Source organism: Antennarius striatus, chromosome 15 (assembly GCF_040054535.1).
Source record: "Antennarius striatus isolate MH-2024 chromosome 15, ASM4005453v1, whole genome shotgun sequence".
Classification (NCBI taxonomy): domain Eukaryota; kingdom Metazoa; phylum Chordata; class Actinopteri; order Lophiiformes; family Antennariidae; genus Antennarius; species Antennarius striatus.
The window spans coordinates 19,527,203-19,671,381 of NC_090790.1; the positions used below are offsets into that span (position 1 = coordinate 19,527,203).

The 144,179-nt window shown below is 43.9% G+C and overlaps 3 protein-coding genes across 3 annotated transcripts; all 3 read left to right on the forward strand.

Annotated features, from left to right (window-relative positions):
- The first annotated feature begins 30,137 nt into the window (after window positions 1–30,137).
- LOC137608060 (uncharacterized) lies at window positions 30,138–30,815 on the forward strand. The gene has a single exon (XM_068334077.1). The coding sequence runs from the start codon at window positions 30,138–30,140 to the stop codon at window positions 30,813–30,815; it is 678 nt and encodes a 225-aa protein (XP_068190178.1).
- A 1,489-nt stretch (window positions 30,816–32,304) lies between these two features.
- On the forward strand, window positions 32,305–33,237 carry LOC137608061 (uncharacterized). The gene has a single exon (XM_068334078.1). The coding sequence runs from the start codon at window positions 32,305–32,307 to the stop codon at window positions 33,235–33,237; it is 933 nt and encodes a 310-aa protein (XP_068190179.1).
- An 8,062-nt stretch (window positions 33,238–41,299) lies between these two features.
- Window positions 41,300–110,725, forward strand: brinp1 (bone morphogenetic protein/retinoic acid inducible neural-specific 1). Its single transcript, XM_068334815.1, has 9 exons — window positions 41,300–41,360; window positions 41,457–41,674; window positions 63,970–64,237; window positions 79,341–79,531; window positions 83,206–83,375; window positions 94,760–94,865; window positions 103,055–103,291; window positions 104,122–104,344; window positions 107,970–110,725. The coding sequence occupies exons 3-9, from the start codon at window positions 64,020–64,022 to the stop codon at window positions 109,108–109,110; spliced, it is 2,286 nt and encodes a 761-aa protein (XP_068190916.1). The 5' UTR covers window positions 41,300–41,360; window positions 41,457–41,674; window positions 63,970–64,019; the 3' UTR covers window positions 109,111–110,725.
- The last annotated feature ends 33,454 nt before the right edge of the window (window positions 110,726–144,179 follow it).

Genomic DNA, 144,179 nt, shown 5'->3' on the forward strand with positions numbered 1-144,179 from the left:
GAGGTTGGCACCAATGTTTCCAGGATTCAGCTCCCCGGCTTTGCGGGCTGTGTTTAATCCTCTTCCCCTACAAGTCAATTGCGTCTTCATGCAAATAAGAGCTCTGTCCTGCAGAGGAGAAAAGGTGGGAAACCAGATTGGATCGAATGTAATTCAGTTCACCACGCAGGGAATGAATCGATAATGCTGAGAAATGGCTTTCCAAGGACCGAGGGCCCACCTTGGGAGGGAGCGCTCTTCTGTTTACAGCAACCCGGGCCGGCCTGCTTGTGTATTTTACGACAGGTTAATCAAGAATCCCCCGGACCCTGAGCTTCAATCCCTGCCATCTTTTCTTGTGATGCTCGCTGTGCAGCACTTCAGAAAAAAGCCCCCCCCCCACCGCCCACCCCCACTAATTTGCATTCTCAGGTGTGATAGGTCAACTTGAATGGTTTTTCCACTGGCTGCAGATTTGCATTCTCATCTTTCTGTAATGCGTTCAGAAATATAGCTGAGCTTAAAAGAGGAAATTTATGCTACTACCACCAAAATTTGCTGCTCTTTTATTCATTACCTCACCGTCCCAAATAGGAAAAAAAAAAAATCTTTGATTTACTTTTTCATACCCTCCCAAATTTAGATTTTGAGCGAGAAATAAAATGAGCTTCTTCTGCTGCGTTTGAGACCGACGGGAAATATTGATCCAAGAATACAAGAACAAAAAGAGCCGGTGGTCGACCTTTAATGTAATTCATTACTCGACTGTATGTCGCACAAGAGCAAACAGTCGTTTTATGAAAATACATATGAAAGCAACACTTTGTGAGTGTTATCTGCCGCCGGCGCGGCGGACCATTCAAATAAAGCTTGAAGTTCAAGCAGAGAGACTTTCCTTATCTGGTTCATTCTCATTCCGCTCCCTCCTCACTTTTCTCCTGCTTCCTCTTATCGGCTTCGTAGTATTTCTTCTTTAACTTAAACCGAGCAGATTTTGTTCCAATCTCTGTCGGCGGATTCGTTGCTATCCAACTCAGAATCAGTTCTCTTCCGCGGCGTCATTTCAGTTTGAATCATCTCCAGCTTCCTGGTCTGAGCTCCTCCTCACATCATCAGCATCTCAGTGTCCTCTTCATCCCATCGCCGCCCCCATCAGGGGCAGTCCTCATCCTCATCCTCCTCCAGCCCCGTTTAAAGCAGGAGGGGGTCAGAGTATTCATAGTTCTCATTCTGTGTATGACGATAAATAGTGGTTCTTTCAAAGAAGTACTATAATACAGGTAGTTATTTAAATGTCATTACTACTGTAAATACTAAAGTAATGCCATTACTACTGTAAATACTAAAGTAATGTCATTACTACTGTAAATACTAAAGTAATGTCATTACTACTGTAAATACTAAAGTAATGTCATTACTACTGTAAATACTAAAGTAATGTCATTACTACTGTAAATACTAAAGTAATGTCATTACTACTCTAGAACAGACCAAAAGACCACATGAAATGACATCAGAGATCTGCTGAGTCATGTTAACATGACACGTGAAATCTGAACCTACGGGGTGTCGATGTTACGCTGCTCGGCGGGTTTTGTGGCAGAAAAGGGAACTACAGTAGTCGGATGTGGCAGAACACGGCTGTTCGTAAGTTGGATGTTTGTATCTTGAGGACTAGCTGAACGAGCAACCACAAAAGAAGCATAACTCATGTAAAACAGCACATGTGAACTGAAAACACAAGCATAAAAAAACCACATTTACGTTATCTAGAAGCTATTTTCGTACACATGATTGATTATGGGTGTGGTGTTGTGCTCTACAAGCATAGATAATGATTCCTGCGGTTGCATCGACTTTATCAGCCCACTGTTCAGCTGGATGTCTTCAGGCTGGACCTTTTGTTTCATTACCGGGTTCAGAATGGATTTGCCAGCCACCAGGCTAAGTTAGGGAAAGCAGACATCCATTAGCAGACCATTAGCATTTTGCTTCATCTCTGCTTAATGTAGAATGGAAGTGAGAGAGGGGCAGAGATGAGGTTAAATAGGCAAAGGTGGACACACCTCAAAGAGGAAGAAGAGGAAAGAAGATAGAAGACAGGTCCGTTAAGAAATTCAAATTTGATGCGATTAAACTGAAGCAGCGTTTCCAGTCACGTCGAAGCAACAACCACATGTTAGAGCTGAGGGATCAGAAACACAACCAGACTGGAGACTGAAGCCCAGGCTTCTGCTGAATGTGGAATAAGTCTGTTATTGTGAGCCGTGTGACCTTGAAAAGCCCAAAGTGAACCAGCGCTCAGTTCCTCTGAGTTGTTTTTGAAGTGTTTCTCTCCTCCAGACAACAAGGATGGAAATAATAAAAGGGGAACTGAGGGAAAAAACTAATACAAACACAGATAAAAAGAGCAGTAAATGGATCTGCCATTTTTTGGTCTGGGGGTGGTTAGGTCTGGCTGGTCATACAAGTCTTACGATGCTTGGGCAGTGTCCTACAGCCAGCTAGCCAATAATACCAACCCAGTTTTTATGTTTTTAAGCTCCAACCTGCAGAAAAGACTGACAAAATTCAGAGAAAGCAAAGAAAACACCCCAAAAACAGAACGAAGCGGAGGTCGATTTGTGAAACAACGGATTGGGAAACAAATGCGTTGGTCGTACACGCTTGATCTCGGCAGCGGCCACCAGAGAGTCTGGGCACAATTAAACCTGGTTTTGGGGCTCTAATCTTCTGATAGATGGCTAGTTAGAGGCTTTACACCTCCTGAATAAGAAACCCAGGCCAGCGTCTGGGGATGCTGCATCAATGCTCCTCACGTAACACGCAGAAAATAGAAGGGATGACTGGCGGTAGGGGAGCGCCGTCCTATCCGGAGTAAATCCACTCATGTATGTACAATGGCCTGAGTTCACATCAATGAAAAATGAAGGCATGCGCAGAATGCAGACATGGTATTAACGCTCACTTTCTCTGCTTAATGATATTGTAGATTTCTAAGTGACAATAAATATGGAACTCTTGAACACGACATAAGGACCACAGCCTCTTAAGGTCTCGCAGTAATTTATCCGTTTAGCTTCAGAGTTTCCTCCTCGTTTCCACGTATAGCATCTCTTATTCATATATATTCATAGATCACTTTTATTCAGTGCACCTTAGAGAAATAATCACACACATTCTGTAATATTCAAGTCTGGGGAGTGGGAATGCTAATGCGAGACGGTAATGTCTGGTTCCTGCAAGTAGGTCACGGCTGATTTTGATGTGGTTCATTATTTGGAACATTCGCTCTTTTTTTTATTTCATATTTGACATTGTTTCCTGAATTTGTTCACATTGAGATGAAATAAAGCGTGTCTGCAGACAGGCGACGGGTTCAGGTAAGAGTCGATCAGGAACGCTTCCCAATGCTTTGACATGGAAACTAGTTACCCCCATGTTGTAGCATGGGCCCCCCCTCAGGGACCCTCTGCTCGTCAGGTTGTGTTCCATGTTCATGGAAAGTGAAGTGGGTAAATCTGACGTGTGAGGGTTGAATTTTAGAGAGCGTTACTCTGCTTGGGGAATCCCAAGAAGAAAACAGTAAAAGCTCGAGGTACAAGTTGAGTCAAGTCAGGTCAAACGACATTTAACCATTTAAAATAACTAAAATCATTCTAATCTGTTCCAGCCTTGTAAAATGAAGCCCAAAACCCCCTAAATTATGAAAAAAAACATTACCTGAACTTTACCTGTGTGTAATTAATTATATATAAGATGCTTAAAAAATAATAAAGAATGAAAAGAAAAGCAAAAGTCAGGAGAACACACGAGCTACGTCTTTACTCCACCAACAAGAACGAGATGCGGTCTCAATGATGTCGTGTCCATCCGCCAACACGTAAAGAACGAGATGCGGTATCACCGATGTCGCATCCACCCGCCAACACACGGTAAAGAACGGGATGCGGTCTCACTGATGTCGTATCCATCCACCAACACGTGGTAAAGAACGAGATGCGGTCTCACTGATGTCGTGCCCATCAGCCAACACGCGGTAAAGAACGAGATGCGGTCTCACCGATGTCGCATCCACCAACACGCGGTAGAGAACGAGATGCGGTCTCACTGATGTCATATCCATCCGCCAACACGCGGTAAAGAACGAGATGCGGCCTCACCGATGTCGCATCCATCTGCCAACACGCGGTAAAGAACGAGATGCGGTCTCACCGATGTCGTATCCATCCACCAACACATGGTAAAGAACGAGATGCGGTCTCACTGATGTCGTATCCATCCACCAAACACATGGTAAAGAACGAGATGCGGTCTCACTGATGTCATATCCATCCGCCACCGGTTTTGATCACACCTCACAGGTCCTGGTCATCAAATCGTTGCATCTTCTTGACACTGAAACTGGCGGCCACATGTATATATTAGAATCCAGAGATATTAAATTAAAATTCAATGCGCCACATCCCGTTATCTTTTATAAATGAGAAACAGCTGAACCCGGTTAAGGTCGGGTGGGGGGGGGGGTGATGGCAGCTCGATGGGACGATGTCGGTCTTCCCATCCGACGTGTAGCACATCCATGTTTTTACATTTAAATAAAAAACATCAGGCGTGATAATTACCTAGAGGAAATCAAAGTCTGTGGGCAGAGAGGTTGTGAAGTACTTTTAATCCTGCAGAGCAAAAAGCTTCCACACGTTTATAATTAGATCCATCACGTCGGAGTGTTGCCTCCTCACAGGATTTGAGCTGCTCTGTTTATAGCATGTTGGCGTCGATCTGACACCGGTTAACTTTCATCCATTCTCTCTGCATTACCAAAATAACTACTTCAAATCTGTGCATGGAACATTAGTAGCTGAGGAGGGTTTATTTAACTTTGAAGATGCATAAATAAGGAAGTAAATCCAGACTCCCTGCGAGGACGACCTCTTCACGCAAGTTGGCGTCATTTTCCTCCACTTTACGTCTGTCTGTCACAAAATCAGAATCAAACACATAATATGATATTAGCAACCCCCGTGACCCCACAATGAGGAAGAAGCAGCTGAAGACGGGACGGAAACATTTTTTCTGTACTATTTTAAAAAATAAAATGTAATTGTTTGTCAGCTTAAAATAGATTCATATTATAGTATTTTCCGCACTAGATTATAAAACGCATCTGAGAATTCATCTTCAATGGTCTATTTTAAAACTTTTTTATATACGAGGCACATTGGATTATAGGAAATTGAGAAAATCAAAGGCTTTTAGGTGCGGAAAATACTGTACTTAATTAATAAATTATCAAAATTAATGTATTAATGAAGTGGGAATGGTTATCTACACTTCTGACTCCTGACATCTCAATGTGTGCTACATGGGGATGCTAATCTTAGCAGGTGTAACTGGGATCGCTCTAAAAATCATTCCATTCTTTACGGTTTGGTTGAATTTATTCCTCTTTCTTTCACTTATTTCCACACTTTGTCGTTTGGGAGCAAAAAGAAAATAAATGTCGGGTTTAAATCCGTTTTCTGCAGGAACTAATGTGGTTGTGTTGACTGGCAGACGACTGGAGCGTTACTGGGAATGCCTCCAGTCAAACAGTCTCTGCAGTACTTTCTTCCCGTCACACACACTCAACCTCCTTTACAATCTGTGGCTTTGTTCTCTCTTCAGAGAGGCTTTTATTGAGATCATCCACACACACACATCTGTGCCATAATCAAGCTGCTCCATCAGCATCCTGATGCGCTACACCTGTCAGGTGGATGGATTATCTCCATCAAGGGGAAAATGCTCAGCAACACCGATTCAAACAACTTTATCAACAAGACTCTGCAGACGGTCGCACATCTTTTAGCGTTGCATTTCTGTTTTTGCAGGAGATCGTGTGGTTTTCTGCTGAAGATCGGAATGGATCTGTTATCCAGGTGGAGCTGGAGAACCTTCCTTCCTTCCTTTCTTCCTTCCTTCCTTCCTTCCTCCCATCCATCCATCCATCCTTCCTTCTGCCTTTCCTTCTTTCCATCCTTCCGTCCTTCCTTCCTTCCTTCCTTCCTTCCTTCCTTCCTTCCTTCCTTCCTTCCTTCTGTCCTTCCTTCCTCCCTTCCTTCCTTTGACATCATATATACCTCCTTAAGTCTGCATTTCCTGTGTCGTACACTTTTTAAATCATCTCTTCTGTCTTCATATGATTCATCTTGATAATCTCCTTCCAAAGAAAAAGTAAGACATCAGATTCCAACCTTCTCTCCTCTCCACTTCCGCCTTAAACACAGCGTGTCATTGATTTATCGGTTCCTCGGGGGGACAGCTGGTATCTGCTGTCGTCCAAGGCGTGTTGGCAAACTGGAAAGCTCAACATTGGGAGCATATTGGCTCTTCAGCGCTTCCATCGGCTTCAAAATGAGAGCTGAGTATGAATGAGGGGCCCGCTGAGCGGTCCGGCCGGCGGCGGGTCTGTGATGTCACCTCTGTGATGCTGGATGGACGGAGAAGTGTTCTCATGAATGAACCAATGGCATCACGACTCCCGACTGGAGCGGGTTGACAGAACGTTCCTCCTGACACGGGAACAGCTGAGGTCTTTGGTGCAGATGAAAAATAGGATGGCGGAACAGACCGTTTATTTCAGGCGCCATTAGCTGCTAGTAGAACAAATTTGCGTAACGGCTAATTGCATGCTAACAATTAAATCGGCTCATAAGTTCATCTCTAAACCCAGAAAAGACAAATGTTTCGGAACCTGCGTCGAATAACTTGGAACCGTTCGTGTCCTGGAGGGGCTTCCGTACCAAATGAACCAATCGAGCGATTCATTCATCCAGATGGATGGGGGCGTGGTCAGCCTCGAACCGACGCTGTCTGCTTCCTGTTAGAATCACACACAGTGCGCTCTCGCACACTGTATGCATTCATGCATTTTGTCACGTGATTATTAAAAAATTAAATTAAAAAATGTTTTTTATGTGCAATAAAATACAAATTTTCCATTTTCATTTTTTTTAATTTATTGAAAAAATAAATTGTATTTAATTTAATTAAAAATGAAATGAAATTTAAAAAAATGTGTTTTTATGTGCAATAAAAATACAATTTGTTCCATTTTCGAATTTGACTGTGAGTCTACTTTGGCCCAAAAAACTCCTTTGATGAGTGGCACAAGTGACACAAACTGTATATAATTATGTTAGAAGCCTATGGAAACCTTTTTGGAGGTCAAAATCAATTTGATGAGCATGTTTTTGGTTTTTATGTGAAATAAAATACAATTTTTCCACTTTCGAATTTGACTGTGTGTGTCTATTTTGCCCCAATATGTCAATATAGTAAATTATAGGGAAATAATAACTATCTCTTCATATAGCTGAAGTTGTGCTGAAGATAAACATACCAAGAATGGGTATGTTAAATAATTTTTAACGTGGTATATAGAGACATATATAAAAAAACTGCCAAAATAGGTCATGGCTGTAAGGGTTAATACCAGTATAGGGAGGGCTCATAAACGTTTAAATTACCGTAAATAATAAGATAAATAGTTCGAAGAACGAGGGATCACATCTTTAAATAAATAATCAAAAACACGCCAAACTTTGAAGCTAAATTGGAACGGCAGCACAGCGGGACGGGATAAAGGATGACAACGGCGAGGCTGACCACTGCTGTTCACCGTTAATTGAGGCTCACAATCACAAAAAAAAGGTCATTCCATTGTGTCCTGGCTGAACGGAGGGGGGGGGGGCTCTTTGAAAGGAGAAATTACAGCATTCACACCACCAGGACCCTGACTTATATCTCTTCAGAGAGTGTGTGCGCTGTACACACAGGCCATTTTGCTTTTGCCCTATTTACTTTATCATTCCTTTTTTTGTCCCCATGCTGCTCTGAGCGCTCGTTACGACCGCTGTGGCTTCCAGTACAAAGACCTAATTACAGCGATGGCGAGGGGATAAACAGATAAACAGATAAACAAGCCACTAGATGAACTGCAGGCCATGATGGCGGTTTGATAATATATGAACCTCCTACGTTTGCCTGCATGAAATTCATCCCAACTACCCAAGTTATCAAGTTAGGAAAGATCAGCCAAAGGGCTCCTTTAAAGCACATTACAAATAATTAATATGATTCAGTTCTGAGCAATTAGAGGTGATGCTGATGATCTCTGTTGGTCCCATAAAACATGTCATTAAAATCAAATCAAATTCCTTTTCAAATCTATTTTTGATTGATTGTGTGTGTGTGTGTGTGTGTGTGATAGTAGAGCAGGGAGTCGGTGGCTAATGAGAAGTCGGTTTTATTCTCCGTCGTATCGTGACCGTGCATGGCGTCTGTCGTTTAACCACAACAGCCTGATTTTACGGCGGCGGCTGGAGGCAGGTGTTGGAGAAGGATGGAGGACATCTAGGAATCTGTTGTTGTCCTTGATGCAGCACAGTTCAGGATTATTGATCCGAGGAAACACACTCAATCATGACTGTGTGCTTTCTGTAGAGCCAGCAAAAAAAAAAAAAAAACCCTCGCCTGAAAATGGGTCCCGGGAGAAGCCTGCTTCATATTCCGAAACACAAACACACACATAGTGTGTGTGTGTGTGTGTGTGTGTGATGGCGTTTTCATTTTGTCTTAATTAGCAAGAAGTGCAGACGGTTCAGTTCATGTGTGTGTGTGTGTGTGAAAGAATGAGAAATATATTTTTTTAAAAACTATAAAAAAGATTCCGCAAGATCCTTTACATATTTATTGAGATTTATTATAATTCAGATTTATTATAATGAAGTCTATGTAAAAAATTAAAAACAAAGTCAGTAAGATGAAGAATATGAATTAATGGTTCAAATAATTCATCTGCAGAAGTTTGCATGAAAGGTTTTAAACACATTAAAAATGATTAGAATTAAACTCGGGAAAAAAAATTGAGAAGGAATTTCTGGAATTGATCAGATTTTCTCTCTTATCAAACTTCAGCGTGTGAATCATCCTAGCCCAACAGCTTAACCCCAGTGTCAAACTCGAGGCCCGGGGGCCAAATGTGGCCCGCCACATAATTTTACGTGGCCCCAGGATAGCATGAAAGGTCAGAGTGTCTAAAAATAAATAGGTCAAAAGTGTGCTTTGACAAAAAACTGCATTACCCATAATGCAGTACTTTATCTCATTTTAATATTTACAAAAACGTTTTGAACAAAGTGAATGTCCTAACTGTAATGTTTGTAACTTGAATGAGTAATACATTTATTTAACATTAAGGAGTAGTTACATTTATTTTACATTATATTGAGTTACATTTAGTTACATTTATTAGTTACATCTGGCCCTTTGAGGACAGCCCTTGGTGAAAATCAGTTTGACTCCCCTGATCTAGTCTGTCCTGGTCAGGAAGCAGCTGAACTGCTTATTTAACCACAGTTCATTTTACTAATTAAAAAAAAAAAAATTGCATGAATAATAGTATTTTTACTGGAAATAAATTAAAAACTTTACCGCTGCTTCAGTTGAATTGACAGTTACCTCTCTGCACAACAATAAGAGAGATTTTCTGGGCTTTGCAATAAAAATCTGAGTCAAAGTCCCGAGAGTCAAAGAAAAAGATGAGAAGAGAGGAAGAGGAGCGAGGAGGTGGTGTAACGTACGAAACCAAGAAGATCGTTATGAATTCTAAACGAAAATCACGCTAGCATTGTGGGAGGGGCCAGGATTTCAATTGGACTGGAGGTTGTAGTGTGATGAAAGTGGAGGGGGCGTGGCCTGTGTGGGTGGATGGGTGATGTCACAGGTTCCGGTACCCTTTGTCCAGTGTCCCACCGCATCATGAAAGCCACAGGCTGTTCCACAATCGGCGTACAGATGTCCAACATCTGCTGTTACCGACCCGGAGCCAAATGTCAGCCTCTGATTGGCTGCTTTCAACAGCAGGAGAGACTCTGAACTCGATCGGGTTGCGTTTGTTTATAAGGGTGAACATATGGAGCCGGTCTCTTCATCGGGACAGGATTAATTGGCCTGATGGGACAGACATGAGCAGAATCTGGATCAGAACACAGGACAGGTATTCAGAGGCGTCTCCACGGCGACGAGCGAAAGGTTTTAGGATTGTGGTGAGAAAAGAGCTGGGATGTGCAACAGGAGTCCAGACAGGTGCACCTTTACTGCTACCGTCTATAGTGCAGTAGAACCACGAGACACGAGTCATCGCTCTGTTTATATATTTGTTTGACATACGAGAAAAAAATCTGAGATACGAGTCGTACTTCAAGACACCACCGCTAGTTGGCGGATGGATACAACATCAGTGAGACCGTATCTCGTTCTTTACCACTTGTTGGCGGATGGATACAACATCAGTGAGACCGTATCTCGTTCTCTACCGCGTGTTGGTGGATGGATACAACATCAGTGAGACCGTATCTCGTTCTTTGCTGCGTGTTGGTGGATAGATACAACATCGGTGAGGCCGTATCTAGTTCTTTACCACTTGTTGGTGGGTGCACCTGTTTTGACGTAAACGTGTTGATCAGGTGAGTCTCGACGCTTCCTGGACGTTAAAGTTTCCCGGTCAGGTGAACACTTCAAGTTTGCCCCCAGACCTCCTCTTCTCGCTCTCTGTTTCTAGGACAAAGCAGTGGGGGTCGGTCCGGAGCCTGAGTGAGGGCTGCCAGAGGTTATTTTAATGATGCAACGCCTGAGGCGCGCTGACAGGTCCGCAGTGGGGGGGGGGGGGCGGCCAGAACTCCTGGCTGCTGGTGCTTACTGCTGACAGGTATCGACTTCTTCTGAGGCATGGCCTTGTGCGGATGTGCTGGAGATTACCATGTGCTGCTTGTTGACATGTGGAGGGTGTCAGGCATATTTAGACATTTGAGGCCCCCACAGCACCCCACCCCCCACCCCCCACCACCACCCCAAAGCCATCTTCAGTCCAATTATGTCTGAGGAGGCTGGTTTTGCATTAAGTCTGAACCATTATGTCCTGGTTAGCGGCGGTGCCAACGGTGAGCGCTCTCTCCATCACCGCCTCGCCTTTCATTCTCAATCCGCTCGTAGTTTCACGCCCACCTGTTCCATCCCATAATATCAAATCAGTCAAAATCCTTTTTGTTTTTTAATGATTCAATTAGCTTCCATTGTCTTTACGTTCCAGGAATAAGTTGATTAAACACGTCGACACCCACCGTCCTCCCACCCCCACTTTAGGAACGAGACAATGAAGGGAGGATAAGTAACATAAAGAGCATTTAACCTGAAATAGAGATAACCCAAACTTTATCTTCATTATTTTTTCAGGTGATAGGACAAGGGGGGGGTCAAACTCATTGTCACTGAGGGCCAGATGTAACTAAATGTAACTACTCCTTAATGTAACTAATAAATGTAACTAAATGTAACTCAGTGTAATGTAACTAAATGTAACTACTCCTTAATGTAACTAATAAATGTAACTAAATGTAACTCAGTGTAATGTAACTAAATGTAACTACTCCTTAATGTAACTAATAAATGTAACTAAATGTAACTCAGTGTAATGTAACTAAATGTAACTACTCCTTAATGTAACTAATAAATGTAACTAAATGTAACTCAGTGTAATGTAACTAAATGTAACTACTCCTTAATGTTAAATAACTGAATTTCTGACTGATTCTAGTTCCAAACATTACAGTTAGACAGAAAAAACATGTTTGTTTGTTTCTCTGTTCTAACATAAATCCTTTTCATTTGTCAGGTTATTAAACCCACAGAACTCCATCAATCAAGGATCAAACTATCAATCAATAAAGAAAAATAACATCAGACACAAGTTAGGACGTTAACTTTGTTCACAACGTTTAGTCAGAGTTAAAATGGGTTTACTTACTGCATTGTGGGAAAGTTTTGGTCAAAGCACATTTTTGACTTATTTATTTTTAGACACTTTGACCTTTTATGCTCTCGCGGGCCACATTAAATGATGTGGAGGGCCACATTTGGCCCCCGGGGCCTTGAGTTTGACACATGTGCGTCCATAGGCTCGTATCACTCGTCCCATTTTGAGTGGACTAACACAACATGGCCAACACACCTACATTATAGACAGATAACACAAACATGCTTAGTGTGGAACAAACCGGCCTCTGATCTCGTGCCTCCAGGAACTATCCGGTGACGACGGGCTGCAGAAATTAATGGGATTTTTATGCGAACCTGGGGTGAGAGAAATACACAAGGTGTGTTAAATAGGTTGAGATAAGAGCCCAGATACCGAAGCCAAATATCAAATCCAGCACCGCCGTCTTGGACTCGGTCTGTGATCTGAGCTCCAGTCCCAGCTGTGGCCAAAAACCCCCACCACCCTGAGGAGGGGGTTGGATGAAAGCGGCTCCATGTAACAGCCACAGGCTTCTAGATAGGGAGGTGCAAATTGATAAAATGCATTTTCTGGTAAAGTAATAAAAATATCCCTCCACAATAATCACAGTGGAAACATAATTGTGGGATGCATTCACAGGGCGGCGGTATGAAGAGACCCGATACGGTCGGTATTGATAGGGAAGGTCATCTGGGCCAAAGATTCAATTACGCTGGAGGAAAACCTACCAAGTGGAACCAATGTACAGCACCGTATGTGACTGCTCACACACACACACACACACACACACACACACACACACACACACACCTGATAGGTTGTGTTTTCCAGCTCTCACCTCTCAGACAAATTCATCTCCAGCATCTCGACTCTACCTCGGGGATTACAATACGCGCAATCAAAGAGGATGGATCGACGCACGGACAGACAGATATATGGATGTCAGGATGTAGCGGCGGATTCGTGACGCCGGCGATGCCGTCATAAAACTGATTCATGCTGGAGTTTGCGACAAAGTCAGCCACTAAGACAGATGATAAAATCCTTTATAAAGCCGCGTTGGAAACCGAAAAAAAAAAAAAAGTTTTCAATTTTATATCTGGAAACTCACCACAAAATAAAGAAATCTTAAAGGGTAAACACAGACGCGTATGTAGGACACCGCCAATAGATAAGCAGGAAGTGACAGATAATCTCCCTGTAAAGAGTTGATGCTTTTATCTTCACTTCATAAATAAATAAAAGTAGAGGCTGAAATAACATAAGCACGGCTCGGAAATGTTCCGTACGGCAGAAGCAGCAAAAAAATAAAATAAAAATGCATTTCAGTCCTGATTAGTTTTTAATGTGACGAACGAAGGTGACACCAGAAGCGGTTTAGAACACATCCAGGCCCTTTTTCCTGTCTGGAGGGTCCTGATCCGTAGCGTCCGTCACATCTCATCAGGAAGGCCGGCGTGATGTTATCATCTTCCACGGCGGGCGGAACGGAACACAACGGCGCAGATTAGCCGAGTTTTAAAAAAAAAAAAAAAAAATTCCAATTAATCATGAGTTTAGAGGAAGAGACTTTCAGTTTAATCTCCCTGAGGAGGAGGCTTCATGTACCTCATCGAAGCATGTCAGAGTTCAGGGGTTTAAGGGATTGTGGCGTGGGCTTACTGCGTCTGGACAGGGACAGTTATTGAGTGCACTCGTCCTTGGGGTCGGACAAGGGCTTACGTGCGAGTGATGAGAGTGACAATGGCATTTGTCCCTGATTGCGTCCCGTAGTGTTTGGTTTTCAAAGGAAATAAGGGGAGAGACGGACTATGGAGGACGGCACCGAAAATGATCAGCGTTTATTGGATTCAATTAGTGCTCAGAAAAGGATTATTTTATGAATCAGATAGACCAGACAACGGGGTTGATAAATTCATTCATGGCTGAGGTTATTTTTCAGGCTAAACTCCTCATGTTGGAGGATTTGCTTTTATTCCCCGCCTCACATTTCAATGAATGTCTTTTTTTTTTTTAAAGCGTCGCTTTGGTTGGTGGAGATTTTGAAGGCTATATTTCTCTGTATTTACACTAAGATGAATTAATTAAAGGATCCATTCTGTTCAAACCCAATTACTTATTTAATATAATATATAGTAAAGAGCTCTGTTCTACTACTATAGAAATACCTCGAAATACAAGTTTAATTCGTTCTGTGACTGAACTTGAAAGCCAAACATTTACCCATTAAAAATAACTAAAATCATTTTAATTCATTCCTGCCTTGAAGAAAAGCCCCAAACCACCTGAATTATGAAAATCTGTCTATAATTAATTATATAAGTTACGTAAACAATAATAAAGAATGAAAAGAAACGCAAAAGTCAGGAGAACACACGAGCTACGTCTTCACTCCACCAACGAGAACGAGATCCGGTCTCACTGTTGTATCCATCCGCCAACACGCGGTAAAGAACGAGATGCGATCTCGCTGATGTTGTATCCATCCGCCAACACGTGGTAAAGAACGAGATGCGGTCTCACGGATGTTGTATCCATCCGCCAACACGTGGTAAAGAACGAGATCCGTTCTCACTGAGTTTGTATCCATCCGCCAACGGTAAAGAACAAGATGCGGTCTCACAGATGTTGTATCCATCTGCCAACACATGGTAAAGAACGAGATCCGTTCTCACTGATGTTGTACCCATCCGCCAACGGTAAAGAACGAGATGCAGTCTCACTGATGTTGTATCCATCTGCCAACACGTGGTAAAGAACGAGATCCGTTCTCACTGATGTTGTATCCATCCGCCAACGGTAAAGAACGAGATGCGGTCTCACTAATGTTGTATCCATCCGCCAACGGTAAAGAACAAGATGCGGTCTCACTGATGATGTATCCATCTGCCAACACGTGGTAAAGAACGAGATGCGATCTCGCTGATGTTGTATCCATCCGCCAACACGTGGTAAAGAACGAGATCCGTTCTCACTGATGTTGTATCCATCAGCCAACGGTAAAGAACGAGATGCGGTCTCACCAATGTTGTATCCATCCGCCAACACGTGGTAAAGAACGAGATGCGATCTCGCTGATGTTGTATCCATCTGCCAACACATGGTAAAGAACGAGATCCGTTCTCACTGATGTTGTATCCATCCGCCAACGGTAAAGAACGAGATGCAGTCTCACTGATGTTGTATTCATCTGCCAACACGTGGTAAAGAACGAGATCCGTTCTCACTGATGTTGTATCCATCAGCCAACGGTAAAGAACGAGATGCGGTCTCACTAATGTTGTATCCATCCGCCAACGGTAAAGAACGAGATGCGGTCTCACTGATGTTGTATCCATCCGCCAACACGTGGTAAAGATCTGTTCGTCTGCTCGTATCTATGGAGAACACATCCAGAACGTCACAATGACAGAAGGAGAATTTACGCTGATTTTTTATTCCAGATACATTCTCAGGCTGAAGCCGAGGCAGCAAACGCTCCATCTGGGGAGTCCGACTCCGCTCCCCGTCTTTAACAAGAGAGTGGATGTATGGCCATTGTCAGATTCGATGCTTGTTAGAGCGCATTTCTGAAAGACGTCCAACGGCTGAGCGCGTCTGCTCCAAACACCACCGCCGATACGGAATTAAAAGAATGCTTTTATTCCACTTCTTTGCCACGCAGAACAGCTGACGGTGACATCGCCCAAACGGCGTGTGCTTGATGCTCCGAAACAGGTGTCAGGTGTTATATACCGCAACACGGCATCGACAACAGACCCAAAGGGAAAGGCCCATCAAGAGAATGGATGAAGGTCTATTCACACAGGCAAACACACACACACACACACACACACACACACACACACACACACACACACACACACACACACACACACACACACACACACACACACACACACACACCTGGGTGGAGCTAACGGCGGTTTCTGAGCCCTCCATCTCCATCAGAATGTCCATCCATCTTTTAACTTGTGTTGTAGAACCTTTTATTTATTTATTTCTGCCGTTTTGGACGAAATGGACTCGACGTTTCTGGACCGACGTGAGCAGCGCATCTCGGAGCGAATCCTTTTAAGAGCAGAGAGTGAACCCCTGGCGTTTCACGGGGGATGCTAAAACCCCATCCACTGCAAAAACACGAGGGTGAAAAGACGTGAACGCCGCCGCCGTGACCCCTTAAGTGCTCAGAGAAGTCGGGTGGATGTTCGCACTGAATCACTCCTTTCAGGAGAACATTTCTGTTAAAACTGCATCATATTCAGATTTAAAGAAGTTCAGCATCGGGTTCCTTTCAGGAGGGGTGTGTGTGTGTGTGTTTTTGATCGATTTCCTTCCGCCGTCGCCGGTGGTTTTGATGCAGCAGCGCGTTAATGACCTCACCACATTAATCTGGATGAAGTATGACTTCACATTTTTCAACCCCGTGTCATTTTTTTGTCGGCTTAATAAACAACAAACACACAGATTTACGGCGCATGCATCTCCAGGCTTTTGGCAACTTGGACCCAGAATGGATTCAGAATTTTTTTAAAAATATTTTTTTATCCTCGTGTACCTTGAAAAACGTACGTACGTACGTACGTCAATTCCAATCTCTTTAACAGATCCATAAACGCCTAGCCTTTTATTTGTGGTGTGTTTTTTTAGTGCGTCGTGAGCTGTAGTGGATAACTGGAGTAGTGCTTTGTTGTCCTTAAAGGAAAGTGTCCATAAAGCAGATTTTACACTCCCTGACTGCTCGCCATTAGTTTTAGGAGGCTTTTTTTTTAATGGGCTTTGTGTTCTAATCCAAACCCTTCAGTCGCAGCAAAGGATAAACCTTCAGATTATTGCAGATGGCGCCATCATCCACCCGCCACTTTAGTTTTGATTCATCGGTCGGATACACTTAAACATTTTATTTTTAAATTTTTTTTTTCTTTTGCAGGATGACATTTTCACTATAGCAGGCAAATGACTTTGCTGCTGTGTGTCATGGAGTGTTTTAACTTGGAGGCAGACTGACTCATTATCTGAGCAATTACGCAACTAATTACAGCTGCTGGAGGCCAGGCCTGCATCTCCACCGTCAGTCTGTCAGGCATCCTTGAACTTGATCCATTTTTTTTTTTTGTGTGTCTTGCTTTTGGTTTAAAAAACACAAGGATGGAGACAAACTGGAATGTGAAGACAGCCGAAGGCGTCATCCATCTGTTGTTCCTTTATCCTGATATTGCAGTGACATTGGCTGTCTAGTTTTTCATCCTCAGTGCGAATGATGCTCACTTTGAGTCAGAGTTGTTCTCAAAGCGCATTCTTCTTCTCTTTGCTTACAACATATGGAAAGTTGGCCTCTCTCAAATGCTTTCCATTGTTCTACTGTCGCCGTGGTGACAGTCACCGATGTTTGAGAGGAGAAACGGGGAGTTTCTCCTCTCACGACGGCTGACATTTGGATTGCCATATCTTAAACTAGTGCAATGCTATTCTGGGCTGCTGAAGTGAAGTGGCGTTACGTTCGTGCCATGTTCCATTTCTTCTGTGTTGTGTTGCCAATGTAAAAAAAGACATGTCTTCACTCAGAAGCTGTAAAAATAAATAGATCCAAACGGAAGATTCAGTATATTTACATCTGTGTAGAGTTTCTGTTTATTTTATACTGAGCTTTTATTCTATTGGACCTCAGTTACACAAAACAAGCAGAAAAACAGTTTTATTTCAATTCCAAGCAGTATGTAATACACCTGTATACACCTGTATATCCCTGCATGCACCTGAATACTCCTTCATGCGCCTACGTAGTCCTGCATACACCTGCATACATTTGTGTACTCCTGCATACTCCTTCATACACCAGCATAGTCCTGGATACACCTTCATACACCTTTATACACCTGCATACATCTACATACTCCTGCATACACCTTCATACACCTGCATACACCTTCACACACCTGCATACACCTTCACACACCTGCATACACCTTCATACACCTGCATATACCTTCACACACCTGCATACACCTGCATACACCTTCACACACCTGCGTACACCTTCACACACCTGCATTCTCCTTCATACACCTCTGTACTCCCTCATACACCTGCATAGTCCTGCATACACCTGTGTACTCCTTCATACACCTGTATACACCTTCATACACCTGCATGCACCTTCATACACCTGCTTACTCCTTCATACATCTGCATACACCTCTCTACTCCTTCATACACCTCTGTACTCCTTCATACACCTCTGGACTCCTTCATACACCTGTGTACACCTCATACTGTCTACATGTAACTTCATCCATAATCTCATTAACATTAGATACAACATTACACTGGACTCAAACACAAGGCTCAGAACCACAGGCCTGTCTGGGTCTGGTCCAGAACATGGATCTTCTTGGGTCAGCCTCTGCCTTGGACCCATTTTGGTCCAACTGAGAACCTCTGTCCCGTTGGTGTCTGGTTTATTTCCGCGTCTTTTGTTCTCTCCGGGTCCCTTTGTGGGTTGTGTTCATTGAAACCCATTTACACCCAACTCTTATTTGCACACTTTTCAATTTGTCAATTTCATGTCGTTTTTATTTTGACAAATTTTAGACGGCGGTGAGGAGAAGAAGCGTATTTCATTTTAATCATTCCTGAAGAGACATTTTTGCGTTGCCAGTTTTGCTGAATTACTGTCGACACTGATTCAACCCCTTCCCTTAATATTTCACTCAAAGTGCACATTTTAATATTTCCACTATCCCCCCCCCCCCCACCTTTACACGAGTGGGAGAAGATTAACATATCCAGCCAACACACTATTCAGACATGGACCCGGTTTCCACGTCGGGGTGACGCACACGCTAACACAACATACAAGGAATGTGACGGAGTCGGTCAATTCCATTTAATTCACTTTGATGAAGTTTGACTGGGGGGGGGGGGTCCTGGAGGCCCTGCAGTTGGATGCCGGGGGGTCATCAGATGGATGTGTGCATGCTGACATTACTGCTGAGAAATGAAACCGTGATGAATGATTGGATTGCTTATTTATGCAAGCACACACACACACCCTCGTGCATAAATACACAAGCGCACACACACACACACCAACACACACACACACACACACACACACACACACACACACACACACACACACACACACACACACACACACACACACACACACACACACGCATCACTCATACGGGCCGCTTTGAACCCGGTTCAATTAGTCTGGAGTCAGAGTGGCTCTCCAGCTAAATCAGCATCAGCACCGACTCTAGATCCATCAGGGATGAGTCATGTCTCTTCTCATTTGCTCTCATTCTGCTGTGGATTTTTTTTATTTTTTGCACATAAATGCACAACAGACAACATATCAGCTACATGGAGGGATTAGAAAGCACAAACAGGACTATTAGTGCACCTCTATCCTGATTCACCACCACTTCTTCAAATGCTATGTGGCCTACAGGGGCTGGGATTGGAACCGAAGACCTTCTGACTGCTCTACCAGATAAAAGAGAAGGGAGTAAATCAAAGGGAGGATAGTCAGGCGTGTGTGTGTGTGTGTGTGTGTGTGTGTCTGACACTGGGTAGAACCAGTGTTCGAGCTACAACCCTGGTGCTGTTTTCTACTCCAGACATGCTCCTCCACCTACGCAGTTCTGCTGGTGAGATCTGGAAAAAAAACCCCATCCATGCCTCCCACCCAGCAGCCTTCTAACAAGATGTGTGTGTGTTGGTGTGTGTGTGTGTGTGTGTGTGTGTGTGAAATCTATTAGTTAGCTCGACCAAAATGTTAACCCGTAACAAGAGGCATTAAAATCAATCTCACAGTGCAGCTGTTGCTCCAAAGTTCCCACGTCTCAGTTTTCTCTCTGGTTTCACAAATATTGAGTTAAAATTCATAAATATTCCACACATAAAAACTTTTTAAAAAAAATATTTAAACCTGTGTCTGGTTACTGTATAATAAATCAAAATAAAACATAACATCATGTTATTAGTCCGTATTAACCCCTGTGACCCGCTGAAGACGAGACGGAGAGGTTTTTTCCGTACAATATTAAAAAAATATGTAATTTAATTGTCGGCTTCAAATAAATTCATATTAACCAAATATTATTAAAATGCATTCGTTAATAAAGTTCAGTACAGAACTGGGAATGGTTATTTAGAATTTAACTTGGAAACAAGTAAATTCATCTCACGCCACGTCTCCTAGAACTGATTAACGACGTAATTTGTTATTTGAAATCACACATTAAATAACCAAAGGGGCCCCCAGTCGGGGCCCCTCCCTCCTCTATAGGCACGCACCCACATATTGAGAGTCCCGCCGTAGAATTCAGGGGTGAGTGACAACATTTAAGGAGCATCTGTTAGCTGCACATGCATAGATTAATGTCGTCTCCTTGGCAACCAAATCAATAAAACTCATTTCCTTTTTGGTCAATTGTTAATTAAATACCAGTTTTCTCTCTTTTTCTTACAATCTGACTGAAGTGCGATACACGGAAAATAATCACGTTCTTTTTTTAAATTTTTTTTTTTTATCCAGTTGCATCCTGCAGGGCAATTCCACATATCTAAGAATGATTGCTAATGCAAAAAATAATTCTCTGATTTGTATCGGCACAATGCTGCAGCCCATGTGGCATCATCAAAGCGGGGCGAGCTTTATCAGCCCCCCACCTGGTAAATGGTTTTAATGTTGATGGAGTAGATTACCCAGACTGTAAGGCTTTGCCAGGATGGTAAAAGGGCATTCAGCTTTATCTAAAGGTTACTCCTGACAATTATGCAGAGTAGGCCTTGTGTGTGTGTGTGTGTGTGTGTGTGTGTGTGTGTGTGTGTGTGTGTGTGTGACGTCTGAGCACGCGGCTGCTCTGGAAGCGTCTTCATTACCGCCGTGTAACTGGATGTGTTTCCGTCTTAAAAATATCTGCCATCCCTCCATCCATGAACAACCAGCGTGAGCATGGGAGCAATGCATCATGGAACCAATCCCTGACCACCTCCCCCCACCGCCTCTCCCCCCCCCTGTGAGTGATGCGTTCGCTGCTGGCCTTGGTTTACCATCAAGCAAGGGATCGTCCGTGATTGGAGGGGAGTGGAGGGAGGAGCAGAGATGTTGCTCCATGGGCGTCGGTGAGTTATGACATCACATCGTTGCAGCCATCCGTTTTGGGTTGTGCTCAGAACACACTCGCACGTGTGTGTGTGTGTGTGTGTGTGTGTGTGTGTGTAACACAATACGACCTCTGGTGTAAGTGTTGGAACTGTCACCATCCCTCCTGAGCTGTCAAATCCATCTCTTCCAAACATCAACCGGCAGACGGCTTCGCCTGGGGTTCCCTAAAAACCCCGACTATCTGCTTCTCCTCCATCTTTTTTAGTTATCCTTCTTCCACCCAGACGTCTACAAATACAGTAGTACCTCTACTTACAAAATTAGTTGGTTCTGGAATAAATTACGTAAGTAGAAAATTTCGTAAGTTGAGACGTGTTTTCCATGCAAATGCCCTAATCCGTTCCAATCTGTTTACTTTTCGTAACTCGAAATTTCTATCGTAACTAGAGGCAAAACTTCCTGTTGAGGCGTTTGTAAGTAGAGACATTTCGTAAGTAGAGACATTCGTAAGTAGAGGAACCGCTGTATAACAAAAGAAGTGGGAATGGATTTCAGCTGAGTGGTAAAAAGGTAAATTCTCTAATCGGTCGTTTCAGTTTTTCAGCCAAAGGTCGGTGAAAATCAGATGTGAGGTAAACAAACGGTTTATCCTCCGATGGGCTTACGCAACACCATCAAAATAGCCTCTCGCTAACAGAGTAATAACAGAGTTTCCCAAGGTTCCAACATGCTGTGAGAGGCTTCGTCTTCGTCATTCATTCGTTCTAGAAGATGAATGTGAGTGTAAAGAAGTAATAGCAGGCAGGTCAGAGCTTTGCTGTGCTCCAAGAAAACTGAGGAGAGGCAAACGGGTACATGACGCTCGCCTGCCCCGACGCTTGATGGAAACACCTCACTGATGGGGGGTGTGGGGAGTGTGAAATACAACAGGCTCCAACACGAACAACGATGCGGTGAAGTTAAGTCGTAGGAATAGTAACGTGACGTTAGCTGCCAGGCGGATGTGCGCGGTGTTGCTCGGTGAAGGTGCGACGCCTGCCAGTCAGGATCCATCACTCAGGCGCCGCGTCGGGTGATGGAGAGCGATACGCCGCCTTTTGCAGAGGGAGAAGAAGATGGATGAGGAGAGAGTCAAGGCAGCCGCGGCGGCGGCGGCGGCGGCGGCACGCAACACCAAAAACCTGCCAGACTGTACTTCACGTCAGGATTCTGATTTCAGAGACCGTTTCACATGTGTCAGACTCGAGGCAAGGGGACCAAATGTGGCCCCCCCCACATCATTTTATGTGGCTCGCAAGAGCACAAGTTATAATATCTAAAAATAGTTAACTTAGAAGTGTGCTTTGACCAAAAACTACATTTCCCACAATGCAGTAATTCAGCCCATTTTTGAACAAATTTGATGTCCTAACGTGTGTTTGATGTTGTTTTTCTTTATTCTCTTCATCCATCAATCAAGTTTGATCCTTGATTGATGGATCAAACTATCCAAACAAACATTTTTTCTGTGCAACTGTACTGTATGTAACTTGAATAAGTAATAAATTCAGTTATTTAACATTAAGGAGTAGTTACATTTATGTTACATTACATTTATGTTACATTACATTTATGTTACATTTAGTTACATTTATTAGTTACATCTGACTCTTTGAGTTTGACACCCCCGCCGTAGATCAAAGCACAAGGAGAGTAAACTGAACCGATTATAGAGTACAATCAAGGGAGAGTAGATCAAAGATCAAGATCAAAGTCTCAATCAAATAAAGTCTTAGTACTTTGTACTTCACGCTCAAAGTACTTTGATCTAGTAGTAAACTCTACTTTGATCTACTAGACTTTGATCTACTGCTAGTGTTCTGCTAGTTTTATCAGTCGTGATAGTGTTACTAATGTTTTATTAGTATTATTACTATTCATTGCATTTTATTTTACATTGTTAATGTTAATCCTTTTCACACTCGGACATTTCCAACAGATTCTTGCTTGGTGAGGATTTTTAATGTATTTGTTGGTGTATTTTGAGTTATTTCATCCTCCAGCTACTAGTTGAGGTAAAATAATCGAAAATTTACTGTGAGTCCTTCAGAGACTTTTGATTTCCTGTTGTTTCATCTAATCCCCACATTATTTATTGCATGTTTAATAATTGATCCTGACCTTTGGATAGGATATCTTTCATTGACTTGTAGAGCTGGTTGTGTCTGTATGACGATTTATTTATCACAAAGCGTTCTGACTGTTGTTTCCTCTCGTGAAGGGTTCATCTTTCGAGCTCCAGTCGTCCACGCCGTCCAACAGGACAGCCTCTGTGCGGTTTTGTCGGCATCCACTAAGAACATGGCAAGTATGGAGATCTCAGCCGATGCCAGGGGATCCATGCTGGTCATCCATAATGCGAGGCCGTCTGTCCTCCGTTGTGGAGATGGCAGGAGCCTGGAACGCACCGGCCCTCTGTTTTCATGCCAGATGCAAATGCTGGTGCTCCTTTGTGAATACTGTTCTTGGGGTTTCTAGGAGGAAATGATCTTCCAGCAGGTTATTATAGCGTATAATCGTAATGTATGAATATATATGTGAGGCAGGATGGATAGGAAAGACATGCAGAAGATGTTTCTGCTCCTAATAAAGTACACATCACGGGTACTAGAACATATTCAATCTGTGTGAGATGTTTAATAGTCCCTAATAGGTTTGGGTACCATAAAGCTTCTCAGCACGTGACCAAAATAGCTGAATAAACAGCTCAGGGTGACAGATGATGCATGGCTGTCCCAGTGCCCGTTGAGGAATAGAGAATACATACGTCATTACGCCCAAGCTGCTGCAGCAGAAATGAGAAGAACAAGGATGATGGTACACTTATGGGACGATTCCGTATGCGTAGAGGACGCCTGTCGGCGACGCAACGCTCCGTTTAAGAAATGCAGAAACAACTGTGTTGTCTCATCAATCACGTCAATCCCTCGGTTCAGACGTGGGGCTGGTTATGGTGCAATACTGCAGCAATTTCAGCAGCCGTCCCGCTTTTTTCATCCGTCATACACAAACACGGAACATGCACTTCTGGATGATTAAGACTGGTTGTGCAGCGAGGCACCGTGAGCATGATGGATCATGGGAATCGATCGGCGCCGCCACTGAAGTCAAGAGCGAGGGCAAAGCGGTTCGTGTGCACTCGCAGGGGCAGATTTGTTTGAGGGGCGCCATGTTGGACAAAGAGGGTCACGTCAGAGAGACTCTCTGGTTAGTGTCAGCGTAGGACTACAACAGGCTAGTTAGTACTATCTAACCTTAACCTGTAGTTAGTGTTAACTACAGGGGTTGGTTAGTTAGACAGATACAAACTTTATTAATCCCGGAGGAAATTACACAATTGCAATTGTGTAATTGCAATAGTAAATTTAACAGTAATAATAAAAATGAATTGCACAAATTTAATAAGATAATAATAAATTATAATAATTTGATAATAATAAAGTTATACTTTATAATAGTTAATTGCACAAAAGTTAATAGCATCTACAGCACATGTGTCAAACTCTAGGCCCGGGGGCCAAATGCGGCCCGCCATATCAAGTGTGCTTTGACTAAAAACTACATTTCCCACAATGCAGTGATTCAGCCCATTTTAACTCTGACTAAACGTAGTGAACAAAGTTAATGTCCTAACTTGTGTCTGATGTTATTTTTCTTTATTGATTGATAGTTTGATCCTTGATTGATGGAGTTCTGTGGGTTTAATAACCTGATGAATGAAAAGGATTTATGTTAGAACAGAGAAACAAACAAACATGTTTTTTCTGTCTAACTGTAATGTTTGGAACTAGAATAAGTAAAAAATTCAGTTATTTAACATTAAGGAGTAGTTACATTTAGTTACATTAAGGAGTAGTTACATTTATGTTACATTACATTTATGTTACATTACATTTAGTTACATTTAGTTACATTTATTAGTTACATCTGGCCCTTTGATTACAGCTGATGTGACCCTCGATGAAAATGACCCCCCGGTCTACAGGGATAGGTTAGTGATTGTGGGCGTGGCCTATGGGGGCGTGGCCTGGGTGTGCCTTTGTAAAGAATAGTAATAACCTTGATATGATTAAATCCTGTCTAGATTAAAATAATTGATGAAGTTAATGCATCGTATGTAAATGTGCAGTGACTGTCTTTAAATGGGGGTGGGGGTGGGGGGGTTACACTGGTCATGTCTGCAGTAAATGTGATTAATATTCCCCACAAGATGAAGATAAAGCTTATTATTCCTCCAGCCTTCATCCCGTCTTCTATTCATCAGAAGCATCGCTTCATCATCCAGACCGTTAACGTCAGATGCTTTAGGTTCTTCAGACAGACGTGGATCAAGTTTTTCCAGACATAAGACGAAGAAAGAGAAGTTTGGGGAGGGCTGGACGTTCGTTCTTCCTACCTGTAGAAGATAGGAAGTCTTTTAGGAGGGAAACACCCACCATGATCTGAGCGCTGGATTAACAAAGGATTGACATCCAAACACGGATCTTGTTGCGGACGTGTTTTCACAGATAAATCATGAAGCTTCTCAGACGTTTGTCGCAACATCAGCATAAATCATTTTGTTCTGAAACGTCTCTTCCTCTGTAAGCATCAGGAATTATTCTAAATGAGTTCCTCTCTAGCCATCCTACAGCTCTTTATTTTTTTACTCCTCATCAGCTGATTGGTAAAATAATTGGTCAGGCTGACACCGACCCATGAAACACTTCTAGAAGACGTGGAATCATTTCTCACCATTTTTTTTTTCCTTAAATGTGTCTCATATGCAAATATTCAGCGTTGAGCAGTGTCCATTTCTGTCGCTGAAGAACGCACTGGCACCTTTTTGAGTGGTACATTTACAAAATTCTAAATGACGAAAGAAACAAATGCCTCTAAACGCTCCTGACATTTTCTTTTTTCAAAAAACTGCAAAAAGCAGGAATTCACAGAAAGCCAAACAGTTTTTTTTATTCCCCCCGCTGCAATTGATGCTTGTTAGCGGTATGAGTTGTTTGCACCAGCTAGTGAATTGTCACTTAAAAGGTGTTTACTTCAAGTAAGGATCCAAATTTTAAGAAAAAGCTCCAGACTAAATAACTTAAGGTTAAAAAAAAAAAGATGGTCTGTTTATACTTGAATGTGTTCTAGGAGACATGCTATCTTCATTATATTATAGACGAGGCTACACGTCAGACATGCGATGTGTGTGTTTCTATTGAGTCTTTAACATCCATTATTATAATTATCATTTAGAATAAAGAAGAAGAGAGAATGCAGACTAATCGTGAAGCTTTGCTTCTTACTTTTCCTGGACAGACTCCAGCAGCAGCTGTCGATGGCATCCAGGAGTTCTTTCTTCCTACCTCACTCCGAGTTCATCCTTCACACACTGTTTACTTCCCAACATTACTGCTGGCTATCTGCTGCAAACGCACAGTTAGGTTTATCCACCAGTCAAATTAATCCTCCACAGCTTTTGAACGGACCGGATCATGGCAGAATTTGGCAGACTCACATAGGAAAGATGTCATTCAGGGCGGAATAACAGACTCCTGCTGGCAGTAATTTAGAGACAAAAGATACATTAGCCGCCCATATGGTTCTCCGTTCATTTTCCAAAGTGCCCGTCCCATCCATATGGCTTTACATAGTGTAAATTGCTGAGAATGGAATTGGTCCCACTAGACACGCCTGCTTCTGAATATTGCATGTAGCCCGACTCGTATTTACATACCTAATGGTGCTCTAGACATAAATAACCTCGTATACACGTTGGAGACAATTCCTCGCCTTCGTTCGGCCATAAATTCACAACTCAAAGCAAATTTAGTGTATAATTTTATTTGAACATCAGTCATGGAAAGAGCTCAGCTGATATTCCCTTCTTCCTCATCATGGCTTCAGAAGGATGAAGATGAGATGGTGTTTGGGGGACGGTTGGACCGACCTGGATGTGACCGGCTTTCAAGCCTCCGTTGGGTATCTCCTTTGCTTTTAGACCGGTGCATTCCTTCCAAACAGCCAGGCCTTTGGAAAAACCATACTGGGAGAACAATATTTCCAGCCGCCGTGTGTCTGAAGACCTTCCAGGTTTTTTTCTTGTTTCATTAACTTTGATGACAGAGGAAGATAAAAGTACATAAAAGTCATTCTGGATGTAAACGAGCTGGATGGGAGTTAGATTTTATCAAAAGGTCTATTTATATAGATAAAAAAGAAACATCAAGTATAGGAATACCTTGAGATACGAGTCATGTGACGTGAATTTAATCCACTCCGTGATTGAACTCATAAGTAAAACAACATTTCCCCATTTGAAGTAACAAAAATCATTTTAATCCGTTCCAGTTTTGTAAAAAAAAGGCCCCAACTCCCTAAATTGTGAATAAAAACATGTTTATATCAACCAACAGACACGCAGGCTTTACCTGTATATACTGTCTTATATGTAAGTGACGTAAATAATGATAAAGAATGAAAAGAAACGCAGAAGTCAAGAGAACGCACGAGCTACGTCTTTACTCCACCAACGAGAACGAGATCCGGTCTCACTGATGTTGTATCCATCCGCCAACACGTGGTAAAGAACGGGATGCGATCTCAGCTAATGTTGTATCCATCCGCCAACAAAAATATGGACAGAGCAACGGCTTGTATCTCAAATAACTCAGAATACTTTGACGGCTGAATGATGGCAGTGATTCTGTAGGCCTGCGGGAGGGTCAGCCTGTGGGTTCAGGCATACGTCGACCCAGACGTGTCTTGGCGTCTCCTGCTCACATCCACGCGTTCTGACCTCGCTTCAAGGAGAAGTACGAGCAGCACATTCCCAGCCACTCTGAAATATTTGACAAGAAAGTGATTGTCATTAGCGGACCATCCAGGCCTCGACTTACTGGGGCTGTTTTCATCTAATTACATCCAACAACAAAAAGCCGGAGCAGCGGAGGAGATGCACAGTAATTACATTGGGGGAGGATTGGCACATGTGATGAAGTGACTCGGCCACTCTGCCCCTCTGACTGCTCAATAACTTCAAGCCCATCCCAGTTGTTTATGAGATTGAGCTGTCATGCACACATCACTCACATTTAAGATGCTGCTGTAGTCCCGTTACGGGGGTGGGGTGGGGGTGTGTGGGGGTGGGGGGTGGATGATGTCACTGAAGAAGCTGATCATATTTGATAAGATTACTTAAACCAGTAAAGGAACATGTGTGTGTGTGTGTGTGTGTGTGTGTGTGTGTGTGTGTGTGTGTGGTGTGAGAGAGAGAATATCAGTCCAGAGTGCACCCCCCCCACCACCACCACCCTAAGGGTTTGTACAGGATGAGTGGATAATAATAGTATTTGTGGGTGTGGAGCAGGACTACAGCAGGTCCATGTGTCCGGGGGGGGAGGGGGTGATGCATCATGGGAAGTCTCCTACCAGTCCAGGCTTACAGCAGCACACCTACAGGCTATCCTGGTCCACCTCTGCATAGTTGCGGAAGAAGGTTCCACAGGAGAGGAAGCAGATCATTGCCGCCTCTGGGTTCTACTTTTAGAACCTCCGGGGACCAGATGTGACCCCGTGACCTCAGAGCGTGGCGTCCCAGAGCGGTGATAAGGTATTTCAGGCTTTTTGAGATATGATGGGAGTCTGGCAATGAAGAGTTGAGTAAACGAGGAGGAGGATTTTAAATTCATTGATGGTTTAACAAGGAGACAGCAGAGAGGCTCATGTGGAGATGTGGAATCTGTTCTAATGGTGGGTTTAGAACAGAACCCATCCTGCTTCTGACTGTTCATTTTACACAGGTGAGAGGAGGCGGTGCTTAATTCAAGAGGTCATGCGTATATCCTGTCGACCTGGACTCAGTCAGCCACTGGAGCCAGATCACCGGGGGCACAAAGCAGGAGCTGGACCTCCAGGGGCACAAAGTAGGAGTCGGACCACCTGGGGCACGAAGCCAGACCACCAGAGGCACAAAGCAGGAGTAGGACCACCAGAGGCACGAAGTAGGAGTAGGACCACCAGAGGCACGAAGTAGGAATCACAAAGGGAACAGAAGTTCAAACCAGATAGACTGGGGTAGGTTCCAGCTTGAAAGTTAAAGAATGAAGCTTCTGAATGACTTATCATTTAATTTAGTTTTAGGGCTGATTAATGGGTTTCAGTCAAAAATGGATCATCCCGATGTCCCGGGCCAGCACTGTGGAAAATGTTGGCTTCATTATGACTGGGGGAGTGGCTTCATTAGAACATACTCCTTACAGCACGGAGAATAAATCCTCAACTCGTAGGATAAATCATGGTGGTTTGGTGTTAAGCCATGAACTCCAGCTTTAGATGACAGCAATCCAACAAGCACTGCATAAAAACACCAAACTCACCTGGAGAGTCCTTCAGGTGTCAGTTCTTTCTCGTCTTGATTTTCCTCTCATTTAACAGTTGTGCTGTTTGTTTCTGCCCGTAATGAGGCACAGGTGCACATGGCGTCTGCTGAATGTGGCAGGAAATGCAGGTGGCGTAGAGACGGGGAGTTTGTGTGCATCGTTTTCCATATCAGCTAAAGCTTGAAAATGTGTTAACCCCCCCAGGGCTCAGGTCGGCAGGAGTGAGCCCTGAATGCTCTACTTCAGATCAGGGTGATTAAAATATCATCGCCGCTCAAATGAGGAGTTCATTAGTAAAAGCAGACGCTTGACGCTCCGCTAACAGAAATAGACGGGCCTCGAACAAATGGAGGAGCAGGGCATGAAATGAAACGTCACAATGATTAACTGAATGTGAAAATGAACCGCCGTCAGTCTGATGCGCTTCAGAGCTGGGGGCGCTTAGGGGATGGGGTGGGAGGAGGACTCAAGAATGATCTAAGAAGCAATGAAGAACTGAAGAGGAGGAAAGAGGGATGAGCACAGTTTAGGGAAAGAGGCAGAGGTCTGTCGTCCGTCCGCCTCCAGGCACTGACTCCACCTACATCCAGGCACTGACTCCACCTACATCCAGGCACTGACTCCACCTACATCCAGGCACTGACTCCACCCACATCCCCCAATGGACTCCACCCACATCCCCCAATGGACTCCACCCACATCCACATCATGCATTCCACACACAACCCACCATTGACTCCACCCACATCCCTTCAATGGTTTCGACCCACATTCCCATCATGCACTCCAACATCCCCCCATGGACTCCGCCCACATCCTCACCAAAGGTTCCACCCGCGACCCCATCATGCACTACACCAGCTTCACCACAATGGTCTACACCAACTCCCCCACCCAAACCCCACCATTGTCTCCAACCAAACCCCACCAAAAACTCCACCCACATCCCACCAACGACTCCACCCACATCCCCCAATGGACTCCACCCATATCCCCCATGGACTCCACCCACATCCCACCATGGACTCCACCCACATCCCCCAATGGACTCCACCCACATCCCACCAACGGACTCCACCCACATCCCCCAATGGACTCCACCCACATCCCACCAAAGATTCTACCCACATCCCCGAATGACTCCACCCACATCCCCATCATGAACTCCAACATCCCCCCATGGACTCCACCCACATCCTCACCAAAGGTTCCACCCGCGTCCCCATCATGCACTACACCAGCTTCACCACAATGGTCTACACCAACTCCCCCACCCAAACCCCACCATTGTCTCCAACCAAACCCCACCAAAAAACTCCACCCACTTCCCACCAACGGACTCCATCCACATCCCCCATGGACTCCACCCACATCCCACCATGGACTCCACCCACATCCCACCAACGGACTCCACCCAAATCCCCCAATGGACTCCACCCACATCCCACCAACGGACTCCACCCACATCCCCCAATGACCCCACCCACATTCCACCAACGGACTCCACCCACATCCCCCAATGGACTCCACCCACATCCCCGAATGACTCCACCCACATCCCCGAATGACTCCACCCACATCCCCGAATGACTCCACCCACATCCCCGAATGACTCCACCCACATCCCACCAACGACTCCACCCACATCCCACCAACGACTCCACCCACATCCCACCAACGACTCCACCCAAATCCCCCATGGACTCCAACCACATCCCACCATGGACTCCACCCACATCCCCCAATGGACTCCACCCACATCCCCCAATGGACTCCACCCATATCACCCAATGGACTCCACCCACATCCCACCAAAGATTCTACCCACATCCCCGAATGACTCCACCCACATCCCCATCATGAACTCCAACATCCCCCCATGGACTCCACCCACATCCTCACCAAAGGTTCCACCCGCGTCCCCATCATGCACTACACCAGCTTCACCACAATGGTCTACACCAACTCCCCCACCCAAACCCCACCATTGTCTCCAACCAAACCCCACCAAAAAACTCCACCCACTTCCCACCAACGGACTCCACCCACATTCCCCAATGGACTCCACCCATATCACCCAATGGACTCCACCCACATCTCCACCATGGACTCCACCCACATCCCACCAACGGACTCCACCCAAATCCCCCAATGGACTCCACCCACATCCCACCAACGGACTCCACCCACGTCCCCATCATGCACTACACCAGCTTCACCACAATGGTCTACACCAACTCCCCCACCCAAACCCCACCATTGTCTCCAACCAAACCCCACCAAAAAACTCCACCCACTTCCCACCAACGGACTCCATCCACATCCCCCAATGGACTCCACCCATATCCCCCATGGACTCCACCCACATCCCACCATGGACTCCACCCACATCCCACCAACGGACTCCACCCAAATCCCCCAATGGACTCCACCCACATCCCACCAACGGACTCCACCCACATTCCCCAATGGACTCCACCCATATCACCCAATGGACTCCACCCACATCTCCACCATGGACTCCACCCACATCCCACCAACGGACTCCACCCAAATCCCCCAATGGACTCCACCCACATCCCACCAACGGACTCCACCCACGTCCCCATCATGCACTACACCAGCTTCACCACAATGGTCTACACCAACTCCCCCACCCAAACCCCACCATTGTCTCCAACCAAACCCCACCAAAAAACTCCACCCACTTCCCACCAACGGACTCCATCCACATCCCCCAATGGACTCCACCCATATCCCCCATGGACTCCACCCACATCCCACCATGGACTCCACCCAAATCCCCCAATGGACTCCACCCACATCCCCCAATGACCCCACCCACATTCCACCAACGGACTCCACCCACATCCCCCAATGGACTCCACCCACATCCCCGAATGACTCCACCCACATCCCCGAATGACTCCACCCACATCCCCGAATGACTCCACCCACATCCCCGAATGACTCCACCCACATCCCACCAACGACTCCACCCACATCCCACCAACGACTCCACCCACATCCCACCAACGACTCCACCCAAATCCCCCATGGACTCCAACCACATCCCACCATGGACTCCACCCACATCCCCCAATGGATTCCACCCAAATCCCTTCAATGATTTCGACCCACATCCCCATCATGAACTCCAACATCCCCCCATGAACTCCGCCCACATCCCCACCAAAGATTCCACCCGCGTCCCCATCATGCACTACACCAGCTTCACCACAATGGTCTACACCAACTCCCCCACCCAAACCCCACCATTGTCTCCAACCAAACCCCACCAAAAAACTCCACCCACTTCCCACCAACGGACTCCACCCACATCCCCCAATGGACTCCACCCATATCCCCCAATGGACTCCACCCACATCCCCACCATGGACTCCACCCACATCCCACCAACGGACTCCACCCAAATCCCCCACTCGACTCCACCCACATCCAACCAACGGACTCCACCCACGTCCCCATCATGCACTACACCAGCTTCACCACAATGGTCTACACCAACTCCCCCACCCAAACCCCACCATTGTCTCCAACCAAACCCTACCAAAAAACTCCACCCACTTCCCACCAACGGACTCCACCCACATCCCCCAATGGACTCCACCCATATCCCCCATGGACTCCACCCACATCCCACCATGGACTCCACCCACATCCCACCAACGGACTCCACCCAAATCCCCCAATGGACTCCACCCACATCCCACCAACGGACTCCACCCACATCCCCCAATGACCCCACCCACATTCCACCAACGGACTCCACCCACATCCCCCAATGGACTCCACCCACATCCCACCAAAGATTCTACCCACATCCCCGAATGACTCCACCCACATCCCCGAATGACTCCACCCACATCCCCGAATGACTCCACCCACATCCCACCAACGACTCCACCCAAATCCCCCATGGACTCCAACCACATCCCACCATGGACTCCACCCACATCCCCCAATGGACTCCACCCAAATCCCACCAACTCCTCCAACCAAACCCCACCAAAGATTCTACCCACATTCCCCCAATGACTCCACCCACATCCCTTCAATGATTTCGACCCACATTCCCATCATGAACTCCAACATCCCGCCATGAACTCCGCCCACATCCCCACCAAAGATTCCACCCGCGACCCCATCATGCACTACACCAGCTTCACCACAATGGTCTACACCAACTCCCCCACCCAAACCCCACCATTGTCTCCAACCAAACCCCACCAAAAACTCCACCCACATCCCACCAACGACTCCACCCACATTCCACCAATGGACTCCACCCAAATCCCCCAATGACTCCACCCACATCCCACAAAAAATGGACTCCACCCCCATCCCCCAATGGACTCCATCCACATCCCACCGAAGGACTCCACCCACATCCCCCAATGACTCCACCCACATCCTCCCAATGACTCCACCCAAATCCCCCAATGGACTCCACCCACATCCCACCATTGACTCCACCCAAATCCCACCAACTCCTCCAACCAAACCCCACCAAAGATTCTACCCACATTCCCCCAACGACTCCACCCACACACCCCCACAGACTCCACCCACATACAGGCACTGACACCACCCACATCCCCATCATGCACTCCAACATCCCCCCATGGACTCCACCCGCATCCCCACCAACGGACTCCACCCGCATCCCGATCATGCACTACACCAGCTTCACCACAATGGTCTACACCAACTCCCCCACCCAAAGCCCACCAACGACTCCACCCACTTCCCAACAACGACTCCACCCACTTCCCACCAACGACTCCACCCACCATGGACTCCACCCACCATGGACTCCACCCCCCACGGACTCCACCCACATCCCACCATGGACTCCACCCACTTCCCCCCACGGACTCCACCCACATCCCACCACGGACTCCACCCACATCCCCCCCACGGACTCCACCCACATCCCACCAACGACTCCACCCACATCCCACCAACGACTCCACCCACATCCCACCAACGACTCCACCCACATCCCACCAACGACTCCACCCACATCCCACCAACGACTCCACCCACATCCCACCAACGACTCCACCCACATCCCACCATGGACTCCACCCACATCCCACCAACTCCTCCAACCAAACCCCACCAAAGATTCTACCCACACCCCCCCGCGGACTCCACACACATCTCCCACAGACTCCACCCACATCCCCCCACGGACTCCACCCACATCCCCCCACGGACTCCCCCCACATCTTCCTGCTGGGAATACACAAGTGTGAAAGTTTGTGTGTAAAAAATCCTGTTTCACGTCTGAAACATACATGAAGCTCGTCCCGTCTGGTTGTCTGTGACAGCAGAAGGTCAGGCTTAACGCTTACGGCCGCTTGTAGACCACAACTAAATAGGTGAGATGTACGGCGGTGGGCTCCAAAAGTTAAAGGTTAACCAAACATAAGCTCATCAATAGAAAAAGCAGCGTGGCATTCTGAGTCTGAGAGGGGAAGTGAGGCGCCTCAGTGAACTGGCAGGCGGGGTTAAATAACCTGGGATCACCGGCCAGGTGCTCCCAGTTACCTGATCATGATGATGCTCAGCTGTGGACCAAAGTCCAGCCAACGTTCTCATTATCATTCTGATCCATGAAGCAAATAACAAAATGATTGATTGTATTTGTTCATCTTAGATTAGCCCAACATTGATCTGAACAGACACGGGTTAAACTTTTACCTTCAGCGGCGCCACAGCCGTACAAACCTGTACTTATGATTTATTATTTCCCTCTCAGGTGACTTCTCTCACAAATTAAATCTCAAGCGGGGGCTAGTGAGGAAAAGGTCACGGCGTGACACCGAACAATGTTTAGGTGGTGAAGCCTGAGAGGCGGCGCCCCCCCCCCCGCTCCCCCCACCTCCACAGCCAAGTTGTTCAGAAGCCTTGGCAGATTGTTGAAGCCCCCCCCTTTAAAACGCTCAAGAATCCGCTCAAGGACGACCGGGAGCTTTGTTGCCATTTATGCTACAGTTTATTCAGTCCGTTCCTTTTGTCCCAGATGGGTGGTTATGAATATGTGTCTTCCAGTACGCCCACCCCCACAATGGCTCAGTTTCTGCACTCTGTGTGGGGGTGGCAGGTGTGTCGTCAATGGAAAAAAAAAAAAAAACCTTCAGAAAATAAAGAGGCAGTTAGCTGAATTGTAGCATACGCTAACCGTTCACAAAAAACATTTATTCTAGTTTGTTCTTCCCGTTTTTCTACGTTGGATTTATTTTCCTCTTTTGGCTCTGATGACAGAAATGACAAGGCAGTCAGCGACTGCAACATCCTGCGACACCCCTGAATTCAACATTTTACCCTGACCTACACATTTTTGTGCCTCTGGCTTCCTGAAAATGTTGCTTTTTGTTTACTGATTATATCTCATCGGGTTTCAGAGATGTGGACCTAAGACGGTCTACAGTGCGCCGTTGTTTCTCGAGGTTAATGCGCTCCAGGAACCACACGCGAAAAATCCGCAATGAGTAGAAAAGTTTAAATTTGACCTTGACCTAGTTTTCTCAAGGTCAAGGTCATCATCTCATCTTCATCCCCTTTTCTGCCTGAGTCATGTGCTTTTTGTTTCATCTTTCTATCTGCAGCGGTTGTGAAGACATCTGCTGGACGGATGGACGGACACACAAACACTGACAATCACAACACGAGAACACGCTTTCAGTCATGACGACCACGAGGGTCAGTCCCGTGGAAGAACGTGACTCCAGAAGGCCGAAGGTTCACAAAGGTCACAGCGGAAATCATTCTGTGGAACGGATGGACCATGAGGGGGGGTGGGGGGTTGCTGTGGAACGGATGGATCCGGAGGCGGCGGCCTCAGCAGCAAAGTGAAACTTTTAAAAGTTGATGTCCTATTACGGGAAAACTTGCCGAAAATGAATTTGTTTTCCGTGGGGTTTTGCAGACAGACCTCCACGATGTCATCTTTATTCCTCTGTCTCTCCCACATGACCCCCCCCACCCCCACCCCCACCCCCTCGGCCCGGAATGGAAAAAAAGATCTTGGTGACTGATGTACCTGCTGGCTATTTCGACATCTGTCTTCCTCTTTGGAGCCCGGGCAGGGAGAGGTCTAGGTAAAGTGTGACAGGTTTCCACAACAGCGTGAGCTAACACCGGCTAGCCTCAGAGATCAGCCATTAGCAGCTTGTCAATCGAGCAGCGCTAACAGCATTCTGGGCAGCTCCAGGAAGGTTCTCAAACAAGGAGGTACATGTGAGATCATTACAGTATAGATAAATATAGCTCCTGCAAGAGCATTGTGTCAAGGCTGCTGTTAGATACCACACAATTATTATAATTGTGTGGATAATGGAGTCGAATGTGCAGCGGATAAAAGTGTTTCTATTTGACGGACGGCTCCTCAGGAAGGTGTTACAGACTTTAGTTTGTTTGACATAAACGGTTTAAGTTGACTTTATTTACTTTATTTTTTTCCAGACATGTTATTATAACAGACTTTCACACCATCATCACATTTGCAACATCAACGACAACATCCGGAAAAAAAATAAAAATAAAAAAAAGGGCTGAAAAGGGCGTCGCTCTCGATTATACGTTGAAAATATACGGAAAACTAAAAATGAAGTTGATGTTATTTTCCTACCTCGAATGCTGGAATCATAAAATCACTAGTAAACGGGTAAAAGCACATAATATCATGTTACTGTACAGTAAATCAGAATAAAACACATAGTAGAATATTATTAGCCCGTAGCAACCCCCGTGACCCACAATGAGGAAGAAGCAGCTGAAGACGAGACGGACATGTTTTTTCTGTACGATATTAAAAATATATACTGTATATATTTTCTTATGCATTTATTTATTTATTTATTAATGTAATTGTCAGCTTCAAACATTGAAGCATTTCCTGTTAAACTTGCAGCAGTTTGAATCCCATCAAAGTGCTTGCGTTCAGAAACGTGATCTCACCCGTCTCTACTCTGCTTTCTGGTGTCGTATATAAACCAAGATGAATAAAATTATTTCAATTGTACATCCTGAAGGCATCCGATGACACATTTTGATATTTTAACCTTCAGGATTCTGGAGGAAGCTGCCGACCAAGACAAAAAAAAAATCAGAAGCGAGGTGTGGAGTTTGCGTCAGCAGTCGAGGGATGAAGAACACGGGATCGCGTGTTCAAGGACCTCAGCCGACATTTACAGTCTAGACATGAAGTTTCTGTTGGAACCTCTCCATCAGCGTGTCAACAGGACGAGAAGTAATTTTCTGCAACCAGAAGGATGTATACTGCACATGCCACATGTATGTTTTGTGTGACACAACCTGGCCTGAAGGGTTCATTCTTCATCACTTGCTCCTCATCAATTTCCGCACGGACTTATTTCTACTTTATTCTAGACTGTCTTCTTGCCTCATTTATTCCTTTTCCTCTTCTTTTAATTTGGCCATTTGCTCCTCATCCTCCCCCCAGATGAAGGAACATGTGTGAAACAGCGCTAGTTGTTGGGTATTTCTAGTCTGACTGAAGTCCAGTAGGTCTCGTGTAGGCTGATGCAGTAGGACTGCCTCTGTATAATCAATCACTGATTGGAATACTTCATTACTGGGGGGTGGGGGTGGGTGGTCAGATGGACTTGGAGATAGCCTTCGCTCAGTGACGGTTCATCCAATGAGGTCAATTGGAAGTTTTAAATGAAAAGCCACCACCACAGAATGATGAAACGTAACGGCGTGAACGATCCCCGGAGCGTTTTATGTCTACCGACTCGTCACGTGTCACCTCCGATTCCGGGGTAACGACTCTGTAATGGCCCCCATTTATCCATTTAGCCTCATTGAGTTCTCTGGAATGCTGCTCCCGCCACGTTCTCCGGCCAGCGCTGGATGTTTCCGACGCTCGACGGCGAGTAGACCATTGGCGATCCAGTCAGATGCAAAGCCGTCTGCAACCGTAATGGATGCGGTCGTTTTCCAGTTAGGAAAGTTATTTTTTTCTGCACGCTTGGGCTTGGAGCCATGATAAAGATTGGAAATACATGGGCGCTGTCAGATGTACTCATCAGATGATGATGGTGATGATGGTGGTATTAAATGGGAAATGGGAACCGTTTATGGCTTCAGTTCCTCTGATATGTTGGGATGTGGAATCATTTTTAGGAGTGGGATCGACAACATCAAGTGGAACAACATTTAAATGACATATTTAAAGCGCTTAGGATGATCTTTACAGGGACACGCCCACCGACAGGATGTTGCATCTCGTCCATTTTAGACCGGCCTTCATCCAAACTATTAAACAGAACACGGAGCTGCATGTATTTAGAAGCAAACGGCATCACCGTCGGTGCTGGGATACATTTTACATTCATCTTTAATTATTGATTTGTTCCACAAATTGCCAGCAAATGATTGAAAGCGACGGTGATTGTTCTTGTTTCTATTCTACAAACCAAAAGTTAACAGAAACAGATTTGATCTGCTTTCTTCAGAAGTTGTAATAATAATAATAATAGCTGATGGAAAATATCGTGTAAAACATCGTATTAAAAAGTTTGAACGTCGTTCCGAACGTGAATCGACTTCATCCTGGAGGCAGGATTTGTCTCTGCGTGGTTCTGCTTTTACAAAAGCTAACGTAATAACGGTCATTAGCGGCGTCGAACACAATTTGTGGGCTTGAGGTAGATTTTATTTTGAAGCTGTGACAGAATACCTTCCTTTAATTATTTTGACTCCCCCCCCGACAACTGCCACTCTATTGTGATGGGGGAGTTTGATTGTCCGATGATCCTAGGTGCTGGGGTCTCCCTTGGCAATCAGGTGCTGGGTGGACTTACAACCTGCTGGGGAAACCTTAAGCGATTGGGTGCAGTTTGGATTGGGTGGTAGTCGTCAACATGGGGCTTGACGACCCATTCCCCAGACAAAGACTCTAGCTCTAAGGACATGGAATGTCACCTCGCTGGGGGGAAAGGAGTCGGAGCTTGTGAGGGAGGTTGAGAGGTACAGACTAGATATAGTCGGGCTCACTTCCACCCACAGCTTGGGCACTGGAACCCAAACCTGCTTTCTGGTGTTGCCTAAGGTGAGAAGAGGAAGACTGGTGTTGCCTTACTTATAGCCCTACAGCTCAGCCGCCATATATTGGAGTTTACCCCTGTGAACAAAAGGGTCGCGTCCCTGTGCCTTCGGGTTGGCAACAGGTGTCTCACTGTTTTCAGTTTTGGCGGTTTTTGTCCCGGTCGCGGAACACTGACCAGCTCTACACTCTCCATCGAGTGCTCGAGGGTTCATGGGAGTTTTCCCAACCAGTCCACATGTGTTTTGTGGATCTGGAGAAGGCATTCGATCGTGTCTCTCGTGGTATCTTGTGGGGAGTGCTTCGGGAGTATGGGGTTTGGGGCGCTTTGCTCAGGGCCATTCGGTCCCTGAATGACCGAAGCTGGAGCTTAGTTCACATGGTTGGCAGTAAGTCAGACCTGTTGCAGGTGCATGTTGGACGGGGATGCCCTCCATCACCGGTTCTGTTCATAAACTTTATGGACAGAATTTCTAGGTGAAGCCAGAATCCAGAGGGAGTTCGGCTTCATTTCTGCCAAGCTGGCCTGGGAACGCATCAGGATCCCCCCGGAGGAGCTGGTAGAGATGTCTGGGGAGAGGGAAGTATGGGCATCCCTCTTGAGACTGTTGCCCCTGCGACCCAGCCCCTGATAAGTGGTTTGAAAATGGATGGATGGATGGATGGATGGATGGATGGACATTTATTTGAGTCCCACAACATCTGAAGTAACGCTGGCTTCACTGAGGTTTCTAGATCATATGGATTTAATTCACTTTAAACTACAAATGAGGCGAGGAGATATTGTTGAATGTCACCTCCTAGAAGGCGTTCAGTGTGTGTTTCTACACTCTCTATTTTCTGTTCACATTTTCTATCACCTGAACGCCTACAAAATATTTTTATAAAGCTTTCCAACAATATGAAAGTAATAATTCTGGTGCAGATAAGCAGAATACATTCCTTTAATTAAGCCTAACTGTAGTGGGAGAATAATTACAATACCATTTATGTGCAACTGTAGACTGTAAGCTTCTTATAATCTCATTAAAACCCACCTGCTATTAGAAAGAGGACACGTGATCAAGCCAGGTAATCACTAGTTAGCGAGGTGAGTGTGTGTGTGTGTGTGTGTGTGTGTGTGTGTGTGTGTGTGTGTGTGTGTGTGTGTGTGTGTGTGTGTGTGTGTGTGTGTGTGTGTGTGTGTGTGTGTGTGTGTGTGTGTGAACTATACATCCGGTTTCACACTGGTTTACATACAGTTCGGGTGAAGGCAAGGGCTTCAGCACCCCGGACAGGGACAACCGCAGCAGCCGCTGGACGGAGCTCGATGTCAGGGCTCCGAACCGACCCGAGCCGGCGGGTATTAGAGACATTTACCTGTTTAAAGGTTCCTGTTATTTTACATTTTAAGGTTGATATAGTTAAATATAGTTAAACATAGTTAACACTGTTGTCTTAGACATCCCCAAACGCACTGGTGACTCCTAGAAGCGACAGTTTTGACTCATTCCAAGTTTAATTCAATGAAGCTCAGTCTCTGGCGCAGACGTGGCACCTTCCGTACTTCTCATTTAATCGAGGCTTCAGTTTTCTCAGAATCTCATGACTATCAAATGATCTGGTCTAAATCGAGCCCATCTGCCCCGTCATTAGTGACAGTCCAGCTATCTGCGGCTCGTAGCCCGCGTCTTAGTCCCTAATATCCACCCCAGCAGAGAAAAGTCACGACGCAGCTTCCTCTCCTCCATCCACCCCATCGGTTCGTTCGCCTTCTGCCTCCCCCAGCCCAGACCCACCCCTTACTGTCTGCCATGACCGTCCTCTACAATATGAGACTGTATTCTTTGTACCTCCCCTTTCTCGCCCTCAGTCTGCGCGCCTCAGCCTCCCTTCCTAGAGATCCATCCCACAGCTCTCCACCCGCAAACGGCTCCTACGGTGAGGGAAAAAAGAGCAGAACACTTTCACACACGTCGGCACAAATCTCCCACACTGAGCTCCTTTTTCTCCTCTCCCTCCTGATGGGGCTACAAGACTAGATTTCTCTCCGCGCCAATGCCCGACACCACGCCGAAACGAAGGATTTTTTCCCCTTGAGCATGAAAAGGATTGCCAAACCATCCGCAATCCAACATCACCGACTGAGCCACCAGCATGAGCACTGGATACATACGCTCCATCAGAAGTTGCTGGCCAGACAACTAACGAATCTTGGACCGCAGATACGGAGGAGAGGGGAGAGTCAGTTTTAGGTAAGCGCATCCATCCCGCTCGGATCTCTGACATGATATCAAGGATCTGGCGCTTTTTCCCCCTCCGTTCATCACTGACCACGAGGTAACGGCGGGTAGGCAGGGCTATGTTGTGGCACAATTATGGCGATGTTTGCGTGGTCAGCATGTTACAGAAAGGGTGGCTTTTAATGAAAGGAGACCAATTTGATCTTTGTTTCTTCTATTCTTAAATATGCACCTTTTAAATGATCATGCGTACAAGGTCTGCGCCGAAAGGTTAGGATGTGATAAATCACGGGTCTGACACCCAAACAGTATGTAAATGAGTTATCCTCTAGATGTGCGTGTGGTGGACCCCGCATTCCCTTCATGACATGACTGGAGAAGCCGAAAAAACATATGGAGAAACAACGCTGTCGGTGTTTTACGCATTTTACGCAGACCTGCCCCGGCGTCACTGAATGGCATTGAATGTGTTCTGGCAGGCCCAACGGATCAGCGCGTTCCAGATCAATATTTGCATTCAAACATTATTCCGATTGCAGCCCAGTCGTGGCTTTTTACATCCTCGTTGATCAATTCATCCCAGGAACTGCGCTATCCATTAACCCCGGCAGCGAGCGCCATCCCATAGCCTGGATACTGGAATATGAGTGAGTTGCAGTCATGTTTCCTGTCATTACCTTTATAGTTGATTCCGTGTTATGGATGATTTACTGCCTGCAAATGATTTCTGTGGGGGCAGATCGTCCCCTGGATCTGTGTTTACGTGTGCGGCCCCCCGTCTGTGCTCCAGTTGCGCGTGCACGGAGACAAAAGCGCGTACGTGATGGTTTTTAGATTGTGTGAGTGACTGTACATGTGTGTTGTCTTTATGTGTGTGCGTGTGTGTGTGTGTGTCACTGGTGAGGTAAACTTGGTGTTCCGCGCTCCCTGAAGTTCCTTTGGCTGCTGTTCCACTGACGACCAGCAGGGGGAGCTCCGGCTCTTTCTCCATCGGTGTCATTACGTCGCTAACGGAAATATAAGCGTGAGCGCGACTGATTCCAGCCTCTGCGAAATTAGAGACGCGTTTTCTGTTTGAAATTGGGTTCCGGAAGCATTTCTCTGCATCTCCATGATGACACTCAAGGTCCGGGCTGTCGTTTCGTCCTTCCTGGGAAGTGGGCCTGATGTGGTCTGAAGACATCAAATGAGGGGAATGGTCTCATAACAAGAAATAAGAATGTAACATGAATAATTAAACATTTCAATCTGACCCAAAATTAGCTTAAAGTAAAGAAGTTCTGAGTTCCCCGCCTCCTGAATCGGGAAACGACACTTGAGGTGTGATCTTTAAAATATGGCAGCGGCTGGAAGCATCCAGCAATTTTCCGCCCTTTTCTGCAAATGCAATACAGAAAAAATTGCGGCGGCAGTGTAAACTGCAGACTTTGCTTTATTCGGTACGCTTCATTCAATCAAAGAAGCGTTCCTGGTTTGCCAGCAGAGCGTCGGACGACCTGCTGATGATCACACTTCCAGGAGATCCTCCTTCCTCCAGTTGCAACTCCTACCGACGAACGCTCTGCAGAGGCAGTAGAGATAAACATCCTTAATGTCACTATGGAGTTTATGCATTCATGTTTTGCACACAGTTGGTCTGGATGAGATCTCCTGGAGACTTTAAAACAGAAAACAGCGTCTCTGCCCTGGAATGAACTCCGTTTCGAGTCGTCGGTGTATGTTTTACACGACGTTCAAAGAAACCCTCACCCACCAGCTCGTGATGTAAGAGTTGGTAGCATCTAGAGGCCACTTATTTGAACATGTATAATGAAGGCAGAACCGTTATTATGGATTTATTCTGCTTTATTATTTTACCATTCCTGCTTTTCAGGCTGCACATTTGGGTTCCACAAAAACCCTCCGCCCCGCCTGACTTCTGTTGGAGATGCTCCACAGAAAAGCCAAAGGAACCTGACTCTGGAGTCTTCAACCGTTGCCAGGGTGTTGCTGCTCCTTAACAGGCTATACTCAGTCATCATTAGGGTGATCGCTTTGCTGTCCGTGGCAAAAAGATCACCCAACTGTTGGTGTTTGGTAATGTTTGATGTGCTAGTCTTCACATCGCTGAAAACAGACGTCTGCGCTGGCCGGCGATTAAACATGGAACCTTAACTTAATTTGCTTCGCTCCTGCCTCCCATGTTCCCTCCAGTAATATAATTTGATCCGCTCCAGACTAGAACTGGTGTCAGAGGTGCTTTAAACACAACACAGTCTGCATGTGGTGAAAATGTCTTGCTGAAATATATGTATGAGCAGGATTTGGCATTGAGTTGAGGAGTTTTTCTCGTCCATGTGTCTGTGTGGTCATTCTGCAGCTGGCAGTGGTAAAATTAATTTCTTTAAGACAAACCTTTGAGTTATGATTCATTTATCTTCTCTTCTCTGAAATTTTAAACACTTTCCACAAGAGTTAAAGGTAGAATTATCAGGGATTGGTTTGACTTCTCCATCCAGTTGTCCTGGTGTTGTAAAGGTGAGGCGAGTCCCACGTGTCCCAGGACCGGTCCAGGCTGAACACCATCTATATCCTGTCTAGAACCACATTCCAGGTTCTGGCTTATGTTCTATCTTCTTGTTCTGTAGAGAACAAGGAAGAACCAGAACTCCTGCAGAGCTGTTACCCCCTGAGACAGTGTCTTATTACTGCTTTAAATACTAGAAACATAATAAAATGATCTTCCTGGAGAAGCACAACCCTCTGGTAGTAAAGGGTTTGTCTGGTGGTGACACGCCCCCTGACACGCCCCCCCCACCTGACTGTTTTACAGGCCCTCCTGTTATTCCTGAGGAACAGTTTTATAGAACCTTCCAACAGTTTGGGGTTTAGAAACGACGCCTGGATAGAGTGAAAAGAAGTTTGTCTTCTGCCAGACGGAGAAGCATCACAGCCTGACCTCTGACCCCTGACCCCCTGCCAGTAGCCCCAGCATCAGCAGCAGCAGCTGGGTGGGGTCAGAGTGGTGGAGACCAGAGGTTGGCTTGGTTAACAGACGTTTAGCAGAAATATGGTTTTACTTAATGGGTTTGTTAGTTTCAAGTTAGGTTTAGTTAATTTAGAGTTAGGATAACCTAGTTTAGAGATAGAGTTAGTTTCGAGTAAGGGTCAGTGTTAGTTTTGAGTTAGTTTGTTTAGGTTTAAGTGTTTTTATTTAAGTTTTGTTAGTTTATGGTTATTATAGGGTTTGCGTTAGTTAATTTAGAGTTAGTTTAAGGCTAGTTAGTGTCACAACGAGCAGGATTAGGACCCCCCCCCCCCAAATGCAGGACACCGGTAGAGAGGTCTTCATTCATATTTTAATCAAGCAAAACAAAAATCAACGAAACACAAGAAATCCAGTAAACCTGACTCATGAGCAGAACAAAAACAACCTGGCAGAAAAACCAAAGGCCAAGCTGGCTTATAAAGCCTCAGGCTAATCAGCCCGGTCAGGTGCAGGTGTGGAAACGAGACTCCGCCCACAAGTTTGACCTCTCCTCCTGCCACCCCCCAGCATAGCAGAGCGGCAGAGCACCAACATTGAACTGTGACCGTTAGTTTAGGATTGTTTTTTATTTTATTTTAGGGTTTGGATTAGTTAATTCAGGATTAGGGTGAGGCTTCATTAGTTTAGGGTTTAGGTTTGTTAGTTTTTGTTGTTGTCATTTAGTGTGAACTCTGACCCACAAAAATGTGTAAATTATTAGAGGATGGATTGTGTGACTGAGGCTCTGTATGAAGATCCTGTCATGCACCTCTTGGTGTAAATGTAATGATGGGTTAGGTTTAGGCTTAGAGTTAGGGTTAGGCTTAGAGTTAGGGGTTATGGTTAGGATTAGAGTTAGGGGTTAGGGTTAGGCTTAGAGTTAGGGGTTATGGTTAGGATTAGAGTTAGGGTTTGGGTTAGGCTTAGAGTTAGGGGTTTGGGTTAGAGTTAGGGTTAGAGTTAGGGGTTAGGGTTAAGCTTAGAGTTAGGGGTAGAGTTAGGGGTTAGAGTTAGGGTTAGGTTTAGAGTTAGGGGTTTGGGTTAGAGTTAGGGGTTAGGGTTAGGCTTAGAGTTAAGCTTAGAGTTAGGGGTTATGGTTAGAGTTAGCGGTTAGGATTAGGCTTAGAGTTAGGGTTAGAGTTAGGGGTTATGGTTAGAGTTAGCGGTTAGGATTAGGCTTAGAGTTAGGGTTAGAGTTAGGGGTTAGGGTTAGGGTTAGGGTTAGGGTTAGGGTTAGGGTTAGGGTTAGAGTTAGGGGTTAGGGTTAGGGTTAGAGTTAGGGTTGGAGTTAGGGTTAGAGTTTGGTTTAGGCTTAGAGTTAGGATGTGTCTGTTGAACTTTACAATTTTTACATGTAGTAATGAGTGTATTTATTTATTAATAAGCAGTCCATCCTCCAGAACAACAAACAAATTGACGCGGTATCAATAGGTCCATCATTGCAACCCAAGAGCAGTTATGACCTTTAACCTTTGTCCTGCCTCATCAGAAGGACCTCCTCTTCTTCAGGATGGTAGACTCTGCCGTGACACGCCCCCATCACAGTATCCAATCAGGAAGAGCCTTTCATACAGCCTACAGATAGAAGGATGTAACCCCCTCCTGTTTGACCCCCAACTACCAACACGTCCTTTACATCAGGTGGTACGGGCAGCAATCCGATCCCCCTAAAACGTGAGTAAGGAGCAAACGGCGGTAATTAGGGACAGGCAGGGACACATTTGATTAGCGCAGCATTCTCTTCCTGCTACAGCGTCGGTGCTGTAAAAACACATTGTGCTGCTGTCTCCAGAAGTAGCTCATGAATGACCTGACACAGCACTTTAGAAGTAGCAGCCTATAGATTTTATGTACCTGACCTTGCCTGTGTGTCAGGTGTGTGTGTGTGTGTGTGTGTGTGCTTCGAGCATTTTCCAGCAGCTGAAGGGATGAAAAACTGCCGTGACAGCAGTCATGTATGTTAATTGGTCTAAACATAGATCCCTCATGTTCTCTAATGTCAGTCCTGCTGTCAGATCGTTCAGAAGGAGTTCTACTTCCTGTGTTCTACAAACGGCGTTTGGTTGGAGTTTAACTGGTTCTATTTCCAGAAGGATGTATTTGAATGATGTTTTGATGGTTTTATGGTCAGAGGAACTCCAAAAACCTGGTCTCGGACCGGATTCCTGCTCCTCAGGAGGTTCTTCTCAGCGGATGGTGCTGATTGTTGCTACAGAGAGTCGACACCATCGGGTGTGTTTGCTTTGTTGGGGAACGTGAATTTCTTGGGTTTCCTTTTTCCTTTCATACCATTTTATTCCTTTTTTTGAGTGATTCCAATTTTGACTACTTTAGATTTGATCTTTATCATCAGTAGGGGAGGTGGGGGTTTGGGTGGAGTTCCACTTGCTAGAGGGACCATCTTTATCTTGGTGACGCCGTCGCTACCAATTGTTAAAGTCAATAAAATGTTGAAACCGCCACTGGAGCTTGGAGGAAACCTCTCAAAGACATGAACTTAAAGTAAACTCAGTCAAATCCCACAAGCTGCATCCACTGAAGATGAAACCGGCAGCAGATGTTGGCAGAAAAGACCCGGAGCCAGATGAAACCATCTCGAACAAATTCTAATCAAGGACTCTACAAGAAAGCCACATACTGTAATATTGATGACCGTACTCTAAAATACATAAATGCAGCCATGACTTTAGTTCCCGGCTAAAGAAAGATCAATGCTCCGTCTTCAGAGAACCAGCTCCTTTGAAAGACGGAGGGCGAGGTCAGCGAAGACGACCAAACATTCCATATTAATAATCAAACCGCGTCTGAACCGGTGGCGACACGGGAAACGTCGAATGAAATCAAGACGAGAGTTTTACTGGACATAGTTCGGGTTTAGTTTCCTGTATTTTCGTTTCTTCTGACCTTGAAAGGTCTCAAAACTGAACACGTGATTAATCACACATTCATCACACAAATTAATGTGTGATTGTTATCAGAAAGGCGTCATTTGTGTTCCCTCCCCCTCCCTCGTTCATGAGTTTATCCATTCGGTATGAGAGATAAAAGCTGCCACCTCCCACGTATTTGATTATTTATTTATCACGTCGTTGCTGAACGCTCATCCCGTTGTCACCTTGTGGGCTTTGAATGCCGCACATCTCAGGGGTGGTGCTCTTCATCCCCCTCATCCTCCTCATCGCTCCGCCACTTCAGACGCGTCCTGATTGCTGCGTTTAGTTGAGTGAAACTACAGATTCCCCCTTTTACTCCAGGATGGAACACGGCGGTCTCGCTGCAGAGGATCCTCGCGCTGCTTCACCTGTATTTGGTTTAATGAAGGGTTTTGGGACTCCTAATAATCAATGGCAGCCGGTCGCCGCCTGGAAGCCCGATGTGGTTACCTGTGGAGAGTGGAGACCCCACCACCTGTCTCCAGCCCCAAGCTTCCTGTCCTGTCTTACATCCAGCATCCAGGATCAGCGAGTACCGTAGAACCTCGAGATACAAGCTGCTCCATGTTCGAGTTATTGAGATACGAGTCGTCGCTCTGTCCATAGTTCAGTTCGACGTACGAGTAAAACGACATCAGTGAGACCGCATCTCGTTCTTTACCGCGTATTGGCGGACGGGTGCGACATCAGTGAGACCGCATCTCGTTCTTTACCGCGTGTTGGTGGACGGATGCAGCATCGGTGAGACCGCATCTCGTTCTTTACCGCGCGTTGGCGGACGGATGCAACATCAGTAAGACCGCATCTTGTTCCTTACCGCGTGTTGGTGGATGGATGCGACATCAGTGAGACCGCATCTCGTTCTTTACCACGTGTTGGCGGACAGATGCGACATCAGTGAGACCAAATCTCGTTGTCGTTGGTGGAGTAAAGACGTAGCTTGTCTGTTTTCTGACTTTTGCGTTTCTTTTCATTCTTTATCATTGTTTATGTAACTTATATATAATTAATTATACACAGGTAAAGTCTGCGTGTCTATTGGTTGATTTTTTTTTTTCATGATTTTGGTTTGGAGCTTTTTTTACAAGAGTGGAACAGATAAAAAGGATTTTAGTTATTTTAGGTGGTTAAATGTTTTGACTTTGAGTTCAGTCATAGACCGGGTTCAACTCGTATCTCCAGGTTCTCCTGTACGTTGGTCGTGGGGGTTCACCATGGTTTAAGAACAGAGACTCGTGGTTCCTCACGTCATACGCCGCCGCTGAGCTCGGGACCGCCGCTGTGACTTATGGGAGGCGAGGATTCGCACTTCAAAGAGGAGACAAACGGAGGGCGAATAAAAGCCAAGTCAGTCAGTCGGCCCTGAATTGCTGGAACTTAACTGCAATATCAGCAGTGTGAAAAAGTGGCTGGCGTGGTCAACCTTTTTTTTCTTCCCGGCTTAACTTGCTGAGCCCCTCACATCGACATCAGGGGAGGGGGGAGAGGAGGCAGTGTGCTCGATTTATCAGTAATTACGGAGTGCTATTTTCTCTGTCTCCTATCTACGTCTGCCCTGGGAAGCGCGAGTCGTTCTTTAATCTTGACACTTGGTGATCATGTAGCGCCAGGAAGTGCCCCATTAGAGGTGGAGAGGAAATGGAAGGGGGGGGCCCTCTCTCGACAGTCTTTTAGGGGAGTTTGGGTGACAGGTGGTGAAGACGAGGGTACGGTGAAGGATCGTAGATGCAGAAAGAGGGTGACAGGAAATGGAGGTTGAAGTGGTGTCAACAATTATGGAGGTTTTTTTTTTTTGCCTTTTCTTCTTGAAAAAAAAAAGACTTGTCAAAGGAACACGTTTGATTTTGGAGATGTAAAAACGATGAGTTTTTTTTCAAGTAATCCTTCTTTTAGGGGATAATCTAAGATGATAGGAACCAAAAAAAAAAGAGTGCTTCAGCAATTCTTCTGATTTGAGCTCCAAACTATCCGCTAACCAAATCAGTCTGAACACCTCAGAAGACTTACTCTTCATTATTTTTGTCAGTTTATTCACTTTTTAATTGGATGAATCTGGATGCCCTCTCTAATTCCATCCATATGCAGAGAGTAATATTCCCAATTCCCAATTTTCAGAATGAATGAAATGAATTCTGGAACACTTCAATGGTTGACATACTTACTGCTTTTCCACTCAGACGACAGAAGCGTTGAAACGCGGCATTGATTCATCCTCTCCACATGAATAATTTCTTTCCTCAGACATGTGCGGTACAGTCAGCGCCGTGCCAACCTGGCACCTTTCCTCCATTAAGAGTCCTCCTCTAATTCTGGGAGCAGCGTGGAATCGGTTGCCAAGATTATTTCGATCTGTCGTCTTCTATGTTTTTCTTTACACAAAAAGAAGACACACACACACACACACACACAGATGCATCCGGAGTGTTTGAACTCTGAATAAAGTCTCACAAATCAGCCCACAGTTGGCCTATTTGTTACGCAGAAATGCCGTTTTAGCGCGTAAACCCATAAAATCCGACAAGCATGCCTGAGCCAGACAGGGAGAGATTTGTGTTGCAAGTCGGATCCCCGTTTGAATCAAACTGCTGACGGAACGCTGACTGGGAGAAGATGCACGGCGACGCACAGTCGATCCGGAAGCATCTCGTATATGATTTAATCAGCCGCCGTGTGCTGTCATTTACTCTGCTGCCGCATTCCCAACAAAGGAATTATGGATGTTACACTACAGACACGTGGGCATTCTGTACGCTCCGAAGATAAATGATGCTGCCGTGTAATATGATGCTTCCTGCACGGGTCGCCTGCTAGTTAGCGGCATCACATTACCCAGAATGCAATTCTTTCCTGAGTCACTTTCTCGTCAGCGCTCTACATGTTGGTGTTGACCTGATAGGAATCAGGTAACACAAAAACAACTACAGTATTTTCTGGACTATAAGGCGCACCTTCAACGAATGACCTATCTCAAAATTGTTTCCATATACAAGCAAACCTTGGTTTTCGAACGCTTTAGACATCGAACAAATCGGAATTCGACCAAAAAATTCGGAATTTTTTTTTCTTAGAAGTCAAACAAAATTCGGAAGTCGAACGCGAAACAAACGCCTTTTTCTCGCCGCCAAGCGCGAGAAAAGACGAGAAAAGTCGAGAGAAAACGTGACGGTAATGTTCTTTTTATTTTAGTTTACCGTATTCAATAACTTTTCACTTGATTTGCGTTCCATTGCCTATGGTACGAGTTACAGTACCGTAAACTTCTGTCCAAAAGACGACGGTAACTCGTACCTTAGGCTAACCTGATTACGTCGATTTTGTTTTCTTTTTCTCGTGTTTGCTTCTTTCTTTTACATTTCTTTGATATGTTTCATTACTATACAATCTGATAAATAAATGACATTATGAAATAACATATTATGTTGAAAAAAAGGAACGGATTAAGACCATTTACTTTATTTGTAACGGGAGAAATGTATTTGGAATTCAAACAAATCGCAATTCGAACAGCCTTCAGGAACGAATTGTGGTCGGAAACTGAGGGTTTTCCACATATAAGGCGCACTGGATTATAAGGCGCACTTTTGGTTTTTGAGGAAATTAAAGGCTTTAAGGTGTGCCTTATTGTGCGGAAAATACTGTACACACACACACACACACACATGCTATACGCGGAGTCGCTAATGGAGATAGCATTAGTAGTTCTAATGATGGAGAGGCTGGTCCAGGTGAGGCTAGCCTGCACCGGCGTTTTTTACCGACTCAGCAAACCAACATGACACCAATGTAGGGCAGAGAAGACGCAACGATGCAAATTTAAGTCACACTGCTGAGCAGGAAGATGAGACCGTATTAGTCGAATACGACTCACCTTTAACAGGTGTGATGACATCAGCGTCTCCCGGAGCCCAGAGGTTCCTCACATATACTCTGATGCTCTCATCCGGCGTTCTTTTGTTCCACGGTCGAGTCCTTTATCATTTGTAATTGGGCTTATTGAAAGTTTAATAAGGAAGACTGCTTTATTTTTAATTCTTTTCACCCCTGGGCTACACGTTCGTTCATTCCTCCTTCCAAATACCGAACCTCTTGGCTGCTTTCCTTTCATTCTCAGCTCCCTCCATCATTATATCAGTTTAATATTCAAGAGGCAGCCTCCACTTAGTTCATCAACTAATCAAGCCGGTCTAAAATTCACTGCTTCTCTCCGAGCCACATGGGAGGTAATCACTAATCGCTGCTCTGTACGAGTCTATTCGCTGCTTCCTTTAACAAAACCTTTACCAGAGATGCTGCACACAAACACACACACACACACACACACACACACACACACACACACACACACACACACACACACACACACACACACACACACAGAAGAGGAAACGGATGAACAGAGTTTAATTCCACACTAGAAAACAGGAGCGTCGCTTCGGAATAATTTCTCCCCACAGTAAAACGTTACAGCAAAATTTTTTTCCTCCACATTTGGTTTTCTTTAGAAATCAGTTTTTGATTCTGTTCGAGAGAAAGTCTCGACAACTCGCGCTGCATGTGATTAGAAAATCACAAATTCATTTTAATCCATTTGGTTCAACATTTGAATAAAATTAATTATGTCGTAACATGTCGGAAACACAAAGAAAAGGAGTTTCCGGTCCAAAGGGGCCGTCCTTCTGGAGGCGTGGTCACTTCTCCTTCCGGAGGCGTGGTCTGGAGGCGTGGTCACTTCTCCTTCTGGAGGCGTGGTCACTTCTCCTTCTGGAGGTGAGGTCAGTTCTCCTTCCGGAGGCGTGGTCACTTCTCCCTCTGGAGGCGTGACTTCTCCTTCTGGAGGCGTGACTTCTCCTTCTGGAGGCGTGACTTCTCCTTCTGGAGGCGTGACTTCTCCTTCTGGAGGCGTGACTTCTCCTTCTGGAGGCGTGGTCACTTCTCCATTTCCATCCCTAATAGATGAACCTTCTAATGTTCTGCTGAAGATGTTCTGATGACACATAATCAGAAATAGTTGTCTCCGTCCAGAGTGAACTGTTCTAAATGTTGACCTTTGACCTTTAATTTACATGCATATATAGCACAGTTCTGCTCTCACCAAACTAGAAAATACTGCGAAGGTTTTTGCAGCGACAGTCCCGACCTGGACTCAAAGCAGCGGAGATTGTCGAGGGGGTTTATCTACAGCTGCAGTATTTTAAATATCTGACTGTGTTGTCTCAACCCCGGGACCATTTCTCCATACGTTCTGTCTTTGAAACAAACATCAAACGTTTTCAGACGCCTGCAGAGCCTTGATTTAATTCATGTTTGATGCATAGTAAGTGCTTTATACCCCAGAGAAAAGAGGGCCTGTCGACATCTACGCCAAGTAATTGAAATATAAATTGTTAGCTCATTGCAAACAATTAGATGTCTGTAATGCTGTCATTACTGAAACATGGAACCAGACAACTTGACAAAATCCCCAGCTCTTGTTTGAATGGTGAGGTAGCGGCAGCGCACGCTGCCGTCTGTCATTTTGTCAGCGTTTAGAACTCGAATCTGTGCGTTAATAATTCGGATGATTGTTTCCTATCATCCGAAACAGGAAAGAAAGGACCACATTTTAACAGATGTGAAAATGTGGCCCTCATCAGCATCATGGTTGTCATCAGAGGGCCAGATGTAACTAATAAACGTAACTCCAAGTAACTCAATTTCATGTAACACAAATGTAACTACTCCTTAATGTTAAGTAACTCTGAATTTATTACTTATTCAAGTTACAAACATTACAGTTAGAGAGAAAAATGTCTTTTTCTTAGCAAAACCTTTTTAACATAGTATAAATTAAATGAATAACATAAATAACAGTTTTTTAAAAATATTTTTAAAATTAAATAAAAAAAACTACTTTTTAATTTCTTGAAAAGTTTTTTTTTAATTTTGTTCTGTGGGTTATTAAACCCATACAACTCCATCAATCGAGGATCAAATCATCCAAGAGAATAAAAAATAATAACTTCAAACACAAGGTAGGACATTAACTTTGTCCTAAACTCATTTTGAACATTAACTTTGCTCGAAACGAGTTTGTCAAAGTTAAAATTGGCTGAATTAATGCATTGTGGGAAATGTAGTTTTGGTCAAAGCACACTTTTGACCTATTTATTTTTCGACACTCTGACCTGTTATGCTCTCGCAGGCCGCATAAATTGATATGGGGGGGCCACATTTGGCCCCCAGGCCTTGAGTTTGACACATGTTTTAAAGGAACGGGACAAAGAAATGCTTGGACACCCAAATGAGAACCTTTGTGGCTGAAGGCTTCAAGCTATGGCTTTACAAGAGGACAGCTTAGGACAGGACTGTAGCGACAGTGGACAGATTTCAAAAGGCAAGAGGTCAAGAGCACTCTATTTTCAATCATAGCATGGGGAGTGTGCACAAGCTGACTGCTATAACCCCTATCAAGGGCATGTTTTTGCAAATAACCTCCCAAGAAGAGGAGACTAAATCTGGCGCAGAAAGGAAAACGCTTTTCTCAGCAGAAATTCCCAATCCTTTTAGTCATATCAGGCCTGAAAACGTCTGCTCAGGATGCCTTTGTGCACCCGGATCTACAGGATGTACTTTATGACACCGCGTGCACCAAGGTGTGCAATGCTAGGACATCTTCCCAGAGCGGCCGCACTTATTCCGAGAGCTTACTGAAAGTGGGGGACATGACAACATCAATGCAGTCTTTCAAATAAATTGCAGTGAAAGACGCTGTGATCTCCATGTTCCCAGATTGTGTCCGCTGGATTTATCACCAACACCCTGTTTGGATCCACAAACAGCAGCAAACTCATGTCCTTTTCTAGCTTTTCTTTGTGGCCATTGGGTTGCAGAGCAATCACTAAAAAGAGGCTAAATGGATGAGATCCCAGCCGGTAAAGGTTCATTCCCCAACGTAGAGGAATGTGGAACGTTGTCTCTATATACCACATTAAAAATGAGTTAACATACCCATGCTTGGTATGTTTATCTTCAGCACAACTTCAGCTATATGAAGAGAGTTTTTATTTCCCTATAACTTATTACATCGACATATTGGGGCAAAATAGACTCACATAGTCAAATTCAGAAATGTAAAAATTGTATTTTATTGCACATAAAAACCAAAAACATGTTCATCAAATTAAGTTTGAGCTCCAAAAAGGTTTGCCATAGGCTTCTAACATAATTATATACAGTTTGTGTCACTTGTGCCACTCTTTAAACGAGTTTTTCAAAATAAGACGGATACATTTGTGATTGATGAATTTTAATCAAAAATGCACCAATCACGGTACATTTTTGCACCATGTGATCTGATCAGGGCGTGATCATAGGGCTGTAAGGGTGTCTCACGGAAGTCCGAGTCCGAGTAGTGCACTTCCGCATGCCGTCAGCCAATAGAATGCGCGTACGGTATCACGTGACTGCCTACCAAAAAGTGGTGAGTGCTGATGCACAAATGCACGAGGGCGCACTGTATTCACACGCAGAACTGACACGTGTCACGTCTAGCACGCAGCGGTCTGCCTTTGCGATGCTTAATCTGCAGCGAGTTGACTTCTTTTTGTGTTTTCGCCATCTGCTCCCCGTCCCAACAGATTTAGTTGATTTATGGAAACCACTGAGTTGGTGCGTTTGCTCTTCTGCTTCTCCTCTATTTTGCAAATTTATGGCTTTGAATTAGGAACAATAGGAGTAGCCGCCGTGGCCCCCAACACCCTAATCCCCTCGGTCGCTGGAGAGCAAGGCGGTTGGTCAAATGAGTAGTCTAGCCAAAGTCTTGTTGGTGAGAAATTCATCAAAAAGCCGATTTGGAATGTAAATATCAACTTGGGAGGGGGAATGGGGGTCAGTGGATTGTAGGGACGGCGTTGGAGAGAAACAGGAGTAGCAGAGGAAAACTAAAATAAGCCGCTGCAGCTGGACAAAATCTCTACGCAAAGCCAGTGGTCTAGTCTCTGGAGAGGGCGGCAGCTGTTCACTGTGTCTGCTAGAGAACACCCCCCCTACCCCTATAACAACCCCCCCCCACCATGTCGACAAATGAGAAGGAACAGCAGAAAAAGGTGAAGCAGCGGTGATGTGAAGCCTTTTTTTTCCCCTGGATGTTTCATTTTTTGATGTGTTGATAAAATCCAGGCTGGGATGAAACGGGACAGAGTCTCCCCCCTTCCTCTCCCCTTCCCCCTCTACCTTACCTTACCCCACCCCACCTTGATGAAGCCAGACTTTTCCTCATACGTGTCTCTGAAATAAAAAAGCATTTCTACAGTTGCCTCGCAACAACACTTCATCACATCCAACCCCAGAGCGGCGACGGCGAGATTCAAAGAAAATGTTACCGACACAAGCAATTATGACAGATCAGTCACAGCATGGGGGGGTAGAATGGGGATGAAGCACTTAAATTTCACTGATAATTAAGGTAAGAAAACATTAATGTTGCCTGAGGTGAATGTTGGCTTCATTAAACGTGTTTTTTTTAAAAAACGGACTGCTGTTAGCGAATGCAGAGCGACGCGCCGGACGCTCCGCCGGGTTTCTCTGATTATTCCTCAGTCGACACCTTTTCCGTCTGTTCTGGGGGGAGTCACACCGTAGGTAACGTCACTTGACATTTTACACGCGTGAACAAGGATGAGCTGTGACACAAAACGGACTCCATCCTCTCAGCGACTCGCCGGCGCTTCCCTTGGCGTCCGGCGCTCCTCAGGAACCGAATAACGGAATGGAGACTTAAGCCTTTAATTCCATCCCTCTTCAACGCGGTGACGTATTGTAACTGTCAGTGTTCGTGTGTTCGTCTGTTAGCTTTGATCTATGGTCAAAGCTAGTGCATAGCTTTGACCTACCCTGAAAGGTCAAAGCTATGCACTGGTCAGGTACTACTTTCAGGGTACCCTAACCTACCCTGGAAGTAGGTCAGGGTAAGTTGTGGGGTGTTGTAGTCTCTGACTACCTTGGTTCTGGTACGACTCAGATGGTTTCTGCTAAAATTGGAACTTTTTTTTTTGTTTCCCACGAGTAAAAAAAAAAAAGTGTCCGACGAGGTAAATCGGAAAGGAACCAGTCAGAGGTTTCTCATCAATGAAACCACAAAGTAATTAGAGAAAACACTTGAAAGCCAATTTGTTAGTTGACAAATGATCAATCTTCATCTGTGAGCCGCCACCCGGCAGAAAACCGCCGCAGCGGTGTATGCTAGCTATTCAGCTAGCTCCGTTCTTCCCTTTTTGGCGGGATTTATTCGGTGGATTCGGAAGCACGAGCTTCTTTTCAATTAATGTGGTAACCGGATCGGCGATACTGATAAACTGTTAAGCTCTAACATTCTCAGGAAAATGAAAAGGTGAACGGCGTGTTAAAAATCAAAGCTGGAAGGGAATTTACCCTTAAAGATAAATCAAAGTCTGAATGTTTTTATTTCCCTTGCTGCGGAATCCTCCACGAAGCAAATGAATACATTTTTTATTTCATGCTCGGTCTAATTGCCCTTTGGTCGGTCAGCGTGCGTTATTTATTTGAATTGTACGTCAACAAACCGTACAACGTTACCACCAGTGTTTGCGCTCCTGCTCCCTCTGAAACCTTATTAATTAGTTTGCTTTATCGCAGATGCAGTCCTTATTAAGAACATCTCATAAACCGCCCCCGCATCGCTGCTGATAGCTAAGCAGCTATCAAATAAGCCTTCAAGCAATCTTCTTTGCGCTCGCTTCGGGTTGAAAATCCACCAGCTTCCCCCCTCGGGCTTGCATCGATCCATCCCCGCCCCCCAAAGAAATAGATTTGGACGCAATAATTCAGCAGCCAGGTAAATTAAAATAACTCTGACCATTAGTGAATTGGTTGGGTCTTTAAAATCAACCATCGATTCCGAAGCTCCGCTGATTGGTTGCTGACCATCAGAGAATTAAATTATCAGAGAGAGGTGCTTGGTCAGCCGTGTTTTCTGAAGGTCAGAGGTCTGCTACGGGTCTTTTTCAGAAAAAACCCACCGTTTGACAGAAGGAGAATCGTTACGACCAGGAACCCCAGGGCTCGACGGGTTACCACGCTTTTCCAACACGGATTCTAGGAAGGGGTCATCGTCGGCTGCACCGGTTGACGTGGCGTTGTCGCTGCAGACTGAGGTCTATTTTATCTGGGTTTCCTCCTTCTGATTGGCTTCATCCATATCACTGAGAATTACTTTTCTTCCAGGCATCCATGCTGATAACAGTTCAGAGACAAAACTCCCATCTGCTTTTCAGGTCCATTGACAAATAAAGCAGAATATGAATATTACATCGCGGTGGCCATATGGGTGGCCAGATGTCCTTTAGCTGTGGATACAGGGAGGGTGTAGAAATACAGTGACTCTGCTCTCCTTTCCCTTGAGTCTACCTGTCTCCCCCCACAAAAGCCTTCATTCTGTTCTGATCTCTCGCCTCCCAGGGATTTAGAATACAAATAAGGAGAACAAGCCTCCCCATTCTTATGAACTTTGTAGAATAAAGAGGGACACTTAGGGCCCCACACAAGGGAGAGAGGAATTGATTGGCAAAGCGAGTGACGGGACCAGAATGGAGATTGAATCCCCTTGAATGAACCAGAATGGAGGAGGAGTTGCCCCATGAATAAGGCTGTTTAAAAAGAGGACGGGGGGGGAAACAAGACTCCCTTGTCCGGTCCCGTGGTTTCCTGAAGCAGACATCCTCCCATCCTTTTTACGCTGCTTATTCAAGGATGGCGTGATCCACTCGCTCATCCTCCGTGTTTAATTCACTCTGAAACTATCAGAGATGAGCGCGACAACAGAACTGTAGTACCAGTAAACAGATTTGCAGAATGTGTTGAAGATTTGGGAGCCGTGGGAGTTCTAATCTCACGCAGCAACGAGACACAAATACCTCAGGACGGGAAGAGATTTGAAAATTACATTTAGCCGTGGGGTTGATGGAGCGGAGCGCGCCATATTTTTTCACTGAATTATCAAACAAGCACTCTTGAAATATGAAGTGGTGTTAGCGCTAATTCAAGTGGACTGATTGGACAAGCCTGTGAATCTAAGCCCTCGCTCCCAGGGTGGAAGTTGTGCGTTTCAATCGTGCATGACGTTTGTGTTTAGGTTCTGTTTGGCGGTGAAAGAGACGTTTATTTATTTATTTATTATTGTAACAATTACAGGAAAAAGGCTGACTTGGCATAAAATACCAGGGTAGATCCGGGTGTGTGTGTGTGTGTGTGTGTGTGTGGTTAAAACCCCCATCTTGCTGAGATCGACCAACAGAAATCCCATCCAGTCATCAGTTATTACATAAAAAATTAGCTGCTTCTTAAAAGTCTTGTAAATATTTGTTATTGAGGAAGAAGAGCCTCTTTGGGGAAATACAGCAGCACCCCAAGATACGAGCTGCTCGACATACGAGTTGTTTGAGACACGAGCATCACTCCGTCCATATTTTTGTTTGAGTAAAATCCCAGATACGAGTCGTTCGTGGATGGATACATCAGTTGAAACTTGATCTCGTTCTTTCCCATGTGTTGGCGGATGGATACAACATCAGTGAGACCGGATCTCGTTCTTAACCACGTGTTGGTGGATGGGCACAACTTCAGTGGGACCGTATCTAGTTCTTTACCAAGTGTTGGCAGATGGATACAACATCAGTTAGACCGGATCTCGTTCTTTACCACATGTTGGCGGATGGATACAACATCAGTGAGACCGGATCTCGTTCTTTACCACATGTTGGCGGATGGATACAACATCAGTGAGACCGGATCTAGTTCTTTACCACATGTTGGCAGATGGATACAACATCAGTGAGACCGCATCTCGTTCTTTACCACATGTTGGCGGATGGATACAGCATCAGTGAGACCGGATCTAGTTCTTTACCACATGTTGGCAGATGGATACAACATCAGTGAGACCGGATCTCGTTCTTTACCACATGTTGGCGGATGGATACAACATCAGTGAGACCGGATCTAGTTCTTTACCACATGTTGGCAGATGGATACAACATCAGTGAGACCGCATCTCGTTCTTTACCACATGTTGGCGGATGGATACAGCATCAGTGAGAGCAGATCTCGTTCTCGTTGGTGGAGTAAAGACGTAGCTCGTGTGTTCTCGTGACTTACGCATTTCTTTTCATTCTTTATCATTGTTTACGTAACTTATATATAATTAATTACACACAGGTAAAGTCTGCGTGTCTATTGGTTGATAAAAATATCTTGTTTTTTTTATAATTATGGGGTGTTTTTCACAAGGCTGGACCGGATCAAAATGATTTTAGTTTTTTTTTAAATGGTTAAGTGTTTGACGTATGATTACACTCGGATCTTGAGATACTCCTGAAGAACAAATCCTGTTTGTTTCTTGCCTGACACAAACTGTTACTGGTTTTGTTAACAGGACCCCCCCCCCTATCCTCATTTCCTCATCTAAACAGAGGTCAATCTGAGACTGAGTGAAGTTCGCCCTCCATTCATTGAACCCACTGAGCGGCGTTAGCCGGGCTCCTCGGTGCCGGTTCCAGCTGTTAAACTGTCCCCGCGCTTTGCTGCCAAACGGTTTGGCTCTCCTTGTGACGGCATTGAAGCGCAGCCGCTCCACGGGCAATAGTCCTCACAGGACCGGGGCAACAATTATGAGCTGATTTATCTCCTCCCATGCTAAAGCAACATCACCTGCCCTAAGCGACCAGGAACGCTGCTGCATCGTCGCTGCTGGCGAGTCAGCATTTCTTCCACATCCACATCAGTTTACTCTGGAGACAAACTGTTTGGAGGGAATGCATCAGATTGTCATGGCAAAGAGTCTGCCTCCTCTGAAGGTCAGAAAAAATAGTTCCTGATGCCTCATCACAGCCCGTTTACAGCCGGTGCACTCATCTGCTTTGGTTCTTTTTACAAAATTCTGGAACAAAAAGCAAAGCGTCATCAGTAAAAGGTCAAACAAAGTCAATTTAAGAACCTGGGGGGCTAGGGTTCTGGTTCTGACATTCTGGTATTACTGGGCTTCATTGACCCAATCCCTAAAGACTGTCTGTGGAGGGTCAAGAGGGAGATGAGAGACTCCAGACCCACCATACAGATGAGCTAATGGGGGCTATCAAAGCTTCCAGAACTCCCCAGCAGAACCATCCCATGAATTCATGCACAAGGAGGCCCGACCCGGTACCGAGGGAATAAACGAACACACTCTTCAAAAGTTTGACTCTCTTCTAATTCTTCGTCTGATCTGATGAAATATTTTAATATTCTGAGACGAGTTTGATTTTCATGAGCTGTCAGCCACGATTATCCCAAATATTTATCTGTAATAAATTTTTTTTAAAAATACACAGAAGTTCCCGTTTGATTCACCGGGTTTAAGATTTTGATCAACCTACTGCAGAAACTGAACTCCAAACAGTAGAAATCTGGTATTTCATGGCGATGCTGAGGTCTTAATATAGAAATGTGGACGGGATTTTCTCTGAGCACATGAATGGAAATGTGCTCTCTGCAGGAGGTTCGAGGGATTTGGCTCGCAATGACGCCCGCGGCGGTGGAAATAACCAAGCCCCCGGGTGAACTGAGGAACTGATTTTCATGCCTGAGAGTGCACACAAAGGATTTGTAAAAGTGAGGATCAGAATTGGGGGGTGGTTTCTGTCTTAAATGGGTGGCTTTTTAGGGGTGAACGAAGGTAAACGATGTCGGAGGGAGTTGTATTTTTATTTGTTTGCTGCTGTGTCATCAACAGAACTCCTCTATGGATCGTATTCTTGTGTCTTCATCGGTTTCTCAGAACCTCTCCATCTGGGTTACGATACTGGGTCTACTGGGTCTACTGGGTCCACAGCCTGCAGCCATTCTGCTCCCCACCACTCCCCAAATCTCCCATGAGACATCAGTAATATTGACTCTCTGTCCGCCTCGGAGTCGTGGCTCAAAACACGCTTTTAATGAGCGGAGCTCGTCTCATTAGACCAGAGCCTTCACTCAACCACATATTTATTCAACTGGTTTCTGTAATTCTATCTGGTTTTGGATGTGTCTGTTTATTGGCTGCTGGTTGTTCTTGTTTACAGAAAAAACATTCAGTGTAGACGTTTGATTGGATATCAGGTTGTCGTTATGTTTTTATTGATTATTTATTTATATTTATTTATTTCTCGTTCTTTACCGCGTGTTGGCGGACAGATGCGACATCAGTGGGACCGCACCTCATTCTTTACCGCGTGTTGGCGGGCGGATACGACATCAGTGGGACCGCATCTCGTTCTTTACCGCGTGTTGGCGGGCGGAAACGACAACAGTGGGACCACATCTCGTTCTTTACCACGCGTTGGCGAATGGATGCGACATCAGTGGGACCGAATCTCGTTCTTTACCGCGTGTTGGCGAATGGATACGACATCAGTGGGACCGCGTCTCGTTCTCATTGGTGGAGTAAAGACGTAACTCGTGTGTTCTCCTGACTTTTGTGTTTCTTTTCATTCTTTATCATTGTTTATGTAACTTCTATATAATTAATTACACACAGGTAAAGTCTGCGTGTCTATTGGTTGATAACGGATTCAGATTATTTCAATCACTCTAAATGGTGAAAATGTTTGACTTACGAGTTCGACTTGTATCTCGAGGTTCTACTTTATTTATTTAGTTAAGGAGAGTTTTGGATCTAGTGTGTGTTAGATGAATAAATACCCAATCAGATTCATTAATATTGGTGATGAAGCCTGCATCATTTCTCATAAATGAAGGAAAAAAATCTTATCTTTTCAGGGTGATACTATGATTTCTTTAACTTTTACGATCAAAAACTTAATCGTCTATTTAACAGACAAAGATTAGCCCATTAAATTCTCTTTGGCCTTTTATGATGTTATTGTCTAACAGAGCGTGAAAAGGGGACGACTTTGCGCGTTCAGTCGCTCTTGATAACAGTGTTTGTGCTTCATGGCCAGGGGCCAAAGTTCTTAATGCAATTACTGATGAAATCTTTTTGCTATCAGTAACTAGGAGACTTAATTTCACTCCCAAGTGGAGACGTTCCGTTCAGAGCTGAGTCGTGTGATTCAACGACTTCCCTGAGGTTGTCGTTTTGTTTTTTTTTGTAAAGAAATGGGATGTAAATATATCCTCCTGGCATTGGTGTCATTTAATACAGGGTGAGCAGTGATCTGTTCTGGGGGTATTGATCTGTGAGGTCATCAGTAATCATGGGGCGCTCTGCTGCTGATGCTGGACGTCATCCATCACCTGGAGGATGGACTACTATAGACAACGTGTCTGATCACATAAACACAACTGATGTGGAATCACTACACAGCAACTCAGGTCCAATTTAACATACCTGAAGACCCCCTCCATGAGGTGAAGGACGGTTTTAAACTGGGATGGAACACTAGTGGGATGGAAATGAAGTGAGCTACTCATCTGTTGGCCCCCCCACGTAGACTGTCTCGTCCATTTATTTACACCTTTTGTGTTTCTATGTCAAATACAGAAATAATTAAAATAATGGTCACAGATTTTCTGAATTGGGGGCCGTATCACACCTCCATAGGTATCCCTCCTCCATCCGTATCCTTCCATCTGTATCTCACACTTCTATGTTTTACCTGTTGCACTGCACACACACCTACGTCTGCCTGTCATGTATGTACACAAGCTGCCGCTGCCGCGGTAACGGAGGAACGAAAGCATCTCTCCATCTTTCCTCATCTCCATAGAAACGCCACAGATCCTATCAAACAGAAGCGCTGACAACAACCTCCTGGAGGTGACGATACCGCCGCCAGTTCAGCTTCTATCTGCTTCGATAAAGAAGGCAAGAATTTGGACCTCAAATATTTTTTTTTTCTTAATAATTCATGAAGATGAAAATCAATTGCTGAAAAGTTTCCTGCGGCAGTAACTGACGCGGCTTGGATAAAGGAAGAGGGTATCTTTTCACATCAGTGTCGGGGTGGGGGGTTGGGGGGGGTGTCATAACAGATCATAAAGACGTCTCCTAACCTTGTCAGAAGTTATCATGACTCCAATTAGCTTCTAAAAACGACAGCCACGCGCAATCTGAGAAGGGTTTCTTCATGCTCTCACGCGTCGGAGGCTACTCGTCCAAGTCCAATCTGTGTGGCTTTTCTGAGCGCATTAGACGTGAACGAACTGAGAAAGGGCAGAAAAAAAAGAGAAAAGAAATGCACAACATGTCAAAGTAAAGCGACCACGACAAAGGGCGCCGGCTTATTTGTTCAGCGCCACGCTATTAAGCTAACTCTGACATCTCTGACTGCTGAAATAGACTGTGTCACGTAACGGCTCTCTCTTCTCTCCTCTTCTTTTTTTCTTGTCTCCATCAGGTCTCCACATAATGGAGCGAGAATGAACAGAGAGCGGCTTAAAAAAAAGCATGAACTGGAGGTTTATTGAGGTCATCTGCTTCCTGTTTATATGGGACCATATAACAGTTCAGTCTTCCCGCCAGGACCCGTTGGCCACTGAACAACATGTCACCAAGCAATATGACTGGCTCATCTCGGACCGAGGACCTTTCCACCACTCTCGGAGTTATCTGTCCTTTGTGGAAAGATTCCGCCAGGGATTTACGACCAGATATAAAATTTATAGGTGAGTCGCTTTCCAGAGGGTCGTCTTTGACTCCACGGGCGTTTGCTTGTTTCTTCTTTGGCAGATGTTAAAGCTTCTATCTACATTTTAACACATCAAACTGTGAATTTTTCATTTCACTCTCAGCCTTTTCTGATACAGCGGTACCTCTACATACTAAATTAATTGGTTCTGTAGAACATTTCGTTAAGTAGAGACGCGTTTTCCATGCGAATGCCCTAATCTGTTCCAAGCCCCCCCAAAATTCACACATAAATGTTTTATAAAGCATAAAAATGCATCAAAACATGTAACAAATACATGTTACGATTAGATTATTACACAATAAATGAGAGTTGTGTATAATGTAAAAAACAAACCTAAATGATGGTCATTTACCTTTTAACTGCTGTCCTCATTGTTTTTTGCCCTCTTTTGTTCATGCCCTCTTGCCCCACCATGAACAACAGAGTGAATTCCAGTCCTCCTTCTGAACTTCTCCAACCACCCACACGACGCCTTAAACTCCTTAAACTTCCTTTTGTTTTAATAACGTGGTGATTGTAGATGCATTACAGCCATATTCTTTGGAGAGATCAACCAAACGCATCCCTTTTTCAGGCTTTTCTATCATCTCTTGATTTGTTAGTACGGACAAAAAAACTCTTTTCTTCGTCTTTTCTTTTCCTCTTTTCTCCGTCACTTTCTTGGGGTCCATAGTGAATACTCTAAAAGTTAATATATTTACGTTAAACTATCAGAACACCTCATGGGTCGAGGGCCGTATGACGAGGACGCTGCATAGACACCTATCTAGAGACACATACGATAGAGGTCCCTCTTCGCCAATGGGATGCCAGGAAGATGCTAGGCAATAGCCAATGGCAGAGCAGCTATGAGAATGTTGCGTTCAGGAACCTGTGGGAGCTGAGAGTATCAGCCCAAACAGTATTTTTACCTTTCGTAAGTCGAAATTTCTTTCCTAACTGGAGGCAATATTTTCCTGTTGAGGCGTTTGTAAGTCGAGACATTCGTAGGTAGAGGTACCACTGTACGTTCTAACACGTCAAACTGTGAACTTTTCATTTCACTCAGCCTTTTTCTGATATTAATGAACTTTCATGTTTTATTTTTATACCGGACATGGATCAGAACTTAAATACTGGACCCTACTACTTTGCATAAAAATACTTTTGCATCATCTGCATACATGAGATAAGCCAGATGACATAACTCGGTTGACTTTGTTTGCGATGCCGTTGGAAAGTCGCCATGACAACAGCTTTTTCCCCCATGGATAAATGTGATACCGCGGAAGCCGGTTGAAAACACAATTTTTAAGTCAAACGACAAACTTCGCATCGTAAAATCCGGTCGTTTTTTAACAACCGGATAACCGATACGTTTGGCTTTTAAAAAAAAATCGCATTAAAATTCCTCTGAATGATTTATTCCTAAAACTAAAAAAAAAAAAAAAAAAAAAAAAAAAAAGCTTCAGTTCCCCAAAAATGTTTTCATCCACATGAAATAAATCACGAATGAATAATTAACTCACCTGGCGCCAGTTTTTCCATTCTGCGCAATAAATCTCGAACAATTAGTTCTAAAGCTCGATCTATTACCAGCGTTACAAACACCTTTGTCTTTGAGCCAGGCTTTACAGATCCTGCCAGCGCTGATCTTTAATCTGAGCTCGAGACCAAATAATAGTTTGAAAACCAATAGTTGCTGCACACTTTGCATTTCTCCTATTTACATCCCACTTTGCCGCTGCATTGTTCTCGCCGTGCGTCACGCGTGGAGATCGATGGCGAGGAATTAGATGTCTGGAAAGCCTCTTTCTCAAAATGATGGGCTTTGATTTCACTGCATCCCTCCGTCGTCTCTGAACTCCCCAGTATAGACGGAGTGAGGGACTAATTTTCCTCATTGCTCTGCCAGTCGTTTCTCGGGGTTTGTTCTCTATCTACACTCCCCCCCCACCCCCTACCACCTCCACATCCGTCTCTCTTGGGTTCTCGCCACAGTCCCCCCTTTTTCCCCCAACGGCTTTCATGCCTTGATATCATCGCACATGAACAGTAAACAATGCATTTGCATAATGTGTAAGTTGACAGAGTTGGGATGTTGCACGGAGACGCGAATCTCAGAGGCAGTAGTTTTGAAGCTGCTTCCCGCAGCCGGCGCTCATCCGTCGAGCGTGTGTGTGTGTGTGTGTGTGTGTGTATGTGTGTGTGTGTGATGCTGCACTGATTTATTAAAACGGAGTGTGTGTGTGTTTGCATGTCGGATGCTGCTGGGAGCGTTGATGGGCCCAGGTGGCTTCTGTTGTTTCTGCCTCTTAACAGACCATTAGTGGCATCAGATTCAACCCATTGCCGCTGCTGGATGCTAGATACCCCCGCCCCCCGCCCCCCCAAGTATCCTTTTCCATATGATAAGACAATTAAATCTTGAGTTTAGAAAGTGAAATGTATTAAAAATTGAATTAAAACACTCAACAAAACAGATTTGTGTCCATTAGGTGAGTCCAAAGCCAGGGTTTGTTACAAAAACAAGGCAGGGAATTTGGCCCCGGGGGCGGGGGTCCGACCTCCAGATTGTGGGTGGTTCCTGTTCTTGGAGACATTAACTTCGTCCTTTTGGAGAATTTTATGTAACAGTACGTCAGAACTGAACTCACACTTAGCCCAGAAGTAATCACCTCTTCTGAGCCGTTGAGTTCAGTACATAAATTACTGTCCACACGCATCTAGATTTGGAACTTCATTTAATTTGATGGATCCAGGCTGGAGATAAAATAAAAGACGCCGCCTTCACCCAAAATCATTGGCTGGTAATAAATATAGTATTTTTTATTAATTATTACTGCACAATATTTATCGCTTCAGTCGTTTTTGTCTAATTTAAATCAAAAAATCTGATCCGAGCGCTATTCAGGAGTGATAGCTTCCTCGTTTGAGACGTATATACAGTGCGTCCTTGTTCTTCGCGGTTAATTCGTTCCACGAACCCCACGCGATTAATGAATTCCGCGATATAGTGACAAACTATTTAGCTTGTTATTTACGGTAATTTAAACGTTTCTGAACCCCCCCCCCCATATTAAACCACCTTCTATCTGTATTACCTTTAAACACTCTGATAGACTGTTTAAAGGACTTTGTGTCTCAAGGAAGTCCGAGACTCACGGAACGCAGCGCACTTCCGTTGGCCATCAGCCAATAGGATGAGAGTACGGTATCACGTGACTGCCTACCAAAAATCTGCGATGAGGTGAAGTCGCGACTGTTGATATGCAAACTGTACAACTAAAAAAAACAACGGCCAAGTCGCCGTCGCATGAGGACTCTTCTGAGAAGGAGCAGGAAGTGCACCACCAGAGCCAGACTCCACAGGGGTAGGGGGTTGGAGATTGGGGGGGGGGTATGAGGGCCCTGACGTCCTCTAGTGGTGTGGTGGAACCACTTCAACTAGCTGTCTGGATCTGCTCCCTCTTGAACAATCTTGTGAGAAGAGCCCACGTTTCCTCTCGTCTGCCAATCCAGACTCTTCTCATCCCTTTTTCCCCAACCCCCTCCCTCCCCAGGAAGGGCTATAGAGACAGGGGCGTCCCTCTCTACCTTCAAAAAGCCCTTGAAGACCCATCTCTTCTGAGATCCCCACATCTAGTACTACTTATCCTCTCCTCCTCCTGTTTCCATCCTTGTCTCTCTTCCTCCTTTCGCTGACGACTCTCCGCTAGCGTTTTTTATTTACACGGTCCTCCGTTTGATTGCCGTCGCCAGCTCTGGATAAACACGTTTGCGGAGTGAAACCTAGCGTGCATCGACGGCTGTTACCTCGTGATTTATTCCTTCATGAAGGTCTGACGTGTCATTTAAGCGTCCCCTTTATTTCTTTGGAGATAGAGTAATAGTCCATTAAAACAGACATCCAGTCGGTCAATCAAAAGGTAGAACAGGCCATTCTCAACCGCCGTTGGGGGTACGGTTAGAAGACGCCCAACCCAGAGAGGTAAAAAAAAGAAGCGATGTAGACTGTTTGGTTTGGTCCAATCAGCTCGCGCCTGTTGCTGCATGGTGTGAGCAGAACCGGTTATATAGCGTCTTTAAGTGCACAACCGTCTGAAGAACCAAGTGTCTTCCATCGATTTTCACTAATTAGAACATCTTCAACAAAGAGGTGGTGAAAACGAGTTGTCAGCTGGTTTAGTGTTTGGTTGGAATGAAATCGTGCATACCCCCGGTCCTCGTCAGCTGGTGATTGCCCAGCCGTGCTCCACTCTAACCAGCAATGAGAACTGAATCGCTTTTGTAAATTTCCCCGGAGACCGTCTGTGCCTCAACGATTTAGTGGTGGAAAAAGTGGTGGAATCAGATTTGCGGAGAGACAAAGCAATCCAATCCTTTTGGGTTTCTCTTATCGGTGGAGAGATTACCTCTCGGAGTCACGTTGCGGTTGCAACGATGTGCCAGCCTGATCAACACCGAACAGATCTGCCCCCGTCGTTAATAACACGGGCACTCGGCCTAATTTGAAGGATAAACATAGATTTAGGACGTGCCAGCCTCTCGTCTAGCGTTCTGAAAAGGTCACAGTTGCTTGAAGGGAAAAAAGATGCACCGCAAGCCAGCAATTATTCCTGCCCTCCAGACTTTTCAGAAATGATTCAGGCTTGTTTTTCTGCAGGTAGATGGATAGGTAGATTTACTTTATGCAGCCCAGGTTTGGGGAAAATAAGAATAAGAATAAGAGACACCTATAGAGACAGAGGAAGCATTTCAAAAAGGTAAACATCACCACTGGGTCCTTTCAAACTCAATTCCTTTCTTCATGGTAATCATGTGCATTAATGTACATCTCCTGCAACGGCGTACATCAGTCAGAAGAAAGGCTCCGGCTGTTAGATGCATTCTGCTCCGGATCCGACCTGCGGTGAATAATGTGTGCTTCAGTTAGCGCCGAAATTCGCTCGGCCTGTTTTTGCCCGCGCTAGCGTACCCTTGCTTCTGTTGCTTGTACTCTATTATGAGGTCGAATGTGTTTCAGATGATGTGTGTTCACGCTGCTCTTTGTTCACCACAGCTCTATCTCAGGTTCTAGTGTGCCTGAGTGGGAAAAAAAAAAAAAACCAATATAAATGCAAATCCGGCTTCGCCATTAATGCATTTTAAAGGCATCAAATCAGGCATTGCAGTGTAATCAAAGAGGTGAGATGGGGGGTTGTTACTTAAAATAAAAATAAAAAAATTTATGAAAATGAATAGCTCTGATTGATCACACTTTGAAAAGCCGTGCTGAAGTGAGGGAATAGAGAGGGCCTGATAGAGATGCTCTTGTTCATCAGCCAGCTTTGAACGGAACTGCAGTTGATCAGTAGAACAATGAAACCGGAACGGAAAGAAAAAAAAAAAACACTTTATCTCCTGAAATAGTGATTTTATATCAACCTGTGTGTCGAGTCAGAGACGATATATAAATCCTGTGGTTTGATAATAAAATGTGTGGCTGACAGACTGGCTTTAACTGTTACTATCACAAAAAAAAGATGTTTATTAATCATTAAAAGTCCATAAACTTGTGGATATGACTCCAATAAAATCATAGAATAAATATCGACACTGTGATTTTTGATATTGATAGAAAAATTCTCCAACTCAGAACCGATATTTCCGATATTAGCCTCATCGGTTTTTCAGTTCATCCACCGCCGTCTCCTCGGACGCTACCTTTTATTTATTTTATTTTATTTTTTTTTACGACTGATTTCCCAGCACAAAAGTAAACATGAAATGCTTTCTGAACTAATCGCTCCCCCAGTCAAGAAGTCCAACAACCTCATGGCGACAGAGGAGCGAGCTGCTGCTGCTGACTCGGGTTATTTCCTGTGTGTTTCCGGCGTCCTAAAAGCATCAGCGGTGATGGAAAAGGTTTTTAAATGAAGGAAAAGGTTAAAGCGGTACAAGATTTCAGCCATGCTTCTTTAATATTATGGAATACACATTTCTAATAGATGTATATTTGTCCTAATTTAATATAACATGGACCTTAACCATTGTCCTGCAGAGACACGCTGTTATTTGACAGATTTGACGTGGATATATTTAGCGTACGTGCATTATGCATGTCTCCAACGGTTGGTCCTTCATGATTATAATTATTCCTAACTATATTCAGACAAGCCCCACATAAGAACTAAACCTTGAATAAATAATCTGAAGTCCTTCATTTGCATGTGAAAAAAGATTTTATGTTAATTTAAACTCTTCATTTGATTTGAATCTAGACAAAGATTTCACCTTTTATTCCTTCCTTATAATTCTCTTTTTTTTTTTTATTGAAATATTAAATGAACAAAACATGGTGTGTTGTGGTTCTTTAATAAACTAGCAACCAAAAAAACCCAAACCCCCCCCCCAACAACCTCCCACACAGGTGTGTGTCGATGCTGCTCCGGTTTCAAACACAATCAAGGGGACGACGTTTGTTCAACCTGAATTGGTTCGGACGAGCCGTCTGTAATTGGATAGAGCCCAGGAAAAAAGGTGAATTTGATGCAGTCTGCAGATTCTCTAAGAGAGGCTGCAGCAATGTTTAATTTAGCAGGCTGCATCCAGAGGATGGGGCGGGGGGCGGGCAGGAAGTCAGGAGGGATGAGAGAGGACAGACGTGGAGGACTATAAGAGGACGTTAAGCACCGAGACAGGAAGGTGCTAAAAGTGTGTCGTAAAGAAATGCATGTAAGTGGTGGAAACATGGGTGTCTCCTGTCTTTTCCTCAGCGACACTGTCTCTAGACCAAACACTAGAGACTCTATTTATCATCAGGTGAAAGTTAAATATAAAAGAGTGCAAAAACACAAAAACAGCTGCAGGTAGCCTGGTGGTGGCCAGAGGCCGGGGCTCCGAGAAACAGAAGGCGATGAGGGTCCAAACTAATGAGATGGAATTATCTGGCTCTGCAGTTGGAGTCAGGAGCAGCTTTATAGTGAAGCTGATGAGCTTTGATTGAAACCTGGTGAGCCTCAGTGTCACACCTCCTCCACACACCTGCCCTAAGGTCCTGGAAGGACAAGAAAAACAAAAGGGGAAGACACAAAAGCAGCCATACAGCATGTACTAGAAAGAACATGAACCATAACAGATTTAGTTTATTATAGGATGTAGTTCATTAGATGTAGTTTATTATCAGATATAGTTTATTGATAGATGTAATTTATTATCAGATGTAGTTCACCACCAGATGTAGTTTATTCCACAACGTAGCTCACACCTGCCCCTGAATGCATCATGTGGTTCCTGAGGCTCCATCCCACTATAAAAAGTGAGGGTGTGAATTTCTCTTTGTGGACCGAAGCAGGAACTACTTCCTGTTGGATTTGTCTCTGTGTTTAGAACACAGCGCGTCTCTGCTGTGCACCAAATGGCTGTTTTGTTCTATTTTTTAAATGAATATTCTGTTTTACATCACAGCCTTAAACTGTGTGAATATTGTTGGCTGGGGGACACGGAAAATATCACAGTCAGGATTGTTCAAGATGACAAATTTATTTCGTGCCGGATTTAAATTTTATCACTACATCCTTGTTTTTTTTTTTTTACAACACACAGAAACATAAACGCACTGCGATCCTGCAGCTATACTGCAATTACAAGCAATGGAGCAGCGCTAATGCTGACGGCTGATATGCAGTTCTGTGCTGTATATACGTTTGGGTAAATCAGCAGAGGCTGGTCTTCCCACCTTCTTCCTCATGCTGAAAAGGCCCCATCGTGGGACGACTTAATTACCGGCAAACAAGGGATGTAATTAGAGTAGAAACAGGAGGCTAGAAAGAACTGTCAGGGTTAAGTAGTGACTAATTCAACGTGTGGGATCGGCGCCGTCCTCTCCAGACTGACAATACAACGTCAGAATAGCTGCAAGCTCTGAAAGGCAGATGCGGCGTGTCGTCACGTCTGTGTTCCGATCCCACATCTGATGAATCGACAAACGACTCAGCTGCTGCATTTAAAAAGAAATTAAACGTCAAGCATTATTTAGTCGTATTTGTTCATTCAGAAATATTTAAATTACCGTAAATGATAAGATAAATAGTTCGGAATTCGTTACTCGCGTGTGGGTCCTGGAACGCATTAACCGCGAGGAACAAGGACGCACTTTAAATTATTAACAAAAATAATTAAATTATTTATTCTTATTACTATTATTATATTGTAATTATTAATATTATTACGTTGTTATATATTATTATTTTCTTATTATTCTTATTCAATTAATTATAATTAATTAAATAATTTAAATGATTAAACAATAATAATTCCTGAATGACAATATAAACAGAATGCCCCCCCCCTTTTTTTTTTACTGGATGTGAGGAAATTTTTTTCCCTATTTTAAGGTATATATTTGATATTAACTCTCTTTATTCTGATGCTATAGAAGCAGATATCCTTACATTAAAAGAGAAGGAGGTGAATTGTGAGACATTTTGTTTCCTGCTCCCTCAATTTAACGGAAAGCTTTGATTTGATTTTACCCATTAAAGCCAAAAAAAAAAAAAAGAATAATGCATGGTAGTAATACATCAGCTGGGGGGCAATTTCATTGAGAACAGCCCTGATGGATCCGATTGGAGTTGGGGGAGCTGCGTCTGCGGAGTCGACATTAGGAGTGCATGGATGCCTTGACCTTGGTGGGTTTTATTGTTGTACATTCATAAGAGAAGCTTTGTTGGTGATTTCCATTACAGGATGCTGGAGATGATAAGGTGGTTCATCAACCCCCTCCTCCTGCGTGTTACATCTCCTGTTAGGAGATGCTGAAGATGCGGACTCCACGTGATGGCTTTTGCCATCTAATCAATCAAATCAATCATGCTTTAAAACCATTTTCTCTGGAAAAAAGACTCGAGTTTAAGATGCATCGCGTGAACCGGGTCATATTATTACGTTTAAAGTGTCCTCATAGCGGTATAAAAAATAAAAAATAGAAAAAAGGATTTATTTCCCCATCGTCTTTGAAGGAACGACTTCATTTTCTGCAGATCCCAAAATTAAATATGATTCTTCGGTCAGAAAAGGTTTTGTCCCGGCATGAGTTACTGGGAGGAGAATTAATTCCAGATCAGATCTGAGGCTGGCGTTTGCTGAATAAACCAGAACAACCTTTCAAAGACAAACTCCGATGGACTTTTTCAGGTGAAATTAAAGTCTCACAAACAATATGAACCACGGCTGGTCGCCCATAGCGACGCTGATGCGGTAATTCCTGTCTATCCTCGTTCTACGGCGGCAGCCGTCGGTCGTTACGGGCCCAACGCCAGCATCTTAAAGGAAAAACAAAAACGTTACTGCAATCTGTGAACGACCGTTTAAGGGAGGAAAAAAAAGCTGCTTTCCCATAATTCTCTGGCAGCGTGCTTCATCATCCTGGCACCATTAACAATCTATAGCCAACAAACCAGCTTGTGCTTTAAATCCGACGCCGCCGTCATAAATATTCTTGTCGGATTCAGACCTATTTCTAGACGCCTTTATGGCTGAGGAGGAAAATGTTAGCATGCAGCTAATGGCAGCTAACTCTCCGTTGATGGGTTTTTTTAGAAATGTGTTGAAATGAAATTAAATCAAAGAAGCACGAACCGCCCACCAAAATAAAAAATCCCACCTCTGCCCACGTTGGGCCTCCGCTGAGCACCGGAGCGTAGGATTAAGATTCCGTCTGCAGCGGTTGGGACGCTTCCTGGTTGTTGGTTCACACAGGATTTCAATTGTGTCTCCGTCGCTTTGATTTATTATTAGGGTTTGCCAACTTATTACCATGAAAGGCCTGCGTTTTCTATTTTTTATTTTGATTTACTCTTTCATTCCATCAACTTTTTGCATAATGTCTGGAAACAGGCTTTACCGGAATACCCGGGGGGGGGGGGCTTTCTCAAATACATAATTAATACTCCTATTTATTTCCATGATGTTCATGTTATTACTATCAGCGGTACTTCCTCTACTTACAAAAAGAAATTTTGTAAGTAGAGACGCGTTTTCCATGCAAATGCCCTAATCTGTTCCAAGCCCCCCAAAATTCACACATAAATGTTTTATAAAGCATGAAAATGCATCAAAACATGTAACAAATACATGTTACGATTAGATTATTACACAATAAATGAGAGTTGTGCATAATGTAAAAAACAAACCTAAATGATGGTCATTTACCTTTTAACTGCTGTCCTCATTGTTTTTTGCCCTCTTTGGTTCATGCCCTCTTGCCCCCCCATGAACAACAGAGTGAATTCCAGTCCTCCTTCTGAACTTCTCCAACCACCCACGCGACGCCTTAAACTCCTTAAACTTCCTTTAGTTTTAATAACGTGGTGATTGTAGATGCATTACGGACATATTCTTTGGTGAGATCAACCAAACGCATCCCTTTTTCAGGCTTTTCTATCATCTCTTGATTTGTTTGTACGGACAAAAAAACTCTTTTCTTCGTCTTTTCTTTTCCTCTTTTCTCCGTCACTTTCTTGGGGTCCATAGTGAATACTCTAAAAGTTAATATATTTACGTAAAACTATCAGAACACCTCATGGGTCGAGAGCCGAATGACGAGGACGCTGCATAGACACCCATCTAGCTACACACAGAGGTCCCTCTTGGCCAATGGGATGCCAGGAAGATGCTAGGTAATAGCCAATGGCAGAGCAGCTATGAGAATGTTGCGTTCAGGACCCTGTGGGAGCTGCGAGTATCAGCACAAACTGTATTTTTACTTTTCGTTGCTCGAAATTTCTTTCGTAACTAGAGGCAATATTGTCCTGTTGAGGCGTTTCTTAAGTAGAAAATTTCCTACGTAGAGACGTTTGTAGGTAGAGGAACCGCTGTGTGAGTTTTATTTATTACGTACTGCTAAATAATTTCCTTTGTCACTGCAAAAAAACTACAACACTCACTTCAGTGTTTCTAGGAATTCTTTACGCCGTTTTCTTGTCGGGAAACAAGGATGTAATAACCTTTATCTCTGAAAATGCATCAGATCCAACGAGACGGGCTCAGGATGATGTGTTTCTGTGTGGGAACAGCGTGTAGAGAATAAAACGAAATAAGTCAATACTGTGTGGGAAGACAAAATCGCTTCACAAAGTCATTCATGGGGGAATTACCATTATTGGATCAAGGTCTCCCCCACTTGCCAGGATTTTTTTTGTTGAGGCCGTCGTGATGCATCGTCCTCCCAGGATTCAGGATTTAAAAGGGATTTTTGGGTAATAATGTATTATTATAACACGAGTTTTACAGCTTTAGACAGTAGCGGCCATCTTGCACCCCCCTTCCCCTCCCCGTCCGTCGTCCTCTGGAAATTTTCCTCCGTCCTCCGACTGAAGAGGACACTCGAGTTGAGAAGCTGCATCTGCAGCACTTCAGCCCTCGTCCCGATGAAGCGAACCCATCTCCATTCAGCAAAAATAAAAAAATAAAAAAATCACAAATGATAATGTTCCCGCCCATGTCGCCCCGTCAGCAAACGGAGAGCGCCACACAATTAAACCGCTTGTCTTTATGGATCATTATGTTTGTGCAATTTCACAAGAAAATAAAAACTGAAAAAAAGGAGGGAGTGTGGGTTTGAGCCTCAACCCTCTGAAGGTGTTTACTGCTTGCATCTAGATTAGCATCCGGCTTGTTTGTTAGCACGAAGCTAATCTCAAAGCATGTGATATTTCCCAGTAAATGTTTGCATGTTGCATCGGTTGGAGATTTAGCGAAGTCATCCCAAACAAACAAGCTGCTAAAAGTAAAAGTTCATCCGTCATCGAAGGCGGAGAACCAGAGCTGTCAGATTATTCCAGACGCATCAGCCAACAAACAATTTATTTAATCCCGTTTTGTTTTCTAAGAGGCGTCATGGAAACGGTTACATTTGAGAAAACAACTTGATTTCTCTTTTTAAAAGATGAAGCATCTGTTATTTTCGCTTCTTGTCAGGCCTCGTCCTTTTAAAATGGACCGACTCACCTGACGTGAAACCTGTTCAGGTAAAGCTTCGGACTCTGAGCAGAATCTAAGGCACACACGTGTCAAACTCAAGGCCCCGGGGGCCACATGTGGCCCGCCAGATCTTTTTATGTTAAAGTTTTAAAATAATTAGGACAAAAACATGCTTTGACCAGAAACTACATTTCCCACAATGCAGTATTAAAACCCATTTTAACTCCAACAAAGTCGTTGTGAACAAAGTTAACGTCCTAACTTGTGTCTGATGTTATTTTTTCTTTATTGATTGATGGTTTGATCCTTGATTGATGGACTTCTGTGGGTTTAATAACCAGAAACAAATATTTTTTCTGTCTAACTGTAATGTTTGTAACTTGAATAAGTAATAAATTCAGAGTTATTTAATATTAGTGAGTAGTTACCTGTAGTTACTTTAGATTGAGTTACATTTACTTACATTTATTAGTTACATCTGGCCCTTAGAGGACAGCAGTTATGCTGATGTGACCCCCCTGATCTAAGGCTTGATTTTCACACCACAGAGACGGAATCGCTAAAGAAGGTCAAACATGACTGCTTCCATGTTTCCCCTCAATCACTAGTCTGACATTTCCCTGAAGAACACACTGTGTTTGTCGCACAAACTTTAAATAAAGCTCCTCTGGTGTGCAGCATGTGCATCATTTGAAATAAAATGTCAGTCATCTGTTAGTCATGCCTCAATTTTCTAAATATAATGCAGCAGTTAACAAGATTTCCATAAAAGCATAAAATAGGGCTTTATTAGCAACATTGCGATATTTCCTTTGACCTTTTTTGGCTTCTTTTCTCCACAGGAAGCGCTGCCTTAAAATCCTCCTTTCAAACGCTGAGCGACGCGCCGTCGCCCTTCATGACAACATCTTGTCGTCTTCAAATACACACCGTGTGTGTGTTGTGGTGCCGCTCTGGTGTTTGTGTTGGGCTCGTTTTATCATACACGCTTGTTTGGATTTTTTTTTTGTCTGTAGGAGCAGAAGAGAAGCCGGCGTCGGCATCGGTGTCAAACATTCATGTCTTCATGCATTTATTTTCTGATTACAAACGGAGTTCGGAGATGTAACCGAGCTCCACGTGGCTTTGAAGCGTTCCAGAGGTGGATGGAGGTGTAGCGTGACAACCTCCTCGGGCTTTTCCCCCTTTTTACCAGTACAGTCTCGACCTTTGACCCGCACGGGGTTAAGCGCTCACCTTACAGCTCATGACAGGAATTCTACGTTAAAAATGCGCAAATCAGAACAAAGAAGGGTCATGATTCACATGCGCGGAGCTAAAATACGTTATTCGTACAAAAACGTCCATCAGTTTCCAGGTTTTTGCGAGGTTGTGCGACCGTTGCCTCACGCGACCGCCTCATCTGTAATGAAATCAGAGGAGCTTCTGTGGTTTAAGTGCCGTGCGTTCCCTGTTATCAATGATATGAAAGGGTTAACGCTTGATTACCCCGGTGACTCATTTCCTGTGACTCACTCACGCATATGTCGGCCTTAAGGAGCATGAATGGCTCATCCCGCTGCAGACGATGAAATCTTTTTTTTTTTTTTTTTCCGCGTCTGAAGACGCAGACGATTCGATGTCGGGTTTCATAGAATAAAAACTTGACAGTTTCTACTGTTTAAAATTCATTTTAATGCATCCAGAATAATAAATCAGACCACTGGTGCAAATGTGTTCGCGCTTTCTGACATCTCTTTAGATTTCAAGGGCGCAGGACGTGATTCACACACGTTAGCTTGACTGAAAACAACATCCTCACACCAGATGCTGACTCTTACATGAACACATGCGAGATAAAATTATAAAGCCAATAAATTATTACCCAGGCTGAAGGGACCAGCGCCGTGCAGAGTCAAGCTGCAACCAGAAGGTTCTTTACCCTTTTTACAGTGCTTATAAATGTAATATTCTTTAGGGCTCTCTATTTATGCATATTTTATTTTGTGTTGGTGACAGATACTTCCACTCAGGCAAATGTAAGTCCAGCACCATAAAACAATAATCACTGCATTTCCATTTTCCTGCGCTGCCATTTATCTCCTCTTAACTTGCGTTGATAGGTCATTAAACCGGTCTTGGAGCTGTGAAGTAAAGCACTGAATCATGTCTTGGGTTCCATCTGCTGGCGTGTCTGATCTGGGGCAGAGGGGCCTGAGTACATATGGCTGCCTTATAAAGTTTTATGTAATAATTGGCAGTGACGGACCCAGGAGGGGGATTTGCTGAGAAAAAAAAAAGAACTTATATCTGTGGAAGATGGCGTTAGACGTAGCATTAAAACGTATATTGATGAATACCTGTTGGCAATTTCAAAACAAAGTGACAGACAATCAATTCGAGGAGAAATCATCGAGGAGCTGTAATACAATAATATAAAGTAATAAATACAGGTAAACCTCGGCTTATGTCGTTTGGAGTCACGTCGTTCTCATTTATACGTTGTTTTTAAAAAAAAAAAAACATGGAAAAATAAACATTTAAGTCTTTTTACTCCACGTTACGTACAAATATTAAAAATCATAAAATCACTAGTAAACCATTAAAAGCACATAATTATTATTTCACTGTATAATAAATCATAATAAAAACATATGATATATAATTAAAGTCTAGTGACCCCCGTGACCCACAATGAGGAAGGAGCAGCTGTAGACGAGGCGGCAATATATCGAAATAAATACGACTTAATTGTTTTTCAGCTTAAAATAGATTTATATTAACCAAATATTATTAAAATGTATTCGTTAATAAAGTTTCAGTACAGAACTGGGAGTGGTTATCTACAGTTTAGTCATTTAACTTTTAGAATGACGTCGTGCCTCCTGGAACGATTGAGGACATAAGTCAAGGTTTACCTGTATTCAGGTGTTGTTAATCACACCTGTCCAACATAGAAGCAGTGGTTTGTGTCTAAAGTCACATTCAGGGCTTCAGTCTTTCTTGTCGTTCTTTTAGTTGGGTCTATTTTTTCAGAAAGTTTACGTTGGAACGTTTTAGAGAAAATAACCTTAAATGATTTACAGTAAAAAACCTGAGGTGTGGCGTTATTTATTGTTAATAGTGTTAACGGATGTTTTTCTTGTGCACATCAGGGAATTTGCACGTTGGAAGGTGAGGAACACGGCGATTGAGCGAAGGGACCTGATCAGGAACCCGGTGCCACTCATGCCTGAGTTCCAGCGCAGCGTTCGCCTGCTCGGCCGCAGACCCACCACCCGGCAGTTCATCGACACCATCATCAAGAAATATGGAACCCACATCCTCATCTCAGCCACCCTGGGAGGTAAGAGAGCTGCCCTGCTCGCACGATTCGGTCTTCGCTTTGTCGATAAAGTTGTAGAGAGTGGAGGAAACACAATCTCTATCCCTCTCACGAGATCCGGTCTCACTGATGTCGTATCCATCCTCCAACGCGTGGTAAAGAACGAGATACGGTCTCACTGATGTCGTATCCATCCGCCCAACACGTGGTAAAGAACGAGATCCGGTCTCACCGATGTCGTATCCATCCGCCAACTAGCAGTCATGTCCTGAAAACACGGCTCTTATCTCAGATTTGTATACAGAACAAAAATATACACAGGTCAGCGACTCATATCTCAAACAACTTGTATCTCGAGGTACTAGTGTATATATATATATATATATATATATATATATATATATATATATATATATATATATATATATATATATAAAATCATCACCAGTGTGTTAGGTTTAAGAACTGTTCTCCCTCTGGCACTTAAACCTCCTGCAAATATAAACCCATACATTTTAAATTCATGGTGGAAAGAGAAAATAACGCCTGTGATGAATGATATCAGTGGTTTTCAATGCGCTCACAAAAAAAAGGAAATTTAATCAGCTCTGCTGTCCAAGTCTAAATATAAACGCTCCTCCGATGAATCTCTTCATCTTATCTGGGGCTCTGAGGGACGCGTGACGGCGGCTAACTGCGATCACTCTGAGAATTGCATTTCAAAGATATAATTAGTCAGATAAGGTGTTTCTTTATTATATCGTTGTATACATGAAAACGTTTCTGGAGAGTCGCTCCGGTCGTGCAACAAGAGTTTTGTTCCTTTGGTTCCTTTGCGGAGCACTTGGTCCTTGGCGGCGCATCACAAGAACGTTGGTGGTTTGAACTTCCTCATCCTAACCTCGTTTGATTTGGTTTAAGATGGATTTTAATTCCATAGGTAAGAAACAGCGAGATAAAACTGTTTCAGTGCGTTTGATGGAGAGGTTTTTTTTAATGTTTAATTATTTAAGTCAAATGAAGATCAGATGTGAACGGTTCAGGTTGCAAAACCGCTTTGTAACGCGATTCCTGTGAGACTCTAATTTTGGAAAAGTGAAATTTAAAACTGAAACATCCTGTGAAGGTAAAACCCGACCGACTGTTTGACCTTAGAGCTGTCATGGGGGGTCAGCGTTAGGACCCAAATGTAGAACGCTCGTGAAAAAGCTTTCAATGATATTTAATCAATAACACAAAATTCCAGGAAAACACATGAAAACTCTCAAAGTTCAGCAAACTAGACGCGTGGGCAAGAGGACCAAAACAATGTGACACAGAACCAGAAGAGGGTCAGGCTGAAGAAGCCTCAGGACGGTCAGACTGATCAGGTACAGGTGTGGAGACGAGACTCCGCCCAAAAGTTCTGCCTCCCCTCCTGCCACACCCCAGCACAGCAGAGCAGCAACAGCAAACCGTGGCAAGAGCACATCATCATCATCATCATCATCATCATCATCATCACGGACCTGTAGTCTCCTCCCTACCGTGGGGGTGTCCTCATCCTCCTCTTTATTTCATCCCTTCAGTTTCATTTCAGTCAAACGATGCATTCATCATAGCTGTTTAACAGTCATGGTGTGACCACTGGTACCCCACTAGTACCCCACTAGTACCCCATCAGTACACCACTAGTACCCCACTAGTGCCCCACTAGTACTCCACTAGTACCCCACTAGTACTCTAGTAGGAGCCCACTTGTACTCCACTCGTAGCTCACGAGGTTCCCACTGGTAGCCCAATAGGAGCCCACTGGTAGCCCAGTAGGAGACCACTGGTAGTCCAATAGGAGCCCACTGGTAGCCCAATAGCAGCCCACTGGTAGCCCACTGGTAGCCCAATAGGAGCCCACTGGTAGCCCAAAGCAGCCCACTGGTAGCCCAATAGCAGCCCACTGTTAGCCCACTGGTAGCCCAATAGGAGCCCACTGGTAGCCCAAAGCAGCCCACTGGTAGCCCAATAGGAGCCCACTGGTAGCCCAATAGGAGCCCACTGGTAGCCCAATAGGAGTCCACTGGTAGCCCAATAGGAGCCCACTGGTAGCCCACTGGTAGCCCAATAGGAGCCCACTGGTAGCCCAAAGCAGCACACTGGTAGCCCAATAGGAGCCCACTGGTAGCCCAATAGGAGCCCACTGGTAGCCCAATAGGAGCCCACTGGTAGCCCAATAGGAGCCCACTGGTAGCCCAATAGGAGCCCACTGGTAGCCCACTGGTAGCCCACTGGTAGCCCACTGGTAACCCACTGGTAGCCCAATAGCATCCCACTATCTGACCCCCACTGATGTGAACATGAACCTGACTGACCTGCTGTGGGACACAAACACCTTCGTCCAGGTTGTGTTTGTTACCTGTTGTTGTTCTACCACCAGTCTGAGAATCCTGTGCTGTGATTGGTTGTTGAGAGCGTGTTATCTCAGAACCTGAACCACACGCGTCATTTAATGAAGCTAAAGAAACACTAAATTATCATATAATAAATGTTGACACCGTCACTTCATCCCACCCCTTCCTGCCCTCCCCCATCTTTAAACCTCTTCATATCAAAGCGGCAGAAAGTCGTTCACGCCTCAGAATAAATTTGCTCTCGTTGTTTTTTAGGGTTTGTATATTTTCTGGTCGTATAAAAAAGACAAAAAACACACACACGCGTTAGCTTGTTGGCCCGGCGCCGTGGAGGCAGTATAGTTTAATGTTCTCCATCAGTGACCCACACATGTACCATTAACGCCAAATGGAGTACTCCCAGTCATTCCATTGGTTTAAAAACCTACTTGAACTCCTCACCCTCATCGACATGCACACACACACACACACACACACACACACACACACACACACACACACACACACACACACACACACACACACACTCCTTGCTGCTTTAGAGGTGACACAGTGGGTTGGTTCTAAATACCTCTCAGCTGCTGAGATGGAAGCGGATTAATTCACTACTGATGTCACGCCGTGCGTGTCTCTCTTACACGAGGGCACACACACACACACACACACACACACACACACACACTCCGAGGTAAAGATTCTGCTGACCAGCAGCAATGACTACACGACCCACGTAGAGGAAACCTCCTTTGTGTCACAGTGTCGGAGCTGAAATAAAAATGGCGTATTAGCAGCTCAACGCCGACCATTATTCTTCTGCAGCGGTGACTAAAGAGGCATGGGGTCCAATCCCCTCCAGCCCTCTGCTCCAACTCCTCGTCTCAGTCACCGCAAGTTTAATGTCCGGCTCCGGCGTCGCTGGGGGGCCCACATCGCGACCCCCTCCGTTGCATGACGCGCTGCAGACGCGCGTTTCCTGTTTGAACTGTAATCTTCAAAATGCAAGCCGGTGGAAATGAATTTGCTTGTTTGCTTTGCGCGCGTCTGATTCAGGATAAACGTGTTGTGCTCACAGCGAGAGGCTCGACCCGCCGTCGCGTGTCAACAGACAAACATACAACATCATCTGAGGGCTCGTCGTGCAGGGGGGGGGGGGTCTGTAAATATTTAACCTCGATATGGCGTTGATATGACCGGTTTCCTGGAGGGAGGTTTTACCCAAAGATTCTGAGGACATCCCAACATTTCTTTTCTTCCCAAACTTAAATAAGTTAATGCTGACCACATTCCCCTTCTCTTTGTCCTTCCTTGCAGGAGAAGAGGCGCTGACCATGTACCTGGCCAAGAACAAGCTGGACAGGAAGCTTGTTAACGCCACTCAGAACGTCGAGGCCCTTCATCAGCTGGCCTCGTCCTACTTCATCGATCGTGACGGCACGATGAGGAAGCTGCATGAGATCCAAATATCCACCAACGCCATCAAGGTTTGTGCAGATTGAATATTAACAGCAGGGAGTCGCTTGGAAACAAGAAAAATAAAAATTTAATACGTTTTTAGTGCATACTTTTAGAATATACAGGTAGTCCTCAACATACAAACACAACTGGTTCAAAGAGGTTGTTCATGAACTGAATTTGTAGAGTAAGTCTTTATTGAAGTTCAATCTCTAATCTCCATTTAAGTTAATTTAAATGTCATTAGTACTTTAAATACTAAAATAATGACATTACTAGTCTAAATACTAAAGTAACATTGGTTCCCACATCATTTAGTTCCTACAGGAGGACAACATTGGTTCCTACATCATTTAGTTCCTACAGGAGGACAACATTGGTTCCTACATCATTTAGTTCCTACAGGAGGACAACATTGGTTCCTACATCATTTAGTTCCTACAGGAGGACAACATTGGTTCCTACATCATTTAGTTCCTACAGGAGGACAACATTGGTTCCTACATCATTTAGTTCCTACAGGACAACATTGGTTCCTACATCATTTAGTTCCTACAGGAGGACAACATTGGTTCCTACATCATTTAGTTCCTACAGGAGGACAACATTGGTTCCTACATCATTTAGTTCCTACAGGAGGACAACATTGGTTCCTACATCATTTAGTTCCTACAGGAGGACAACATTGGTTCCTACATCATTTAGTTCCTACAGGAGGACAACATTGGTTCCTACATCATTTAGTTCCTACAGGAGGACAACATTGGTTCCTACATCATTTAGTTCCTACAGGACAACATTGGTTCCTACATCATTTAGTTCCTACAGGAGGACAACATTGGTTCCTACATCATTTAGTTCCTACAGGAGGACAACATTGGTTCCTACATCATTTAGTTCCTACAGGAGGACAACATTGGTTCCTACATCATTTAGTTCCTACAGGAGGACAACATTGGTTCCTACATCATTTAGTTCCTACAGGAGGACAACATTGGTTCCTCCATCATTAAGTTCCTAAAGGAGGACAACATTGGTTCCTACATCATTTAGTTCCTACAGGAGGACAACATTGGTTCCTACATCATTTAGTTCCTACAGGAGGACAACATTGGTTCCTACATCATTTAGTTCCTACAGGAGGACAACATTGGTTCCTACATCATTTAGTTCCTACAGGAGGACAACATTGGTTCCTACATCATTTAGTTCCTACAGGAGGACAACATTGGTTCCTACATCATTTAGTTCCTACAGGAGGACAACATTGGTTCCTACATCATTTAGTTCCTACAGGAGGACAACATTGGTTCCTACATCATTTAGTTCCTACAGGAGGACAACATTGGTTCCTACATCATTTAGTTCCTACAGGAGGACAACATTGGTTCCTCCATCATTTAGTTCCTACAGGAGGACAACATTGGTTCCTACATCATTTAGTTCCTACAGGAGGACAACATTGGTTCCTACATCATTTAGTTCCTACAGGAGGACAACATTGGTTCCTACATCATTTAGTTCCTACAGGAGGACAACATTGGTTCCTACATCATTTAGTTCCTACAGGAGGACAACATTGGTTCCTACATCATTTAGTTCCTACAGGAGGACAACATTGGTTCCTACATCATTTAGTTCCTACAGGAGGACAACATTGGTTCCTACATCATTTAGTTCCTACAGGAGGACAACATTGGTTCCTCCATCATTTAGTTCCTACAGGAGGACAACATTGGTTCCTACATCATTTAGTTCCTACAGGAGGACAACATTGGTTCCTCCATCATTTAGTTCCTACAGGAGGACAACATTGGTTCCTACATCATTTAGTTCCTACAGGAGGACAACATTGGTTCCTCCATCATTTAGTGACAGAAAGGTAGTCGGACATGGCGGAGCGCAATTGTTGTAAGTTGGATGTTCGTATCTTGAGGACTAGCTTCATATTTATTTTGTGTCTCAATGCTGCTGCTGTGAACCTCCTCATATACGTAGATCTACTATATTTTCCACACATACGTGTGCATGTAGCCCCGTTCATGAGATGTATGGCGTTATAAAGACGTGTGCTTTCCGGCGCCGTGATGGGCCCCTCCGGTGTGATTGTAGGAACCTTGATGACCCACAGGAGCGGGTGCAGATGTATAACAACATATTTCTAACATTGTTCCACCAGCATTCCTCACTTAGGAGTAAATTAAGTCGAATAATTCACTGATATAAAAGACAGAATCGATCTTTTACTGCTTCATTGTGACAAAAACAACGTACTCACCATGCAAATGTAATTCTCTCCAATTCTTCTCTTAACATGCCCTCCTGCTATAAATAATTCAGGACTGTTTTTTTAGTAAGTAGATGGCATAGAATACATTAAATCACTTGTGAAGCCTCGGCAGCCGAGACGTTTTATGTTTCTACGGAAATAGAGTGAGAAAACGGCGTCCGATGAAGCTGCGGGGGGAACTCCTACCTGAACGCTGCAGTCCTGCCCTACAGCGGGGGAAATGAGTCGCTCTCCATTTCAAGCCCAGATGATCATAATTATTTAAATTTTTTTCCCGGGATTTGAAAACATATTTTTTTTACAAACCACATTGCAGACGACAGAACCGACTGAACGAGGTGTGATGGTGGTGTACCTCCATCCCGCATCGATGCACCATCTAAGTATCAGGAAGGAGATTTTTCCACGTCCGCATGCAGATTTTTTTTAGCTCGGAGCTCTTTTTTGATGCTATGAAAGTTTCTCTCGTGGGGATTTCTTTAAACCACGAATTTTTCTCCTAGAAAAGGAATTCTACAGAATTAATATTGACATTTGAAAATCGACAAAGATGTCGATGTGTGGATAAAGTGTATAGGTGTAGATCCATCGTCTCTATGTGGAGCAGAACGACATTTTACACGGCTGATTGTTGCTGTTTCCCACTGATTGAATCGCTATTCTTTTAAATGTGAGAATAGCATTGATGCTAAATGATGCTAAATTGATTGATGCTAAATGATGCTAAAACAAGAACCAAGGCAGTCAGAGACTGCAACATCCCACGAAGGGTAGGTCAGGGTACCCAGAAAGTAGTACCTGACAAGTGCGTAGCTTTGACCTTTCAGGGTAGGTAAAAAAGCTATGCACTAGCTTTGACCATAGATCAAAGCTAGTGATCTACTGTAATTGATCAGAGCACTGGCTTTGATCTACGGTCAAAACTTATGCAGTAGCTTTGAACATAGATCAAAGCTAGTGCTATAACCTACTGTCATTGATCAAAGCACTACCTTTGATCTATGGTCAAAGCTAGTGCTTTGACTGACTGTCATTGATCAAAACACTAGCTTTGATCTACGGTCTTACTCACACCGGCCTTCTCCTTGGTCTTTCTATTTATCCAGTTCCTGAGTGTACAATAGTCTAAGTTTGACCTTGACCTAGTTTTCTCAAGGTCACCATCTCTTTTATCCCCTTTGCTGCCTGAGTGATCTGCTTTTTGCTTCATCGTTCTGTCTTCACAACCGTGAACACGACGCTTGTAAATACACTTTCCAAAGACGTTTGTTTCTTGTTGGTACTCCTACCTCAGGAGTTTTCAGTTTAGCGGTTAGGTGTGTGTTCTGAATTTTCTTTCCTTTACCGGTAACATACGTGTGTGTGTGTGTGTGTGTGTGTGTGTTTCCTACACGACACTATCTTCTTAATAATTCATGAGCTTCTCCTTAGTTTGGAAAAAGTTCCCAGTCTGCCGCTCCCACAGCTGCTGCCTTCAGAGCACCTGTGCCTCTACACCTGCATGAAACAACACCTCCCCGCCCCCTGCCCCTGCACCACCGACACCCCCACCCCCACTCCCAACCCCCCCACCCCCCATCCCATCTACATCCGAGCGCCTTCCCAGCTTTTTGTTGTCGTGAGTGACAAGTAGATTAAGGGGCTGTGGCAGACGAGACTTCAGGTAGCAGGAAGTCAACCATGACAAAATTAAGCAGACCTGACAGCGTCTGCTGAGTCAGCTTCCTAGGAAGGGAAGGAAGGAGGCCTTGAGAAGGGAGGGGTGTGTGTGTGTAAACACACACACACACACACACACACACACACACACATGCTGCAGAGCTAAGTGGACTGCTGATCAGGACGGATCGACCGGCGGCGTGTCAGAGGCACGGATCGCTGATTGACTTGGGATAATGAGAAGGAAAGCATCAAACGGTTCACCTGCGAAGTCAAGCGCCCCCTGGGGGGGGAGGGGGTCGTCAGCGGCGTTCGGTTTGTTGCTTCTCGCCCATGCAACAGGCCTGGTTTTGACATCATCTCTCGATGCCGTCCGTCTGCTGGTTGGGTGTGTGTCGTGTTTCCCAGACGTAAATAACGGCGGCAGATATTGCGTTTGTCGGTCACGTCGCCAGCAGACAGACACGGATCAGAATGTGCAGAGGAAGCAGCAGAGAAGGCTCGGATCTATAAACACAAGGGCTTTGCTGCTTCGGTATTGATCCGCCAGAGGAGCTAGATCTGCTTCAGAGCACAAACCAACAATTAGGATGAAACACGGCTTCAGATGCGTCCTCTCTATGCAGGAGAGAGGGTCGGAATTCATCTTTAATCGATTAATTCATCAGCATTTTACAGCAGTTTTCCATTCTGCACACACACACACACACACACACACACACACACACACACACACATTCATGTTTGAAGTTTCTCTTTTTTTCTGCGCATTAACAAAAATCAGACATAACAGAAGGAGGCGTCGCCTCGTATTTACAACACTGGGCTAATACTCGTTAGCTCGTTGCCCTTAAGGTTCAAAGAGCAGCGGCGCTTCTTTTATTCTGTGTCTCTGGACGCCCAGAAATTAATAAGCAAATGTATGCAGACGAAATAACGCAAAACCACTGATGCAATGAATAAAACTGCTGATTATCAAATATTTTTCCTGACTAACATCATTGAAATATGTATGGTGTCTTCCATCGAACGCAGATCGCGAGCGGTGATAATGATGAGCCCGAGGCGGGTGTAAAATAGATGCTAAGGGGGGGGGGGGGGGCGAGTCCTCATCGTCTCAATTCAGTTCTCATCTCCTCATGGAAGCAGAAGAACCCTGGTCTGAACACCGGGGGTCTGGATCCTGAAGGTTTCTGAAGACGTTTACATCTGATCATCACGCAGAAGATGCTTTCTAGGATATATAACATTCGGGGTTGAGTCCGAAACACATCGATATAACACACAGGTAAACCTCGGCTTAAGTCGTTAATCGGTTCCAGGAGACGTGACATAAATTGGAAAACAAATGAAGCCAAATGAAGTCACTTGTGGGTCACGGGGGTTGCTACGGGCTAATAATATGATATTATATGTTTTTATTCTGATTTATTGTACAGTAACATGATATTATGGGCTTTTATGTGCAGTAAAATGAAGTAAACTTGACTTTTATTTTGAAAACCAACTGAACTCCGACCCGTACTAGAAGTCGGGCGTCGCTGCGTCTGATCTTCAACCTTCACGAGTTGCGTACGCGTGGTAAACCAGCTCAAAGGCGCCGCCTCCCTCCCTCCCTCCCTCCGGTGAATAACCTCCATGTTTCGCCGCCAGCTTTTCAAGCGGCTCTTGGCCGGATCTGACGGATCTGTTTCCCGGATGATGGATGGCACCGACTCCAGAACCAAAGCAAAAATGGAACCCGACGCTTGTTGTTCTCCCTCTGAGGAAAAGAACGTTTCAAATGTTGTTCAAAGCCAAAGAGTTTACTTTGTGTGTGTGTTGACATCAGCGTTTGTGTGTTTGTTTGTTTGCTTTGTTCACACGAAGCTTTACTCCGTGTTCCGAGGGGCGGGGCGTTAATGACGTCACAATCTTGAGATAACTCGTGATTTAGTGCTCTAGAATTTTTTTTTTTTTAAAAATCATAAATTACATAATTTTAAATCATACGTTGACATCGTGGTCACAACAAACCAGTCAGACGCAGCGTAGGGCAGGTTGACAGCGTTGCCATGGCAGCACGTCGGCGAGTAATGAAGCAACAGAACAGTTCTTGAGCATCGGGGCAGCCAGCGGGAGTCAGAATAATCAGTCTTTGATGACATCAGACATCTGCGCTGGCTGATTCTGAACCTCCTCATTATAAACTCGGTTGCGGTTTCATAAGTGAGAGATACAAACAATTGTTTGATTGTTATTGGACTCCTACAGGCGACGCACACTGAGCAATCTGCAACGGCCTGAACGCCGACAACAAATTAGAGCGTGCCTCTAGGAGGACGTTCAAACGTGTGTCCCCCCCCCCCAAAAAAGAGTGGAAAGAAAATGAAACCGCGGATTCCGTGTGATGTAGTATCACTTATCACGTACATGTATGTGTATGTACACGTGTGGACTGACGGACGATGTGTTGGGTGGATCAAACCTTTCATCCCTGATGCCTTCATGTTGCCCAGGGGGGTTTTAGCTTCATATAAATGTTAATCAAAAGCTACTCCGCCTCCTGCCCCCCCCAAAAAAAACACACACACACACACACACACACACACACACACACCTTCCTGTCACCTCCAGCACACTGTTTGCCTTGTTATTTATCCACCTGTCCAGAAACACATTGATTAAAACGACCCTTATTCTCCTCCTTTTCTACCCTTTTCTTTTTCATAAAAACTTTGAGATACGAGTTGAATCCGTTTTGTGACTGAAATCAAAAGTCAAACATTTCCGTACTTGAAATAACTGAAATCATTTTAATCCATTCCAGCCTTGTAAAAAAGCCCCAACCACCCCTGAATTTTTACAAACCGATTTTGCATCCGTCCACAAATGGTGTCTTGAAACATGGCTCGTATCTCGAATTTTTTGCTCGTATGTCAAACAAGATGACTCGTATCTCAAAACGCTCGTATTTCTAGCAGCTTGTATCTCGAACTCCTACTGAATTTCAATCGTATTTCTTTCTGTTGTGTTTATGACCTTATATGACATCTTCCTGTTAGAGTTTTCCTACATCTCTGGTTGGCGTGACGACTTCCTGTTTTGTCTAAACCCAAAAGATCCAGAACTCTAGACACGACTGATCACGTCTGAATGAATACGTGTCTGTCCATCGTTTTGTTGTATGTGGTAATACACCTTTAGAACAGGCACCGCTGGGTATTTTCTAGTCCCACAACCCTTGGAGATTGCTTGAGAGTGTCGGCGTGTGGGTTTGGGCAACCCAACAGGTTTGTTCAAGATTGTCTGGCCGCTAACCGCTCACTAAAATGAACTATTTCTACTTCCTGTTAAGCCTTCAGTTAGGTATATGTGAATACATGGACATGATTGTGTTTGTCCGCGTAAGGTAAGCATCAGCCAGGACCTGGAAAAGAAATAAAACTCCGTATACTGTCGGTAAAACGCGATCCGTCCTCCTGCTGTGAAGACTATGGTACCTCGCTGATAGAAATAAATGCCGTTGAGTTGTTTCGTCTTTGTGCGGCGGAATCTGATTGCTGCTGGCGAGGACTCCAGTCGGGAGGGGATGGTCGTTTAGGGATGAAAATGAGATAACCAATGGAGTGTTTTAATGGAAAGAAAATGTCACTTTCATAAGTGTCTTCCAGTGCAAAAAGGGTGATTATTCAAGAAGGGGTGTAATTAGGTGTCGCATGCTGTTGCGACGGTCCACGCATCCGTACATGTGACCGTCTGACTGTTGCGTGTTCGCTGGACGTTCATTCACGCTTGAAGTAGCCGTCATTTTTCTTGGATGGGTTCTGACTGCGTCGCTTGCAAGGTCACCCGGTTAGACGCTGAAGCGCGTTACTTCCTGTTTTAGGTCGGTGGTCCCCAACCCACGGGTCATGGACCGGTACCGGTTCGCGGGTCAACCTTCATTATCAGATTTAGATTAAAGTCAAGGCAGATTATCCTGAGATCGCCAAAAAAGTACCTTCAACCCTGCTTACATTTCCAACTTCCTGTCTTTGGGAAGCGGGATTTTCTGCAATGACCGTAAAGAAAACCAAACTTCAATCGAGGTTTTAATATAATTATTTCTTACAACTATTTCGTTTACGGAGATGTTGATTATCAATTTATGAAAAGAAGAGTGCTTATTGTCTGTTGATGTCTGCATTTTACATGAAACGATTGTCCGTGAAAATATTGTCTTAGATGTAACCGGTTCCTGGCGCAAAAAGGTTGGGGACGGTCTTAAAAGACGGTCCATGAAAATGTTATCTGACGTTAAACTGTTTTCATTTCCATAATGAACAAATAAAAACGACTGAATGCGAACGTATTTTCTAAAGGATGGCCATACGTCGTCTGATATCCCAAACATATTCCCCCAAGTGAAACATCCGTGTGACTTTCGGGAGCGCCGGGACTCATCTCACGTGAACGAGGCGAAGGAGGAATCCGTAGAGATCTTTCATTACCGGGTTTGGAGCGACTGTCTTCATTTCTATTTATCCAGAAATAGAAAGTCATTAGGAGAATGGCAGGTGATGGGCATATTAGAAATACTCAGCAGAGGCGATACGTAATGAAGACAGTCCAACCTTAGCACTCTCCTCTGCCCCCCCTTGCCCGTTTTATTTCCATTACTCCTTGTTTGGCTTATCTCCCCCCAGCTTAAAACTGATGTTTTATCCTCCTTGGTGTTTCAAGTTGAAAGGCAACCTTGGGACGAAGTACAACGTGAGGCTTATTGTAGGAAATTTCCTCCTCCCAGAGTTCCGGAGAGACACTCGCCGCTACCATGACGACCTCCAGGAGCAAATAGCCGATCAGATGGTTCCATTAAAGCGATTTAAAACGTCCATACGTGATGACTCCGCCTCGATTCCGCTCTCATAAGCAAACACTAATTATCCCCCCGAGATTGACTGTGTGAATTTTCGTTCACACGTTACGTACACAGCAGATAAATGATGTATGCGTTTAGACGTATGTACACACCGCTCCGGAAAATGTCGTAAAACCGATGTAAATGAGCGACACGAGGGATTTGGAAGTTGTTAAAATTAAACCGATAACGACTTCACAGTCAGTTTAACGGCTCGGAGGGAAGTGTTTTTACATGAACCTTACAATTCACGATGAAAGCCTCTTTTACGACGTTAGCGTCGTAAGTTGGGGCCGCAAACTCGTCATGTCAAGCGTTTTTGCTCGTGGACATTGAGATAAAGATTTTAAAAAAAGTTGTATTTTAGACTGGATTCAACCATTTCTGGTGAGATTTTAAGGTATCTCGAAATGTTCAGAAGCCGCTTTGCATCAGGATGTTTGGCTTGGAATCCCATGCAGGTGGGTGTCAGGTTGCGGCTCATGGGATTCATTCTCACACTAAAAGAAGTAAGTTTTATTGAGTCTCAACAAAAAAAAAAAAAAAAAAACCTCACATCAAGAACCCACATATTTGGCTCCACACACCTTTTGTACCGTCTCTGCATTTTAAGTGTGTCACCAGGATGAATTTTTCATTTTATTTTATTTTATTTTTTTAGAACAAAGTTTGCACAAACAGGAGAAAACTTCTAACTTTGGGGATTTTGGGAATACGTGAGCCGCAGAAAATACAAACGGGAAAAAAAAAACCTCACAATTTCGCGTGCGTCATCTTTTATTGACTCGCTCAGATGATTTTCTTGATGACAGATGACAATTAGGGTGTAGGTTCCAGAACCGTGGTTTGTGACTGATGGGATATGCTGTGGGTCCGGAGGGATTCCACTGTTGTGTTCTGCTTAATAATCCAAATCCTCTAAGTCCCCTTTGGCCCACTTCAGGATTTTAATTGCTCTTTCTGTTTCTGTGACGTTAAACTCCGTTTTCATAATCTGGTGCAGAAATGACAGAATAGAAGAAAGATCTGGACTCTGATGTCGTTCAGATTATGGCGGGGGTTTTTTTCCTGGTAACCACTGATCGCTCAGTCGAGGTTTAAGTTCATGATTGAGCAAAACCTGACAGCCGGGGTTAATTTCGGGTGTATTTCTACCCCTGTGGGTAAATTAACTCGCCTCAACATCAAACTGGCCCATCTGACCAGAAGGTCCAAGGTCGTCTCAAGCACGAAAAGTGGCATAAATAATTTATAACATTCGTTCGTTTATATCTAACTTAAGTCAAATAGCACTGATGGTCAAGTTCTAGTTATGCCGACGATGTGATTGTATTAAATATAAAAACAGCTTTTTTCCCCCTGCAGACAAAAGTCCTTTAAGGTATTTACAGAGACTCATCTTCTCTCGTAATCTTCTTTGCAGATTACAATCTCATTTCCTTCTCTGGACCGTAGGAAACAAAAAAAAAAAGAAAAGAAGTAATTTTACTTTTTTCAGACTCCTCAAGGTCTCAGATGTGGAGATTTTTATATTTTAAAGCACTCACCGCTGAATAGAGTCATTCATTTATTAGAAAGGGGTTTGGAGTGATGGACGCCACCTCGTCTGGGTTTGCCAAGGAAGTTCAAGAAGTCTTTTACTTTCACTCGCTGCTACGCCCACCATGCAAATTACAATTAAATCTTATTTTTTGAGCATGTAGACGACGTGTAAAACTATTTTAACCTGGAGACATGAGGAAATAAAGCAAAGCCAATCATTGGTAGACGTTGGTAGAGTTTATTATCCAATCAGGAGGTCTGCAGGGAGATAAGAGACCAGAAAGACTCCAGACGGTGGTGGTGGTGGTGGTGGCTGATGACCCTGCAGAGACGGATCACATTTTGAATTTGGTAAATCTGTGACTTTGAAGGTGAAGGATACACACAACTGTAGTGTGACAAGACACACACACACACACACACACACACACACACACAAACCACAAGGACACGCAAGCCTGACGCGAATGATGGGATGGTGTGACGGTGAACTTCAACATACGTGTCCAGAGGACGTGTGTGAGACGAGACGATGGAGCTGTCGCACTTTATATAGCAATGACACACTCATTTAGCCCCTTTAACACACACACACACACACACACACACACACACACACACACACTGGTGGATAATTTCAGGGTTGATTTTTTTCCCCCCATGCCACCACCGTCCACCCTTAAGCTGTAATGAGATATTTGCCCTTGCTTGCATCTTTGCAAACCCCCCCCCACCACCACCACCACCCCGAGTGCCCCAACCCCCCACCCCCACCCCCACCCCCACCCAACAATCATGTAGTGTTAAAACCATAATAACCTCAAGAATCTCAATTATGAAGCAGAAAGTTGTGTCGAGTGAAGAGAACAAGCGGTCCGACAGCGTTAAAATCATGTAGTGTGACTGAAGAGGAGAGTGTAGCAGTAACCCACACACACACACACACACACACACACACACACACACATTGATATGCATGGCACACACTCCTCAGCCTGCTCCTCTGATGTGTGTTTGACTCGCTCTTAATTCGGCGGCAGGTGACGGAGACACGGACCGGGCCTCTGGGATGCAGCAGCTACGACAATCTGGATTCTGTGAGCTCCATTCTCCTGCAGAGCCCCGAGAGCAAGCTTCATCTGCAAGGTAAACAACGCCGTCACCCCCCCCCCCCCGCCCCGGCACCACCACGCCCAGGGGGTCAACCCCCATTTAGAAAAGCTATTAGTCATACCTGAAATGCAATGTTGATGCACGAGATAACTGTTTGTGTCTTTAAAAATGAATGGCGATGCGTGCTTTAATTAGGAATAGGGATAGATTGCTCCCTGACCCCCCATCTCCACACCCCCCCCCCCAAGGGATGCTGTGGTTTAGCTGTTAACTTTAATTTATTCCATATATAAATGAGTCATTTTCACCAGGCTTCAAAAAGCAGGCCTGTCATTCACCAATCACACGTCAGCACACACACCCCCCCCCCCCCAAGGGTGGAAAAACATCTGTCTTAAACATTGGCACACCTTACAATTAGCCTAAGAGAGGGAATCGCTCACGGCGACAGTCGCCATGGGGAATACGACGATGAAACGCCGCCTGACTTTGGTCAAGTGTTTGCATCGAGTGATTGGCTGTTTGATTTATTCCAGTTTATCCACATTATTGTTAATCCCAGTTTGAGAGTCACACACACACACACACACACACACACACACACACACACACACACACACACACACACACACACACACCTCCTCTCCATCCAGCTCACACTGTTCTCAGAGGTAGATCATTACTCGTCCTACGGAATCAGAGAACTAAGTGGTTTGTCAAAGAAAATTCTTCTTAAGTCCTCCTCTGCCACTTACTCAAAGGACTCTTTAGATTATTATGGGAAATGCTTTATTGTCAGGCAGCAGATGTATTAGCTGGGAGCTTTGAAGACTGTTTTTTTTATTTTATTTTATTTTTTTTTACCCAGTTGATAGACGACAGGCCTTGAAATGATTCTTCATTTTAGTTCGTAATAATCCTAAAGCTTTTCCAAATAGTTTCTCACTTAGAGTTTTGTAGAAGCACTATTTTTTTTATATGTATTCAGGTGTTTATACGTCTTATTTATAAGGGCGGGGCTTTATCTATATACAGTAGAACTTGAGTCCGTTCCTGGGCTGAACTCGAAACTCAAACATTTAACCAGTTAAAATAACTACAATTATTTTAATCTGTTCCAGCTTTGTTAAAAAAAAAGCCCCAAATCCCTTAAATTATATAAAAAAAAACATATTTTTATCAACCAATAGACACGCAGACTTTACCTGTGTGTAATTAACGATATATAAGTTACGTAAGCAGCTCGTATCTCCTTCTCTCACTGCTTCTTCTCTGCCCATCAGAGGTGACAGGAACACAACGAGGGAGGGATGGGGGAGGCGGGGGGCGATGGATGGATCACGTCTGACCATACAGGAGTTGGGTTGCGCTCCTCTTTCTCCATCAGGCCTGTCTGTGCCCCCCCCCCCCGATCCAATATTCATTTAGCCTGATGTATTCCTGGGGTTGAAACTTTAATGTGATTTGTGGGAGAATCCAGATGGCGAGTTCACGGATCAGCGCAGCTCGCTGACAGAACCGGTGCCAGCGGTCGTGTGCACAATAACGCCGGGCGCTCAGCCCTCCCTCCTCGCTCCTCAGTACCCTTTTTTTTTTTTTAGGGCGGGGGGGGGGCACACACACAACACTTTCTTCTCCTGGTACCAGAACGTTTGAGGCGCTCTCCTCTTCCTCCTCTCTCACTCCATCTCATGTCTTCCTTCATTACCCCTTACTCCTACCACATGCCCCCCCCCCTCTTCATCACTATCATCATCATCATCATCATCTGGCCCTTCATTCCATCCGTCATCCCCCAGATTTCTTCACCTCACCTACATCCTCCCGCTGAGGCTCTGGTGGAAACGTGATGTCTTCTCCTCCCACTCCAGTGTTCAGGTGATGTCATGCAATAAAAGCAAATCCATCATTATTTGTTAGTGCGATGGGTGGGGGGGGGGGTAAAAAAAAAAAAAAGAAAAAAGAAGAGAATTGAAGCCCTCGGGGCAGAAATGAAACGAGAACCTAATCAGAGTAGAAACATTTATCTGGGTGACTTTCTCAGGTCTGCTGTGGTGAAAACATTGAGAATGATGGGGCCATAAAGCGCCAGTTTATCACGGCTCTGCGCCGCTATCCGTTGACAAAAACACTCTTATTATTATATTAGACGACGGAGTTCAGCTCGCTCTTAAAGACTTTTTGATAAAAATGAATAGGTGCATATTGGAATTCTTGTGCAGCGGTTTGATAATCTCCAGCGTCACGCTCTGTCAGTGCACATAATTCCATAAAACCCCGTCTGCCCGGAATAAATAGCCTCGAACGCGGCGGTAAATCTCTGCACACACAGTTTGTGTTTCAGGGCGGAGGACGGACGCCCGCAAACATCACATGAATTCAAAACTGGTTGACGTTTGAGTTTCCTGACGTCTCCTTGTGGGGGGGGGGGGGGCGTTCTCACCTGATGGATGGGGGGTGTAGGCCACAACTGAGGCTTGTAACTACCTTTGGCAAGCAGGCGCCGCTCTCCGCCTCATAAGTTACACTTTCATTAAAGATTAATTGACCATTGTGTGGCCGCAATTTCACAAAATAATCATTACTTAAAGCGCCGGTGCGGTAAAGTGCAGTGCCCCCCCCTACCCCCCACGGGGGCATTAAATTACCGTTGGAGGTTATCGTCGCAGCCGTGATGCAAAACCGAGGACCTCTGAACTGGAAGATGGTTTGTTTCTGGTCGGGCGTGGCTCCGGCCCCGCCCTGCTGGTCATCAGGACCCAGACGGGGCGGGGCTTTGAGGGGGGGCCGTGTCACACCAGACGTCCTGTTCCGGAACTACAAGTCAGGTGGAGCTGGATTACCCATCAGCCCCTGCTTTGTTCAAAGGAGCTGTCGTTTTTCAGAGGTGTGTGTGTGTGTGTGTGTGTGTGTGTGTGTGTGTGTGTGTGTGTGTGTGTGTGTGTGTGTGTGTGTGTGTGTGTGTGTGTGTGTGTGTGTGTGTGAATGTGGAGCGCTTGGTTTTCACACCGGATGACGCCGCTCACTAGATTATGCTAGATTAGCATAAATGGTGTTGGCACACTGGCGGCGGAGGCAGGATCGACCAATCAGGGCCCAGGACTGAAGTTTGTCTCAGAACAAAGACTTGTTGTTGTTTCTTTGTGTCGGGGGGGGGGGTTCTGCACTGATATTTAAGCATGCGTGTATTTAACACGGAAAAACAACAGAGATGTTCCAATCCCATTCCCTGGAACATATTAGCATACCTGCTAAACACGCTGCTGTGCATACGTGATGCGTGTCTATATCTACACGGAACACAAAGACCTGCACCACATATTGTCCTCCACACAATATCCGGCGTTACCTTTGAAGTAAAGCACATTTTCTTTTAGCGAACAGGGATCCAGGTGCAGTAATCACCGTGAAAACATGAATTACACAAAAAAATAGTTCCGCTAAAGATTGTTCTCGTTCTCCTCGTGATTGTGATCGTCGGTTGAAGCAGTCGTACGTATTTTAATTAGAGGGACGCTCTGACAAACACTGAATATTAGCTGCGATGTTGTTGCTGTTGAGGAATCCAATCGGGATGCTCAAGCTGTTCCTCCACGAGCTGCCATGTGTTCCTGCGCCGCGCTAGCAGGAGGTCCTTTGGCTGGTGGGATTCTGCATGTGTGTGTCACACATCCATGTGTTCAAGAACACGGACCGAAAGGCTCATGGACCATTTCGTGGGCGCTTGGGGAACCAACAACAACCCCTGCAGGGGGTTGGAAACACAAGACTGCGCTCGAAATGTCAAGAAGTGCCGTCAAACCATCTCGGATTTATGGCGAACGCCGTTAGATTCGCATCCGACGCTCCTCCGTCGTCACCGTCCACACGTTGTTGGGTGTCGGTTGATTTCACGCCTGAACCAACAACCCATCGAGGTTTTGTTTCCAGTGTGAAGGAACACAAAATGTTTGCTCGTGGCTGCTGCACACACACCAGAACTGGTCTGGTTCCAACGCAAAGCCATGATGCACACCGGGTGACCGGGATTCAACTCAGCCGTTTTCCCGTCCGTCTCAACGCAAGCAGGAAACCGACCAAGGGTTCTGGGAAAGACGAGAAGGAGGAAGCTAGTAGGTACCAACCCTGCCTGAGAAAGGCTGGTCAGACCCAGGGATCCAGGGACAAGTTAAGACCCTAGAGCCAGTGGAGGACGGGTTTGAAGAAGGGGTAGTCAATGTCCTCCAAGTTGTGGACCTAGAAATACTCCCAAGGCAGCAAATAAGACACCAAAGGAGACCTGGTTAAGGAAACAGGATCAGGTGGACATAGTCCACCACCAAGCAGAGAACCCTTCATGAACACTTGTGGTTCCATCAAGACTCAGCAGAGGAAGAAGAAGAAGAGGAAACGGGGAAATAGTTCCATCACCTGTTTCTACGAAACGGAACAAGTGTTTAAAGAGCTAGGGTACGATCACGAACATGATGCTGAACGAGATCCGGTCTCACTGATGTTGTATCCCTCCGTCAGTGGCTCCTATCCCAAACAACTTATATGTTGAGCAGCTTGTGTCTCATGGTACTACTGTAGGTCTTTGTCAAGCCAACAGAAGAAGACAGAACCCTCCAGTCAGGATGGAACTGCCACAGGGAGACGAAGAAAGACTGAGGAAGACTATGGCCGCTAATGAAAAAGGCTTCTGATCATTCTGACCTCAATGGAAACTCTTGATCAACCACTTCCAACTGGATGCTGACCCCCAGGTCAACATGCAGTGGTTTCATCAGGTCTTGGACTTTAACATCGTAGAGAGAACGCGTGCCTCCATCCATCTTGGTGCAAATGGAAGCCGTGTTGTCTGCCTCTCTGAACACGTGTTTCAAACCGGGAATAATTCCCTCATTCTGATGCACGGACCCGTCTGAGGGGCGGTTCAGGACGTGAGCGAAGATGATGCCATCCAGGTACCACCACGTACAACGGGCGAGAGTGGATATGCATATTTCCCATCGTGTCTGAATAAAGAACGGAGTGCCACCGACTCAGAACAGAGAGAAAATGCCTCTTTGTGTTTATTGTTGCTCTGGTCCAAACATTTGCTCTCCACGTTCTGCACCAAAGGTTTTCCTCCAGCAAACATTTCTCTGGTAACCAAGAAGCGTCGTGTTTACTGATACACTTTAGCGTCCAAATCAATTTCTCCACACGTCTGTCATCAAAGACAACTTAATTGATTTTTATATTTGTTTTGTCATCTCCTTGGTGTTTGCGGCATTTTTGACTTGGTTAAAAAAAAAAGAAGAAGAAAAGCAGGCATCGAACGACGGAGAAACGCGTATCTAATTCATCACCCTCCACACGACTCGCCTATAGGGCCGGCTTAATTTATTTTCACTTCACCGCTTTGAAAACTGTTGGCTCAGGCTATTCTAACATATTCATAAATCTTCCCAGATAGGATGTTGAGGATCTGGGGAAGAGGGAAGCGTGTTTTGGTGTAGAGACGGAAAGCAGCAAATTGGTTTGCCTTTGTTTTGGTGCTAATTTACAATGTAGGCTAGGCGATGGCTCGTGGCGGTTCAGGAGACCTCCGGACCAGTCGTTACTTCCAACCGATTTGCTGTTTGTGTTTTCTTTACGTCAGATATCATCACACCAATTGTTGTAATCGACTTGGTTACCTAATGAAAGTCGCTGCTGCTGAGAAAAAAACGACCAGCAGCTCAAATAAGCCGGTCAATGAAAAAATAACAGATGGCGAGTGATCAGGATATTAAAAGAAGAAACTACTTCCCTTCTACCACCTGGAACATACTACCAGTTTAATTAAGTCGTGAAAATCCTGACAATTCAACCACCATATGTTAAATCCCCACTTTCATTTAATTCTCATCCTCAATAAAAGTATTTTTACTTTTATACCCCTGGTGGAGCGAGAGAGAACGAAAGAATCCAGCCAAAACCAATATCATCGGGTTTCTAAGCTTTAGCCTGGAGAGAGGACAAACAAATAGAGAGCAAATTAATGTGGGAGAACAAAAGTGAATTTAAATCCCAAATGCCATCAAGCTAAATTGTGTGGATCTTTCATTTAGATGGAATTTAAGAGAAGGAGCCAGAGTTCTTTTAAAAATGTTCCACCGACTATCGGAGACTGTCTACAGACTATCTGCTCATGGCGGTTCTTCCTCCGGTTCTGACCGACTGGACCAGAGGAGAACTTCCTTGTGTTTCCTTTCTTTCCTGCCTCCCCCCCCCGCTAACCTGAAACTAATTCAAAATTCACTTTAGCTTCATGCTAGTTGAGTGCAACTGACCAAACGCTGACATTTGGAATGAACAAGTAAGAGTGGGAATAAAAGGCATGATTAAAAGTTTAATTAGAACATTGAAAGTGAGTGGGCTTTTCTATTACTGCATCCTTGTTGTAGCTCACATGGCGCTGCATACTAATATGATTAGCTTATTTAATTCAAAAGCAATTAAAAAAAAAAGCTAGTCTTAATTAATTTGATTCATTTCCAAAAGATGGAGCTGGTGCAGTGGCCTCATCTATAAATAATGTGTTCAAATGATCGGACCGACGTGCTTCAGAGAGCCCGGAGTATTGATCACCGGTGGACATTTGAAGTGATAGCATGTACGTACGGTGGGAGTGTTGAGCTGTAACTCCTCCCCACCGATCGAACACCCAAGGTTAGCATTCTAGCTAATTGCCAGGAAAAAGGTTAGTAGGTATTTGATAGTGGTGGGTGTTCATTAGCTGCTAGCGGTCATAAGAGCATCTAAGACCAGCAATCGTCTTCCTCCTCAACGGATGTCCATTTATAGCATCTCGTTCTTTACCATGTGTTGGTGGATGGATACGACATCGGTGAGACCGGATCTCGTTCTTTACCACGTGTTGGTGGATGGATACGACATCGGTGAGACCGGATCTCGTTCTTTACCACGTGTTGGCGGATGGATACGACATCAGTGAGACTGGATCTCGTTCTTTACCACGTGTTGGCGGATGGATACGACATCGGTGAGACCGGATCTCGTTCTCGTTGGTGGAGTAAAGATGTATCCTCGTGTGTTCTCCTGACTTTTGCATTTCTTTTCATTCTTTATCATTGTTTATGTAATTTTTACATAATTAATTACACACAGGAAAAGTCTGCGTGTCTATTGGTTGATAAAAATGTGTTTTTAAAATAAATTATTTTGGGCTTTTTTTCAAGGCAGGAACGGATTAAAATGCTTTCAGTTTTTTTAAATGGTTAAATGTTGTTCAATCACGGATTCAACTCACATCTTGTACTTGCTAACTCACCGCTCATGCTATCGCCGAGCCAAGTTTCTTTTCTTTGTTCAATAAAAACCTTAATTTTCTGGGTGTAGAAGATCCCATCTGACTCCATGACAACACCCCGAAAATGATTCATTTGTTTAAATTATATGCTTAGTTCCACTTTCATATCAGCCGCATGTGGAATTTACATAAATGGGTTCTTTCTTTTTTCTTTTTTTTTGCAGCCAAAGGTGAAAGTAATGCGTGTCCAGAGAGCAGCCATTAATCATTCAGTAGTGTGTCCTGGGCTCTGATTGCCTGGTTTTTTTTTCTTTTTCTGCTGAAGCACTATTTGTGCTCAAGTAAAACCTATTAAGAAAATATTGCCTCACCAGAGCGCTGCTTCATGTGGCAGAGAAAGAAAAGAAAAAAAAAAATCTATTTAGTTATTTTCCAATCCAGCGGCTTTTACATTTCGATATTTATTTTGAAGAGAGAGGCTTTTTTTTGTTGTTCCCGCATTCAGATCCCGCCCCGCCCCCCACCCCCAGGGTTAGATCGGAACCGAGTCTGAAGATTATAAATACCTTGTCAGTGTTGAGAATGAAGAGGTGCTTTCAGCTTCCCCACCCCCCCAAAAAAACCCGCCCTCGACAAAGTCAGCTATTGTCGTAAGTGTTTAATTAGCAGCGCGGCGGCGGCGGCGTTAGGAATTCACACCACCAGGCGCACACAAACGCTTATTGTCCTGGAGTGTGTATTCATGAAGGGAATTCTGTGCCAAATAAACAACAATCGTTGTTACCGGACCGACTGGCATCCGCCGCAGACGGCTTAAGCTCTCTGAAGTTCATCCTTTTTGAAAAAAACACATGAGTGGAATTAAGACGTCATCCCGTTACGTCCCCCCCCCCCTTTTATTCTACTGCTCTCCTTCTAAAAATCCCAGTTTTCTGTCTTGCAGGTCTTCAGGTGATCTTCCCAGATTACCTGCAGGAGAAATTCGTCCAGTCGGCGTTGAGCTACATCATGTGCAACGGCGAGGGCGAGTACATGTGCCACGACAACCAGTGCATCTGTCAGTGCGCCGACGACTACCCACAATGCAACTGTCCAATCACCGACATCCAGATTATGGAGAACACCCTGATGGGGATGTCTGAGTCCTGGGCCGCCTCTTATAAAGACTTTGAGTACTCTGGTAAGCTTTTACACACACACACACACACACACACACACACACACACACACACACACACACATGCACACACACATGCACACACACACAATGACAAACTGAACCCCCCCCCCCCAAACACAATCGTCGTCTCCCCTTTAATACCGATGCAGACGGCAGGTTTGGCAGGAAACACAGCGATACAACGCAAGGCGCCGCGTTTATCTATTATTGATTTGATAAAAAAAAAAAAAAAAAGTGTCCCGATAAAACCTGCATGAGATAAATATATTTATGGACCGCAGGAGAAAGTAGATTTAAGGAAGAGGTCCCTGAAATAGAAGCGGAAGAGGAATAAAATTCAATTTTACACATAAATGAAATGAAGCAATCAAAGGGGGGGTTTAATTTTATTTTGTTGTGGTCCTAGTAAATTCGGATGAAATTAGTCGACATCATCCCGTTTGGTTTTTAGTCCCTGGGGAGTCTGGACATTTAATCTCATGTCGTTTCTTCAGCATGATGGTGACATTTGTCTGTATTTTACACCGTCTCCGTGATCTGGTTGTCATTTTAATCCAGAAAAGAGACGTGAATGGAATCATCTCCAGATTTAGCCCTAAATTTATTACGTTGTGTTTGTGTTACCTCTGCACCTCTAAGACTATAAATTCCAGATTAAAATCCAATTAAGCCTCTTATTTTAGGGTTTCAGTGAAGGATAAATATTTTAGGTGTGGAAAATACCCAGGATGCTTTGCTACACCCATGCTGTGTTCGTAGGTGGACGTGGGTTCGCCTCCTGCAGCTGAACCAATCGCTCTTCTCCACCTCTTCCTCTCTCTGTCCTCCAGACGAGTTCAAATCCTTCCTCAAGCGGCTGCCCTCCACTCACTTCCTGCCCATCAACAGCGTTCACCTCCTGTGGGGCAGCGACTGGGACCTCCAGGCCCGCTACAGGCTCCTCCAGAGCTCCCTGGAGGTCCAGCGGCTGAAGATCCAGAGAACCGCCAGCAAGCTGTTCGGCCTCAGCATCCGCTGCCACCACAACCCCAACCACCAGATGCCTAGGGAGAGGTGGGTGCGTCGCCATGACGATTGAGATGCAGATATTGTTGCTGATGTATCTGGATTTTTTTTTTGTTCCTCCCCTGGATGTTTCCTGGGGAGGACATCTCTCAGCGAAACTCCTCTCAGACGATACATACGAAGGTTTTTATTTGGATTCTCGCTGGTCGTGAGCACGCCATCCATTATACATCTCAGCTCCTGGTCCTCTTGTTGTTCCTGTCCATCAAGTCGACTTAGTGCTGAGCGTTGCACATGCCCAAAGCACTCTCGCTCACTCATGTATTTACCCCACCCCACCCCCCACCCCCCCGGTCTGGAAAGAGAAAGTTGCTGGGGGAGTTTTCTTGATCGGTCATTGCACACGTCTGTCACCACCTATCGCAGCCGCGGCCTAAGAGCTTCGCCGGGGGTGTTGGAGCTGCGGGAAATGCCAGGAAGTGCCCCCGTCCTGTTGAGAAAAGGGCCAAAAATGTGCTAAAAATTTCTCCAGCTGCCACAGGAAACACCCCTCAGATGGTTCTTTATGGGGGAGGGGGGGCGGCATCGGCGTTTAAGTAGCGAGAGTCCATAAAATATTCACCTAAGTGGTGTGGAAATGAGCGGTTAGTTGTTCTTCTGTATTTGTGAGGTGGGTTTGATCCCATTGAGACACCCCCACGCCCCCCCCCCCCACATCAGAAACACCTCGCCTCCCAGCGGCACATCACAGCTGATCAGAGGATGAGGGAGCGGAAGCAGGGCTGAAGGCCCGTAAAGCATCGGTCTGAGTGTCTAGAGTCGCCCCCCGCCCCCCGACGCATCCTTAACCTGTCAGCCGGACAGGAGAGGGCATGGGGTGAATAACGTCCTGCCTGGCCCCCGATGGCCCCCAGGGGCCCGCACACCGGGGTTCTAAATGACGGCGTCCCTCAGTCGTACATCAGGTCCTGATGTCAGCATCATCCAGACTCCGCCCACTTGACTTCTCTATCATCCAATCACAAGCGAGCTCATTGTCCATTGGGGGGCTAAATATGGATGTGAACTGTCTTAAGACTGGCTTTGTTGCCTAGGCAACCGAGTTAAGATAACTCTCATTCCACCTTAAATCTCCTAATACACAACAAGTCCTCCTTTAGTTTAATTCAATTATGGATTCACAACGAGGATTTATCACTGGAATTATTATTTTGATGAAAACTTTGTTAATAAAGTTTTACTCGTCCAAAAACCAGTTTGTTCAGTGAATAAATGTATTTATCATCAGGACAATTTAAATATTCACACCGTATGTCCAGATGTATGTGTGACTTCTATATGATGAACGACTTTGCACGAAATATTTATAATTTTTTTAAACCTGGAACACTTTTGTTAGATTTTATCTTATCCTGATTTTTTTGGAATACATTTACTCACAACAAATCTCTGGGGGTGTCGCCGATTTATCATCCTGAGCACCAAGGTCACGCCGGGATGATTTAAAGAACTAACTTCAAATTTCACAGGAAGGTTTTTCTTTTGGTTTATCCTCAAATCCAAAAAAAGTTAAACAAGGTTTGAAGACTGCGTTCCAGTGCAGTAATAAATAACCAATAATCAATACTAGGAATGGATCTATCAGTTTTTGCAAAAGGAACAACTATTTTTATTTTAATGAAAGACAAACTGTGTTTGAAAAGTCCTGCAATTCTCTGGAAAATTAAATTCCCAGCGTGTCGCGTCCACTCGTCAGTTAACATTTGTAAGTTCAGCTTTAATCATTGATACGTCATTTAGATGTTTCTTAATTTGTTAATTAATAATTTGTCGTTATTGATTCATGCGTCTCTTGAATGCATGAACGGAAAGTTTAAGTATTTGGAAAATATGGAGGGAAACTTTATTTATAAGAAAAATAAAGGAAACTGGTTTGGAGTTGACTTGAAAATTAGATTCCAAATCATCTGAAAATAATGAAATTAAAGCGACAAAAAAAATTGGAGTCGGTTATTGATGAGTGAAATATTTGAATGGTGAAATATTTCTACAACCAAACATTTTTTTTACCTGATCTCAATGGAGGAAAGAATGTAAAATAGACGCAGTTTAATCAGATTCTATATAAACGCTCACGTTTATTTGATCGACATATCGACATAAGTGTAAAAAATAAGTGAATAATAAAGAAAAACACTGCAAAGGAAGTAAATATTGAGCACATTGGGACTATTTAATTAAGGAATAGTGGGTTTATTTGTGTTTCATCTGCAAACAGAATATATTGAACTGGTTCTACAGCGGGTCACAACCAACAGCATCGCTGACATTTTATCCGATAAATGATAAATGTGTTAACATTTGCTTGAAATTCTGTCATTTCAATTCACAAACTTTTAGCAATAAATCCATAAATACTTGTAAATATGACGTGAAGGTAATCCCAGCACGCCTCCACTTTATTCCCGCCTCAGCCCCTCTAAAGTTGAACTGTTCTTCACTCATCCTTTATGGATGAACTGTTCCCGGCTCATTTTGGGTACAGCTGGGGGACATTCTGGCCTTTGGAGAGTGCGATGTCATCAATCATAGTTAACGTTTGGGTTCATTAACATGTCGAGCTCACCTTGACCGGCCCTCCTTCTTTAAAAATCAGGATTCAGAATCCACCTCCAAAGCGTCAGAAAGCGGTGGAGATGACAGGAGAGACGCCGGCAGGGAAAAGAGGGGACGACAGGAGAATAGCAATGCCATCCTCCCCCAGGAAATAAATAAAGCCATCCTCCTTTTTAGACGGGTAGAATGAACTTCAATTCTGTTTATCCTCACCTCCTGGTTTCACTTTGCTGCCAACAGGTATTCAGTCGTCTTATGATCGCTCGTAAAAAGACTCAGATGAAGGTGCTAGAGGGGGTGACGAGGGGTGGGGTGGGGTGGGGTCCACCCTGAACTTATCTGACCCAAATTTATAAAAGAAACTTCATTAGTCCTCAAGGAGCAACTGAACGCACATAAAGCAGGATAGGTGTAAAACATACAGTGTAAACGCAAACACAACAATAAAGATAATAACAATTACATCCTATAATTAAATAATAACATGAATATAAATACAATGTTTATGTTACATTATGTTAAATAATACTTTAAGATCTAGTTACGTCAGAACCAAATGGGTTAGCACAAAATCTAGTTAGTTTAGAACCTAATTTGTTAAAAAAATATACTAATAACATATATAATTATATATTATATTTTTTTATAATTAGATAATAACATGATATAATAATATGTAATATTATATAATCATATATAATATATATATTTTGATATATGTGATCATATAATATATTATTGGCCCGTAGCAACCCCAGTGACCCACAATAAGGAAGAAGTAGCTGAAGACGAGACAATACTGTATTAAAAAGTTAAATTTAATTGTTTGTTAGCTTAAAATAGATTCATATTCACCAAATATTATTAAAATGCATTCATTAATAAAGTTCAGTTCAGAACTGGGAGTGGTTATCTACACTTTAGTCTGGAGACGAGTTCACCGAACTAACGTTGCTAACCTGGAAGCGGTTAGCAACGTTAGCCGATGTTTTCCTGTACTCCATGATAATTCCACGAACAGGATGAACCTTCATCACGTTGTTTCTTCCCTCCTCAGGTCTGTGATGCAGTGGCTCAACAGGGTCCAGTCCTTCCTCTACTGCAACGAGAACGGCTTCTGGGGGACGTTCCTGGAGAGCCAACGGACGTGCGTTTGCCACACGGGGGTCACCCTGTGTCAGCGCCCTATCCCGTGTGTCATCGGCGGTAACAACAGCTGCGCCATGTGCAGCCTGGCCAACATCTCGCAGTGCGGCTCGTGCAACAAGGGCTACAAGCTGTACCGCGGGCGCTGCGAGCCCCAGAACGTTGATTCCGAACGCAGCGAGCAGTTCATCAGCTTTGAGACCGACCTGGACTTCCAGGACCTGGAGCTCAAATACCTGCTGCAGAAGATGGACTCGCGTCTGTACATCCACACCACGTTCATCAGCAACGAGATCCGACTGGAGACCTTCTTCGACCCGCGGTGGCGTAAACGAATGTCCCTGACGCTCAAGAGCAACAAGAACCGGATGGACTACCTCCACATGATCATCGGCCTCTCCATGAAGATCTGCCAGATGCGAAACAGCAGCATCGACCCCATGTTCTTCGTTTACGTCAACCCGTTCAGCGGGAGCCACTCGGAGGGTTGGAGCATGCCTTTTGGCGAACACGGCTATCCACGTTGGGAGAAGGTGCGCCTCCAGAACTCCCAGTGCTTCAACTGGACTCTCCTGTTGGGCAATCGATGGAAGACTTTCTTTGAGACTGTCCACATCTACCTTCGTAGTCGCGCTAAGATCCCGACCGGCCTGCGTAACGACACGGGGCAGGGTCCGGTGGACTTGGCGGACCCTAACAAGCGTCAGATCTATATTAAAATCTCTGACATCCAAGTGTTCGGCTACAGCTTGCGATTTAACGCCGACCTCCTTCGAAGCGCCGTCCAGCAGGTCAACCAGTCTTACACGCAAGGAAGCCAGTTCTACTCGTCGTCGTCCGTCATGCTGCTGCTGCTGGACATCAGGGATCGGATTAACCGCCTCGCCCCTCCGTCCGCGCCCGGGAAACCCCAACTGGACTTGTTCTCTTGTATGCTAAAGCATAGGCTCAAACTCAACAACAGCGAGATGATCCGGGTCAACCACGCCCTGGACATGTACAGCACGGAGATACTAAAACAGTCCGATCACCTGACTGCTAAACTCTGTTGAACAAGAAAAAACAAACGCACCCCAACGAGCGGAGATTAATCTTCATTTTTGCTTTTCTCTTTTTCATTTTTTGGACCTTTTCTGCCTTTTGATGTTATATTATCAACTTTGTAAGCATTGTTCTTACAGAAAAACGGGGGAAAAAAACGGCCGCGATGACATTTCAGGCAGAAGAAGAAGAAGAAGATTAACGGAACACTTTAAGAAACTGTATATTTGTCCCAGCATGTCTGTCATTCCTTTACCTGGAACTTAAAAGTAAAAAAACAAACAAAAAAACAAGGAAAAAACATTAAAAGTACGTACTTGCTGAATAAGAGGCCTTGATTTTACTGCAAGGGATCAAAAAGGTTGAATCGAAAAAAAACTGCCATTCTTTACCGAGTAAAACATTTTTAAAAGGGAGCGAAAATATATAAAAATGAAGGGGGCAGAGTAGGATGTCCTTTTATTTCAGCTAAAATGTGCGGAACATTTCAGACATAATGGATGGTTTAATAATAAAAATGTTTATACACTGTAAAGATTAAATAGCCCTAGTGAATAAGTAGTCGACGCATTACTTATAGACTCTTTATTTCATCTCAAATCCTGCAGCGAATTATGGGGCGTTATGGGGCGCTCAGTCGTGGTAACAGATCGTCACAAGAGCCAGCTGTTAATATATACATAAATACATGTGTGTGAATGTGTTTGTTCGTATGTTTGTGCGAGCGCGGGCCTTTTTTTTTTTTTTTGGCGTACGACCCCCTTTTTTTTTTTTGACTCGATGCTTATCGCTGTTCGTTAATTGAATGTGTCACTGGAGGCCGACTCCCAGTCGAAGCTTAAAAATCTCTTGCATTTGAAAAACGCTTTTTTCCCGTGTTTGAAATTCAAGCTGTGTGTGTTTTTTTTGTTTTGTTTGTTTTTTGGTTTTTTTTTTCACAAGGCAGTACCTCCTGGTGCGTGAGTGCAATATATTGTGGTCTGAAGATTTAACAATCAATGCTATTTTGTACAGCTTTTTGCAAAATGTACATGTCGTGACTGCTGATTCGTGGAGCTTTTCAGCACCAAGAGCAAAGTGTATACATCCCATCGTCAGCCACATTTGCAAGACAACTTAAAGCCATATTCTTCCCCCTCGAGGTAGACATCCGCTAAAGCATCAAGTCCATCACCACCACCCCCTGTTACACAAAGCACTTCATAAAAAAAAAAGAAACGAAAAGAGTTGCATCAGTCTGGTCTTTATTTCACTCTCCATTTTGGGATAAGAGCACAGCAAAAAAGACGGATGACGGGCGGAGGTATATTACGTCGGATAAGAATCATAAAGCCATCAGTTTCCCTTTTGTGCCACAGGAAAAGAAAAAGAGGAGGAAGTAAAGGTTGTACTAAAGCTTAGAAAGCTTTAATCCTGGAGCTTTTTATTACCACGTGTAAAGATTCCAGATATGAAACTTAACCTTTTTCTGTTTTGTTTTGTTGGGTTTTTTTTGTGCGTTTGCTGGAAACTCCATCATCCAGATGAAACACGTGAACGCGACGTGTTGCTGGTCAGGTTGTTCCGTCACGTCACTGCCAGAATCTAGACCACGTGTGTCAAACTCAAGGCCCCGGGGGCAAAATGTGGCCCTCCACATCATTTTTATGCGGCCCCTCGAGATCATAAAAGGTCAGAGTGTCTAAAAATAAATAGGTCAAAAGTGTGCTTTGACCAAAAACTACATTTCCCACAATGCAATAATTAAACACATCTTAACTTTGACACAAACGTTTACAACAAAGTTAATATCCTAACTTGTTTTTGATATTATTTTTCTTTATTAATTTAATTGTTTGATCCTTGATTGATGGAATTCTGTGGGTTTAATAACCTGACAAATTAAAAAGATTTTTATTAATTTAATTTATTTTAAATTTAAAACAATTTTTATGTTATGTTATTTATCTAATTTATGTTATGTTAAAAAGGACTTATAACAGAGTAAACATAGTTTTTCTTTGCAACTGTAATGTTTGTAACTAAAATAAGTCAAATTCAGAGTTATTTAATATTATGGAATAAAGCGCATCCGCGTTCCGCACGGTTAATGCGTTCCAGGAACCACGATCGAGATCGCTATCAATTTATCTCATTATTTACGGTAATTTAAACATTTATGAACCCCCCCATACTGATATTAGACCACCTTCTATCTGTGTTACCTTTAAAACACTCTGATAGACTGTTTGAAGCACTTTTGTGTCTGACGGAAGTCCGAGACTCACGGAACGTAGTGCACTTCCGGATGCCGTCAGCCAATAGAATGCGAGTACGGTGTCACGTGACTGCTTACCAAAAATCGGCGATGAGGGGAAGTCGCAATCGCACTGTATTACATTTCTTTTAAATTACATTTAGTTACATTTATTAGTTACATCTGGCCCTTTGAAGACAGCGGAAAATGAGTTTGACACCCCCGCTCTACTTCCTGTTTATCGATGTCTGTCCTGTTATCATGGTTAAAAGTTCTCCGTCTAGATCCACTTCAGATAACAGAGTCCGATAATGAGCTCGGATGTTCTGGAAGACAAACCGGACCTGCTTGTGGGTTTTTTTTACGTCTGGATTCTTGTCGCTGCAATGACATCATCACGCCCGGCCAACGATTTCCGTTATGTTGTTATGTCATGTCTGCTTATTACCGAAGTCGTGCTTCATAAATGTAATTTAAGTAACTCCACTATATCACTTTGAATCCAATCGATTGGCGGTTCCGTTCCTAAAGACCCGTTTCTAGTCGTTGGGTTAATGCACATGGGGGGTGGGTGGGAGCGCGCCGTTTATCCCCATCATCAGTCTCTCTTTGTCACATTAACCGTATCCATAGCGATGATTATCGTGAGGCAGCGGGGTTTCTTTTTGCGACGAGAGGTTTGATCCGGGTCAGATTCCTGTGTGCCTGCTCGCGTTTAGCCGCTAACCGCTAATCGTCACATGGTTTAAAAATAGATGTAGAGCTGATTTTGACATTTTGAAGTTAAAAAGCATGAAATGGTCACATTATAGCCTATAATCGATTGATTGTTCACTATCAACACTGGAGTTTTATTATTATCATTATTATTATTATTATTATTAATTATTATTATTATTATTAAGTGCCTGTTATCTATCCCTTTAACACATCTACAGATAATACAAAAAGATGAGTTCCAGACCCCCCCACCCCCCCATGTGAAATCTGTGTTCCAATCAGTTTTTTTGGGGAATGTAAAGAAAACAACCAATCCAAGTACAGCCTGAACGAACGGAGGGTTAATGTTGTCCCCTGTTGTGCAGCATGGATGTAAATACTGACTCTGTTGCCGCGACAGCGCTTCAGCAAACACTCAGTCAGTTGCTGCAGTAACAAAAAGCGACGGAAGCGAACGAGTACGGCCGATTTTATAACGTCAGAACAAACTGTACTTTTAGATTGGAGCCATTAAAGGTCCATCCAACAAGCACATTTACTCGTCCAGCATTCTGCTCCCAGTGTTGCTTCTGTGTACTCATGGATATGTCTGAATATTTTTACACTTAAATTCCTTGCTTATGTACTTTTTTGCTGTTCTGTTGAGATCATTATATCCGCTAATTTCAAATGAATGTTTCATATAATAATCTATTTCTCATTAAAAGGCTATATTTAATAAGAAGAGCCAGGCTTGTTTTTCCCCATCACTCCAACCTACATCCTCGTTTTGATGATGGAGCATTAGAGTGTTTTAGCATTGGTTGGGTTTGATTCAGCATTACGTGTTCGCCATAGCAACCATGCACCCCCTAAAAACACAACTCATGCTTACTTTCAGCTTTTACTGATTGCATCTGTGTTTAAGCATCATTTTCATGATGTATATTTAAAATGTTGAATATAAAATGTGGTGGTAATCCACCAAACTTCACTTCTAATCATTTTGCTTTAAACAGGATCAAAATAAACACAGAATATGTTTTATTAAAAATTTCCTGCAGGTCACACATCCCAGAAATCCTTTTTTTTTTTAACCTTGCTGTTTGAATATTGAATATTAAAACTCAAGTCGAGACATTTCAGTCTTAAACAGAAAAAGGAGACGTCTGTTTACTATATACTTTATTGTAAAAATGCAGAATTGTTATATTTAATGTAAAAAATGTTACAAGAACAAAAGGGATCAAACATTCAAATGTGGAAACCCCAAATATGAAAATTATTAATTATTATTTTTAGGAATAAATGCCCTACCTTGTGTTTTTCGGGGTCATTGTCACATTTTTTTGGATAAATATAAAAACAGACACATGACAGGAGGGAACATTTTATTTTAAAAGAAGTCAGATTTGAGGATTTTAAAGGATTATTCCACCCACACATTTCCTCTCAAAGAAAATTGTTCTAAATCTCTGATATTGTTGTTGTTTTTTTTTACTAAAAGAAAGGACGGAGGGAAAGCTTTTAAAGTAATGTCATTTAAATGCAGCATGAGTGAAGCCGCCGCTCAGATTACTGCCTCTTCACTCATATTTCTGAGGAAAAAAAAAAAAAAAAGGTTTCTGACTAAAACAAAACTAAAACATGAATTTTATTCCAAAAAACAAAACAAAACAGTGAACAGGAACCTTAAACTTTGCAGCAATATTGAAGCAGCAAACTAATTATTCTTATCGTTCTGCTGAGGCTTTTCAACAATGTGCACTCTGTAGACTAAAAATTACAAAATAAAAGCATAAAAAAAAAGAAAAATGAATGCAAAGCGTTGAAGCACAACAAATGTAATTTCTGCATTTTCCAATAAAGAATCCGGTTTAATAGGTGCAAACAGAAATAATGAGCGTTTGGTGGAGCAGCAGGTGATGATGAGGAGTAGCAACCAGGATTATAACGTACAGATGAAGATAAAAATTCATCCATAGCTTGTTTTTCACATGACAGATCCTCTAAATGATAGATTCTCTGGAGATCTTAACTCCTGAGGAACTATTTCTGCACCAAAATGAGTTCTTTTAGTGTTGGAATTTTTCCACGAAATTGTTGGCTGATGAAAAATGGCTCTAATATTTACCGGTGACCAAGGGGTAGAAGCGTCGCTCATAATTCGACGACCCACAGGGGGAAAAAAAACGTCCTCAGGGCGCCAAGCCGATCTCTGAGAGTCGAGTCGTCTCTGACATCATCGACTTTTTCGGCTTTTCTTGTCTGGATTTGAAATTCAAATCAAATCCTCAGATGATTTAACCATCTGTCAGAGTAGAAACTGTTGCATGTGTGAAAGATATTTTATGCTAAAGTAAACGTGTTTACAAAAATGTGGCACTTTACAGCTTTGTCATCAAACACGCCCGAGGATGCTGCTAATAAAGTTGGTATACATTGAATTCACGCTTACTATTATAGTTAGAATAAAGCAGTTTTTATTCTTGTCGTGTTTTATTTACTCGTATTTATCCATCACACCTTAAAGGACCGTAAAAATATTCTACTACTCTAGAACACACAAAATAACACTAGAATAACAGGAAGTGGGACAGAAAAGCCTCTTCTGATATTTATTTATATATTCATATATATATAAACGGGAGCAAGAAACGGCCTCGCTTAAACAAATGTCACCTAAATAAAGCCCATTAACGAGGAACGGCTGAACTTATTGTTAAGTTGCTGCATTCCTCTGGGCACACAAACAGCTGACAGGAATAAGCACACTTGTTAGTGTGCATATACACACCTTGGAAGGAATTAGACACAACCTGGCAGGTAGCTCTCCTGATAATTGAAGACGCTGCTCCGCAAACACCTGAAGGCTGTTGTTCTATTCTAGAATGTCGTTAACAGCTGTGGCTGACAGAGATGTGTGAGTGTGTGTTCAGGCGCACCGCACAGTCAATCTCACCACAGTCAGGGGAAAAAAAACAAAAAAAACCAAGTATTTTAGGTGCGACATTTCGTCATGTGACTCAAGTCGCGGAGGAAAAGATCTCGATATCGAAATGTCTCCATTTTATACGCGTTTAAACAGTGACATGCGGTGAGGTTCATGACTGGCGAGGCGCTGGTTTCTTCATAATCAGATTTACTAACGTATGAACCTACAGTATAGATTATTCACTGTTTAAATATCAACATGAGTGGCTTATTTTTTATAGTCTCAGAGCAGAATGTCTGTGTATATGTTACGTTTACTTATAACTAAAATCCACACGCAGCTCCTTCTGAACAAAAGCGTCAAAAAAAAAAAGTTGAGTTCAGATATGTAATCCTCCGTTTTTATAGTAAGACAAGACGAGAGGTAATTAAATGAATGGCTGCACTTGACTCGCTGACTATAGATTGTACAGAATCACCAGCGCCCCCTACCGTGAGGCAGGGGAACTGCGTGCCTCCCTTTGTGCCTTTTCCCGGCATTTTCAGGACCGCTCAACTCCAGAAAGACGTTACACACATGCAGTTGTTGACAAAAAAAAAACACTATACATTATATACATTATCTAAATTATGGGATTTTGGTTCATAGAGTAAACGTGTTTGAAGATTTTAATAGCGACATAGAGAGATAGCATTATGGTCTCACTGTTTAGCTGGTGGAGCCATTGATCAATCCTTGGTGAGGCTCGGCTGGCCGGTACTCTGATCAGTATGTCAGTGGTAAATGTAAAAATTCAGCAATTTTGAATAAAAATAATGTGACATTGGTGACGTTAAACACAAAAAAACTTCAAAATACACAGACAAGGATTCTGGTAGAAACATAGGTCGGGTTCTAATCCTACTTTAAGACCACGGATGTTGTGTTATCCATCGACTTGAGGCGATGACGTCTTGACAAACGGCCTTGGGGGTCTTGTGACAGTTTCTGCATTCATATGTGACTAAAACTCACCCGTGTTCTTTGCCGGTATCTTCGGCGTGCCCATCCCGTGACCTCACAGCCGCCGTGGGGATCTCAGCTCGCTGCTCTGACATCAGCAAGCTGCTAACCCCGGTGACACCACGCATGCTGTCTGCCATCTGGCCGCCGCAATGCAAACTGGGAGTCATCCGTGAAAAGGACCCTCCAAAGTGCCAGATGCCATCGAGGCTGAGCGGCGTCGGCTCGTTCCGCTCAGTTCTGAAGACGAGCGAGGAGGACTGGATAGCCGGCGAGCGTCCCTGAGGCGGGGGTGGGGTAGAAACTCATTAGCCCCGATGGCCGCCTCAGATTGCCACATGGGTGAAGATGTGGGGCGGGAACGAGGTCCTGGACCGGTGGGGGTTCACAGGGGACCATTTTGACTTCCTGTCAAACTGTAAGGCACTGGGAGAAAAATGAACCCCCAGTCCACAGGAGCAGCTCTGTGGGCCGCCCCCCTGCCCCCCCATACGTGAGATCAGGGCAGTGAGGTATGAATGATGGGAGGGAAAGAAAGAAAAAGGAAAGAAAAGCGAGTGAATAATTATTTGTGTGCACATTTGTGTCTCCGTGTTCATTTAGGAAAGAACATCAGTGTGAACCTGAGTCACCTGCTGCTGGTCCAGGATCACAACCCAGATCCACCTGAGATGTGTTCAGGTAACTGTGTTCAAGTGACTGTGTTCAGGTGACTGGTTGTGTTCAGGTGACTGGTTGTGTTCAGGTGACTGTGTTCAGGTGACTGTGTTCAGGTAACTGGTTGTGTTCAGGTGACTGGTTGTGTTCAGGTAACTGGTTGTGTTCAGGTAACTGGTTGTGTTCAGGTGACTGTGTTCAGGTGACTGGTTGTGTTCAGGTGACTGTGTTCAGGTAACTGGTTGTGTTCAGGTGACTGGTTGTGTTCAGGTAACTGGTTGTGTTCAGGTAACTGGTTGTGTTCAGGTGACTGTGTTCAGGTGACTGGTTGTGTTCAGGTGACTGTGTTCAGGTGACTGGTTGTGTTCAGGTGACTGGTTGTGTTCAGGTGACTGGTTGTGTTCAGGTGACTGGTTGTGTTCAGGTGACTGGTTGTGTTCAGGTGACTGGTTGTGTTCAGGAACTCAAGTTTCTATTTTGACCACTGTTTTGTCAGATTTTTAATTCTAATTTAATTCTGTTTGTGTTTTGCTCTATGACGTTCTTTTCTTTCCCTTAGGGCGGCGAATTCAAACTTCCCTCTGGTCTGACATTACCCATCATCCTTCACTCAGTAAGTGACTCTGTGGCGGACAAGGTGCTCCTGGAATCCTCATTCTCTTTACGTTGGGAAACGGCGCCGCTCAAACATCATTTCTGTATTCCAGCCATTAAGGTTATTGGACCGGGGCGTACAGTTATCTCACATATTGAACATTCGTTTCCAATATCACATCTATAGCCATAATCTCACCGGCCGTATGGTGCAATCAGATTTGGAGGCCAACAGAAGTGGGACATTGCACAGCAGGAACATGGACAGTAATGATGGTAATGGAATTCAAAAAGCTTCATTTTTATTGCGAGAGAAAACTCTCACCTCCTTTCTATCGAACTCCGAGGCTTCTGAACGGCCGGTGAAGAAATAGAGACGCGTGGCGTTTCCAGGACGGCGTTAGCGGGGAATTAGATTCTCTGTGCCACGTCTTGGGCTTTACCCGCCGAATGATGAACAGAAGACTTCTGAAAGTCTGACTTAACTTTACCTTATTTGCATGTTGCCATGAGAACGACCCACTGTTGACCACCATGTCTTTTTATTTTTCTATTATTACAGTTTTCTACAAACAATTGTGGTCCCCCAACCACCCGGGTCTTGGACCAGTACCAGTCTCTGGATCAGTAAAACCAACAAAAAACAAACGGTGTGACGTTACGAGGACGCTGCCAATAACGCTGATATACATTGGATTCAGGTTTATTATTATAATTAGATCACGGGGGTCAAACTCATTTGCATCGAGGGCCAAATTAGCATAACGGTTGTCCTTCAAAGGGCCAGATGCAACTAATAAATGCAACTGAATGTCATGAAAAATAAATGTAACTAATCCGTGTTGTTAAATAACTCTGGATTTATTACTTATTCAAGTTACAAACATTACAGTTACACAGAAATGTTTGTTAATTTGTCAGATAACTCCATCAATCAATCACAGAACTCCATCAATCAAGGATCAAACTATTCAAGAGAATAAAGAAAAACAAATACATGAACTTCATTTTTTTTTGTCAGAGTTAAAATGGGCTGAATTACTGCATTGTGGGAAATGTAGGTTTTGGTCAAAGCACACTTTGGACCTATTTATTTTTAGACACTGACCTTTTATTCACATAAAATGATGTGGAGGGCCACATTTGGCCCCCGGGCCTCAAGTTTGACACATGTGAATTACAATAAAACAGTTTTTATTCTATTTGCATTGTTTTATTTAGATTTATTTATCGCCAACACCTTAAGGGACGGACTGTGAATATATTATGTGACGTTAAACTGGTCCGTGACACAGAAACGGTTGGAGACCACTGGTTTAAAGTGTACAAATATCACAACCAACGTTAAATGGATTGAAGTCTTCAGAAGGGTGGAGAACAACACGCTCTCTCCTCGTTTCCTGCCTGATCATCAATCAATCAATCAATCGTGAGTGATGTGTTTTTCACTTCATGTTCCAGTGAATTAAGTAGTAAAATGTACTTTATTGTGTCCGATTAGAACTTTTTAAAGGTTTGATTAACAGCGTCCTGATAAGTGGAGTCAAATGTTTGACATGTTGCCCCCCCCATGTGTTTGTAGCTGCAAACTGTCCTCGGAGGCGCTTCATTAATGCACATCTACAGTTTCCCTGCCCTACTTTTCCCTTCTGATTGATAGAATGGGGCAATTTATTTACATACTGATGACCGACAGCCTCACCTTTATTCCAGTCGGCTCTGTGCATAAAAGAATCCGGTGGCTGTTGTGTCTCTGAAACACAACACACTCCGTGAACGCTAACAAAACCAGCTCTTCGGTCGCCCCCACCTCGACAGGCACCGGGGGAGATTGATGGCTCTGACTTGAAAGAAGGTTCTCCCGTGACGATATTCTACAAACTGCATCCTCCAGTAAGTCTGGTGGTTCTCCCTTTCCATCTGTCTTGGTCAAGGGGGGGGGGGTGGGGGCAGGCAAACACACACAATGATCTCAGATTCCAACTACAAGCCAGGAACACCTTCCCTGGGACGGTATTAGAATAAAGACGTGTTCATGTGCAACCATTTATCAGGATGAGAGGGGGGGGTCAGACGGGAACCGGTCGCCGTCTATTGGACGGGTCACTGGGCTACTATTAATAAAGACCTGCTTCTGTTTTAGGGACGAGCCCCTCCTGGGTACGGGAGGGGGCACCCGGAGCTAAATGCCCAATTAACCTCGCGTGGCCCAGGCACATTTTTACGAATTTAAATAGTTCCCAAATGGCAAAAGGTAATTAATTAATTTTAATGAGATGGAATGCTCGGCTCCACGCCGTTGTTGAAAGGTGCGGAGTGCACATGTCACTGATCAATGGGGTTTCCTTTAGCCTGATTTTGAGGATACCGAGATAAATGTTTGCTAAAACGGATTTATAGGAATGACTGATGACGAAAGATGATGGGATGGACTGACATCAAATCTGATGACAATCAATTTACCCACAAAACGTTTATCAGCGCTTTCAAGAATCCAATCTGATGTGTGGAAAACGTTAAAGAGTCCGACTAGAGGTAGACCTCTACTTATGTCATTTTGCGATTCGTCGTTCTCGATTATACATCGGTTTTCGAAGAAAATACACAGAATAATACAAAATTTTTAAAAAGTTGACGTCATTTGATTCCTCTTTACGTTTGTCTGACACAAATACTGGAATCATATACTTTACATATACACTTATATATATACAATATATATATATAGTATATACTGTATACATATATATACAGTATATATATGCACGTATATATACTGTATATATATACAGTATATATGTATATAATATATATACTGTATATACTGTATATATATTATATATAACTTTTTATACATATATGTACTTTACATATACATATCCCAATACTTTGTGGGGATCCTTAGTGTCATTCTACACCAACACGACATAGAGTACATTGACAACTTCACGTATCTTGGGAGTAACATCTCAAATACAGGTGATGTGGAGAAAGACGTCAACAGTAGACTTGGTAAAGCTGCGGGAGTGTTCCAACGCCTCCGCAACATCTGGTCATCGAAAGCCATCACTACGGCTACCAGTCAGTGGCCATCCCAACAGCGATTTACGCCTATGAGACACGGATGAAGACAGCCAACACTACTAACAAGTTAGATGTCTTCCATCGGCGTTGCCTGAGATCCATCCTGAGAATCTCACAGAGAGACCACATCACCAACGAGGAGGTGATGAGGAGGGCAAGGGTAGCCCAATGTTCCAAATAGTCAACTCAACCGTTAAAAGCAAATAATATCATGTCACTGTACAGTAAATTATCATTATTAGCCTGTAGCAACCCCCGTGACCCACAATGAGGAAGAAGCAGCTGAAGACGAGACAAAGTTTGTTCAGTTCTGGTTCGGTTCAGATATTAAAACTCTGAACACAACGTTTAGATCACACACAGCTTGTGTTCATGTGTGACTGAAGGAGAGAAGTGGTGACCAACGACGGAAAAGCAACTGGTTTCCTTTGACATTTTAATTTATCATCACAATAAACTCTCAACAATGTTTGTAAAACTAAATAGAAAAAACGCTGCGCTCGGTTTAATTGACCAAAACAAACCCTTTTGTGTGCTCCAGATTGTTTGTATGGATTGTGAATCGGCTCCGGCGATGAGTTTTGTTCCTAATAAACAGAACGCTCAAACACAAGATGTCTTTTGTCACTTATTTATTTCTTCTCGTGTGAGTTTGTAATAACTACATCAGACCCTCAACGCAGCGGCTTTTAAAAAAGACGCCGGATTGAATCACACCGTGAAGGATTGTTGGGTTATTTACCTCCATTATGGTATGGAGCCTATCGCTTAGCAACCACCATAATGTGCTTTCATTTTATTTATTTTTTTTGCAGTATTTAAGACCTTGTTGGTTTGTGGTTTATAGAAAGTGAAATCACAACACAACCTTCTTCCGTCATGATAAATAAGGAATTTTTATTAGGAGGGGAGGAAATTCAAGGAGACAGATGAGAGTTATCAATACTAATCAATACAATAATAGCATCTAGAATCTTTTATCATGAGATTAGCGATCTTTTTATTTTTTATCACACAAAAGCAGGTACGTTTAAAGTTCACCCTCGTCACCACTGTGATGACAAGCCAGATAGCTACCCCCACCCTCCACCACCACCACCCATGGGGACGGCACAGTTCTGCCATCTGCCATCAGAATCCAGCCAATCCAATGCGTACCTGTTCAATCCACAAACCAATGATGGAACGTTACGCTGCCGTCGATCCAGGAACTTCTCTTTCTAAACATGAGACATGAAACGACGCCACGTATGTTCTGTGATCTGCAGGAACGGGGGTTTTATAGGCCAACGCGGCAGGTCTGCAGCGTTTGAGGCTCTCAAGGTCGAGGTAATCTTTCTCTCCCCAAAGGGCAATTTGTTGCCAAGCCAGCGGTAATAATTCATCATACTAATCAGCATACAAAACATGAACACACAAATACACAAATCCTGATGGTGACAGGACCCGATGGGAGTTTGGCTGGCTTTCTTGTTTTTCAATTAATCCACTGCCCAATATTTGACTCTGCTTTGTTATGAATGGGTAGAAGCCGATGGTGTCGCATCTTGACGGCGCGTACCGATTCTAATCTGCAAAGTGTTCGCTGAAATAATCAATTAATGCAGATCAGACAGCCAGCAGAATGCTGAGCTGATTTATTAAATTATATGTTGAGCATCATCACGCTCTGACACTAGAAAAAATTATGTTTCTTCACTATTTATGAAGTTTGATAAGAGAAATCCAAAATTGCAGGTAGATCTCGACTTAGGTCGTTCTCGATTATAAATTGGTTTTCAAAAACAATACGCAGAAAAATAAAAATCAAGTTTTCTTTGACTTTACATCTGTCTGACACAACCATTCATTCATTCTTTCATTCTCTGTACTGCTTCCTCGCTGTCGTGGGTCACTGGGGTTGCTATCCCAGCTGACTTGAGGAAAGGAGGTGGGGTGACACTCCGGATGAGTTACCAGTGCACAAATATTGGAATCGTATAATCGCTGGTAAACTGTAAAAAGCACATTATATCATTTTATTGTAAAATAAATCACAATAAAACATATAATTTTATTTGCAACCCCCGTGACCCACAATGAGGAAGAAGCAGCTGAAGACGAGACGGAGACATTTTTTCTATATTATATTAAAAAATAAAATTTAATTGTTTGTCATCTTAAAATAGATTCATATTAGCCAAATTGTCACGTATGTCGGGGTATGGACCCAAATGCAGCAATGCACCAGCACCGAGCTCTCATTGAGCGAGGCTTAAAAAGCCTCGGGGTCATTGGCCCAAAACAAGCTCAGGTGTGATGATCAGTAACAGGTGTGGAGCCGTGGCTCCACCCACAAGCTTGGCCTCTCCCTGCCACACAGCAGCACTGCCACACCCAACTGTGACACGAATATTATTAAAATATTATTAACTTATGCCTCCTAGAACCGATGAACGACGTTAGCCGAGGTTCACCTGTATATTACTTCATGCGTGATGCGCTCAGACACACATTTTGTCACTTCCTGTTCTCTTCATAAATTTGTAGTTAGAATGATAAAGTCTTCTTTTTAATTTTGCACTACTGACACTGCAGTAAAGCCGTTCACCACCGTTTGTGAAGTATTTCTGAATCACAAGAGTTCGTCTGTATTTACATCCGATTTGTGACGGAGCGACGATCCCTCGCCGTTTAAAATCGATTTGATGTTAACCTCTCAGGACAGGAAGGTTGTTAAATAGTGACTTTTTGTCTTTCAGTGAGACAGCATCGCACTGATAAACAGGACTGCATGCTTCAGCGCCCCCCCCTCCCTCTTTTGTCTGCCCCACCTTCCATCTTTTACGTTTCGCACACAGCTTCTCCCCCGTTCCATTTATCTCCCGTGTTTTAATCCTTAGCGCCGCTCTTCCTCCCCGAGCCTCTCAATCTGTTTTGATCCAATTCTTAGCAGCCTTGTGCTCTTCTGTAAGTAAGAGTGAATCGCCCGGGGGGGGGTGGGGGGGGCTCTCATCAAAGTGCTGCCAGGAAGACAAAGAGGCTGGGCAGCCCTGTGCGAACTACCCCATCCTTAAAGGGGACCCGCCGGCGACGCCACCTTTGATCAGTCCACCATGACTGCTTCTCCTGCAGCACTTGGGGGGGGGGGGGCTTCTTGCTTTCACAATGGGGGGGGGTTGACTTTTGAGCACAATGGTTTCTGCCAGACCATCATTTCGGCGACGCGTTTAAGTCTGGGATTTGTTTTTTCTCCTGCTGCGAGTTAAATTTTCATTGAGGTGTGCTGTCACTGATGTCTCTATGGGGGGTGGGGGGCGTGGGGGCCGGGTTGACCATCCTACAGGCGTAGGGTTTGAAGGATCTAATGATTCACGCCGTTTCGTTGGCGGACACGACAAGGTCACGCCCGACTTTAGGCCCCCTGCTGTGGACGCACAAGGATGAGGGCGGCGCCGCAGGGCCCAGTCGCCGCACTTTTCCTCTGCAACTTGTACACCTTCGTTTTCTCCACCACTTCCTGCTCACTGCTCATCCGAATGAAGGGCGAGTCAAGGGTGGGAATGCTGTTGTGTCCCTCCCCTCCATCTGGTGCTGCATGTCTCTGTCAGGATGTCAGACTGCACAAAGTAATGAAGGGTGTCATCAAGGTTACTGCAGGCTGGAATGCTGCCTGGTCCTCCTCCTCGTCCTCCCCCACTCGCTCCATCCCTCCCTTCCTCTCTCTCTCCTCTCTATAAGGCCTGCCTGAATGAGCCGCCAGAAGAAGTAGACGAATTTTGATTTTTACAAAAAACACTTTAATCAAACTCAATTATTTTAGTTTTACATAACATGAAAGAAATGAACTGCTTCAACTACAAAAATCGTACATAAAAATAAATACAATTTAAAACACCATCCCTCAACACCCTTGAATTCAATTTTTTTTTTACCTTGACCTACTTTCATAGGTCAAAGATCAAAGCTAGTGCTCTGATCTACTGTCACTGATCAAAGCACTAGCTTTGATCTATGGTCTTACTCACACTGGCCTTCTCCCACGTCTTCCTATCTTATGTTTCCTGAGTGTACAAAAGTTGAACTTTGACCTTGACCTAGTTTTCTCAAGGTCAAGGTCATCATCCCATTTTTATCCCCCATGCTGCCTGAGTCATGTGCTTTTTGTTTCATCTTTCTATCATCATTTACATCACCGCTTTGAAGCGAACGTAATGATCTTCCACTAAAGTGCAGAGGATACTTTTGTGGCACCAGATGTTTTTAAAACCGGTTTAAATTTTGATTATTTTATTTTAAAAAAACTAATTCTACTTTCAACAAAAAACTGTAGCTGCTTCTAAAAGAAGAAGAATCAGCCGGCGCTGATGGACACACCACAGAAACACCTCAGACGAGGAGTTGGTCTAACCTCTGAGGGCCAGGTTTGCTTCAACGCTCATTCAACATTAAATTAACATTAAATATTAACTCTTCAGTCGACATGATGGGTAGCGCCTCCCTCAGACCGATCTATAATGTGTTAATTTATAATTAAAATAGGTTATTGGGTTATTCCAGACAGTCTAAACTCATAATGAGAGTTATTTTCCCGACCAGGTTCTTAAATTATTTCATCAGCAGAGTAGCTGGAGGTCTTCTTCTCTTTCCTTCAGCCTGAACACTAACGTCTGACGCTCCGTTGAAGACGAACTACGGCTGATGTCTTCTGTCCGGCGCCTGAACAAGATGCATCAGTGGCGTTGCTGGCAGTGACATTCATTTTAGGGGTGTCACCGCTGATGTATGGGGCTGCGCCACGCACATGGCTAGCGAGGGCAAGCTAACCTTGTGGGGGTCGAACCTCAGCCATCTCATGATCTGTGCTGATGAAAGTCAGCAAACGGACGCTCTGCAGCTGTGTGTATAAATATGAATATATATATATATATATATATATATATATATATATATATATATATATATTTCTGCCCTAAATTCTATTGTCTGAGTCACTTCCTGTGATTCATTGCACCTTCTATGTATCAGCGGAATCTATTATTTTCAGCTCCTTCGACTTCATTTCAGTCGGAATTTTCTATTATGTCTAGAAATTGAAGGATGTTTAATGTCTGCAGTCGTAAACAGTTCTGGATCTCTGCAGACAAGCCGCAGTTTGAGACTCGGATAAAAACGCTGAATTCATCTCCATGGTGAATAACACGGCTCTTATCTTGTCCTCACGTCCTTCACATCCAGAATATCCCTCAGGTAATGGAGACTTTTTGGAATTCAAACCTTTCTCAGGTTGGATCCTTACACATATGCACATAAGTTTTTATACCAACACGCGTGACCTGAATTCAGTGGTCAGTTTTCCTCTGGAGGAATCTGGTAGGTAGCATCCTTATATGGGAAAGGTAAGGAACAGAACTTCATTACAGGTGAATTTCAGCTTTCATCGTTAATCGGTTCCAGGAGAGGCGACATAAGTCGAAAAGCGATGTAAGTTGAATAAACTCGTCCCAAATACTAAACTATAGATTACCATCCCCAGTTCTGTAATGAACTTTATTAAAAAAATGCATTTTAATAATATTTTAAGGTGGCAAATATTTAAATTTAATTTTTTAATATTTAAAGTACAGAAAAAAACGTCTCTGTCTCTTCTTCATTGTGTGTCATTGTGTGTAATATGATATATGTTTTATTCCAATTTATTGTACAGTAACATGATTTAATGTGATTTTACTGGTTTAGTAGTGATTTTATGATTCCAATATTTGTGACGTAAAGTGGAGTAAAATGACGTCAACTTGGTTTTTATTTTTCTGTGTATTTTTTTTTATTTTTTTGGGAAAACCGAAGTCTAACGTAGAACGACGTAACTCGAGGTTTACCTGTACTAAGAATGAATGATGTGAACAGAAGAACTCATGGCACACAGCAGTAATTAGAACCACGGTTGTTGGTTAAGATCCTGGCTTATCGTTACTCCCTTTCCTTTGTGACTTAACGGAATTGTTAACAAAACCTGACAAATCCAGGACAAATTTCACATCAAGTCGAACAACAATTTCATGTTTGTGCTCAGTGGGTAATGTGGAAAGCAACTTTGCCCACTTTGACGAAAAAACAAGATTACCATGGGTTAGAGGAAAATATTAATGGAGGTGGAAAAGCATCTGTGGCTTTCAAATCCATGGCCTAATGGACTGTACTGACCACATTAATAAAACAGGATGTGTGTTTCTAATGTTTTCTCCGTGGTGCATTAGGCTTCGCCCGTTCCATTTGTTTGTCTGCATGGCAGCCGATCGAGAGCAAAGATATGAATCCAAAACCAGGTCGTCGCCAGGTCGTTGGTCGTCCTCCGGTAGCTTCTCGAGCTCCTGTTCGTGTTTTCTGTTTTAATTGTTTAATGCCGCCCGATGCTGCAAACAGAACTAAGCTGATTATCCAATGAAGCCGAGAGAAGAAAAGCACGCTCCGGTGCACGCCTGGTCTTACATGCAGTAACGTCCTCTATATCTCTGTCTTTTTTAACTGGAAACCATGCATTTGGTCTCACCATCTGTCTTAAAGAAGACCTTTTTAACTTCTTGAACCAGCCAAACACAAACTTCACCCTTGAGCGAGCACTGTGGAGTAAAGATTCATGGCTTTTCTAATTAAATTTCTGCAAACCTGGTGGAGCCCCTGGCAGCCATTATCTGCCAACAGGATTTTGATTAACTGGACATAAATTCACCATTATCCAGAGTTACTGTTTGGGGCTGATAAACATCTGCCCCCTAATTAAAAAGAATAATGCAGTGCAAATCATGTCGAAAGCAATATGCATCTCCCTTAACTATCGTGGGAAAAATGAGGAAAGTCAAACACCTTTTAAGTTTGTGCATAAAGCATGATGAATGCCAAATGATGATGCATGTTTTTAGGTTGACAAGGAAAACAGCGCTTTGGATGCTATAGAGTGGAATCTTCTTCTGCCATAGTCGGGTGAAAATAAAACTCCAGTGAAAGTTCATTCGGGGACGTTATTTAGCAGACGTGATGCTATTTTTCTCGTAGCATCCTGTCATTCACACCTGCTCATGCGTGCTCAGTCTTCATTTCCTGCCGTCGTTGTGTGAGGCTGTCAGTTCAGATGGGTGTTATCGTCAGCTGGTCGCGCCTGTCGGGCGGCGCGGCGGCACGTCTTCGCTGCTGTGCTTTCAAACTTCCAAAGTATATCACTTTGTTCAGGTAATCCTCTGCCTTTACACCCAATTATACGACGTTTATGCATACTTAGATCTTCATGCATCATTCGTTAACCTCATCAGGCTCAGAAGCATCATTAGCCGCCACCACCTTCTGAATTAAATTCTCGGAATTTTTTTATAGTTTGTTTTTTTTTAATAAAGAATTACATTTTAATTAATTTAATTAAAAATTAGATTAAATTTTAAAAAATTGTTTTTATGTGCAATAAAATATAATTTTCCCAGTTTTGGATTTGACTGTGTGTCTATTTTGCCCCAATATGTTTATATAATAAGTTATAGGTAAATAAAAACTCTCTCTTCATGCAGCTGAAGTTGTGCTGAAGATAAATATACCAATCATGGGTAAGTTAAATCAATTTTAATGTGGTGTATACAGGCAAATATCAAAAGTACCAAAAAACGGCCAAAATAGGTCAGGGCTGTAAGGGTTAAAATAGGCCATTCATTGAAGGTGCGCCTTATAGTCCAGTGCGCCTTATAGTGCAGATAATACTATAATCCTCCGTCTTTAGGCCCGTTTATGCTACATTTATAAATACCTACAACATCATGCATCATTCGTTAACCCCATCGGGCTCAGCAGCATCATTAGCCGCCACCACCTTCCATCTAAACGCATGGTGGATTCATCGTGCTGCTGCCGTCTGGGCGCCTCCGATGTTCTGACGGGTGGATTATTAAAATATCATCTGTCTTAATGAAACGTTATCTTCGATTATGAAACCAGTGGTGTCCACTAATCAGTCTTTCTGCACTGGGAATAGGGGGGACCGACTCCCCATGCTGGCGTAAGAAATATTACACCATAAATACATCTTCTTCCTCTTCCAGCGCCCTCTGTCACCTCCTTCCTGTCTCCACCCTCCTCTTCTCCTCCTCCTGGCAGCTCCATCCTCTGCATCCTTTTCTCCATCATACATGTCCACACCATCTCAGCCTCTCTTTCACACCTTCCACTGCTTTGGACTTGTCTTTAACTCTTCCTCCTCCTCCTCCACTCCCCGTTTCCTCACTTTCATTCCCATTCTCTTGAATGCAAACCTTCTAATTTTGCAGGACGTCTGTTCACAGACGAATACCAGAAACAAACGCACCCGTTCGTGTTAAAAATATTAAACATCCATCCCACGGCTTTCTGTTTGGATGTTAGAGTATAAAATCTACTTTATGTAAGTACATGCATTAACTCAGCAGTTTCATTATTTATGATTATGTGCTTTAATCTATTTTTTTTTTCTGCAAGACATTTGGTCATCAGTGCGGAGCATCAAATATTGAGATTGATTTAAAATATGCTTACAATGCAAATTTTTCCTCAAGGAATCCAATTTCCAATTTGTTCAACCTCTAGGAGAAGCATAATTCAACAGGGATGAATCTGGACCATATTTAATGTATAATTTAGCCTCCAATAACTACAAAGGCCTGGAAAGGGCGTAGATAGAAAATATGGTTTGAAACTTTTCAGAACGTCTTTCTCAGTCTTCAGCAGACGAAGTAAAACTGTAGAAAAACCACATTTTAGAATTTCTCTTTTGAAGATCAAAAGTTTATCTGAGCGTCAGCATCAGTCTGTGGAACCCCAGATGGAGATGTAACCCACACGTCCCCCCCAAGACTCAAGATGTATTGATTTTTGATTTCATTTTATCTTCTGTTGATCGCGGCTGAGTTCAGATCTAGGTAGTCCTCAACATACGGACTCAACTGGTTCCTAGAGGTTGTTCATAAGCTGAATTGTTTGTAAGTCATTGTTTATTAGATCTCAATCTCCATTTGAGATCATTTAAATGTCATTACTACTATAAATACTAAAGTAATGTCATTACTACTCTAAATACCAAAGTAATGTCATTACTACTGTAAATACTAAAGTCGTTCTGCATTACATGTAGGTTTAAAAAAAATACACGGAAAAATAATCAAGTTTAGGTTATATCACTCAACTTTAAGTCCGTCCGCCACAAATATTAGCAGCTTAAAATTACCAGTAAACCATTAAAAGCAGATAGTATCATGTAACTGTACAATAAATCAGAATAAAAACATGCGTAAAATGTAAAAATATGTAATATAAACCTAATATTATTCTCTTGAGATGATCTTTCGGTCTGATTCGTCTCGCCTTTAAAGCCTCCGAGTCTCCGGTTGAATCCCATCATCGATTCCGTCGGGTTCCGTCTGTCAGAGGCCACAACATCTTTTACCAAAGCACAAACTTACTTCCTCTCCAGTTTGCAAACACAGTGACCTTTCATTTTAATGCTCCTATGACTCAAGTTCATCGCCATAGTCGAAGGAGTTGGTGGGGGGCGGAGTGGACTGTTTGAGTGGAGTCAGCAGGAAGCGCTCTTGTTAATGTTGGCCCTGGAACAATGTCTGAAAGACTTCCTGGGCTCCAGAGAAAAGACCCTTTCCCTCATTTAGATTGATTCAGCGGCCCGTGGCTTCGGCCCCAGCTGGAGGCTGTTCGTCAATTCCGCTCTGGTTTCAGCATCTTTAAAGCCACCCGAGTCCACGGGTTCCTGCTTCTTTATATTCTTTGCCTTGCATGTCGTTTCAACTTTCATCTGGTCAATCCAGCAGGAAGTAGAAAGTGGAGGATGCAGTCCCAGCTCTTGGGGTCCTGGTGGGAACAGTTGCCAAATGGTCGGGTTTGGGATTTCAGCACCATTCCAATTTGATAAGGAGGCAACTCCATCAGGAAGACGAGACATCTGTTTGTCTGTTGTAATTAGAAACAGGACAAATCTTAATTTCTTATCTGCTGGGGAGTCACAGAGACTGTCGGTGAGACCGCCTGAAGCAGTCGGCTCATGTCGGCCTACAGTAGCATCGCCGCTCTGCCCACACAGGTCCCTCAGCTTGTGTTTGCTGGGTTTTGACATTCTGCCAAGCTAAATGTTTCTCTCCCACCCTCCCTCTCTGGTTCTTCCTCCTCCTTTCCTTTGACTCGGACTCGTCTCCGGTGGTTTCTGCTATCCTGGAATCTTTTTCTTTCCTGGTTCGTTGGTGCGTCACCCAGACATTTGGATCTAGGTCGTGTCCCCCAGAGAAGTCCCTCCTTTAAATGTTGAAATGGACTGAAATAATTATTTATACTAATATAATGTATTTATTCATAGATGTCTATCTTCAATTTCTCATTAAAGGCTATTTTTTTTGCAATGGTTTCGGTAAATGAATCATTTTTTTATCATGATTGTTTTCATCTTTCTGCTGTTTTCAACATTTACCTTTCAAAGCGACCTTGCAGGATTTGACTTTGATGATATTATAACGCTCTCTCTTCTCTCAAATAACTTCATTTTATAAACAGACCGCTTGAATAGGATTTTCTTCTTGGGTGGAGGAGCAATAATCCACTTTGTTGTCCACATTACCTAGCATGACCGGCAAATTTCCCAATTGCCCTTAAGTGGTGGCGAGTCAAGTCTTTGCTTAAGGCTAAATTTTTAAAAACTCACACAAATGGAAGAACAATTCATTCTGCAGCAGCAACATTTTGCTCTCAAATGAGGCTTATTATTCTACGTGTTGCACCAGACACTATTTCCATTTGATCACATTTTCTGTAAATCCACTCCTGACATGTATTGGAATGATTTTCACTCTTCTTCTTTTTTGCGTTTTAAAGAAAACTAAAGGAGAATTACTTCGACTGGCCTGCTGCTGACAAGTAGCCTCGCTTCTTAATGCTCCGTTAATGATTCGGGGAAATTGAAACTTGCTTCGTCTACACAATGATCTCCTTCGCCTGATTGCAAAGCTGTGTTTTATATAATGTAGTGTTAGTGTGTGCAGTCCATCCACAGCTTGCATCGGACAACAAAATGCACTCCAGGGGACTGGAGGTGATTAACACGACCGAGGGCGTTCATGTTTTATGCAAGCAAAAGGCATCTTCTGCTTTCCTTTTGAGTCATGTCCGTGGATTCACTTCACAACTACACAATGATGGACACCAACTCTGGTTATAGGACACAGCTGACCCCAGATAGAATTATATACAGTCACAAGCAAGAAAACACCAAAGAAGTTGGGTTTGTCGAAGATATAAGACTTTCCTTAGACCCAACCAATCAGATTCAGAGCCTGAAGTCATAATGAGTCTTCTTTTTTCTTCTCCTTTCGGCGTTTCCCTTCAGGGGTCGCCACAGCGAATCAATTACCTCCATCTAACCCTGTCCTTTGAATCCTCTTCTCTCACACCAACTACCTTCATATCTTCCCTCATTACATCTATAAACCTCCTCTTTGGTCTTCCTCTAGGCCTCCTGCCTGGCAGTTCAGAACTCAGCATCCTTCTACCAATATATTCACTATCTCTCCTCTGGACATGTCCAAACCATCTCAGTCTGGCCTCTCTGACTTTATCTCCAGAACCTCTAACATGTGCTGTCCCTCTGATGTACTCATTCCTGATCCTATCCATCCTGGTCACTCCCAGAGAGAACCTCAGCATCTTCATCTCTGCTACCTCCAGCTCTGTCTCCTGTCTTTTCCTCAGTGACACTGTCTCTAGACCAAACAACATCGCTGGTCTCACCACAGTTTTGTACACCTTTACGAACCCCCCCCCCCATACTGATATCAAACCACCTTCTATCTGTATTACCTTCAAAACACTCTGATAGACTGTTTAAAGCACTTTTGTGTGTCATGGAAGTCCGAGACTCACGGAACGCAGCGCACCTTCCCGATGGAATCCGCGATGAGGTGAAGTGGCGAGCGTGTTGATGTGTGAATGTGCGAGGGATTACTCTATTTGCAGACTTCCTGGTTTTCCTGGTCTAGTCTTCTCGGAAACCGTTCGTTTTCATTCAGCGTTCTGGTTTTTTGAATTGAAACTAGGGTCCTATCTTGAACAAGTCTCCCTTGACAGAACCGCCCCCTCCCTCCTGGCTGGTATCTCGGAGCGTTCCCTGAACACAACTCCACACTGGATGTTCAGACAAGAATGGGGGACAACACGCCATCAATCATAGAAGCTCCAGGCTGGTGGTTGGGACGCCGTCATACCATTCATCTCTCGCTTTCCTGGTACCTTTCCTGCCTTTTTCTCTCAATGAATCCTCACTTCCATCCATCCATTCTCCACTTTTAGTACCTTTCCCATTTTTTTTTTTTACCCCACTCCAAACTCCCGTCTCCAGGACAGATTTGTCAACTGCCGCTCCTTTCAGCTGCTATTTATAGGCTAAAATCCATCAGAAAGTGTTTCAATTTCAAACGTTGAGTCGTTCCAAACGTGACCGAGCTTTTCCATGCATTCCTGAAAATGTTTTTTGAAACAAGAAATAAATAGATTTTCAAGGCAGCTACGGCTGCAGCTTAAAAAAAAAAAATGGCTGCGGGAGAAAGAAAAAAAATCTCAGTAGTTTTTCAGCTGCAGAACAATTTAATCACATTTTTCATGTGATGGGGTATTAGAGGGAGTGTACAGAGAGGAAAATGTCTCAAGGACAAAAGCATGATGCATGCTTTGCAGTGCGATGACTACAGATAGGACCTATCTCCCGGTTACCTTTTATTGCTTTTATATTTGCTCCTGTCCTTGGGATCTTCATGAATTGGAATTTGTTACCTTGAAGTGCATTTCTCCCCCCATACCCACACACAAAAAAAAAAAAGAACATTAAAATTCCATGCAGCGTAAGCCTCCAAACGCTTTTCAGGCAGACCAAGGCTGCCATTGGGTTAGCAGAAATATAATATCTAGGGTTTTTAAATTTGAATAAGCATTTGTGTTTAAGTTCAGATACCATGCATAATGCAAGTCAAGAATCTGAACACCTCCCTGCCCCCCCCCCCACTGGATGCACAATAGTAGTTCAAGCTTATGATGTCACAGCATATGAAAATGAATCTTTGTCCTCTTGAGAGTACCGATCTCATTCTGAGTCTGCGTTTGTCTCACCTGGACAAGGGGAAAGCTTCTCTCATTGAATTCAACTTTTTTTTTTTTTTTTTTTAATGTTTATTCAAAAAGAAAAAGCAAAATCATTTGAATCGAGAATTTGTTTGCCTCTCTGAGAGCTTCAGAAGCAGACACACACCTCATTGAGATTTGAGCACATGTAGTCTTGAATAGATGAAGAATATAAAGTACTTACTTTATGCATCTCAAGTACAACGGTGTTCGTGTTGAACTGTTGTGAAGAACGGTATGACAGTTACAGATTGTAGAGCACCTCCAACATCTGGCTGCACATAGAAACTGCACGTCGCTTTGTTGGACACCCCCACTTTTCGATTTCCAATTCAGTTGACAATCATTGAAGGTTCTTCTATGACAAACTTAACGTCAGTCCCAAAATGTCCGTCTGACCATCAGCTGACATTAGCCTGATGGACGTGACCCTGCAGGCACAAAAAAAAAATACTTCTACTCCTTCACTGATTTAAACGGTTAGAGATCAGAGAAGCTCGTGCCACTGTGGTTCAATGGGGGGGGTGCACTGAGTCCAAAGAAACCATGGGGGTGGGGGTGTGTGTTGCATTCACTGTGACAGGGAGCACGAGGGCTTTAATGCTCTGCCACCTTTGTCAGTTGCATAAGCAACCCCTCCCTGCAGGAGGTGCAGGAACTGTGCTGCTTCATCATCGAGTCCTGCAGAGACGGCTTGATGGAAGAATTCCTGAGTGGGTGGATATGATGGTCATAAAGTAGAGCCTCGAGATACCAGTTGTTTGAGATACGAGTCACGCTTCGTGACACCACCGCTAGTTGGTCTTTACCACGTGTTGGCGGATGGATACGACATCAGTGAGACCGCATCTCGTTCTTTACCACGTGTTGGCGGATGGATACGACATCAGTGAGACCGGATCTCGTCCTCGTTGGTGGAGTAAAGACGTAGCTCGTGTGTTCTCCTGACTTTTGAGTTTCTTTTCATTCTTTATCATTATTTACGTAACTTATATATAATTAATTATACACAAGTAAAGTCTGCGTGTCTATTGGTTGATAGAAATGGGGTTTTTTTACATAATTGAGGGGGTTTGGGGCTATTTTACAAGACTAAAACAGATTAAAATGATCTATTTTAAATGGGGAAATGTTTGAACTGAACGTCCTCAACTCGTACCTCGAGGTTCTACTATATTTGTCGCTTGTTTCCACGGTTCTGTGTCCACTGCAAAGTGTTTCAATAAAGAATGGCTGCCAAACAGTTGTCAGTATGAGATCTGAACGTGTTTTTGTCTCGTGTGCTTTCCGTTAACACTCAGGCAGGTGTAATCTAACCGACCAATCAGTGAGTGTTTCAGGACGGAGGAGTTCTGGCGTCTTGCACCAGCGTTTCTTGTCTTCGTGATGGCAGAACAGGGTTGGACGTGGCTCAGGTGTGAACACCATTGTGTTCAAACAGCCTTTGTCCTTCAGGTGAGGACGGGCTCAGTCCTCAGGTGTCTCCATCACTCTTGAGTGATTTTAGGTAAATGCAAATGGAGAAAAATAATATTTTCTGCAGTTTCTTCTGACAGTATGTTAGAAAGAAACCAAAGAAAACCAGGTTATGTATGCAGCAAAGGTTACCATGGTGATCCCAACAGGCTTTATGGCCTTTAGGCTCAACGTGCCCCACCGACCCATACAATGCGTTTAATACGACACTTCAACACAATGTGGGTTTGTCCTTGCAGAGGGTGAAGTAGGAGAGTTGAATAGAAAAAGAATAAATGATGAGAGCGAAGATGGAAGTGAAAAGAGAGTAGGAGGGTGAGGAACGATGGAGCGGCGGAGGAAGAAGGCAGAAAGCAGCCTGTGGGCCAAACCGGACGCCAACAAAAATGTCAGCGCTCTTTTTTTAAAATCCAGACACAAACAAAAAACATTTATGACATTCTGACGATTCAATCACAAGAAAAACAACTTCACAGAAGAATCTGGAGAAACCAGTTACTTGAGATACGAGCCGTTGCTCTGTGTTGGCGGATGGATACAACATCAGCGAGATCGCATCTCGTTCTTTACCACGTGTTGGCGGATGGATACAACATCAGCGAGATCGCATCTCGTTCTGGTTGGTGGAGTAAAGACGTAGCTCGTGTGTTCTTGTGACTTTTGTGTTTCTTTTCATTCTTTATCATTTTTTACGTAACTTATATATAATTAATTACACACAGGTAAAGTCTGCGTGTCTATTGGTTGGTAAAAATTTGTTTTATTTTCGTAATTTGGAAAGTTTTTGGCTCTTTTATGCGACCGGAATGGATTAAAATGACCTTAAGAAGAAAATCTATTTCTGCAGATAAACTCTTGCTCAGCACCAATGACCCAATTGGTTTTGGACCTTGGTATCCATGGTGACCCAGAGGTTCTGAGCGAGGAGAATCTCTGCTGGAACATTAAGTCTTAAAGGAGTTCACTTTTGAGACATTTTATGATGGGGTGTACAGTACAGGACTTTTGCCTAGGACGGCTGCTGGCGCCCTGGGCTGAGTCATCCAATAGGATCGTTAACGCTAACAGTACAGCTCGCGCTAAATGACTGAAGGCAGCTCCAGTTGACAGCAGTCAGAGGTGGGATCAGTGACAGCCGAGCTAACGGCCAATTAGGAAACGGAATCTCTTTGGCGCTGTATGATCCGTTGTCAACCCGGCGTTCAAACATTTAGTGACATCTAATGATGGTGTATTCTGAAAAACACTTGACGACGTAATAAATTTTGTCTCCATGACGAGTCCAAAATGAACTGCAGCCGAGGACGATGGGAGAATTCATCACCCTGCGAGGATTATTAATGGTTTATGTAATTAAAATAGTCTCACGCCGGCCGTGTTTTAAATCAACCACACACGAGGTTAATGCTGACAGAGCGGCGTAGTTACTTTAGCTTGATGGCGAGGCCCCGCTCTGGCATCTTTATGGTTATGTTGTCTTGGTTAATGTTAGGGTGTCATAACAAAATGATTCAAACCCATTATGAATAAAGAAATAGATAATCAACCATATGGCGCCGTCGATAACAGCCACAAAGTTCTGTGAAGATGCCCCGATTGTGACGGCTTCAAGTCAAGTCTGGGCAAAATACAGTGTTCCCTCCGTTTGTTCTGTCCTATCTGATCTTTAAATATCATCTTAGTTGACATTGCTATCAGAAGTGTCTTTGGAAGCAAGTGCGAAAAGTCAGTTCGTCAAAGACGGGTCAAGAAACCGGTCGAGATTCCCCAGAATTCAGTTGATGATGACAACAACCAGTTGACAGAGGAAGAGAGACCAATAACTTACCCCAGACTGATGTGACAGCGTCTGCCATTAAGGCGCTGTCCAGCTGTCATACAGATGGATGGACGCGAGCAGACGGATGAGACGGAGAAGACAAAAACGCGTGATGGATGGAGAGATTGACAGACGGACAGAGAGACGCGGCATTTATTGGCAAATGTTGTATGAAACGGTGATTTGTGGCGGCGAGGAGCGAAAGAGTGAAGAAACACGCAGGGAGATATTTGTTTTTAATGACGCCGTCGAAACAAAGTGTGAATATTTCAGCCGGTTTATGCATCATAGCTGCAAGGAGACACAATCATCTCCGCTGTCATCCTGAGATATCATTATTTTGAGTATAATAAAATATGTTTTTACCACTTCCTGTACATATCAAGAGCTCCAACTGAAATGAAGACTGCCCAGTTCTAATGCCAACGCCTGCCCTACCCTCGCCTTGGAGATATTTGCAGGTTTGACATTCATTTTGAGGAATAACACTAAAAACAACCCTTTTTTTATCACATATTTATTAAATATGGAAGTAAGACTGGATGTCTTCCTCATTACAACCTTCTCTCTGGTCTTCCTCTTCCTCTTTCCTGGTAGCTCCATCCTCACCGTCTCTCCTCTGGACGGGTCCAAACCATCAGAGTCTGCTCTCTCTGACTTTGTCTCCAGAACATCTCACCTTGGCTGTTCCTCTGAGGAACTCATGTCTGATCCAACCTGGTCCCTCCTAGAGAACCTCAACATCTCCATTTCCTCCACCTCCAGCTCCACTTCCTGTCTTCTGTTCAGTCACTTTATGCCACACTGAAATCAGTTCCTTCAGGTTCCTGTTGTAGGTTTCAGATGAGCCGACTTTAAATACAACCCCTCCTCACTCCCATATCGACTCTGCGTTGTTATTGCCATGGCAACTGCGGCTGCATCCTCCAGTCCAGCGGTTATTCCGTGGACGGCGTGATAGCATAATCAATTTAAATGCTTAGGGCAGGAACTGGAGATTAAACATATAATTCACCGCAGGAAGTGAAAACATGCTTCATATAGAAACTGACAGAAGTGTTGGGTCGAGATATACATTTAAATACGGCCTCTGATTGGCTGGTTGTGTCGCTGTGAATGAATAATGGCAGAATGACATCAGGATTGCCGCTTTGATGTCTCGCCGCCAGTTTTAGCAAAGACGAGAACGAACGCCTCGTCGAACACGCAACAAATCACGCGTCAACACGTCTGTGGCTCGTCCACATTATTTATAGGTTTGCTTTCATGTTGTTTGGCTTCCTCAAAAAACAAAACAAAAAAGAAAACATCAGAATGTGAAATAACCCCCAACCAGACGGGGAGTCGGGCCGTGTTTCGCTCGGCTCTGTCAAACGTCTCAGTATTCTTGGCATCGCTGAACAATAAAGAGTAAATTATTAAGAGATGACGGGAAAAAAAATAAAGATATTAATTCTGTGCTTCAATTAGTCTGCAGAGCAGCGCCATAAATCCACGATGGCGGTCTATCAAAAGTGTCGGCTTGTTGTTAACATACTGGCGTTATAATTACCATCGAGTCGTTTCGTTTTTTTAGGGGAACTTTAGCTTTTAATAAACACGTTTAGCGTCTGGGATCGGTTTCTTGGACATGGAATGGTTTTTTTCCCCCATGTTCATCTAGAAGACTTGATTTTGGTTCCGCTCTAAAATTGCTGTTAAATTATTCAGCGGGGGCTAATGGCTTAATGGCCGTATGTGTCTCGTTCCCATAGCCTTCATTTTAAAACATGACCGCATGTTCAGGGTCCAGGGTCACGCTAATTAAATGATCTTGAGTTAAGGCTAACGTTACGGGGGTGTAATAATGATCTAAGGGTCATTCCATCCTCCCTGGGGGTTGGGGGGGGTGTGGGGGCTGTAAATGGTGTTGTGTTTAATCGCGTCCCAGGGGGCCGTTTCAATCCATCCCATATGTAAATGTCAATCTGATTTAATCGCTCAGAGGATTTATGATGTATTAGTGACACGGTCGTTTGAATTCCGGAAATGTTCTTCTATTTATTTTAATGTTCATGCTTACACACTTGATTGAATTTCAAAATAAAAGTCCTGTAAGCGGTGAGTCAAGTTCACGTTGCGCCCAGCAGACACGTACTGTACGCACGGGGAGATGCTTTACTTTAGAAGATCTGATCTCTTTCAACTCATCACTAGAAAACCTTTAAATCCCTGACAGACTTCTGTCAGATCTGTGGGAGCAGAACTTTCTGCTCCTCTCTTTTGAGGATCCTGATTGGACGTTTCAGTTCGCTCGTCGCTGTATGGCAGAAGTAATGGGGCCAGAACATTAAAGAGTGTCGCCAGCATCCGGTACTTGGTAAGTTAATCAAATGGCGTCAGTGTCAGAATTCTCTTTAGAGATAATATAAAGCCACTTTCATCAGGCGCTTTATGACTTTGATGACTGCTCCGCCTCTTTCCACACCCCCCGACCCAACCCCCTATTTCAATTCCCCATCCTCCCCTTGTCCCCCTTGAACAATGAATGCACTTAAAGTGTAAATACAGATGGGGAGGCATTAAACAGACAGCTGCTGGAGCGTTTTGCAAAATGACATGGAGGCGTTTGTAACGCACAACAGCCAAGAGCCTGATTACAGTGGAGAGGGGGGTGGGGGGGGTGTTGATCAATGCAATAACCGAAATAAGTTTGAATTAAAGGAAGGAGATACAGAGCAAGTCTGGGGACTGGTGGTGGTGGTGGCTGATGGATGGATAACCAGTGGGAGACGGGAGGAGGAACCCTTTAAAGCCTGAGCCATGAACTAATTGGAAAAACAATCTTGTTGACATTTGCCCCAAAAAATAAATATTAATGTATATATATATATATATATATATATATATATATATATATATATATATATATATATATATATATATATATATATATATAAGCTTTAAGTTTGCAAAATCAGGAATATTTTGCATGCAAAACGCAGATGCATGCGTCTGATTGTCTACATCAGCTTTTCAGAAGGAAAAAAGAAATCAAAAGTCTCAAAATCCTGAAGAGTCAAGTGTATTTCATACATACATACATACATACATACATACATACATACATACATACATACATACATGCATGCATACATACATTTGGCTTTAATTGGATGAATGAATAATAAACTGGAGTTCAAAAAGACACTGCTTTGCATATCATATTACACAATCATGAGCTGTTGAACAAGGAGGACAAATGTATCCCGTCAGATATTATCACAGATCAGGTTCCCAATTTCTCAAATGCAGCAAATCACAGTAAAAATAAATAAAATAAAATAACGGCTGAAAAAAAAGAAGAAAAAAAAAGAGGATTTCAAATCAAAGCAGAAGGACAAAAAGAAAAGGTTTAAAAGCATGGCTGTAAACAACAATCCTAAGATATTTTAAGCTTTTAATATGGACGAGGGGACGCCCAGAGGTCCATGTAGTAAGGACACAAAAAAAGAATGATGAAGTGGATAAGAAGATGGATAATTGTGTCAGAGGCAAGGTGATATTTCTGCTCCGGTAGGTAAAGTTGTTATTAAAAAAAAAAAAAAAAGAGCTGCATTGCATTTCTTTGCGACACGATTGCAGCATTAGCACGACGAAGCGTTGATGTATCAGGAACACCGCGGCGTGGCGTGATGTATGCGTTTGCGTTTGACCTTCCATTCCTCAAAACAGACAAACTGTTCAACGTCAGAGAGAAATATTGAACACGTAATACTTCAGTGTCTCAAACAATATTGCTTTCACATTTCTTTTTCCCTGCTTCCGTTTTAATTTTATTCCCTTCGCCTGCGTCCCGCTGAGAACGGAGTTCAACCATCGGTGAAGAAGGAAGCGGCACCTCATGTCTGATCAGTGCCCTCAAACTGACCTTAAAACAGAGAGTCTGAGGATGCTTGACTAGTAGATATACAGAAATCACAGGGAGTGAAGAAAGAGGAGATAATAGGCCAATCGCCGGGCTTACGAGTACATGAGTCTGCAGTCGGAGTCACTGCGAAATCCGTTCACTGCAGGTCAAGCTCTGGAGGCCATCCACTTAATCAGTAATGAAGATGCAAAGCGCAGTTCAGGCGCGCAGAGTTGAAAGCACTTGTCAAATTATCCAGAGGGTATTGATTCAGTATCGATCCTCCCACACTCACCCCAGATAGGAGTTCAGGAGTGGGCGATACGAGAACATCTCGTCTCGACTCGAGCTCGTCTCTTCCCAGGAAGTGTGAAAGTGTTCGAGGAGGGAAGCAACAGATGACGAGGCGGGGTAAAGGAGTCGTATTTCAACGCCGCTGACTAAGAAGAACTGACAGATTTAAGTGGAGGTAACGACGGCTACTGGTTTTCATCAACACCCCGTCAGAACCTGGAACCGAGTCAGGAAGGACAGAAGGATCTCCTGACGCCCACCTAGAGGTACTGGGACCGTCAGTGTTCGTGTGTTGGTCCGTTCGTTCGTACGTCCACCAGATATCTTCACAACCGTAGAAAGATGAAACAAAAAGCACATGACTCGGGCAGCAAAGGGGGTGAAAATGAGATGATGACCATGACCTTGAGAAAACAAGGCTTGTATGTTCTCCCCGTGTCTCGGTTCTCTCCAGGTTCCCTGGTTTCCTCTAACCTCCAAAAACCTCCACTTCAGGTGAATTGGTCGTTTCCAAATTGTCCGTAGGTGTGAGTTTGTGCATGAGTGGTTGTTCGTCTTTCATGTGGTTCAGCGGTGCGCTGGCATCTCCCCACCTCATGCCTGTAAGTCCGCTGGCATAGGCTCCAGCAACCCCCGTGACCCACAAAAGCAGAATAAGTGAATTAATGAGTGTTTCGTGTTGTTTTGAAGGCTGGATACACATCCATCCCTTCGTCACGTGGAAACGGATAGCATTTGGCTAATTGTTTCCAGGGTGGTGCCCTAAAATCTGCATTAATTTTAATTACAATGTCAAGTTGTTTAATACGTGAGGATTAATTTAATAACCATGAATTATTCTTTTGTTTCCGACAAAATGGAACCCATGTTAGCCATGCCAATTAGCATTTAACGTTCAATTATTTTGGATTATCATTAGTCGCCGTTCTAGAACCAACGCGTTGCTCTGTATCAGGTGATCTGAGGGCTTTAAGGTGATGCTGCTTTAATGCTGTTTCTCTCTATTGAGCTCTAGATGGCAGAGATGTAAATCAGTCCTTCTGCATTGTGATGGTATTGAAAGCAGAGGAGGTAACCACTCTGCGTCTGAAAGCACGTTTCCGCTTTGGAAATTCAATGACGCCCACTGGCAAATGTTCCAATAAAAGTCATCCAATCACTGTGAATTGAAGACCCCTGCTTAACCATCCTTGATGACACTATAGCATCACAGATCTCAATGCTGTGTGCAACAACAATTGAATGGCTTAACAAGAAGTGTCATCAGTCTCAGGAGATAGAGGGAATAAAAGGGATAAAAGCTGCATTTCCCTAAAGACACAATGGAGCGCCACTTGAATTAAATTAACAGGCGTCCAACCCAAAGTCAGGACCCGGTTCTTCAACCCGATGGCGGGTGGAGGACATATTTCTGTTCTGGATGGGCTGTTTTGTTCCCTTAATCTAAACTAGCCCAGATTTATCTGCATCTGAGTCAAGGCTCGACTGGAAGAGACAAAAACGACGCTTCGCTGATAGTCTGACAAGACTATCTCCGCTCAAGGTAACGTTGCCCATTATGTCGCTCGTTATCCGTTTATCCAATCCTAGCCTGTCACGTTTCCAGTGTCGTCCCGTCATCCGTCCAGCTGTCAAATGGGGAAACACTCAGCCATCATCCAGCTGTCGTCACAGCGTTTGGAAAGACCTCCTTCAAACAGATCGTCTCTGACGAAAGTCCCCTTCCCAAAGTCATTGAGCTACACCCCCACCAGCACCAGCGTATCGCCTCCTGAGGAAGTCTCCTTCGTTGGACGACTTCCCGAAGTGGTGCATTTCCTGCCAAAGGCTCTAATCTGTATTTAATGTCTCGTTGTTTCTCCGTAGTCCGTCCTGATTGGACAGGAAACCCGGTTCTACGAGGAAGGTTGCCATCACTGCCATCAGGTCCTACCACAGGAAGTGTGTCACGCTGACATACAGTACTTTATTTTGACCCTGTCTCTTAAATATGACACCAATTCCCTCATTTGCGACAGGAAACCACACGATACCCTCCACCATCGGTTTCACGCGTGTATTGATTTGCTGTAACACAAGAGAATTGTGGGTATTTTTCATATCAACCAAAAGATAATTCACCTTATTTCCCCATCAGCATCTGCTCCGGTGAATGAAATCAAACAGGATGTCTAGTCAAGTCATTTCCAGCGTGTGTGACAGGTTTTTGGCGAGGCGCCCCAGGGACGGGTAGGGACACGGTCCGCGCTGACGGTTCCCATCGGGGCGGTATAAAAGAGGGTGTGTCTAAAACGTGCACATGCACTCGGAGACGAGCCCATCACCACGCCATCTGGTGTCCCTCCACAGGAACATAACCAGCACCATTTATTGCACATATGATTTCTGGTTGGTCTATTTTTTTTTCTTTTACAAGCCATCTGCTCAGAAGAGGTGAGAAGGGATTTGTGAAAGTGAATCCTGGAGCATATTGATCGTATGCTTCAACACATAAATATCCATTCGTTCTAGGATAGTGATGCATTTTAATAGTGTGAGGTAAATCTGCTAATTGGAGTGTGTGACAGCGACAGTGATGGAGAACCTGCTGCAGCATCGAGGTCCAGGGCGCTTTAACACCGACACCGACGTGTCAACTGTTTATCTTTACACTTTATATTTAGCTCTAAATGACAAACGACAGCTTCAGTGAAGAGCAATATAGGTAGTCCTCAACCTACAAACATAACTGGTTCATAAAATGAATTGTTTGTAAGTGGAGGACAACATTGGTTCCTACATCATTTAGTTCCTACAGGAGGACAACATTGGTTCCTCCATCATTTAGTTCCTACAGGAGGACAACATTGGTTCCTCCATCATTTAGTTCCTACAGGAGGACAACATTGGTTCCTACATCATTTAGTTCCTACAGGAGGAAAACATTGGTTCCTCCATCATTTAGTTCCTACAGGAGGACAACATTGGTTCCTACATCATTTAGTTCCTACAGGAGGACAACATTGGTTCCTACATCATTTAGTTCCTACAGGAGGACAACATTGGTTCCTACATCATTTAGTTCCTACAGGAGGACAACATTGGTTCCTACATCATTTAGTTCCTACAGGAGGACAACATTGGTTCCTACATCTTTAGTTCCTACAGGAGGACAACATTGGTTCCTACATCATTTAGTTCCTACAGGTGGACAACATTGTTTCCTACATCATTTAGTTCCTACAGGAGAACATT

Excerpts from the sequence above, each read along its gene's own strand:
- LOC137608060 (XM_068334077.1), top strand. The coding sequence starts at position 30,138 with ATGGACTCCGCCCACATCCTCACCAAAGGTTCCACCCGCGACCCCATC.
- LOC137608061 (XM_068334078.1), top strand. The coding sequence starts at position 32,305 with ATGACTCCACCCACATCCCACCAACGACTCCACCCACATCCCACCAAC.
- brinp1 (XM_068334815.1), top strand. The coding sequence starts at position 64,020 with ATGAACTGGAGGTTTATTGAGGTCATCTGCTTCCTGTTTATATGGGAC. Across the intron at positions 64,238-79,340 it reads ACCAGATATAAAATTTATAG|GGAATTTGCACGTTGGAAGG; the intron begins GTGAGTCGCTTT and ends TGTGCACATCAG. Across the intron at positions 83,376-94,759 it reads TATCCACCAACGCCATCAAG|GTGACGGAGACACGGACCGG; the intron begins GTTTGTGCAGAT and ends ATTCGGCGGCAG.